General features: G+C 33.2%; 3 protein-coding genes, 1 long non-coding RNA gene and 1 other non-coding gene across 27 annotated transcripts; 2 read left to right on the forward strand and 3 right to left on the reverse strand.

Annotated features, from left to right (window-relative positions):
* Nucleotides 1-560: 560 nt before the first annotated feature.
* On the forward strand, nucleotides 561-54298 carry LOC126735507 (kinesin-like protein Klp98A). Its single transcript, XM_050439522.1, has 22 exons — nucleotides 561-744; nucleotides 825-894; nucleotides 6435-6653; nucleotides 6738-7000; nucleotides 7053-7182; nucleotides 10465-10570; nucleotides 12007-12177; nucleotides 12234-12619; nucleotides 13361-13421; nucleotides 13480-13645; nucleotides 13706-13828; nucleotides 13883-14075; nucleotides 29750-29887; nucleotides 29957-30091; nucleotides 30279-30395; nucleotides 30455-30693; nucleotides 35512-35779; nucleotides 50604-50789; nucleotides 50851-51012; nucleotides 51066-51135; nucleotides 51198-51376; nucleotides 53539-54298. Exons 1-22 carry the CDS (start codon nucleotides 698-700, stop codon nucleotides 53767-53769), a joined length of 3660 nt encoding a protein of 1219 aa, XP_050295479.1. The 5' UTR covers nucleotides 561-697; the 3' UTR covers nucleotides 53770-54298.
* A 7701-nt stretch (nucleotides 54299-61999) lies between these two features.
* Nucleotides 62000-86354, reverse strand: LOC126735510 (protein krasavietz). 2 transcript variants are annotated; one of them, XM_050439548.1, is made up of 10 exons: nucleotides 86063-86354; nucleotides 80247-80317; nucleotides 79219-79395; nucleotides 72066-72226; nucleotides 68901-69047; nucleotides 68694-68837; nucleotides 68362-68448; nucleotides 68114-68278; nucleotides 63714-64043; nucleotides 62000-62534 (listed from the first exon to the last, which is right to left on the reverse strand). In XM_050439548.1, the coding sequence occupies exons 2-9, from the start codon at nucleotides 80305-80307 to the stop codon at nucleotides 63714-63716; spliced, it is 1272 nt and encodes a 423-aa protein (XP_050295505.1). In that variant the 5' UTR covers nucleotides 80308-80317; nucleotides 86063-86354; the 3' UTR covers nucleotides 62000-62534. The 2 variants fall into 2 exon arrangements, with proteins under 2 accessions (XP_050295505.1, XP_050295504.1); XM_050439547.1 differs by having other exon boundaries at nucleotides 62000-62539; nucleotides 86063-86353.
* Nucleotides 86355-100010: 13656 nt separating this feature from the next.
* On the reverse strand, nucleotides 100011-144020 carry LOC126735508 (inter-alpha-trypsin inhibitor heavy chain H4-like). Of its 22 annotated transcripts, none has more exons than XM_050439526.1 (19): nucleotides 143853-144020; nucleotides 139119-139261; nucleotides 137936-138172; nucleotides 137679-137882; nucleotides 137356-137619; nucleotides 129655-129760; nucleotides 129327-129583; nucleotides 129086-129262; nucleotides 128737-129022; nucleotides 127867-128050; nucleotides 127688-127803; nucleotides 126578-126670; nucleotides 122686-122748; nucleotides 121492-121566; nucleotides 116719-116808; nucleotides 116204-116290; nucleotides 106211-106435; nucleotides 100269-100443; nucleotides 100011-100159 (listed from the first exon to the last, which is right to left on the reverse strand). In XM_050439526.1, exons 2-19 carry the CDS (start codon nucleotides 139251-139253, stop codon nucleotides 100111-100113), a joined length of 2823 nt encoding a protein of 940 aa, XP_050295483.1. In that variant the 5' UTR covers nucleotides 139254-139261; nucleotides 143853-144020; the 3' UTR covers nucleotides 100011-100110. The 22 variants fall into 22 exon arrangements, with proteins under 22 accessions (XP_050295483.1, XP_050295480.1, XP_050295481.1 ...); XM_050439523.1 differs by having other exon boundaries at nucleotides 116204-116293; XM_050439524.1 differs by lacking the exon at nucleotides 143853-144020 and adding an exon at nucleotides 139317-139338 and having other exon boundaries at nucleotides 116204-116293.
* Nucleotides 135315-135396, reverse strand: Trnas-gcu (transfer RNA serine (anticodon GCU)). Its single transcript has one exon. It is a non-coding gene; the product is annotated as a tRNA-Ser (tRNA).
* Nucleotides 140174-142341, forward strand: LOC126735512 (uncharacterized). Its single transcript, XR_007660423.1, has 3 exons — nucleotides 140174-141856; nucleotides 141908-142048; nucleotides 142109-142341. It is a non-coding gene; the product is annotated as an uncharacterized LOC126735512 (long non-coding RNA).
* Nucleotides 144021-144179: the final 159 nt, after the last annotated feature.

Consider the following 144179-nt stretch of genomic DNA (forward strand, 5'->3'; position numbering starts at 1 on the left):
AGAGCCTTTTTCATTTTTTTACCATTTGACTTTTTAATTAATTTTCACAACAAAACCTTAGTTTGTAGAGGTTTGAGACCATCGTCAGTCGATTTAGGTATTCATTGTTAATATCTGGACAAAAAATTATTAAAATCCCTTGGGAATTTCAGGAGATACGGGCATTATATTGATTAAATAACAGGGAGCGCGGACTATAAATTGGTCACTGGCAACCGGCATATGCTGCGTTCTCGATTTTGGTTGCTGGTTATCGATCGGACGCTAGCTTCACACACATCTTCTCTTATTGTTTCTATGAATAGTATGAATTAGGAGCTTGTGGTCTATTATACGTAACAAGTAAGTACTTGTTGATTGACGAATAGTTACAGATTTGATAACGCTTACACTTACTAATTTGCTATAATTAATAAACAAACACATTTCTTATTATTAGTTATTCATTATCATTACTTAGTTATTCACTCACAAAGTTTAGACCATTTAAACCCGGAGCTCGGATTCACACGAAGAAGAATCAGAGAGAAATGTCATGTCACTGATGACTCATTCGTTTGTTGTGCTTTTTTGACAAACGTAAACCAAAAACGTATTTCTACAAAAATAATCAAAACAAAGCAAAAACAGTGATTTTTCAAATTGCAATGAATAACTTATTATTGTTATCGTCTGATATTAAATAAGAAACACGATAATGGCTTCGGTAAAAGTAGCAGTACGTGTGAGACCCTTTAACCAAAGGTAAAAATCGCACGGATGGATGATCAAGCACAATAAAACTTCACTTAAACCATATTAAAATCTCTTTTATTAACTTTTAGGGAAATTGATATGGATGCTCAATTAATTATTCAAATGAGAGGAAAAACCACTGGTATTCTAAATAGCAAGGTGAGGTTTCTTTTAAAATTTTATAGGGAGTTTTATCTAGGGCAAGAGGTCAACAGTTTTTTGTCGGTATCTCTGCAATTTTAACTTTAAAACTATATTGAATAGAATATTTTATGTGGTATATTTATTACAAAAACGGTTTCTCTCAAAGAATTCCACTGACTGTCAAACAAATCTGGAGATAAGATTTTTTAAAAATCTGTATTATCTCATTGCTTCCTCTTTCCTTTATTATTATCTTTCATACTTGTGATTTATTATTATGAGCAATAATACTTGGTTAAAAATTTTAATAAATAGGTAGCTAAAATATTTGTTCAGTCATTGGTTATTCAATCATATAAATAAAGATTTTTCAATTATTATCACTTGAGATATCTATAGATGCGTGAGACATCCATAGGTACAAGGAGTTTTGATCAGTCTATTTTCAGAAATAATCTATATGTAGGTGTATCCCAAAATGCTAATAGGGCCCAAAATTTCTATTTTGTAAATATGATTTTATTTAAAGCAACTTGTTTTTTTATGTGGATAGTATTTACTCATTATGAACTAAAGGCATTTGTACATTGCTTAGGTAGCATTCATTTTTATTGCTTAAAACTTTTTTTTATGATAAGCAAGTTCTATTCATTATTTATAAAGCACTAATTTCTTATAATATTGGACATAATAGTTGGAAATAGTTTAATTTGCATCAAATATTTTTATTAAATTCTCTTTGTATTACCTACAATCTTCCCTTCAGTAAAAAACATTCTTTGTTGATACTTGAAGATAAGGAAAGAAAACAAACACATATATTTTTTTTTTGTTGGACAAAAATGTTGGACTGTTTTATATTCACAAAATATTTCTTGGCATTTACTTTACAAAGAGTCAAAGAGTGTGTATGAGAGCATATTGGTATTTTTTATAATGGTAAAAGGAAAAGCTCTTTCTGCAGATTTTGCAAATGAATTATTAATTTGTGAAATATCAAGTGTATCACAATACATATTAAAAAACATAATTATAAAAAAAAATTAAATATATGATAATGTGATTCCAAATAGAAGTTCAGGGACACCTAGAAAGGCAACTGCATATCTGAACTAAAAACTTAGTTGTTTGTCCCAAAGCAATCGATTCATGCCTACAGTGAAAATTCTGCAGATAGGTACTTGATGAAACAACACCATCTGGTATATGTGATAGAACAATAAGGTGTAGGTTAGCTGAACAAGGTTAGCTATAGTGTGGCCCATTACACCATATACATATTACATGGAAAGATGGATTGTTTTATGTACAGAGACATTTTTAGGGATGTATTGGAACCATTTGCATTGGCAACCATGCTAATAACTTTTATTTTCCAGCATGATAAAGATCCAAAGCATAGATCGACACATCATGAAATCAAGTTGCTACACTGTACAATACTATGAATAAATATAAGTAAAAGATATGTCACATCAATAAATGAATATTTTAAAATGTTAGTTAAAACCATTATGTCCAATACAGTATATTTGGCATAAATTTCTAAAAATAAAGGCATTCATATTTTTTACATTTTATTGAATTAGAAATGTTATTGATATCTCACTTTTTTGTTTTCATCAGTTTAAAAAAATACTAGTTTAAATGGCTCTCTTCTTCTATGTGTCATATTTTATATAAATCTTTGCCTAATAATGCTAGGACCTAGGGTTCTTTAGAGGATAAAAACCATGTAATTACAATACAATTACAAGATTTAAAATAAAAAAATAGCAAAGGAAAATAGACTTATTTATGTATTTCAATGAACTCTGGACTCACATTTTTAACAATTTTTTTTTCCTGGTTTAATAACATTTACTTTAAATTTAACAGATTTTTTTTAATATACTGAGGACATTCGGTCTATCAACCCATGAGCAGGTTAAGCTTATTTATTCTTTTCAATGTCCTACTTTACTCTATTTTTTGCACTGCATATGAAAAAACCCTACCTAAAATTCTCATAAAAATCATCATTTGTTGGAAATTTCCTCTAATTTTAGCTATTTATAAAAAAGTTAAATTTCCATACTAGAAATATGACAGCTTTCTTTGGTTTTGTTGAGCACTACACTTTTATTGTAATAAATGCATTTGTTGAGGTAAACTAAATGTGTGGCAACATTTTTATTTTGTTTTGTTATTTATCTCTATTGTTAAATATATTCTTATCATTAAATGTAAAAAAAATACATGCTTAATAAGGGTCAAAGAAATACAAGATATAAAAAGACATATTTTTAAGTGGAAAACTGTTTCTAATGTAGATTATTTTGATAGTCCTTCAAAGTTTCACAGTGCAAATTGAGGAATTTCTGTAAAAGATATTATATGTAGATATTTAACTATGTATGTATTATATATAGATGTATAACTGTTAGTAAACAGTACATTTTAAATATTTGCCGGCAAGATCATAATAATAATAATACATGCTCATTAAATTGCGTTGGAACACTCATATTTTTGGCAGACGACACTGCAATTTTTTATTAAGGAAATACATGAAATGGTGTTAGATATATGGCGGAGAGTAGCTTAAATCTCATAAATAACTGGTTAAATGTTAACTGTTTTTATCTTAATATTTCTAAACCGAAATGCATATCGTTTTCCATCTACAAATCAAATCTAGCTGATTTCGACTATACCACTACCACTCAATCAATAATTAATAAAAAATAAAAATGAGTAATAAAATATCCTGGACGAAATTTTAAAGTGGAAAGATCATTGCCTTTACGTCACAGACAAGCTTCGCAAAATAATAAACAAATTCTACTCATGTTTCATAAAGTTGAACATGCTTAATTACTTACCTTTAGGGATCTACACATATTTGAAAACATTGCAACACATTGTTGAATACAAAAACTTTCTCACACTCAGTATGTCTCAAGGTTTGTCATAAGCAGGAAAATAAAAACAAATCAATACTTAAAAACCCATGTTACAAATTCGTTGGAATTTTTGGGTCCATTCTACTACAATCGGGTCCCAAATACCTAATTTTAAATCATTCTCTCTCTTTTGAATATTATGTGTGTGTCTGATCATTGGTTCTCTGAGAAAATGATATTCCTCTAACAACAATTTGGATCAGGTTTTTAATTTTTTTTTAGACTAAGTAAAATGTATTATAATTAATGGTTCTAAGCGCGACAGAAGCCTAGGCTTAGGCGCGAACTTAATTTTTGTATTTAATATTAAGTTGCAAAAAAGTAATTGTATATCATATAATTTTGTAATATACAGGGTGATTTTTAAGTTGATACTTTTTTTTTAACTGTGTATAGAACTCGGTAAAATAAACATTTTTTTCAAATAACTTTATTCAAAAAACCGAAAAATAAAAAAATTGCATTGCCAAAATGTTATAAAATGAGTCCAATACGGTCCTCTCTAATTTAAATAAGTGGTTCAAAGTTGTCACCATTAACTTCAACACAACGATTTGCTTGACGTAACCACTGTTCCGTAACAGACGCACAAAACAAGCTGTCATATTTCTAGAGAAATCGGTTTTTGTCTAACTGTTGTCGCAGCCTGCTCAATACGTGCTATTAGTTCTTCTTGTGTGTCGATAAGCGTCTTGAAAACTAAACTTTTCATATACCCCCACAAAAAAAGTCACATGGATTTAGGTCTGGCGACCTTGGTGGCCATGCAACTGGTCCATTTTGGCCAATCCACCGATTTGGGTAACTTATATCCAAAAATTCGCTCACTTCTGGTCTAAAATGGGCAGGTGCTCCATCCGGAAGGAGCCACATAGCCTGATATTCAGTGGCATGTCTTCTAACAGAACAGGCAGATTATTTTCTTTATTCCTATTAAATAAACATCGCCCGTCAAATGGTCTGGTAAGATAAATGGTCCAACAAGTATCCTATTCACAATTCCTGCGCACACATTACCAGAAAAGCGGTGTTGAAAATTGGTTCTGCGAATTGCATGGGGATTATCAACAGACCAAACATGCGTATTTCGGAAATTGTTAATTCCGTTTCGGGTGAATGTTGCCTCGTACATGGCTAAAATTTTGTTCGAAAAATGTTGATCATTTTCATGTTGTTGTAGGAACCATTCACAAAACTGAACTCTGCAGGGGAAGTCTTCAGGCATGAAGGGATTAAATTGATTCTCGCGCAATGTTGTCCATACTTTTGTTAGACTTAATCCGTCCTGCCCTGCAACAACTCGAGTACTTGTTGTTGGATCTTCTTCGATGAGATTTAAAATTTGTTCTTCCTTATGAACATTTTCAGATCTCCTTCCTCTTCCTGCATGCCCTCCACGATGTTCCCGTAAATCGCCAGTATCCCTATCCCGTTGAATAAGATTTATAAAACTTCTGGGTGAAGGATGATTCCGCAAAGGAAAGCGGTCTGCGTATAATACCGAAGCAGCAGCACTTTGAAGACACTCTCCATAAATAAGCAACATATCCACAAGTTCATTGTTTTCATAACGATGTGTATTTTTAGGATTTGCAAATTTAAAATTAACAACAATAAACCAGAAGTGTCTAAGACTAACTGATCGGTACAATCCGTGATCGATAATACAAAAATTCGAGCAAAAACTAAACCTAAACAGACGATGAAAAACAAACCCATATTCACTTTTTTTATTCTGTATGTCCCTTGTTTTTGAGTGTATCGAAAAAAGTTATTTGAAAAAAATGTATATTTTACCGAGTTCTATACACAGTTAAAAAAAAGTATCAACTTAAAAATCACCCTGTATAATTTGAATAGATATATTAACTGAATTGTAATTTAACTTTTTCAATAGCTTTAGCATAGATTTTTGTTGCTAAATTTTCTGAGATGCTAATGTTTTATATCACATAAGATACTCCTAGTATAATTATTTCCTTAATATAATAATTAGGTAAACTTTTTCAAAACGTCAGTTCCTATGCCATCTTTGAGATATGTGTTTAGTTTATATGTACAGCAGCAAAATGGAAAATTATAGATAAATTCTAACAAGTCTGAAATTTTAAGAATGTTACAAATTTAAGCAGATTCAAAATAACAAAAAATCATATGATTACATAAAAAAGACATAAATTTCCAAGGTACATTTTTTTCGTTTTATTTCACTATAAAGGTACAAATAATAATTATTTCTAAAACTTTTTATTTTAACATTAGCTAATCAATTAATTGAATATATTTTTATAATATGAGTTACATGTACATTTTTGTGTTGCATAGCACCTCAAGTAGTATTTTAAAATAAAGCGAACAAATAATAAGGAAGGCTTTGGAAAAAGAGAAAAAAAAATAGCATCTCAGTTTTTTTTTGTTCTTATTTTATATAAGTTTTCCCTAATGAGTTGTGACAACCCGAATTAGTTATAATTTAAATAGTAAATATGTTTTTCTATGACTATTAGATGTAAAACTATTGCTGTATTGGATTCTAACAGGCATTTTCTATCATTGTTTTAAACTTTTTGTGGTGTAATTTAAAAACAAATTTACTCTCTTTTTCTTTAGGCAAATGCAAGAGATGAAAGCATCCGGTACAAAGAGTTCACCTTTGACCACTCATATTGGTCTCACAATGATAAAACTGACTATTATGCCTCTCAAGAAACCGTTTACAAAGACTTAGGCACTGAAGTTGTTGACTGTGCCTTTGAGGGATACAATGCTTGTGTCTTTGCTTATGGCCAAACTGGAAGTGGAAAGACGTTTACTATGATGGGCTCTCCAGTGAGTTTTAGAAAATATTTTAGTTATAATATTGTTTCGAATTTCTTCAAAGCGAATATTGTTTAATATAATCGCTTTCTTTAGGACAATCAAGGTCTTATACCAAGAATCTGTAAAGCCCTGTTTGATCGGATGACGGAAAATTCAAAAAGAGGAACAACACACAGAGTGCAAGTCAGCTATTTGGAAATTTATCAAGAGCGAGTGGCCGACTTGCTTTTAGACAAACGGCAGAAAGACGGAGGAACCCTCAAGGTTAGAGAACATCCCAAAAAGGGCCCTTATGTTCAAGGTTTAACTACTTGCTGGGTAACCAATTATGGACACATTCAAGACTGTATGGCTAGGTTAGTTTTACGGTTTTTACCAAGAATGTTTTATTATTTTTGGGATTTTTAGGGGCAATTCTCATAGAACGACAGCATCAACAAATATGAACGATGTAAGCAGTCGAAGCCACGCTATTTTTACGATAACTTTTGTGCAGGCAAGCTATTGTGATGGGGTGCCTAGTGAGACTGTTTCCAAGGTATGAACATTATATAAAGTTTTTGTATGCAAAGTCACGAGTAGCAAAAATAATATTTCTTTCTGTAGTAATTCCTTTTTTCTGCCTCCCTTTATATACATAATATAGCCTGGATAGAGTAATAATAAAAAATGGTCAAGAAGTTTATCAGTGCTTTATCAAACAATCAAAAGATTGTTTGATAAAAATTACATATTTTCAACTTGGTTTCATAAAATCAGAAAGTACTAAAACTGCTCTTTTCGTAACAAAATTCTCCTGGTACTATATGCCCAACATAGTGTCATCCATTAGAACCATTTGGCGCTTTACATTTATTATTATTTTGAAAGAATGCATGGACATTCCTTTAGCTCTTGTAATAATAACAGAACACAATAGGTGTTCTGTTATTATTTTATTTAACACCATTTTCATTAACACCACCAAAGAAGTGTGGCGCCTTTGACTTGCATTAAAAGATGTTAATCGATTGCGTTAAAGGTCGAGTTGCAACTGTCTTGATTCTCCACTGTCCATTTATTTATAGAACTTCTGTTACACTGGATGGTGTAAAGCAACACTACTTAAAATTAATCATAGATTCTTCAAAGGCTTTTGATGCCATAAACCACAACACTTTGATTGGAAGATTTTACTTGGGGAATAAGAATCAGTCTGTCATGATTGTTCATCAAAGAAGATTCTTTAAATATATAAAATAATACATGGTGTACTACAGGGATTATTTTTATCTTATTTAGTTTTATCTTACCTTTGCCTTGTTCAGCATGCGACGGCAATACCTATTTATAAATTCCTCAAATATATTATAAGGTTGGTTTATTACATAAATTAAATAGGTATGCTTTTCCTGGCTATTTTTTTTATTAAGTATTACCTTAACAAAAAAAAAATCCTTTATTTTTTAAAGTTAGTGAGTTTGTTTATAAGAACAATCGCATTTTATATTTACATTTAATAATGTAACTGTTTTAAAACTATCAAGGATACAATTATATAGGATGATTGTATTTATAAGAAAAGTATATACATAGGATTTTTTATGGACTAAGAATTGTCCTTGGCAGAAATTTAATTTTAAGAGATGTTTGTGGTTTCTATGCTCAAAATTTGAGATATGTAGTTTTCTCTAGTTTTCCATATTCAGCCAGTTAGATTCTATAATTTTGTGAGTAACATGTTGTAGATTTTTGCCAGAATTTAAGTGTAGCTTATGTTCAGCAGATAATGATTTAATTATCAGCGTTTATTTTATCCGCTGCTTTTTGCGGTTTGTTATATGAAAAGAAACATAGATTTGTCTGTTATCATAGAATACCTTTAGCGATCGATTGCCAAAAAATTAATTTACTGATTTAACAGATTACATGCCGAAACATAATATTTCAGCTTACTTAATAGGAAACGGTGATCCGGAGTATCGAAAGCCTTTGAGAAGTCTAGAAGTACCAAAATACTCATGTAATGTTCATCTATACAGGGTGTTTCAGAACTATGGGATCAAACTTCTAGGGGTTGTTCAGTGCAACAGTAGAATCCATTTGAGTATAGGAACCCATGTCCGGAAATGTGTCACTACGCCACTAGGGCCCTAAGACGCGTTTAAATTTAGAAAAAATATTAATTAAATAGGATCTGATGCATTTATTTTTACCTTTTGTATATGATACCATCACAACAATTGTTCAAAATGTCTTCCTCCAACCTCAATACACCGATTTAAACGCCGCACAAGATTTCGGCGGACTACACTAAAAATTTGATCCTCGTTTTGAATGATTTCAAATGCTGCTGTTATTCGTCCAATTAAGTCTAGCTCTGATTCTACTGGAGTTTCGTAGACTAACGACTTCACATGTGCCCACAAGAAAAAATTGAGCGACGTTAAATCGGGTGACCTAGGAGGCCAAGAAACTGCTCCACCTCTGGCAATCCAACCGTGCCCAAACCGCTGAGCCAAATACTCGCGAACTTATACAGCAAAGTGAGCCGGCGCTCCATCATGCTGAACATTTTCAAGGAGGTCTGGGAGAACTTCCTCCAAGAAACTCAGATAAATAGGTCCTGTTAACCCTTCCGGTAGAAGGTATGGCCCAATTAAATAATCATCAACAATGCCTGCCCATACGTTGACAGACCAACGATTCTGATGTTTTCTTGGAAAAATTGCATAAGGATTTTCTTCGTCCCAAACATGGCTATTCCTACTATTAAAAATACCGTCTCTTGCGAAAGAGGCTTCATCGGTCCACAAAACATATCGTAAAAAATTTGGTTGTGCAATGATGTGATTCAGAAGCCATCGACAAAATTGAACTGAAGATGATAATCGGCTGCAGTCATACCTTGAACTTTCTGGCAGTGGTAAGGATGGAGCTGTTGCTCGTGTAGTACCCGCCAGACAGAAGCGTTACTCGTATTCATATTCTTAGCGACGTCACGTGAGCTATTTGATGGTTCATCGGCAACTCGCTGAAGCACCTCTTCTTCAAATTCGACCGTTCTTACGGTTCGAGCAACACCAGTATCATGCATCTTGGTCTTAAACATGCCTGTCTCAGCGAGCCGCCGATGAACCGCAATAAACTTTTTGTATCCAGGATGCTGTCGTTCGGGATAACGTTTATGATACAACCGCGATGCTGCTCGTGCATTCCCGTTTGTTGCTCCGTATGCCAAATGCATATCCGCCAATTCTTGATTGGTAAAGTTTTCCATTAGCAATAAATGTTTAAAAATTGTAAGCTATAAAATGTTTAAACATGACATTGAGAATTGACATTGATAAGCGTTGATTTTAAACAATTGTTGTTATGGTACATGTACAATAGGTAAAAATAAATGCAGCAGGTCCTATTTAGGTAATTAATGTTTTCTATAAATTTTAACGCGTCTTAGGGCTGTAATGGCGTAGTGACGCATTTCCGGACATGGGTTCCTATACTCAAATGGATCCTTCTGTTGCACTGAACAACCTATTTTATATCTCTATAGTTAGCTATTGTTTATAAGATGACACTCAAAGTTATTTTCACTCAAAAAGATTTTACTATGATTTTGAAACCTTATGCGAAGAATTCAAATAAAATTTTGATGTTTGTGCGTTTTTTTTATCGAAGAGACTTAAAATAATTTCAGATATTTTATAATTCAATTTAATTTAATTTGAAATATAACTTCAGGTTTATTTCATTACAGAACATACTATTAAATTATCTCACTTCAAAATTTGAGTGATTAGACACTGACAAAACTATGTAACTTGTAAAACGTTTTCAGATTCATTTGGTGGATTTGGCTGGAAGTGAAAGAGCGGATTCAACTGGTGCTACTGGACAAAGATTAAAAGAAGGGGCTCATATCAACAAATCACTTGTAACTTTAGGTAAAACATAGTTTATTATTATCTTTTGCGTTTCATAATGTCATATTAAATCCTTTTTAAAAAATAAAATGGCATTTTAATGTAAATAATAGCATGTAATTTTAAACAATATTCAGCAAGAAGATTGCGGAAGACTCGATTTTAGAGTTTGGAATGGTAATCTGTTTTAAAGCTTTTAGGATATTTTATGATTTTACTTATTTTCACTTCAATATAACCACATTGATATGCAGTTCTTTAAAATCCCGAAAGGGTATAAGTGATTCTTAATAGGCATCGTCTTTATCGTATTTTTTTTAATAAAAACCTACAAGTTTCTGTTTAGGCCTTCTTAGATCTTAGAATTGTATTGTATATTGATCTTAGAGTTGCCTTCTGCAAGATCAGCATTTAATTATGGGCCGCAACAATTCCAAAAAACAACTCCATTAGTTCATTTGAAACAATCCTTATCATATATCATAACCGCTTCCTAATTTCTGTCTTAGTGCTAAAATTTTTACAAACCTTAGTTTGTTATCTAGGGATAATCCAAGACATCTGATGCAGTTATTTATTTAAAAATTTCAATCTTTATTTGGTCTGTTCATAGAGGGTGGTCATTTTAGTATATGCACCCAAATTTTGTAGCGGATTTGCAAATCAGGAAATTTTACGTTTATAACAATATTTTGAACTTTGTTATCGTAACCTTGAGTTAGGATCAAATTACAAAAAGCTGTTTACTAATGTTTCTGATTTAATTACATATTTTAAAAATACTGTAGCAGGTGAATCAAGCAGAAATGTTTAAACGAATGCGATCTTGCATGTTGTATCGCGTCGTAGGTCGTTGTTGAAAAACAACATTCTTCAAATAACCCAACAAATAAAAATCTGGAGAGGTCATATCGGGTGAGTATGCGGGCCAGTTAATCGGACCACCTCATCTAATCCATCCAGCTACCTTTTCAAGGTTACGATAACAGAGTTTGAAATATCATTTTAATCGTAAAATTTTCCGCCTTTTTCGCATCCGCTACAAAAAAATTGCGTTTCCCATTTTAGAAAATTACTCTGATTTTAAGCTCTCAAACCTTTTTCTGTATCTTGCTTATTTTCGGAGCAACTTGGCTATATTAAACATATAATAAACCTATAGATTTAAAGCTTAATAATTTAGTTTTATCTACATTCAAATATAAAAGATTGACGTAACACCAATTATAATATATCCTGGGAAATATCATGCATTAATGAGGTTTTTTCACTCCTATTCCATAAAATGGTTGCGTCATCTGCGAAAATTGTAAAATTATGAAATCTTGTAAATTGATAGTTATTGAAAAGGAATATGCCACCAATAAGAACCTTTTGAGTATAAAACGTACAACTCATGAAACGTACAATCCATACTTCATAATTATAACTAAAGTTATATAAAACCAACGTTTTAGGCTCAGTGATATCTGCTTTGGCAGAAATTAGTACCTTGGACCCAAAAGAACAGAACGGGCAAAAAAAGACTCACTTTATTCCTTACCGAGACTCAGTACTAACCTGGTTGCTTAAAGATAGTTTAGGCGGCAATTCTAAAACTATTATGATAGCCGCCATCAGTCCTGCAGGTATACATTTCAACACTCCTTTTTGAAGAAATACATTTAATTTGATTGTGTTTTAGATTGTAACTATGGCGAAACGTTAAGTACGCTTCGTTACGCAAACAGAGCTAAAAACATAATCAACAAACCCACGATCAACGAGGATTCAAATGTGAAATTGATCAGGGAACTCAGGAATGAAATTAGTAAATTGAAAGCTCTTATGTTTTGTGAGCAGCGATCCGATATGCTCGCGCAACAGATACATGAAAAGGAAACGCGGGAAAAGGAACTGACAGAGGAATGGACGGGGAAATGGAGGGAAGCACAAGCGATCCTGAGGGAACAAACTGCATTGGGACTAAGAAAATCTGGAGCTGGTGTAGTTTTGGATTCTGATAGACCTCATTTGGTGGCTATAGACGATGATCCTTTATCTACAGGAGTCACTTTATATCATTTAAAGGTACGTAACCGAATTTAGGTCATTAGATTTTGAAATATGTATACATTTTTCAAATAAATGTAGTACATACTTTCAAATTTGCAATTATATGTAGCATGATCGAATTTTACAAGTGTGTGTATATTAGTCAGCCTAAGCTTCTAGGCAGTATTATCCATTATCAATTCAAATTTTAAAAAAAAGTAAAAAATTTTGTTTAATTGTATAGCATTCTGGAGCACTATGGACAGAATTTGTGTGTGCTTAAGAAATTACATGGGGAAAGCTTTACAACAATATTTTAAATACATAGATATTCTCAACAAATTTTAATAATAATAAATGTCACAGAGATAAGAAAAAAAAGAAACCTTGAGAATAGCAAAAAGACAGACTATTTAGGCATGTTACATCGTATAATCTCAAAGTTATGGATAAGCCTTAGAACATTCTTGTTTTTAAAAATTAGAAGTACTTGATAAGTTATTTGGAAGTTTTTTTGGGATGGTAAAGTATTTTTTGAACCTGACCTAAATTAAGAATTTTTTTTCAATGATGAACAAGTTAGAGTCTTGGATATGATATCATTTGAATTTGCAAGAAATTTGCAAATGCAAGAAATAATTCAAAAACGTAACTAAAATTAGTATATTCGACTGTTTTATTAATTATTGGTTCCTGTGATTAGGTATACATTTTATATGAATTACTGATTAATTGTAATGATGTCTATCTTGTGACTAAATAAATTTAATTGTATAGGAAGGTACTACGACTATAGGCTCAGGAGACTCCGATACTAGGCAAGATATTGAGCTAAGAGGTAATAAATCAAAATTTCACAAACCTACACGAATATTTATTACCTTTTTTGTGTCTAGGTGCTGGAATGGAAACAGAACATTGTACCATAACTTTTATAAACGGTACTGCAACACTTACTCCTAAACCTGGTGCCTATGTCATGTTGAACAATCAAATGGTAGAATGCCCAGCCAAACTGTCCCAGGGGTGCATTATATTTTTAGGAAAAGCTCATGTTTTTAGGTAATTACCATTAATATAAAGAAATTATAACCCAGTTCTTGGGTTATTTGCTAATTTCAGATTTAATGATCCAGCTGAAGCAGCCGAACTTAGGAAAAGTGAAAAAGCTCCCAATTTATCCAGACTTAGCCTCCTTAGCTGGTCCACGCCAGATTTAGCAGTCTCAATGGAAAATTTACAAAGGTAAACGTTATATCTCCATAATCTTAATATTTTCTTATCGTAAACATATTTTAGCGCGGAAGAGGACAAATCGGGCATAGAAATTCAGAAACAGACCCTCGAAAAAGAAAAAGAGCAATTCGAAAAGGAACAGGAGCAGTTCGAAAAAAATAAAGAGGATTTTGAAAAGCGAAAACGCCGTCTGGAGGAGGCACAGGCTCAATTAGAGAGTGAAAAACGGTTGGTTCAAAAAGAGCATGCCGAACAGGTAAAACATTTATAATATTCTATTTTTCACGTCCTTTATTCACTAATTAGATATAATATATTATTTATCATCAGTCCTAATAACATATAAGGAAAACAAAAAAATTTCTAAATAATAATAAATCATAATAGAATTATCCCTTAAAAACAAACAGTGATGTCTTAATAACCAATGACTAATAATTTTAACTTATTGCTTAACGGCACAATAGTACTTACAGTATATGTACTTTAAGTTTTTTTGTACAACGTCTTAATTATAAATATGTAACTTTTAACTACGTAATAGTAACTTTTGACGAAATAATATTTTTGCAGACATATGTGTATTACTGGAGTAAGATAGAGACCTTAACTAAGTTCTAGTAAAAAAATTAGTTTAATTCTGCCAAAAACGAAAAAGTCATTTAACTTATGTAAATTAGCTATTTTTGACTATAAAATATTTTATAACCGGTTGTGGACACTTCTGGAAAAAGTTATATTAATTTTGCAAGTTTTTACTTGCTCATTATCGATTTTGTATCGTTTAATTCATGGCTTATTGGGTTTTTTTAAGGTTTATGTATTTTTTAGAATTTCAGTTATTCAAAATACTAGAATTCTGCAACATTTGAATACAAAAATATACCGCAAAATGTTAACACCTCCCTTCAACCTTCGGTCAAGGCTCTGTCCCTGTACAGGGTGTTCAAATTCGGACTTACAAGTTTATCTCGCATTACTAGTCATGATATTTTTTGCATTACTCTGCTACTTTTTTATGAGCGAAGTATTCCATTATCAAAAATGTTACAGGTGTTATAGTTTTTAATCTACAGAGTGATTTTGCAAATTTTGAATTTTGGGATCCCACTTGTATCTCCATTATTATTTAACATATTAAAAAGGTTAAAAATGGTTTTGATAGGGGTTTTCCATAGAATTTCATAGAATACACAAATTTCACATAATGCATTTTATCGAATTTAAAACTATGATGGGACGTTCAGGCAAATTCTGTGTAGCTGTTATTATTGATTGCTGTAATTGTTCAGAATTTGTATTCCGCACAAAAAAAGTTTAAAATGGAAATCGGATCGGGATATCTCGCTGACCACCTTATAGGACCATTGGTTCCCATCCATTTTTGCGGAAACTAATCATCTAGGAATTGCCGAATAATGTTAGCATTTTGTCATGGTGCACCATTTTCTTGAAAAAATATATTGTTTAAATTTGCCGAAGGAATATTTTCTAAAAGCTCGGGAATTACTTGTTTTAGTATGTTTAAATACCAGTCTGCTGTTAGCACTCGTTCAAACATTCTGAAAACTAGTTTTACACCCAAAATGAAACATGCAAAGCTAAACTTGAACCTCTTCTGCCGTTGATATTCAAGGTATTACGAGGATTTTCTTGGTGCCAATGTCTGCTATTATGCCTATTAAAGATTCCATCTATTGAAAAATACGCTTCATCGCTCCATTTTACAAATCGGCCAAATTTATGTTCAATTGTGTCTGGGCAATATACCGATTACAAAATACTGAGCGACGATTAGCGTTTCCAGTTTAAAACTGTTAAACAATTTCTTCCTTGTAAGGATAAAATTTGTGTGTTTTTAGAATCAAATGGTCCTCTACAAGGTGTTGCAGGTACGCATGTAAAAACATTAATTTTATCCAATTGATTCACCTTTTGATAAGTAAAATTTTTATAATTTATTTGTGCTACCATTCTATCTCAGATACACGGCCATGGCCTACTATTCAAATTAAAATAATAAGCAATAATTTTACTAAAATTGCCTTTTATTTAGTAATTTTTAACTATAAGTCCATAATAGGGTTTTATATTTTTAAAAAGGAAAAAATAAAGCGGATTACTCTATTTAAAAGTTTATTATCTCAATATTTTATCTCAAGCTCCTAAATTATTAGAATAAAACAGATTATATATTCGTGTTCTACCGAAAAAATCTCATCAAAACCATTTTTTTAATATGTTTTCAATATATCAAAAATTTTCAAAATCACTGTAGATTTAAAACTATGATAGCTGTCAAATTTTCGACAATGGCATATTTCGTTTCATAAAAAAAGCATAGTAATGCGAAAATCATAAGATTCTATCGATGGAGATAGCTTCTCAGACTCCGTCGAGGAGGTCAAATTAATATAATCAACGATATTTAACAGTTTGTTAGATACGCCCTTTAAGCGTTAAAACTTAGGTGCCCACTACTCTTTTCAATGATTCACTAGAATTTATAAACGGAAATTTACATTACTGGTGACTAATCACGCACAAAAAAATGTTACCGAGCATTATTAATCTAATATACTTTAATCATTTTATTGTCAACATCTAAAATATCTGTACTAATCTGTACAAGTTTTTTTTATTGAAGGCATAGCAAGAGCATTAATTCAATCCTGAGCCATCGTACTTCTTAAAAAACACTTAATTCTTTTTAGGGTTAAAAAAATTTTCACACTCACAAGTTGTCATTGGAGTAGCACAAATAATTTCTAAAATTTTGTAGGTTTCAGAAATATGTTCCACTATTAATAAATAGATAAGCGCTACTGCGCTAATTGTCGCATCAAAGTTTTTTATAGCTCTAAAACATCTAAATATCCTTTAAATTGGAATTGATCTTTTATTTGTGAAATCAAAATATCGCAGTATTCTTTTAAAATTAGTCTGTTAGATTAAGGAAATTTAATATGTTGTCGTTTAATCTTTTTTGTCAAATTTAATATTGAGGTGGACATTTATTGACAGAAATTCCGTTTCTCTGACGTCATCCCCTCACCCCCCAGAGCCTCCATATAAATTTTTTTAAATGGGAATAGGGGTCGAGTGATACCTTGAATTAAAGGTAATTTTATTCTCTATATAGACCAATTTTTATTTTATTAATTTGTTCTCAAGAAATATGAATAAATGTGGATAAAAAATAAACCTATGTTCTAAATAGTGATGTACAAGATTCTTGTTCTTGTCTTGCTTTTTCAAGTAAGTATTTTTTTTAAGTATTATTAAACAAAATGAGTTAAAAAAAAACAAAATAAATAAACATTAGATTTATTCAAAAAATATAAATGAACAAAATGGGTAACAAAATAAAGGTTTATACAACAAAAAAAAACATCAATATTAAGAATTAAACAACAAACGTTTAACTCTAAAGTTATAATACAATTTTTTTAAAATAAACAACACTAGATTACTAGTAAATATATTTTTTATTTTGTACAGTGCTTTCACGATGAAAGCAACAAATTTATTTAAAATTCAGGATTTTGTTATTGTAAAAATTTTGAGACGCGTTGACTTTTGGGTTTTTTCAAGAGTTTTTTGCAGTTTAAAATGTGTATACAGGTGTAGTGTGTGGCGTTCAGATTATTTGCATTTCACGTTAATTAAAAAACAACATTTATTTGCCAAACACAGTAATAAGTACAGTATAAATTATTAAATTAAATAGTATGACGCCATTGCTTGCGTCGTCAGAAAGTCAAGAACGAGAGAGTCCGTCGTTCCCACTTCTACACCTCGCGCGGCGCTCTCCTCGCGCATGGTGACGTCGTGATATGGAAGGGATGCGGTATTGCCAAGCGTTTACAAAAATAACTGTCGACCAGACAACCAGACATATCGCCCCCCTTGAAAGCCTCCAGGCTTTAAAAATCATAAATAGGCAGGACAGCAATCTTCGTAACTGGACGCTTATACTCGCCAGCAGCAGTCCTCACTAATACTGTTCGGACAATACCATCTCCTCCAGGAAATATTTGTACCACTCGGCCAGTTCGCCATTTTAATGGTGGTAATCCATCCTCCATGATGAGCACAAGAACGCCTAGTTTCAGGAGCTGCGGGTAATTCTGCTTCCATTTCGTACGTATCTGGAGTTCTGCAATGCATTCCTTGACCCAACGAGACCAAAAATGTTGCACCATTTGTTGCCTATGTTGGTATTTTGATAGTCTGTTCTCTGCTACTCCCAGTAGATCAAATTGTGGGCACGTCGTCAATGGTTCACCAATAAGAAAGTGCGCAGGAGTGAGAGGATTTGGATCATTCGGATTATCAGAAAGAGGACATAAGGGTCTGGAGTTTAAACAGGCTTCTATTTGAGTAATTATTGTAGAAAAATCTTCAAAAGTTAATGATAAACTACCAACTACACGCTTAAGATGAAACTTTACCGATTTAACGCTGGACTCCCAAAGCCCACCAAAGTGTGGAGCGCGAGGCGGTATAAAATTCCATTGTATACCTTGATTTGCTAATTTATCCGAAATAGTAGAAGAGTGTTCTTTGAGAAACGAATTTAATTCATTTAATGCACCCACAAATGTTGTCCCTTGATCAGAATAAATTTGTATGCACTTGCCTCTTCGTGACATGAATCTGTACAAAGCGGCTAAGAAACATTCGCTAGTAAGATCACTTACTAGCTCTAGGTGAATAGCCTTGGTAGCAAAACACACAAACAATGCTATGTATGCCTTGTTAGTTCTAAAATTACGTCCTTTGCGATCCCTAAGGGAGAAGGGCCCTGCGTAGTCAACACCGGACACAGAAAAGGGTCTAGAGGGTGTAATTCGTGTCTTGGGTAAATTACCCATAAGGTACTTTGTCGATTTTGCAACAAAGCGAAAACAAGTTAAACAGTCATGATAAACCTTTTTAATTAAGTTCCTGCCATTGATTGGCCAGAAGCTTTCACGAAGTGATGCCAATGTAAGTTGTGGACCAGCATGAAGTAGCTTAATATGTTCAGAATGTGCGATCAAAAGTGAAAGTCTATGTTTAGGGGGTAAAACTATAGGGTGTTTCTTTTGATATTCATAATTAGATTGTTGCAAACGACCCCCAACTCGAATAAGATTAAGAGTGTGGTCAAAGAAGGGATTCAAGGTAAGGAGTTTGGATTTATTAGAGACCTTATTATTATTCTTCAGTGCTTTAAATTCTTCAGAAAATGTCGAAGCTTGTACCAAGCTGACAAGTGTATTCAAAGAATTCTCAATTTCCAGAGTTGAAAGCTCTCTATTAAAAAAGTCAGATTTAGATTTTAATTTAAGGATGTTTTTAAAGCGTAGCACAAAGGCAAAAGTACGAACCAGTTTAGTTAGATTAGAAAATTTGTCAATTAAAGTAAGTAAGTCATTATTGGTATGTTTTTCGATGGACACATGAAAAGAAGTGACATTTCGTAATTCAGGAGTATCAATATTTGATAAATCTACTATGTTGGTTGGCCACTCATCTTCAGTCAGCCAAGGAGGTCCATGAAACCATAAAGTCGAATTTAACAAGCTTAAAGGTGGAATTCCTCTAGTAAGTAGATCAGCTGGATTGTCTGCGGTTCTAATATATCTCCATTCATCAATATTAGTTATGGATTGAATTTGAGCTATTCGATTAGCAATAAATGTCTTTAGACGATGAGGAGATGATCTAATCCAGGCAAGTACTATTGTAGAGTCACACCAGTAGTGCTTAGAGTCCAAAGTAGAGGGTATTGAAGCTAACACAGTTTTAGCTAGTTCTGCTAAGAGTAATGCTGCACAAAGCTCGAGCCTAGGAATAGTCAATTCTTTAAGTGGAGAGACTCTAGTTTTTGCACAGAGTAGTTTAGACGAAAAATTGCCTAACGAATCCTTTGAACAAAGGTACACGCAGGCACCATAACCTGGCTCCGCAGCATCAGAGAAGCCATGTAATTGCAGCTCAATAGGATTACCGCAAAGAGTTAGTCTTGGTATTTTAAGATTATTCAATTCCACAAGTTGTGTCCTGTAAGATGACCAGATTGTGAAAAGATCCATTGGAATCGATTCATCCCATGATATTTTAAGCTTCCACAGCTGTTGCAAGATGATTTTTGCCGAGATTGTGACAGGAGAAAGTAGACCAAGAGGGTCAAAAATCTGGGAAATTGATGATAAAATTGTACGTTTTGTTACGCGAGTGCTAGATTCAATAGGACCTATTTTATATTCTAGCGTGTCAGAAATGTGATTCCATACAAGGCCCAAGGTTTTAGAAGGAATATCTGTATCAAAAGAAATCGAATGTATTGAGGAATCAGAAGTTAAGGTCGGCTCATTTGAAGCCCATTTTCTAAGTGGAAATCCATACTTCATAAGAAGATCATGGATGTCTTCTTTAATTTGTCTAAGTTCATCGACTGTTTGTGCGCCGGTTAAAAGGTTATCAACGTAAAAATCACGCTGTATTATGTTAGAAATCTTTGGACAGTCTTTAGCATGTATTTTACCTACTTCCTGCAAAGATCTAGTAGCCAGAAATGCAGCAGAGGCTGTACCGTATGTAACGGTGGACAAATCGTAAGTTAAAATCGGCTCATTAATATTAGCACGCCAAAGAATTCTCTGAAGTTTACGATATTCAGGGGCTACATAGACCTGTCGATACATTTTTTCAATGTCACCACTGAGAACTACAGGATGTATACGATACCGTAAGAGAATTAAGAAAAGACTGTTTTGGACATTAGGTCCGACCATAAGTAAATTCTTTAAAGAAAAACCTGAGTCAGATTTACAGGAAGCATCGAAAACGACCCGTAGTTTAGTTGTAGTGGAGCTTAATTTAAGCACACAGTGGTGCGGTAAAAAATACCCAGAAGTATCATTTTGATTCTCAGACAGGGTCATGTGACCGAGTTTTTCATATTCTGTTATAAAATCTTGATAAGTACGTTTTAAATCAGGGCTTTTATTCAGTTTCCCTTCAAGATTTAAAAAACGACTTGTAGCTGTCAACTTCGAGTCCCCAAGACGATCAATGGAGTCCTTAAGAGGAAGATGTACTACAAATTTACCATCAGGGGCTCTAGAAGTGTGCTGAGAGAAATGTTCCTCGCAAAAGGTTTCCTCTGGTGATAAGTATTTAGTTTTAGGAAATTCCTCTACCTCCCAAAATTTAGTTAGCTGATTGTCAATTGAAGTTGTAAAAAAGCACTGTGTCTCTGAGCAAAGGCTTGAACTAAGATTAGTTTGTAAAGGACCAGAAATAATCCATCCAAAATGTGTCTTTTGCAAAATTGGAAGTCCTCGACCCAATTTTATTTGACCAATATGGATCAGTTCCCAGAAAATGTCTGCTCCGAGCAGTAAGTCAATAGGTTTTGCAGAGCTGAAATCGGGGTCAGCCAATGCAATATTTTTGGGAATATGCAATAAACTGGAGTCAAAGGATATAGCTGGAATATTTCCAGTTATAGATTTAAGTACAAGACACGATATGTTCGCCTCAAAGTTAGAAAAATTGGATTGGACTTTAGCAAAAACTCTAGAATTTATGGTTTCAATTTTCTGACTGATACCAGTGATAGAATGTTTAATATTTTCAATAGGAAGTTGTAACAAGTTGCAAAGTCTTTCTGAAATGAAATTGGATTGGCTTCCACTGTCTAGGAGTACTCTACACAAGTGTGACTTATCTGTAGTGTCAAAAACTTTGATGATAGCAGTGGATAATAATACAGTGTTTAAATTAAGTTTTTCATTTACCACTAAACTACAAGGTGAGTATATAAGAGGAGTGTGCATCACATGTGTAGACAAAGAGGTTGTGGCTACGTCTTTCAAGTCAGTCTCAGTGCTGTTGGAATAAGAAGAGGTAGATGTGTTATTATTATTGGTTTGTACAGTCCCAGAATCGGTTCTGTTGAAATGTAGAAGGGTATGGTGGAATTTTCCACATTTTCTACATCCAGACGACCTACAGTTTTTAGTTGCATGGCCTATAGAAAGGCAGTTAATACATAACTTCATTTGTTTAGCATTATTTAATTTTTCAATAGCAGAAATTTGTAAAAACTGAGGACATGTGTAGATGAGATGTTCTTTTTGACAAAACGTGCATTTTTTATTACTGTTAGTGGCGACAAAGGATTGAGAAGTATTTTTGTGAAAGTTGGGGTGTGATTGGCGAGGCCTTTCGATTTTGTTTGAAGCGTTTCTTAAAGAGCTATTTTCGAAAGACTCTAAAATTCGGCATCTGTCTTTTAAAAAATCTATAAGTTCCTTGTAAGTAGGGAGTTCTTCAATAAAGGTTTTGGAATCCCAAGCTCTTCTAGTCATATTGTCAAATTTACCTGTCACAATATGACAGATTAAGGCATCCCAATGTTCTGTAGGCATCTTTAAAACCGTCAAGGCGCCCATGTGCTTCTGTAAGCCGTCAAGTATGACTCTAAGGCCACGTCCAGATTCACGTGATAAAGATGGCAAATTAAAAATAGCCGTTATATGGTTGCTGACTAAAATCTGTTTGTTTTCGAATCTCTCATTTAAGATGTTCCAGGCTACATCATAATTGGCGTCAGAGATTTCAAGTGATGAGATAGTTTCAGCTGCCACACCCTTTAGAGAGAGGCGCAAGTAATGAAATTTTTTGGCTGGTGTCAGTTTGAAATTGCTATGTATTAAAGAATTAAAAGTGTCTCTAAAAAACAACCATTGGTCATATGAACCGTCAAACGTTGGAAGGTTTATTGGAGGCAGTCTAATGTTGGCTAAATCATCATTAGAATTGGATGCTAAATTAGTTTCCACGTTTGGAGTTAAAACCTGCGGCTGCATCTGGTCAATTAAAAATTTGCTCGCTTCAGATGTTATGCGGTAGAATTTATTTTCAAATTGTTCAGACTCACTGTCATGTTCATCAAAATCAATATCAGTCTCCGTAGCGGCAATCTTTAACTGAGCAGCGTTAAAATCTTCCAACAATTGATCAGCCTTTTGCGCACGCATTTTGAGTTCCACCAAATCAGTTTGAGAAAGATTTCTGTTTGACTTAATAGCTTGAAAATAGTTTTCAAACCGTGTAAGAGCAGCTTTAGTAGCCTTTCTTTTATTTCTTGCGTCAGCCATCTCGAATAGTTAATAATACAAATATACAAGTAGTTTCAAAGAAATTGTTCAAAATAGAGGCAAAGTAATAAAACAATGCAATTAAATAGGTTTCTCAGAACACTTAATTAAAATGCATGTAAAGTTATCAAACCTACGTAAGTAACACCAAAAATGTGTAAAATATCTAATAAAGTAGGTATATTAAATGTCAAAATTTGATAAAATGTAAATAGTAGAAATCACCATCAAAGGGAGTGTGAAATACCAAAAGAAATGAGTGTAAATAGGTATAGTATACCAGCAAAATGTGTAATATATTGCAACGTAAACAAATGTCAGTTAAAGGTATTAATTTTGTCACCAAAGTAGCATCAAATATAACGAAATCGTTTGTAAATCAATGTAAAGTACCATCAAAGTAACCACCATAAAGTAACACAAATACAAAGCAGTTTAAGTTTATTAAAAAAAAATAAACAAATAAATCAAACAGAGGCCTGTAAAAGTAAAGGAAAGAAAGTGAGAAAGGAACGCACTAACCTGTAGTGAAATAAGCAAAACCAATCGGTGTTCCCTGAGAAGACGGTCTTGTTGTTTCCGTCGTCAAAAAGGCAAAATATCCAAACTTGTGTCGATTGGGTCGGCGGTCGGCGTTTCTTCCAGTTCAAGCCACAAATAAATGCGGTAAAAGCCTCGTTGAAAGTCCCGTACGGATGTTAAAATGCAGTAAAATTCCGTTCAGGAGTCAAATCCAGCGACGAAGGACCATAAAATGTAGTGTGTGGCGTTCAGATTATTTGCATTTCACGTTAATTAAAAAACAACATTTATTTGCCAAACACAGTAATAAGTACAGTATAAATTATTAAATTAAATAGTATGACGCCATTGCTTGCGTCGTCAGAAAGTCAAGAACGAGAGAGTCCGTCGTTCCCACTTCTACACCTCGCGCGGCGCTCTCCTCGCGCATGGTGACGTCGTGATATGGAAGGGATGCGGTATTGCCAAGCGTTTACAAAAATAACTGTCGACCAGACAACCAGACAACAGGATTTCCCAAAAAAATATGCAATTTTAGGCATCTTGTAGATATTTTGAAAATTTTGACAAAAATATGACATCAATCATATAACACATCAAAATTTTTAAAATTTGCGTAGAATTTAAAAATAAATTGATATTATAACCGTCTCACTAATAAACTTTAAGACTTTGTAATACCTTTTTATGGACACCCAAATTGGTATACAAAATTTTAACTGCAAAAACGCGCAAAAAAAGTCGCCGTGCCCAAATTTTAAATAAATTAGTTCCTCTCATCGTAAAAGCACTTTATAATGAAATAACTAGATATTCTTCCATGAATTAAGGCACAAAAGACACCTGGCTGATTCAGAGTTTAGCCTATTTCGATGTTTTCTAATTACTAATGATGCCTTTGAGAAGAGTCTCTCTGCGGGAACTGATGTTGCCATAGTACTTAAAATGTCCTTTGCCATTTTGGATAAGTTGGAGTAAGAAAATTCGTGTTTATGCCACCATTCGAGAATATTTGTATTTTCTTCTGCCCTCTTAGAAGATAAATATTCGTCAATTTCCTGCCTCCAGATAGTTGGTAATAAAGATAGGTCTTGTTGAGATGTATTAAAAATTTTTCCAAAATCCAAATCGAAATCATCGTCATCATCATAATTATTGCCTTGAATATATGTAGATGTACTAGGTTTTGAAAAATCTGGATTAATCCTCTTTGATTTGTCCTCGATTACAGTATAATAGTTATTTTTGTAAATTTCTTCAAATTGTTTTACAGCAGTTTCCTCTAAATCTTTGCCCCAATCTGCAAACAAAAAAGCTTCTTTTTTTAGACGCGGATCCAAAATAAGGGAAACGCAATATATCTAACTAGATATATTGCGTTTCCCTTATTTTTAATCCAACTGGCTTTTTTATAATGTTTTAAAATTTTGTCCCTGGCCTTTTGTAGAGCTAAAATAAATTTTGTTCATTCCCAATTCATCCATGGGGCTTCGATCATTTTTATCATTAAGTTTAAATGACCATTTTTCTAGTTTATCAACTAGTAGGTTTATACCAACTATAACCATTGATGTTCCATGTTTGTTCGTCAATTTTATATTGAGCAAAATCTTTATTTGTATCACACATAATAGTTAAAGGAACCTTATATTTTAAAGCCCAGTTAAGCATTTCATAAGTCGAGTTCCATCTCGTTTTCACATCAATTATTGTTGATGAGTTTTTTAAATTTACTGTGCAACAACATAACTTTTTGTTTTTTTGTTGTTCAGATTTTTTTATTTTTTTTTAGCATAATTCTAAGGTTATTTGTAATGTTGCAATTTATGTTTATATTATCGCTTTTTAATAAATCTGATTCTTCATCTGTGCTAAATTCGTCCTCACTATTGGACTCATTGTCTATGCAATTATTGCCATTATTTATAACTTTTATTAAGTCTTGAACAGCTAAATTTAAATTATGAGCAAAACAGATAAAGTGTATATTTTGTTGCTCTAGACCCTCAGTACCACTTATTAAGAGCAATCGTGTTTTTAGTTATGAGACGGGGGAATCACCGAATGAAATAAGTTAGTGAGTGATTCCCCGAAAAAAGCAAGAACAAGAAGTGCAAGAAGTCTTGCCAGCAAGACAAAAAATTAATGTGCAAGAAGTTTGCAAGACAAGAAGTAGTTTTACTTCTTGTTTTGTTTAGCAGGACAAGAGAAGAAGTTGCCGAACAAGACAAGAAATCTTGCTTTTTACATCACTAGTTCTAAATCACGATTTAAACTATCGAATGTCTGCGAGTAATTTAACAGTATTAGCACGGTAGCTAATTTTTTAATAAAATAATTCTGGATTCTTGTAGTCATATTCAGAATTAAACCATTGGCTTATTTAATTAACAATTTCCGGGACGCTAATTTTTATTGATGCGACGGATCCAAGGAGAATTAAACAACTTTGACCAGATGGTTGGCTCACAAGAAATTGTTATTAAATTCCCCTGATTGCAAGGTGTATAGTTGATGAGGAGTAACTGGAACCGACTAGAATTTCTTCCTGGCAGAATTGTACCAATATACAGTAGTGGCCATAATTATAGCAACAAGTACATTTTTCCTTCAAATTATATGATGTGGTAGATTAGAAAAAAAACTGGTATATACTATGATGTATTTTTTACAAAGCTTTTTATTTATCTTAGTATCCTGAAGAGCTTCGAAAAGTTCTCCAGCATTTTTGAAATTCCTGGTTCTACACCTGTTATCCACAATTTCCCAAAGATTTTCTATTGGATTTAAATCCAGAGATTGGGAGGGCCACTTCATAACATTAATTTTTTCATCATGGAGAAACTCTTTTATTAGCCTCGAAGAATGTTTTGGATCATTGTCATGTTGAAATTGATATAACAGCGGCATATTTTCTTCAGAATAGGGTAACATAACATTCTTTCATATATCCTTGTACATAAATCGATCCATAATCCCTTCTATTCTCTGAAGAGGTCCCATACCATACCCCGAAAAACAGCCCCACACTAAAACTGAACCACCACCATGCTTAACTGTAGGAGAAGTGTACCGAGGATTAAATCTTTTGCCTACAGGACGTCGAACGTATGCAGCACCATCACTTTTAAATAAATTGAATTTTGATTCATCGCTAAAAATAACTCTGCGCCACTGATCAATAGTCCAGCCCTGGTGTTCTCGAGCAAATTCAAGTCGGGCCTTCACGTTCTTCTTGGAAAGAAGAGGCTTTTTTGCTGGTCTGCGTCCAAACAACTTATTTTTAAATAGACGCCGCCTTATGGATCGTTCACTAAGATCGGAACACCCACTGCCATCCAAAAGCCCTTTAATTTTTGAAGAGGACAAAAATGGGTTTTGCCTGGAAATCCGAACAATCATTTTGTCACTTTTTTTTGAAGTTTTCCGGGGACGTCCCGAATTTTTTTTGGGTACTACCAGCCCTGTGTTATTGTATCTTTTCACTATACGTGATACAACTGATCTGTGAAGAGCAAAATTTTTTGCAATGGATGACTGTTTGATGCCTGACTTATACTGATTAATTATAAGTTGCCTCACTTCAACAGACACGGTTTTACCACGACTCATACTGTTATTTAAATAAGTTAATAACTACCAAGAAATCACAATATAAATTGTTTCAATATTGCACTTCAACAGATTGAAAGAGCACTAAATTTCAAATGTTGCTATAATTATGACCAGGTGAAATATTTGCAATTACAAATATTTATTGTCAGAAAAAAAACAGGTAGGCTTTTTTTTATTTGAATGAGAAATTTTGTTTAAATATTAAGAGGCCATCTAAACCAGTGGCGTACTTTTACGATTAAAACATACATTGACAGTGCGTAAAAGTTTGACTGGATTCTCCATTATTTAGCAATCTCACCTCACTGACCCCAGGAACGTCCATTTTCAGCCTTTGCATCTCTTTGGTCGCATTATCACGTTTACCTCATATCACGAGGCTCCTTACATTTCGGGTTCCGATTCTTCAACATAGTGTGCTAGATTCATGCGGATTTATTGCTAACCGAAAAAGGATTAAGTAATTGCAGAGAATAAAATGCCTGAAATTTTCAAATAAAAAAAATAAGAAGGACCGGTTCCAGACTTCCCGAAAAGAGTTCATGAGTTAAAAGTTGTCCTGTTTGTCATCCCTTTAAAGAAAATTACACTTTGGTTTCTTGGATCACATTGTAGATCCCGTGCTTTAAGCAAGACTTTTATTATTGTTCTTGTGGAATAAAGAACTTATTTTAAAACTTTGTATTCAACTGTATGACAATAGGAGTTTGATGATTTGCGGCTGTTAAACCTATAGAGATGACGGATTTGTCATCTTGGCTCAAAAAGCAAACTTATATAGGTCCGAGAATTGACGCCATTTCTTCCAGATGATTTATCTAGGTTTCTAAGTGCTTTTTTTCCTCCAAAGAACAACTGCGTTTAGGCAGCAAACGCAAATATATAGCACTTTTACTCAATACAAAACGTTCGCCTCTTAATGCCTCTTGCAGAGATTTGATGCTCCTTAGAGATTCTTGTCGTTGTTTTTCGCTAATTTGTCTATAGTTTTTTCTTTTATAGAGACCAATTAACTCTGAATTTATTATATCAATTTCTGCTTTTAGCTGATCTTGTGCAGTTTTTGGGTAATTTTTCTTCTTGCAACCATCTTTGTTACTGGTATTTTGTCAATTTTCTCACAATTTGTTGAGTTTTCCACTACTTTCGGATGATCTGCCAAATTTTGTATACCTAAATTGCGTTAAAAGCTGCCATTGAGGTTACTATATCATTTATTTGTGAGTTTCAATTGCGATGACCATAATTTCATCAGAGATCCTTTATATTACGTTTTAGTTTCAACGATTCATTTTCCTGAATTATTTGAGTAACGCCCGCCATTAAGTCATGTGTTTTATTTTATTCCAAACATCCACGTTTTTTTTTTTGCAGATCTGCTTTTCTCTATTTTTCATTATTAATCGTTGTTTACTATGAAACACATAAGCGAAAAGAACATACAGAATAAAAGTACGTACTGACTTTTCTTACGTGAATTATATAGATAATTATATAAATATCACGATCTTTTGTTTGTATTATACTTAATTGTCTTAAAGTAAACCAATAAATACTGATAACATTCCCCACATGTAAAACCTGATAAAAAAACAAAAAATTTCATATTATATTGTACTCGAAATACGTTGAAAAATTATTATTTTTTACTATTCTTCATTATACTTTAATGATAGTGTAAAAGTGAAGCTTGGATTAATCAGGCAACTTGGAGAACAAAGAAGAATTATTGTCAAGTATATAGCCGAACGAAAATTTATGCTATATTTACGTTTCAGTTCGTCGTGCACCATTACGCATAATCGTTGCAATTCTATTAATACAAATAGTGGCGACAGAAAAAGCATATTATACTTCAACAGAGGCAAATGCGCTTGATAGTCATAAAGGTGTGTTTATGTGAAAAACGTATTTATACAATGAGTGAATCAGAGTATCGACTTTAGCGACAGTGACTTAAAGGTGACTTGGAGTTAATATTTCGAATTTCAAAAATAAAAATAAAATTTCTGTACGTAGTGCTATTGGGAAAAAGTATTAAAAAAATTTCGTTACGTCACTTGCTTTTAGATACCTTCTTCCCTCCTATTTTACAAATTGTCACATATCTCGGACCTCTCTCTCCCTTAGCGCGTTACGTAATTTATGCACCTAGGAGGCTCAGTACTAAGCAAAGTCTCAGAAGTTCAGATGGAGTACTAACCAATAACGGACGTATCCATGCTGTAGGAAAGCAGCAATTGTGAAGACAAATCTTAATTATATGCGTGACAGGTGAAAACTTCGGTGTTGATCTTGCGAAGAGACCAATTAATGCAATAAAATAAATACGAGACTTCATATTTTTAGCCTTAAAATCAGAATAGTACGCTCAGACTTAATAACAATTTATGAGGTATTAAATAGATTTTATTATCTCTATTTTATCTGTGATGCCGTTCAATTATCAAAAACAAATTGATTAATCGGTTTATTTTTAAAATTGCATAAAAGTCTACTTTTAAATGCTTTTGCTTGTATTATACTATATGTATGCTTTTTTTCCTTAAATTTAACCCAGCCACACATCAAATTACATATTTTGGATCGCCAAAAGTAAATTGAATAAAAATTATTTAACGTTGAATTTTCGCAGACAAAACAATTGCATGATGATTGGCGTCAGCTGAATAATCAACAAAACGAAAAGGAGTTGGAGTTGCGCCGAAAGGAACAAGATTTGATCATGCAAAGAAACCAGTTGGAAAAAGATAGATTGAAAATGTTAGGAGAGGTACGTAGGCTGTTTTAATTTTTTTACTCCCAATGTAGTAAATTCGAATATTTTTGTTTTCATCTCTAGATAAACCAAGACTGTGACAACTTGCAACAAATGCGCTGTGATTTTTTATCCAAGTTTACAAAAATGTGCAATTTAGTTTCTTCGAATGCTAACGATATTATTTTTCCTGACCCCCAGTCCAAAATTATGTTTCAGGTATTTTTTTTTATTTGTTTTTCTTTTGGTTTTCACCGCTAACCCATATTTTACTAATCGCACTCGATCCGTATTTGGCAGTTCACTTTTCTTAATTAACCCATACTAACGCTATTTTTGACATATATTTTTCACACTAACCTGCATGCAAAAAATGACAGTAATTACCGCTTTATTGTTTAATTAGGAACTGACAGCAAAATCTCAAATGACTCCACTATCTGACTCCGAATCGGACAGCCTGGTAGAAATACTAAACAACATTAGAGCCCCGGATGTAATTCAGAAACTTGTTAACGAACACGTAAGTTTTTAATTTTTTTTGAAACCATATTAAAAAACCAGCTTACCCAATTTTACTAGAGAAAAGAATTGGCGGAATTACAAGCTGAACTGAATAGACGAGTCCAAGCTCTTTGTGACCGTCAAAAAAGTATGGAAGAAATCGATCAAAAGTTAATTGGTTTAGTGAACGATCAAGAAAGTCTAAGTAGCGAGAAAACTAGTAGTGATAGCAGCCATAGCGATTTGCAACAACTTAAAAACAGTTTGGCCAATAGAACTAATGAAGAACTGTTGAATATTGAGCAGAAAAAGCTCGGGTAAGTAAATTTATTTTAAAATTTGTTGTGTTTGTGTCCCAAATAATAAGTTGTAGTTGGGTGGGACCAATGAAAAAAAACAGAAATATAATTGTGTAATAATTACAATCAAATTTAGAAGTGTTGATAACTTGTTGGTTTTATCATGCAAAATTATTTTCCTTATAAACAAAATACTTTGTTATACCATTGTTTACATGTTTTACATGCTTAAAACTCACTTACATCCAAAGAAAAAATTTAAAAGTAGTTCGTATTATCCATTTTCAATAACCATTTAATATGTACAATCTCTTTGATGATTAATATTTATTTATTTATCAACAGTAAACTATTTTACAAAATATAATAAATTACTAAGAACTAATCCTGATTAAGTTGGAGCTCAAATAAGAATTTAATGTATACTAATAAATACTATGTAATACTTGTCTGCTTAACTATATTCAAATAAAAATTCTGATAAAAAGAGGCAGCAAAAATATTCTGTATATATTTTACAATACTTGTTCATTTTTAATTAGATCTCCAATTACTTAAAAAATGCCTTTCTTACTTACTCAATAATCTCTTTTTAAAATTCATAGGATAATACATAGTATTATCCCTCCCTTTCCGAGGAGAGCTTAATGTAAAATACAATTAGATATTTTACCAAGTTTGTTGTTAGTTTAATATAATATTATGAGAGGTTTTATATCCACGAGCATTTATAAAATGCCCTTCTTACTCAAAAAGATTTGTAATGATCTTTTCGTAGATTCTTACCGGATAATAAATATTTTACTCGCTTTCAAGCAGAAATTTGCACTTTGGCGCCAAAAATATATAGAGAACTAGCAACAAGTATAGTTCTTGTTTTGAGTCCACCTTCTGTATCTTGTTGAATAGGCCTTGAAATAAATTCAGAAGTTGCCTTAACCCTCAATGAGCAAGTGGCTCAAATATACTCAAATTTCATGGCATTACAAACCCAGATTGGAGCTGCCCTCTCTGCTCTGTATCAATTTACGATAACTCTGATATCAAAAGAAAAAAAGGGGGGGAGGGACAATCTTATGTGGAATTATTGAGTAATGTTAGCAGCCTGCTTTTGGACTTTCATCATATATACTCCGTAATACATATAGATATATTAATATTGTATTTCCGCAAAGAATTGAACGAGACTCTAGCAAATGTGTCTGCAAAAAATTGTTGTTTTGGAACATCCTTGAGGAGTGACAGGAGATATTATAACTGATTTTTAAAGCATGCTTAACGCACATATTATGTTCGGCAAAATTCAATTCCCTCTTAGTCGCTCCAGCAGAGCTCCTGCCGAATTGTCGGGTCCTTGGAACAAGATCATCATTGTCACACATGGTTAAAATGGGATCAATGCAAATAAATCTAATACATGAATCGTCTAATTTCAAAAGTGGCCATCTCCAAAATTTTCATTTTTTAGGCTAAGTATCACGTTACATTCTAAAACATAAACCGTATTATATTATGAAATCATTTCCTAACAAAAACGGCCACACCCAAGCTAAATTGTCGTGTGTTCTTTGTTGTTAATTTCAAAATCGGCCATCTCCAATGTCGCATTGCGTTCAAAACCGGCCATCTCCGGCTGACCAATAGGAAGCCTCAGATTTTGTCTTTTCGCGGTTTTTATTTACGAGTCGATTCCACGTGTTTCATTTAGTATTAGATTTGTTTTGTTTAGGATCGGTCCTTTTGAAAACAATTAGGTTTTTATATTTAAAAGTTAGTTTTTAAGTGTGTTTTTATTGTGTATACAAAGCATTAGAATGAACGATAGTATCGGAAGCATAATTTCCCTCGTTTCTCCGAAGCTGGCGAGGAAGAAAACGCGAAATATCGCTAAATGGAAAAATAATAAACTAAAAACGTTAAGGTAATCCCAATTAAAATGTTTTTTAATTAATAAAGTACCTGATGAGTTTGTTTTTATTTTAGATATTCGAGTGAAAAACTCCCTGCATATCCGAAGTGTCACTATAATACTAATGCCTATCAATGTAGATCTTTAAAAATGCAAGATATTTTGAAGTTCCATTCAAATTTCTATCTCTCCAAGGATAAAATTGTTCAGGATAATTTCATAATAAATTATACAAGCGTACAGAAACCAGAACGACATCGTCCAACACAATCTAATCGTCCAGAAAAGTCGTACACATTTAAATACTTTGTAAGAAGGCAATCTGATGGCAAAAAAGTTCCAGTTTGTAGGACAACTTTCCTTTTAACATTTTAGTTATTAAAAAACATCGTGTTCAAGGGGTTATAACACGTTCTTTTAAATCCGGCGGTAGCGTAGCAAAAGAAACAAGAGGAGGAGGTCGAAAAAGTTCAAAAAATATACCGAAAAAGTTGTCAGCTATGAAATTTATTGAGTCCTTTACAGCCCAGGAACCCCTTTACTGTCGCTCGAAAACTTCTGTCAGATTATACTTACCGTCCGAGCTAAGCATAAAATTTATGTGAAAAATGTACAATAAAGATGTTGAATCAAATCTTAAAGTGAAAGAATCTTTTTTCCGCAACATTTTTAACAAAAAATATAACTTGGGATTTCGCAGTCCCAGAGTAGATGTGTGCTCCAAATGCTTGGAACTTGGCGAAAAAATCAAAACAGAAAAAGGAACTAACTAAAAAACAAAGTTTAATTACAGAAAATAATTCATAAATTAAAGGCCAAGGCATTTTTTCAAATGTTGCAGCAGGAAAGAGATGGATTGCTGACTATGTCTTTTGACTGCCAAAAGAATATGAGCTTACCAAAGGTATCAGACCAACGGGCTTATTTCAGTCGTCAATGGAATTTCTATAACTTCACTATTGTAGAAGGCAACTCACATGCTGCATTAACTGCAAGCAATGTTCATATTTATTATTGGAATGAAATAGAAAGGCCGAAAAGCTCAAATGAAATTGCAAGTGCCGTTTTCCACAGATTATGCCACTCAGACTTAAAAAATATTGACACTGTCCGATTATTTGCTGATGGCTGTGGTGGACAAAACAAAAATACAACTTGGGAATGTTGTCAAAATGGCTTGTAACATCAGCTCCACAAAACGTTAAAACTGTTGAAGTTATCTTTCCCATTGTAGGTCATTCGTATATACCACCAGATAGGGTATTTGCGCAAATCGAAAAAAAATAAAAAATATCGAAATTATTATAAAATCCGAAGAATACATAAATATTCTAAAAGGGCATGGCCCTGTTTGGCAAATGAAAGATATTGAAATCAACGACTGGAAAAGTGCCACATTAGAAACTATGAAACCACCTGGACAGTGGCACTTCAAATTCAACCCTTCTAAAAGGTTTTTATTGAAGAAGACCTTAAAAGGTAATGTAACTATTCGTGGAGAGGAGTGTTACCGTTCGGATTTAGGAGGTGATAAGTTGGTGGTAAAAAAGGGAAAAACACTTAATAATCTAGTCCCTGGTCTTCTAACAACTGGCATGGCTCCAAATGCCAAAAAGATCAAGGACGTTAGCGCACTTCTCCAAGCTCACTACGGGGAAAACTGGCAAGAGTTGGAAAATTTAAACTTTTACACTACTGTTGAACAATCCATAGGTCAACCTCCTGAAGATGACCTGGTGTGTGAAGAAATTGAAGAAAGAGAAAATATTGTATAAATTTAAATCTCGAGTAGAACATTTAAGATTTAAAAAATGACTAAACAGTTATTGATACACTGTTTTGTTTTTTGTTCCATTTCGTTTTTTTTAATTTTTATAAGTATTACTTTGTAGAATTTTGTTTTTGTTTTGTTAAGATTTTTTTAATAAAGTCGGTAAAAATACATCACAAAGGTGGAACATTTTATTTTTTATAAATGCTGATGAAAGTATGTATGGCTCATTAATATAATAAATTTGGGCCAAAAGCAGTTAATCAATAGGTAATTTCAAAACCAGCCATATCCATCTAGATAAGTTTCAAAACCGGCCAAATCCGTAGGTTAGTTTCAAAACCGGCCATCTACTAACTATTTTAATCGTTGTTTATTTTATTAAAAATATGTTATTTTAGTACATTTATAGATATAAAAGACAAAAATATAATATTTTACAAGGTATTTTTTTATAGCAGTTTTTTGCATTTTTCTTAAAATTAGCTTCAGTGGAGATGGCCGCTTTTGAAATTAGACGATTCACATCTAATTTGTGTCTTTATTAACGTTTCGATAATTTTTAGTCCCATCCCCAGTATATTAAAAAAAATTCATGAAAGGTTGATTATAGAGGATAACCATTGGCGTATATAACGGTTTCATCTTTATGAGATACTCGTGCGAGTATTTCTCATCTGCAAGAATTTATTTTGGAACAAAATAAAACCATCCAAACGTTCCATAAGGAACTTCAAATTAATGCACTAAAAACCGAAGATTGTTCCCTTAAAGATCAAGTCATCTTAGAACATTAAATACACTAGAATAAACATTGGCTGCTTTGTATTGAGCGCAACATCTACACAGGGGGTAGAGGGGATATTTTGTTGATAAACATGCTTCCATGTTGCCAGTGATTACTCAATATTTAAAGAAGAAAATAAAGTGGTATAATAAATTATTATAATTAGCAGAAACTGAGTTGCATTCTTTATTATAAAGAAAAAGAAGAAAATAAAATTACCAACATTTCTATCAATGCTTTTCATTCAATTTTTGAACAAATCCTGTAAAAATTATTAACAGATATTTCTCTCCTTGGTATGGGACATTTCTAGTTAGTTATCAGTAAAATGTAACTATTATACACCTCAACTCACTCTTTCATTTTTAGCTTGACTCTCAATCTAAAACGTATAAACTCAGTCGAACCGTCCAATAATCCCTTATCAGCCGACAACGATGTTAATACCACCTCACTGAGCAGCGCAACTTACCATACAGCGCCAAACAGCTGCGGCTCACCCACGTTAGATGGCGTACCTGTAGTCGGAAGTGGTGTCCCAGTAGATCCTTTAATGTGTGACAGTGGTGTGGAATTGAGACCGCCCTCTATCGGACGATGCCAGGATGAGAGTTGTGATGATTTGAGCAGCAATGAGGTAAGATTATAGATGTAAAATTACCGGTAATTTAAAAATCGGTAATATTACCGGTAATATTGGTAATTTATTTAAAAAAACAGCTTTTTAACTAATATTAGTTTTTTTAATTCAAAACTGTAAAAACATTAGGAAACACAAATAAACGAGTCAGAATGAACTACGTAATAGAGTGGATAATGGTAAATCATCCTCATCATCCCCAACCTCTTCATCTGATTCTTCTTTCTCCTTGGTTAATTCAGTCAAGTCTATAATTTCGAAACCGATTTTCTTTTTCAATTTCTTCCTCAGAATCCTCAGTAGCTTTTTTTCTTCTTGAATAATCTTCGTTTAGTAAATTATAATTATGGGCAATATAGGTTAGTTTTCCGGCTCTTTCCACGGTAAGCCTGTTTCTTCTTTGCCGATGAATAAATCCATAAGTACTAAACGTTCTTTCGGTTGCGGCTGTTGACGATGGTAAATTTAAAATGTCTACAGCCAATCTACTTATTTTAGAACTGGAGCAAATTCCTGCCCACCAAACATGTCCAGACATAGATTTTTCGCTGGAAATAACGAATTCCTTAGCAAAAAGATTACCACCTCTAATTTTGTACTGTGCAAGTGCTTCCATAATAAGACCTACTTCTGAAGAATATTTTGGATGACGCCTTGCAGTTTCATAGATGAACTCCGTCGCAACTAAATTCTCAGCTTCAGTTAAATTGTTGCGTACGGCACGATCGTCTTTCGTCCTTGACGCCTCGCGCCAGTACCGCCAAGTAGAGCTGGGCGAATAGCGAATAAATGAGAGTATATAGAGTGAAAAAAAACCTCAATATTACCAATGTTTCCGGTCTTGCAGTAATATTACGTAATATTACCACAATTACCGGTAATGTTACCTCGGTAATATTACCCTTTACATCACTAGGTAAGATCGACATATTTTTTACTGAAAAAGCGCTACATAATCGCTGATTAACGTCACTGTTTACTATGAAATCATTTAACATATTTTCTCCGCTGCGAATTTTTAATGGAAACAATTCTATATATTCACTGGAAGGACAACTAAATTGTTTATATTAAGTATGCAGTGTCTCTTTTGAATTTAAGAGATTTAACATATTGTAACGAAATTCGGGAACACACTTTTATTGTCAACGTCAAAAACACTAACCTAACTCGCTTTGACTGTCGTTTAATTGTTTCCAAGGTAAAAACTGACTAAACAATTAAAACTGAATGAATTGTCACGAAGCGCGTCCTTTTTAAAACCCGATGGAACAGTTTCGAAATATTTAGAATTATCTTCATTGTTTTTGCCCAAAGAGACCAATAATTTTAGGAGAATACTGACAGTCAAAGCAAGCAAGTATACAAATTCTAGAAAATTAGAACTACAGGGATTTACAATAATATAACCTAAATAACCTAAATTGGGGCCAAAATGGGGCTCTCAAACAAGATGAACTACCTAAAAACTAAACACTATAGATGAAAATAATAAACCAAACGTAAGTAGAACCCTAAAGAAACCCTACGAATCAACTTTAACTACACAATACTAATAAAATTGTACAAAAACTAGCAGAATAATTAACGTATTTACATTTTCATAATACTGCTCCCCTCTCAAGTTTGATCGTCCCGATCAAACATGGGACCACCTGAGTCATGATAGGGCGCTAGCCGGACGATGTTTACAATTTTCATCTTCGCTGTCGGATGTCGCTGGATACGGTACACCACGTCGTTGATTCTGGTGACCACATTGAATGGACCTTCCCAATCCTTCTGGAGCTTTGGTGACTTGCCCTTCGTCCTCCGTGGATTGTATAACCAGACTTTATCCCCAGGATTAAAACCGGTAGAATTTGCCTTTATGTCATAACGTGATTTCATTCTGTTACTTTCTAGATGAAGTTTATCCCGTGCTTGTTCGTGAACAATTTGCAAACGCTCTTGTAAATGGTCGACGTACTCCTCCAGGGTTTCAGACTTATGGGGTCTTCCAGTAATAATGTCCAAAGGTAAACGAAGTTCATCACCGTAGACAACTTTTGCCGGGCTTTTTCCAGTTGACTTGTGGATAGAAGAACGATATGCCAATAGGAATGGTTGTATACAGGTATCCCAGTCGGTTTGCTTAGAGTTTACTACCATCCTTAAATAGGTTTCAAATGTGCGGTTAAATCTTTCAACCATTCCATCAGACTGAGGGTGTAGTGGGGTTGTACGGGTCTTATTGATTCCCAGCAACTGGCATACTTGTTGGAATATTTGTGACTCAAAGTTCCTTCCTTGGTCTGAATGTATCTCTCTGGGTACACCAAATCGACAAATCCAGTTCTGGAACAGCACTTCAGCTACTGTCGTTGCTTCTTGGTTTGGAATCGGATAAACCTCGGGCCACTTACTAAAGTAATCCATAGCAACAAGAGCATATCGGTTTCCGGAGCTACTAGTAGGAAAGGGTCCTGCTACGTCTATGGCAATTCGTTCAAAAGGTGCACCAACAAGATACTGCATCATCTTTCCTCTTGTCCGGGTTTTTGGGCCCTTGCTTGACGAACACTGCTCACACTGTCGGCACCAGCGTTCAACATCTTGATGACTGTTCAGCCAGTAAAACCGTTCTCTCACTTTTGCCAAGGTCTTACTAACTCCAAAATGTCCTCCGCCGACACCGCCATGAACCGCTTCAAGGACTTCCGGAATACGTTTTCGAGGAAGGACTGTCAGATATGTCTTTTCTTTTCCATCTACGCTCTCCCAGACTCTTTTTAATAATCCATCTTTTATAACCAATGAATTCCATTGAGACCAATAAGCTTTAAGTTCTGGAGATTTGTCAGAAATGTCTTTCCATTCTGGTTTTGAAATTTCTCGAGATTTCAGTTCGTAAATAAGACCAAATACTGGGTCATCACACTGATCTTGGATTAAACTAGCTACATCCCACTCTTTAGAACTGTGAAGGCCAATACGATTACAAGTAAATATCTCTGGATGCTGTTTTGATTCCTTTTTAAAACAATGTTGACATGTTTCAATACAGGGTCTTCTCGATAAAGCATCGGCATTTTGGTGATATGCGCCTTTCCTATGTTCTATTGTAAAGTCATACTCTTGTAATCGTTGAAGCCACCTTGCTATTTGTCCTTCGGGGTTTTTAAACTGAAACAGCCATTTCAACGAAGCATGGTCGGTTCTAAGGATAAATCGTTGACCATACAAATATTTATGGAAATGTTCAATAGCTTTTACTGCTGACAATAGCTCTCGTCTAGTGACACAATAGTTTCTTTCTGGTTTTGATAATGTTTTACTGAAATAAGCTATCACTTGCTCACCATCTTCATATTTTTGTGATAGAACGGCCCCAATTCCAACATTACTCGCATCGGTATCCAAAATAAAAGTTTGTCCAGGAATCGGATATGTTAAAATTGGAGATGTGCATAGTGCTCTCTTTAACTGTTGAAATGCTTCTTCACAGTCTGTTGACCAACTAAATACCACTTTGTCCTCCGTGAGCTTATGTAGAGGCTTTGCAAGATTAGCGAAATTTCTTACAAATCTTCTGTAATAGGTACAAAGGCCCAGAAAGCTTCTTAACTGGTGTTTGTCAGTGGGTCGTGGCCATTTTTCGATCGCCTCTACTTTATCTGGATCAGTCTTGACACCTTTTTCTGATATTACATGGCCAAGGTATCGAACTTCTTTTTGAAATAAGCAACATTTTTTAGGACTTAGCTTCAGGTTGGCCTCTCGCAGTTTAACAAATACCTTTTGAATATTCTTCAAATGATCTTCAAATGTTTTCCCCAGTATGATAACGTCATCCAGATAAACTAAACATGATTCCCAAGTCATTCCACGTAAAACTGTGTCCATAAGTCTCTCAAAGGTAGCTGGAGCATTGCAGAGTCCAAAGGGCATTACTGTAAACTGCCAAAGTCCTGTTCCAGTCGAGAATGCGGTCTTTTCCTTATCTTCTGGGTGCATCTTTACCTGCCAGTATCCACTCTTTAGATCGAGTGTTGAGAACCATTGTGAACCTGATAGCGTGTCCAGGGTGTCGTCAATTCTTGGTAGGGGATAACTGTCTTTCTTGGTAATATCATTCAGTCGCCGATAGTCTACACAAAATCTAGTGGATCCATCCTTTTTCTTCACTAGCACAACTGGAGATGTCCAAGGACTCTGAGAAGGCTCTATCACTCCTTGTGTCCTCATTTCTTGAAGCATTGAGGAAACTTCTCCTTGTTTAGCTATCGGAATTCTTCGAGGTGCTTGTTTAATCGGAGTATTGTCTCCAGTGTTAATTCGATGCTGCACCAAATCAGTTCTTCCCAGGTCTTTATCGTGCAAGGAAAACACATCTTGATTTTCTTCAAGAAGACGTCGCAATTTACTACACTGGTCCATGGTTAAATTGGCAGAAGATTCTTCAAATAGGTTTTGTAAACATACAGGAAAAGGTCTGTTTAAATAACGACTTCTATCAGCATTTTTCATGACTGCCACTACTTCAGAGCATACGCCAATGTTCTCTCCTTGTTTCAGGTGTTGATCATATCCTTTTAAATTTACCATTCGAACCAAAATAGTAGATTTCTTCTGCGTAGTTAACGTCTTGGCTGGAAAAATTCCTTGACCATATAGTTTGCATTTTTCCATGGGCTCAATCAAAACAGTTTCTCCCTCTTTTCCTCCAGTTGTAGCATAAACCACCACCTCTGAATTTCCTGGTATAGTAACATCCTTGAATAACTTAACGACTCTGGTATTTACTTTATCTTCATATAGGTGGTGCATAAAAATCTCTTCATTTCTCGTCGTCAATATCCGGTTATATACATCCATTTTAAACTGCTGAGCATTCATAACATCTAATCCTAATATGACATCATCCATGATTTCTGCCACTAGTACTGGCTGTTGGAATGTTGTTAAGCCAATGGTGACTGTAGCTTCGTGCAATCCAAGAATCGGGATCCTTTTTCCATTTGCAGACTCCAGAATTAAATTGGGTGGTGCTGAGAGCCTACAGTGTGCTACGATGTTCGGCTTCACGATAGTATGACTTGATCCTGTATCCACTACCATCTCACATTCACGGCCGCATATTTTTCCCGGTACTACCAAGCTCTCTCCAGGATGTGGCAGCCGGTTTAGTTTTATACGTGGGGCTTGGTAGCACCCAGCCAGCTTGAAGTTGAAGTTTTCCTGGTTCCTTGGATCTCTTAAAGGCTTGGGGCATTGACATTTAAGGTGCCCCTCCTCATTGCAATTCCAGCATTGCAATGGTCTTTTAGGTTTCCTCGCTAATAATGATTCAAGCTTCTTTAGGCGGTCTTCGAGATCACTTTCCGAAGTTCTGATTTGTCTTATTCGTGTCTGCCTTCTAGTTGCTTGAAAAGCTGCCTCATACTCTAGTCCATGGGCCAAAGCTTCTGATATACTTTTATGATGAGCCATCCTTAGAGCGTGGTTAGTATCTGGATCTCGAACTCCGTCAATAAAACAATTTATAGAAATTTGTTCTCGGAACTCTGTTGGGGCTGAAGGGTAAGCCAGATTTACTAATCGAGCAACATCGGCCTCAAACTGTTGGAGTCCTTCCTCGGGTTGTTGTCTTCTAGATTTCAATTGAGCCTGGTACACTTGTTGTAGATGGGCTTCACCGTATCTCATCTCTAAGGTACGCACCAGTACGTCGAAATTAAGCTGATCCTCAGATGGCACCATTCTTAATATTTCTGTAGCTTCTCCTCTAAGGCTTAGCTTAAGATTGATTGCCTTTTCTTCGTTATCCCAGCGATTTCCCCTAGCAGCGGCCTCAAATTGATTCAAATAGGTACTCCAAGCTTCTTTGCCGTCGAATTTTGGTGGCTTTACTTTCATCATTGTTTGCATTCCAGGATCGGGATGAAGAGGAGTCCGTTTTACTTTCATCTCTAGTTCTTGGATCTTTTTTTGTACTTGCCCCAATTCTTCTTCTACTGTTGCTTCAAAGTTAGTCATTAATTGTTTCTGATTCTTCTCCAGATCTTCTTTAAGTTGTAAAACTCGTTCCTCTTGTTTTCTGTCTCGTTCCTCCTGCTCCTTTTTAAGATTATTTTTTAAATTAAGTAAGTCATCTTTCATGGTTCGAATCAGGTCTTCATTTTCTTTCTTTAGGTCATCTTTCATGGTCCTTATCAGGTCTTCATTTTCCTTCTTCAGGTCAGATTTAATTGTCTTTAGTAAATCTTCCTGTTTCTTGTCTCGCTCTTCTTGTTTGCGGTCTCGTTCTTCTTGTTCTTCCTTCAGTTTACGGTCTCGTTCTTCTTGTTCTACCTTCTGTTTACGGTCTCGTTCTTCTTGTTCTTTCTTCTGTTTACGGTCTCGTTCTTCTTGTTTGCGGTCTCGTTCTTCTTGTTCTTCCTTCTGTTTACGGTCTCGTTGTTCTTGTTCTTCCTTCTGTTTACGGTCTCGTTGTTCTTGTTCTTCCTTCTGTTTACGGTCTCGTTCTTCTTGTTCTACTTTTTGCTCGTCAAACTTCCTTAATAGCAGCTCCATCAATTTCTCGGTCTCCATCTTGGCCTGACTTCTTGTTAAAGGCATCCACTAAAATGAGCTTCCAAATATCCTTTACTTCTGACACCAATTGTAACGAAATTCGGGAACACACTTTTATTGTCAACGTCAAAAACACTAACCTAACTCGCTTTGACTGTCGTTTAATTGTTTCCAAGGTAAAAACTGACTAAACAATTAAAACTGAATGAATTGTCACGAAGCGCGTCCTTTTTAAAACCCGATGGAACAGTTTCGAAATATTTAGAATTATCTTCATTGTTTTTGCCCAAAGAGACCAATAATTTTAGGAGAATACTGACAGTCAAAGCAAGCAAGTATACAAATTCTAGAAAATTAGAACTACAGGGATTTACAATAATATAACCTAAATAACCTAAATTGGGGCCAAAATGGGGCTCTCAAACAAGATGAACTACCTAAAAACTAAACACTATAGATGAAAATAATAAACCAAACGTAAGTAGAACCCTAAAGAAACCCTACGAATCAACTTTAACTACACAATACTAATAAAATTGTACAAAAACTAGCAGAATAATTAACGTATTTACATTTTCATAATAATATATATGGTTTTTTGTTCAAAGAATAACCCATGAAATCCTCCGATAAACATTATTTTTATCATAAAATATTTATTTCATTACTGATCTTCTTCTTTATGTTAGTATTGTAGTAGAAAATTTGCAGAGGAAAATAAAACTGCTTTTCATTGAAAAAAAATCTAACATTTCGATTCGTTATTATATTTTTTTTCTCAGGGTTGACAAGGGCTAACAATAATACATTATTGTTAGACTTTTCTTTCCTTCATCTTATAATTGAAACACAACAAATTATTCTTTTTTTATGAGATAACAAGAGGCATTTACCATGCCTAAATTATATAGGATATATATTTGTTTCCTTAATATGAAATCTCAATTTTACTTGTTCACACGGAATTATGATTTAAAACAATTTTCAATATTTATATATTTTTTTGAATATATAATTATTACACTCCGTAAAAATAAATTGCTATAGAAAAGCAAAGTAAAACTGTTACTAAAAGTACTTAATTGTTATTATTATTGTATTATAACAAATTACAAAGTCTTACTCGTCTTCATACAAATTTGAACAAATGGTTCTTTGGTGTTTTTGGCAAATTTGCTTCTTGGAAATGATGTAAATCACCCTACTACATTTTTTTCTTGATTTGAATTAAATTTGGTATCATTCTTCTTTTTTTGGCCACCTGATAAAATAAATCTTGAGAAAATAGTTTCTTCTTGAAAATTATTTTGAAGTTTTCCTATTTTTCTCGGAATGTTTGAGTCATCGTTTTTTTTTCCGTTTGATACAATTAGGTAACTCTGTTATTTCGAATTGTCTATATATCTTTAAATGTTCATACAATATGAGTGAGTCATCAGGTATACTAGGATGAATTTTTTGTGTTTTTGATAAAAAATGTAAGCAATATTTCCAAAATGAATTTAAATGTGTAGAATTTCACTATTTTCCCAAGAAATAATTAACTTCCCATTTAATTATCTTTTAATATTGAATTTAAAATGGCATCATACGGTGCCTCGAAATTGCTTAGGTAGAATTTATTCTGGTGTCTTGACTCACTAAAAACAGCACCATGGCGAGTTTGAGCTTAGAGCATAGGAAGAGGGGAGTATTCAGTTTTTGATATAGGTATAGTGCGTGCAGAGATATACAGTTGAATTGTATTACCATAAATTAATAGTCCCATTAAGGCTCATTGTATGCGGCTTAATAGCTGGCTTGAAAACATAGCTGTCCGTATTTTAAATAACATAAAAAATCTGGAACTTGCTGTTCCCCCACAGAGCAAAAAATGCTAAAAAAAATAATAAAATTGTTATCAAAAATCATTTATTTTCTGACAATATTTTTAAATTTATGTTTACGGTTACTTAACCATCAAATTTAATTCCGCAGGGTGCTATAGAACTTTGGTACCAGACAGTTTCTTTGTGAATGATTTTTTTTAAAGAAATGTGTTTCATTGCTTGTGATAGATCTAGTTTCGGAATTGGAATTGAATGTCCCGATTTTAACGCGACCGTATACCTCTTCAATTTGTGGAAAATTAAATACATATATAAAACTTTAAATGTTGCATTTTTTATTCTTTGTAGAGGGATTCAGTGGGATCTTAATATTTTTATTTTAACTTGTTTTAGGGATGGATATGGATGGAAATGTATTAACTAGTAGTCTCTATAATACGTTCTGTCCATCTAAAATTAAATATAATAAGTTATGCTACTAACTAATTGATCATCAAAAGAACTTAATTTTCTTTTGTCTGTATTTAGGGGGTTCGTAAATTCTGATCTGGTCGACTTTTCCAATATTTTAATGCTTATATTTATGCATTTATTAATATCAATAACAGCCGTTGCTTTATATTAATGTCAATAAATACAATAAAAAACAGGTCTAATACGGTTCCTTGGGGATATACGGGGTGTTGCACCGCCAGGCGGGCCATACGAAATCCCATGTAATTTTTAATAGGGTCAGATATAGGCTCTCCTAATTATTTTAGAGAAAAATTTTATGCGAGTAATTTAAAGAGCACTATAATCTGCAATCAATAACATAACTTTTAATTTTATAAGTTTGCCCGTTTAGAAGTTATAGCGAAAATCTTAAGGGTAAAGGTTAGGTACGGGTAAACTGCCAAGTAAAGTTATCGTAATAAAATTGTGGTTTTTATTAAATTATTATTGAAAATTCTTACAATCGTACACATGCACACAAATTGTTATAATATAAACCATGAAATATTTTAAAAAACTTGTAAACTGTTTTCTTAAAAATAATTTATTAAACCTAAAATATTAACTTAAAAAAGAAGTTATAATAAATGTTCAAATATTCCTCCATTAGACGCTAAGCAATAACCCAAGCGGTCGTAAGACTCTTTTCTAACATTCGCTAATTGATAAACTGAAATTTTGTTACATTCCATCGGAATCGCATTTTTTAACTCTTCGAGATTTGGATAATTCTTATCCTTGTAAATTTTGTTTTTTAAATGACCCACGGAAAAAAAATCATTGGGAGAGAGATCAGGAGACCTTGGTACCCAAATTATTACGTGTCGCAAGCATAACCACTAACATTCTCATTGAAAGCGTTATTTAAATATTCCCGAACAGCAAGCGTAGTATGCGCCGGACAATGATCCATTTGATACCAAACCTCTTGATTTTCCCCGACAAGATCATTTAAACTCGGCAAAATGTATTCCTCACGTAGTTCCTAAATAATAATTTGCTTTTAAATTTCGATTGATGAATTGAATGGTCCTAAAATGTGGTGTCCGAAAATCCCCGCCCAAACATTAACTTTCTGTGGATACTGAGTTCGTGTTTTTACATATCTATGCTGATTTTCTTTATTCCAATACCGATAATTTTGAACGTTAGGTTTATTGTTTAAAGTAAAAGTGCATTAATCTGTGAAGCAAATATTTCTTATAAAATCCCTATCAATGTTTGCCCTTTCCATCATATCCAAACAGAACTCCTGCCGCCGTAATTCATCCCCATCTCTAAGCTCCTGATGCCTTCCATATTTTCAAGAGAAATATTTTTGTTTTTTTAAAGCCCGAAATGCAGTTTTATAATCAATGCCCATGATCTCTCCAAGATTTCTTGTACTTATTTTTCCTTCATTTTCTTCCACATGTAAAAAACCGGCAAGTCTATCATTTTCTTCGTTTTCGTGCCTTTGACGATTGTTTCGTTCATTGTTTGCCTCACATTTGCAATTATTTACTACAGTATCCTTTTGCTCAAATTTTGTAACAGTTCTATTAACTGTTGGTTTTCCTGGTATCGGCCTATTTGGAAAAATTGCTGCAAATAAGTCTGAAATTTCTAGGTAACTATTGCCTTGGTAGAACCATTTAACCATTAGTACGTTTTCTTCAGTAGTGTAACTCAAAGCAGAGTTTTTTTAATGTAGAATTTTAATGCAGTGAACTTATTATGACAAATTATTTGATGTTCATCACCAGTCAGGGTAATAAATTTCAGCTGGCATACCTATGAATATGAGAAGAAAGATTTTTTACTGTTACTCCTAAACGGACAAACCAAAAATAATTAAAGTTATTTTGTTGGTTGCAGATTTTGGAGCTCTTGAAATTATTCTAATACATTTTGTCTCTAAAATAATTAAGGGAGCCAATATTTGACCCTATTAAAAATTACATGGGATTGCCTGTCTCGTCTGGCGGTGCAACAGTGAAAAGCGATTTACAATCTAAGCTATTCGTATCAAAACATGATTTATAGTGTTCTAGAGCTACACTCTAATGGTATCTATTGATTTTGTTACACAAAAAGCCCCAAACAAACTAGACTGTAAGAAATTTGTTTAGTTGGTAAACATGGGGTCAAACAGAACAGAACACGTTCAACATTTTCCGATGTTTGTCGGTAACTGTGATTTGCGCAAAGGGTTCGTTTGTACTCAGTAAATACGGATGTTTGGTGCGTTTGTTATATTTATGGCATTCCAGTCTTGGCGCAAAACCAATTTATATCAAAAAAATAGACTGGAGTAGGGAAAAATGTCTAGAACCTATAGACTAATTTGAGTTCCATCCCACCAACGTATTATATTTCAACAAAATCAAAAGCATGATGCGGGGGTGCGTGATGGAAATGCTTCTATTAAGGTTTAGAAGAGAAAAAGGAAAGTTTTTATACAGGGTTACTGGTAATTCGATACATTCCTTTGGAGATGTGATAGGGGAGGGGGTAAGAAGTAAATTGAACCCTAATATGTATTATGCAAAAGTTGATATTTAATTTTTTCTGTTTTTCTTCAAAATGTAGACCTTAGTGGTTTAAAAGGCAGTTTCCAGAAAATCCGCTGTATATTTTTTTAACTTTTTAGGCAAAATACATGCTCAACACAATAGTGTTACGTTTGTAATGGCAAAAGTCCCGCAACTAGTTGTAACCATAGGTAAATTCTCGATGCAAATTGTAATTTTTTTTTCTTAAATAAAATACTACACTTTCTAGTGGATATTTTTTGAGAAAAAATTATGCTACATTCTTCAAAATTTACGTAAAACTTTCTTATTATCTAAGCTAACTCATAGGCTATAAATGCTACCAAAAATTTTAACAGAATTTTGTATTTTTATTATTAATAGTAAGAACGCACTTGAAAAATGCCAAGTGGTATTTACTTCTATGGTATTTAAGTACTATAGCAACAATTTGTTTTTTTAATTTTATTGTTAAAAATTTGATGTGTAGATAGTCTGACAGCAATAATTGTTGTGGAAAGTAGTTAAATTACGAGTTTCGAGTTTATTTTTCTCGTGTTTTCAAAGAAGGTATTCTATTGGTTTCTGCGCTATGGCCACGTATACTAACGCTGAATATGCAGATATTATGTTTGTGTATGGGTTTTGCAATGGTAATGCCGCGGAGTCTCGCCGAGAATACCAACGTCGCTTTCCGAACCGCCGCATTCCAAATGTCCGTGTTTTCGCTTCGACCTACCGAGCTATCGCTGAAACTGGATCCGTAAAACCAAGAAGAGGTGACGCTGGCGCTCCTCGCGTATATCGAGCAGAAGATGAGGAGGAAATATTAAGACATTTTGAAGACGATCCAACCACATCCACTAATGCCGTAGCGCAGCAAACAGGATTATCGCAATGGAAAGTTTGGTCCACGATTCGGCAAATGGGAAGCCATCCTTACCATTATACGCCTGTCCAAGGATTGGAAGAAGGGGACCCGATAAGAAGGGTAGTATTCTGCAGATTTATTATAAATTCTGATGCAGACAATAGAACTTTTTTAACCGACATTTTGTGGACGGACGAGTCAAAGTTTAGTCATGAGGGCATTACAAATTTTCATAACCTTCATTTTTGGGCCGAAGAAAATCCCCGTTTAACAAGAGAAACCAGTTTTCAAAGAAAGTTTTCTGTAAATGTGTGGATGGGACTTATTGGCCGGGATGTAATAGGACCACATTTTTTCCCAGACCATTTAAACGGGGATATTTATGAAAATTTTTTACGACATGACCTACAAGATCTTTTTGACGATATTCCTCTCGCCGTTAGAGGACGAATGATATTTCAACATGACGGCTGTCCAGCTCATTTTCGGCGGTCAGTTCGGCAGTTCCTGGATGAACGTTTCCCGAATCGTTGGATTGAAAGGTCAGGTCCAATAGCTTGGCCAGCACGAAGCCCTGACTTAACCCCGCTTGATTATAGCATATGGGGTCAAATGAAAGCACTGGTTTATGCAACCCCAATAATTACCCGGGAAGATCTTATCCAAAGAATAACCAACGCTGCCCAGCAGATCAGGAATACCATAACAACTAGAACAACAAAGACTGAAATGAGAAGGCGCTGCCGAGCCTGTATTCGCAATAGAGGCTCTCATTTTGAACAAGATTTGTGAAGGTAAATACTGATAAATGCGTTACTTTACAATTTATAATAAAAATACAAAACCATGTCACCTAACTTTTAAGCATTTGTATCCTGTGAGCTAGCTTAGGTAATAAGGAAGTTTTAAGGAAATTTTGAAGAATGTAGCATAATTTTTTTTTCAAAAAATATCCACTAGAAAGTGTAGTATTTTATTTAAGAAAAAAAAATTACACTTTGCATCGAGAATTTACCTATGGTTACAACTATTTGCGGGACTTTTGCCATTACAAACGTAACACTATTGTGTTGAGCATGTATTTTGCCTAAAAAGTTAAAAAAATATACAGCGGATTTTCTGGAAACTGCCTTTTAAACCACTAAGGTCTACATTTTGAAGAAAAACAGAAAAAATTAAATATGTCGAAAACTATCAACTTTTGCATAATACATATTAGGGTTCAATTTACTTCTTACCCCCTCCCCTATCACATCTCCAAAGGAATGTATCGAATTACCAGTAACCCTGTATAATCGAGATGCACTCATTTTTGCATATTTTATTAAATTATTAATCAAAAGACAACAACACAAAGTCTCGGTCTCGAAAGTTTTATTTTATGTGTCAATCATTAGACCTTAAAAAGGTTAAAACACGACCGACTGGGTCAATTATACACACACACTAGTGTGTGAATATGTGGATCACCTCTTTCAATTAATAAATTCTGTTGAATATTGTAGTCTGTAAATTCTTTCAGGCAAATAAACATTTTGTCTTAAGGGTAAATAACGGATATTGCAACACAAAGATGATTATTATTATTATTATTATTATTATTTTAGTTTTTATATTGCGACAAAATGCAGGGACGTGTTCCTTGTCGAAATTAAGCAAAAAATCTCTATAAACAAAATGGCCTAACTGTCTTAGATCTTACACTACAGGGTGGTAAAGTTGAAAGAAAAAAAGTGGCTTTTTTCATTGTTATAAAAATTATTTGTTATTAATTATTTTTACTATATTAATTTTTAATGCATATCGGATAGGCATTTGAACGAATATTTTACCGGAAAAACTAAAAAAAATACTGAAAATCGAGTTATAAAAGTAACACTTGATTAAGATAATCGGATTTAGGCGTTAGGGCTATCCACGACAATGGTTTTTATTTTTTTATGCGAAAACCGTGCAACGGGTGAAAAAATACTAAAAGACCAGATATGCTCTAAATCTAAAAGAAATAAAGAATTGAAAAAATTTTTTTATTACAAAAAACCAGTGGCGTACCTTTTTCTTTAAAAAAAATATTAAACGCCAATGGGGAATATAAAAATGTAAATTGTGTCTAGGAAAAACGCTATGTATGCTTAGATACTCCGTACCAATTTTCAGAAAAATATCTACAGGAATATCAAATTTATAGGACATATGTTCATAGAAACTTTTTTGCTTGATTTTGTCTAACGGGCACGTCCCTAAATTTTATCGCAATATTAAAAAACACCCTGTATATATCATATTTAAGCTTCGATTAATCTGAGTCTATTCACTGATTTTGCGTCTTACATAATGGTTTTTTTTTTAATCCAATATCTCCACTTTTGGAAATTGTGGCCTAGTAAGGCATGGTGTTGGGCTAAGTCTGTGTTTTTTTTTGTATTCTATTTGTTCTCTGGCATATCATGCATTGGTAAATTCTATTTTTTAAATAAAATTAAAGTTTTTGCGGATTATTTACTGCAAATATAAAAAATTGAAACTTCGTAATTATTGACTAAAATAATTACTTTCAGGGCGTTATCAGCGATTCCCAATCAACGAGTTCCATCGAAAATCGTTCACCGGTAACAAAGAAAAACCGCAGGAGGGACGCGGAAGCGCTTAGAAGATTATCTCACAGGATTGCACAAGTAAAGAACTCAATAGTGCGAAACTTGGATGGACAAGTGCCTAAGGATCATCTGGATAAGCAAATTGCGGTAGGAAATTCCTATTTTGCACGATATAACGATGATTTACAATTCTTGAATTTCCTTTTAGAACCTTCAAGAGCTTCAACGTCAATATATGAATTTGAAGTACGGTTGTCATTCAATGTTAGCTCCGGCACCCGAACATCCTCTGCAAGATATGGACAGTCCAAGTCCCATTAAACCCCTTCATTCTGGATCTACTAGTGCCTTATATACGTCATCTCTACAAGTAATTTCTAGTATTATTTCTAGGACATTTTTCGTTAAAGTTCAAATTTTCAGATACAAAATCAGAGTCTACCCTTATATAACCAGTATATGTACCGATCTATGCCTTCCATAGCAATAAGTGGTAAGTTATTTTCTCCTTAAAAGTGTCTATTCGCACCGACTACTCTAATTGTCTACTTTTAGACGTGAATTGTGAATCCATAATCAACATAAGTGGTTACCATTTAAGAGGAGCAGGAACAAAGACTCATTACGAATATGAAGTTAGAATTTGGACTGTAGATGACCGATGGACAATTTTGAGGAGATACACTCGTTTTAGGGACCTTCATATTGCTATGAAGGCTAGATACAAAGAAAAGGTAAGAAATCACCATTATAATAGCGACTTCTGTGATCTCTTTCATTGTTAGTGTAAAATGAAACATTTTTGGGGTTTCTTGTTAATCTGGATTTTCTATCTGAATGTCATTTTTTTATTGGGGGCTTAAACTAGGTTTAGAATTAAATCATTTTCTACATTGTACTTTCTTATCCGCTCAAATGCGTTTAATATTCACTGAATAGTAATATCTAAAATTTTATATTAAATTTGTATATATCATATTTTACTATTTTTGCGCACTGCAGCAAACGTTATAAATGTTCTAAATCAGTTTTCGCTCGCTTTAATTTTGTGTTACAAGGATGCCAGACCTCGTTAAATAATGCTTATGAAGCAGAGTTTTATTTTAAAAATTATTCTATCCTTCAATGTACTTGCCTCCCCTCACCACATACTGTTCCATTCGTCAAAGCAATGCTGAAAATGTTCTTCCTGTAAGAGCTTCACCTTTTTCGTCGAATCGAATAAAGTTCCCTTTAAGACAGACCGATAAATAACTCTTCATTTCAAACCTTTATCTCAGATTTTGTCATAAATGTTTCTCCTACTTAATTTTTACGTACATGCCCTTTTATCAAAAAGTGTCCCAAATAAAAATTATAATTATAGATCTCTTTTAGATCTACATTAGGAAGATAACTTTGCATATCCAGGAAGCATTACAACAGTAGTAGAGACCAAAGTTGAAGACCCTTTTTAAATGGAATTGTATTTTTTTTTGCATTTTCCGATCCTAGGCAAAATTTTAACACAATTTCATGTAACATAATTATGCTATATCTAACTTCAACAGATTATAAGATACAATAGTTTAAGAAAAATTATTATGTAAAATTTATTATAAATAAAACATACCAATACTAACCCATAAAAAAAGAAACGATACAAAAAAAGTATTTAAACAATAATCCTATTTAATTAAGTGTTGGGAATGGTCTCCTTGAACCTTTTGACAATGTGCCAAATTGTAGTAAAAAGCATTTGCTACGTTTTCTAACATATCGGGAGTTATCAATTTACATTCCGCTCTAATTCTGTCTTATAATTCGTTCATATTTTCCAGCTTTGTCGCATAAACTTTATTTTTTTAATGCCCTGAGATAAACTAAACTAGGAGTGTAAGGTCTAATAGTGTAAGTCTATAATCAGGGCTTCTTGTTCTGCAAATCTAACGATTTGGAAAAGTCGTATCTAAGAGTCTTCTTACATTAACTCCGAAATGAATTTTATTGAAATCATATTTGATGAAAATTAGCATTAGCATGTCTTCTTATTTCTGATGAATGTATCAGCTGTATGCTGTTCTTAATTCATAAATAAAACACAATTTTTTGTATTCGGCGTATAATCAAAAACAAAAATTGCCATCAGGGCTTAGGACACTATAAAGGATACATTAAATCAAAGCAAACAAGAGCATTTTAGAATTAGACAAAGATCTTTTCGTAAACAGAGAGTGCATCGGTGCACATAAATTGATTATCTATTTAGACTAAATCAATAGAATTTTAAGATTAACAACAAGTAAGTTAAAAACAACGACTCTGTTACAAAAAGGGTACATGGCACAACTTTGCATGTGGTTAAAACAAAGTCAACCTCAACCTGTTGGACGGTATTAAAGTAAAAATTCGTATGTTGCTCCCATGTTCAAAATAAACAAATCAACCTATATTCGGCGTGGAAATGAATTTTATTATTAGGCAGAACCAAAGCCTATCCCATTATTATGAAATGTAGAGAAATAGAAATTTACGGGGAAGGAATAAATTTTATTCGTATCCTATCCTATAAAAAATCATAAAAGCAACTTAACTTTTGCTTCTATGATTTTTTACATAAAAAAAGCAAACATTTTATTATTTTAAAAAAGGAAAGCAAAGAAATTGTTTTTATTTTTGCCCTCGTTCTATGTTACCATTCGTTGTAAGGTTTAAAAAATAGAGAATGGCTCTAAAAAGAAATATCTAAACGTCGATATAAACACCAATAAGATGTCTGTTTTATTTTTGTTACTTGCACAATTTAACTAAACTGAACCTAAAATTAAATAACAATTTTCGTAATAAGCCTGTTCTAACTAATAAAATATTCTCCAGGTTTTACTTTACTCCCAGTAAACAGTTTATTTTTCTTTAGGTTGCTGCAATATCTTTTCCATCAAAAACCTTATTTGCCAATACGGAAGCAGTGGCGCAGTCCAGAAAGCGTCAGCTAGAATTGTATTTGCAGAGATTAATAGAGACGTGTAAAACTCTGCCGTCATGTCCGTTGGCGTATGGCGGTCCAATCACGAAAACGACCCTTCTTACCTTTTCACCCTTTTTCAGAAAAGGGGTGTTTGAAAATGGCAAGTATGGCACATCATGATGGCTCTTTTTCGTTTTAGGGTCTTAAAAAGATTTGCTTTAAATTATTAAGTAGCGGTTTTCTTTAGTTAGTGTTAAGCGGATCTTATTTGTTTAAATTACTGGTTACTTAGTGGCCTTAGTATTTTGTTGGACATATTGTTATTATGGAAATACGGAATTTCTTTTCCTTGCGTCACGATTTCTATTCTATATTTTTAATTTATATTAGTATTAGTTTTGTTAACTGTTGTCTCATTTTAACGAAACCTAGTGCAATGAAGACTACATCTAAACCTGATAACTTTACAGTTACCTCGATTAACTCCAAAAAAAAGCTTTAGATTTTCGGGTCAGTTTTTAAAAAAATTGACTTTTTATACATCAGCTATGTTTTAATAGTTATGACTAATAAATGTCTCTAAAAAAAAATTGTGATAAGTGATAGTGTTTAAGATTAGTCGTTTTTTTTTAACTTTGATTTGTATATTAGATTTGTTGTAAAAAAATTTATTGTTAAACCGAATTTAATTATATTTTTATTATCCTTAGTAGGTGGTTTTTTGATGAATAAATACGTTTTTAAACTTATGAACATTGTGTTATTTAGATTTATTTTCTTATTCGTCTAGACTCTAGTGAACCATATGTATATTTGCATTTCCATTATATACAATTTAACTTTTCAGGTTATTTATTACCTAAGGGGATCCATGGTATCTTGTATTATTACAATTTCCAGGAATAATTATTAGTATTAATCCGCCATAAGCTCAATATCTTCAAACAAAAGCTAATGATGATTATTTGTTGTTTTCTCATCTCAGGGCCGAATGTAAAAAAGAAACACAATTGTGTTATACAAAGTATATAACGGATGTGGGTATTAATATAAGAAACAATCCTTTGAATTTCTGGAGAATTATTAATGATAAGGAAAAATATATCTCTGTACCAAAACACATGCATTTTGGTAATCAATCCGACGCCCATATCATTGCGGACCGGTTCACCGACAATTCTTTAAAATTGAAACTCCAACTTTTTAAAATTACCATTTCTCTTTATATGATTATAAATGGAATTAATACTGCCATCTACAAAATGCATCATTAGGTCCGAATATTCGTGATATCTGCAAACCATCCAAGTTATTCCGAAAGTCTTTGATAAGCTCATATACAATCAATTGAATTGGCTCTGTGAAGGGTTATTGTCTTCGGAGCAACACAACTTCTTAACACAAAGGATTCACAGTTACTAATTTGTTGTATGAAATGGATCTATTAGCGGCTTTACAAAGAAAAGAACAAATGGATACCCTCTATACTGATTTTTTTAAAGCCTTTGACACAGTTAGTTTCGATTTATTGCTTTTTAAGCTGGGGGGCTTGGAATTTACCGCGCAGGATTTGTGGTGGTGGATGTTAAGCTTTTTAAAGGGTCGTGCGCAGAGAGTTAAGTTTTTTAATTATATATCGAAATTTATTGATTTCTCTTCAGGGGTACCTCAGAGTGGCCATTGCTCACCCTTATTATTCAGTCTCTTTATTAACGAGATTGGTGATCAACTTTTATCTAAGATTTGTTCTTTGCGGATGGCCTAAAATTTTATATAAGTGTATGTTGTTAAGCTGGACATTCTTTTACTGCAGAGGGACATCGATACTCTTTCGAATTGTAGTCGGCTTAATAATCTGAATTTAAACATTGATGTGTCTTTATAATTTTCCGGGGAGGGCTGGGGTAGAATAGCCCTCCGGTATGCTCTGCCTGTCGCAAAAGGCGACTAAAAGAGCAACCTCTTTGGTGGTAGATGTTGTCCTCTTGCATCGCCCAATTTAATACCACCACATAGGACTTAGGCAGCGTGAAGTGGTTCCATGGAACTCACGTTTCGCCGCCATGTCGATGTGTCCGGTTTCCAAAGGAGAAATAGAGTAATAAAATTAATGCATGATGGCGCCCTCACGACCAAAACTTTCCGGGGGTAAACTAGCCTCCCATCGGATCTCCGGGCGGAGGCTGGTCGCGGGGGTCCATCAGGCGGATTTAAAAGCCTAAAAATCAATTTCTGCAACATCAGAGGCCTAAACACCAATATTAATGCAGTACACCAACACCTGCAATCAAATAAGCCTCACATTCTGGCATTGGCAGAAACAAAGGTGAAACCTTCAACAACAAATGTTCACCTCATTTATCCTGGATACGACCTACACACCCGATTTCGACTAAACTTTGGATTGGCAGTATTTGTCAAGAGCGATTTGAGTTGCCAGCGGGAGGAAACGCTTGAACCTGCGAACTTCGACGTTATGTGGTTCAAAATAATAGCCAGTGGAGCCACGAAATTTATCTGCTGTATCTACAGACCACCAAGCGACACCCAATATAGGCGGCTCTTTTTGAACCTGGTTGATTGCATTAATCAACTCCAAATTGACTACCCAAGTGCAGAAATCATCGTCATGGGTGATTTTAACGTTCACAATATCAACTGGCTGCGCTTCTGCAACAAGAACGACGATGAAGGACGAGAAGCTGAGCTATTTGCCACCATATGCGGGCTTACGCAGCTTGTGGATGAACCTACCAGAATCCCCGATCGAGACGGCGAGTTCGCGAGTCTCCTAGATCTGGTCTTGGCTTCAGACCCTGACTCGTACACTGTATCAGTACAGGCCCCCCTAGGAACATCGGACCACAAATTGATAACAGTCTCTTGCCAGTTGGATGTTAAAACTCAGGATCCTCCGATACCGCGGAAGGTATGGCACTATAAATCAGCAGAGTGGAACCATCTTCGGGAATCTTATCGCTCATTCCCTTGGAAAGAAGTCTGCTTTAAAACCAATAACATCTCAGAATGTGCAAACCAAATTACAGAGACGATATTGGCAGGAATGGAAGCTTATATCCCTTTTTCTACTAAATGCGGATCAAACAACAAGCAATGGTTCAACCTGAATTGCAAAAAGGCAGTTAACACTAAAAACGCAGCATATTGCAAATGGCGTCAACATCCTTCCACCGAAAATCGGAGGAACTTTTTAACCTCCAGAAATAGCTGCAAGCGAATTATTGATGAATGCAAAGAGAGTCACAACAACAGGATCAAAAGCAAATTGCTAAACTGCTCAAATGGAACAAGATCTTTCTGGTCGGTATCGAAAGCCGTTAGTCAAGGATTTGCTAAGTCGGCCTTGCCACCCCTAACAGCAGATGATGGTTCAATCGCAGCAACAGCAAGGGAAAAAGCCAACTTACTGGGTAAACTCTTCGCGTCCAATTCTACTCTACACTCGCAAGGCAAAACACCGCTATATTTGCCAAGGGTGAATTCATCGATGGGAGAAATTTCGTTTCCCCAACGAATTATAAATAAAATTCTTAAAAGCCTAGACACCAACAAAGCTTCTGGACCCGATAGAATTCCAGCCCTAGTACTAAAACGTTGTGCAGACGAATTGACTCCTCCCTTATGTAGACTGTTCACGGCATCGTATAAGCAGGGCTCATTTCCAACAAGCTGGAAAACTGCTCGAGTGCAAGCTGTACCCAAAAAGGGTAAGAAGACGATGCCCTCCAATTACCGCCCGATTGCACTAGTTCCAGTAATATCGAATATTATGGAGAAAGCAGTCAACCAACAACTGTTAAGATATCTGGAATCATCTGGACTAATCAGAGATCATCAATACGGCTTCCGAAAGCTTAGATCCACCGGCGATCTTCTGGCTTACGTCACACACTTGTAAACGGAGGCCATGGAGAAGCACGGCGAGTCCCGCTCAGTTGCTCTTGACATTTCCAAGGCATTTGATAAAGTGTGGCATGAGGGACTTCTAACCAAGCTCTCCTCAATCGGCATACAAAACTCATTATTGAATTGGATCAAAAGTTTTCTTGAACAACGAACAATCCTAGTAGCCGTCGATGGACACCTCTCCGACAAATTTAACAATAACGCTGGAGTCCCTCAAGGATGCATTCTATCCCCCACCCTTTTCTTGATATATATCAACGATTTGCTAGGAACCACTGTCAATCCAATCTACAGCTTTGCGGACGATAGCACACTTATTTCCACATTTAAGTCCGCCAAACCAACGACAGCCGCAAGTTCTCAGAATCTTAGGCAGCAACAAGTCGCTTCAACCAACAACGATATTAGAGCAATCTTGGAGTGGGGCGGTAACAATCTGGTCAACTTTAACGCTAAAAAAACGCAGGCTGCAGTGTTTACGATGAAGACTAACCTTGGTGGCCCGGAGCTGGTTATGGCAGGGAAAACATTACCAATGAAATCATCTTTACATCTTCTAGGAGTCGAAGTCACCAACAGTGTGTCCTGGCATGACCACGTTGCCGAGATCGCCAGGGCAGCTTCCAAAAAACTAGGAGTGCTTTTCAAAACGAAAAAACTGTATACACCAGAACAGCTACTGACTCTTTATAAGGCTCAAATACGCCCTTCCCTCGAGTATTGCTCGCATGTCTGGAGCTCTGCACCCAAGCATAGTTTAAAGCTGGTAGATTCTATACAGAAGAGAGCTATTCGTCTTATCGACAAACCAGAACTGACAAAGAGTCTGGATAGTCTGGAGCACAGGAGAAAGGTGGCTGATCTCTGTTTATTCTCCGTTATTATCACGGTAAGTGCTCATCTGAGCTGGCAGGCCTGATTCCACCCAGGGCTGTTCCGGCAAGAAGGACGCGTCTAGCAGTTGCGGCTCATCAACATCGAGTCCACCTGCCTACCCCAAGGACGTCGCTGTATCGGGACTCATTCATCTGGAGAATATCTTCTTTGTGGAACGGGCTTCCACCTCATTTCCCGACGCATACAACCTGCAGCGATTCAAGATAAATGCCCACAAATATCTTCGCGCAAGCACCACTCCAAGAGTGACATAAGACTTTCCTCTTGTGCTCGTGTTTACCATAAAAAAAAAAATAGATTTTTCACAGGGAATAAAAAGTTTGAATTAAGGTATACTATGAATAAATTTAACTTGCTTTATAAAAATTCAAGTTCATGCATGATCTCGGCATTGTTTTCAATGAGAATTTTAACTTTAACAACCATATTTTCCAGGTTCAGCTAAGAGGTCTCAGGATGCAGGGGCTTACCTTAAGAAATTTCAGTGACTTTTCAATTAATGTAATGCAGACTGTATTTATTGTTCTCTTGTTAGATCACAACTTGAATATGTTATGTATGATAATTTAATTTTTATGTATTTAAGTATGGTCTCATTTATATGATTAATATATTGCTTTAATTGAGAAGACCCAAAATATTTTTTTAAAGTTCCGTGCGTATTAGTTGGGTATTCCACTGCAATATTTTAATAGGCGGGTAATACTTGCTCGATTAAACTTGGAACCCACTTCAGGATAGGCGAATTCAGTTTGTTCTAGTTTTTGTTTTCAAATTGTACTGGCAAATTCAATGCCCTGAAATTTTAAATCATGTTAAATATAATCTTCCATATTAAGATTTTTTAAGCTTTTTTTAGGGTACAAAGTTTGAATGTAATTATCTCTTTGATCTAATGATATTTTTTGAATTTATCTTTGAATCAATTTAAAAACTTGATCAGTGGTAGATTGTGAATTCTGTAAATGTGAATTATATATCATATTTTGGCTTGTTATGGTAATTATTACTATTGTTATAGTTTAATACTATCTTTATAGTAGCTATTTGTATGTATAATGGAAGATCCCGTCAATTTCATAAATAAATTTAATTGATAGTTTTTTATATTTAATCTTAATCTAATCATTAATCTTTGCATTTTTTGAGTTTGAGATCCATGTGAGACCCATTGGGTTAAGATGAGATGGGGGATAACCAAATAGCGAGCAATTAACATTGGGCATTTTTTTAATGATTTTTTATTTACTCTAATAAATGTTATATTAATAGGAAATTAAAATATTTTTACCAATAGAATAATTAAAAATTATCATAAAAAAACATTTTTCTTAATGATTTCATTAGTCAATTCCACTAGCTAGGTAAATCTACATCAAACAACGTAACGTCTGAAATTCTAAATTTTAAGTAATTATTATACGATTTTTTTTAAACACAAAAGTCGTATTTGTGTTATTGTGACTTATGTTAATTTTGTGACTATATTTTAATTTTTGGATCCCAAATTTTTCACCTCATCATTTTAAATGAAACCCGCTACTAGGCATCTTTTGTATTTGTTTGTAGTGCTTTTTTTCTTTTACTGAATTTACATTATTTTCCACCAATTTTAATTATAGAATCACATAGTGCTGCGGAGGAAGCCAAATATTTCGCGAAGCGTTTGAAAAATAATAAGATTGTAAGCAATAAAAATTATCGTTATCAGGTTACATACAGAGTGTCCCAAATTGCAGTGTCTAAATTGCGTATTCTATGTTTAAAATAATTTGTGTTAACAAAGTTTTTAGACAAATTTTAACCATTGAATCTAGGTCAATTTGAAGACCAAATGTTTATATGAACATGGGTCCGCAACATCTTTGTTTTCAAACTAGAGCATGTCAGCACTAAAAAAAATGATGAAATTGTTCTAAAGAACTGTAAAAGAATTAAACGTATTTTATTTTAATTAGGTATGCCTCCTGATTTACAGTTGTTTTTAAATCCTCCGGGACCGTAGATATGGATGTTATCCAGCATTTTTTTTAAATATCATGACATCGAGTTGTTTATTTTCTGGACGTTCTTAGAACATTACTTGCATTTCTTTAGTGATAGTGCTCGTGTTCAAAAACAAAGCTTTAAAATAAACAAAGACCGATTAGAGACCGAGAGATTCGATAGTTAAAGTTTGTAGACATACTTTATTAACACCCTGTATGTTTATAAAGAAAATTAAGGCTTATTTTGAACACAGAAATACAAGATGTTAAAGTTTCAAGAAAAAAATGTTTTTTAGTCTTAACTTTTTTTTACTTGAGATATTTTTATGAAATTTGGTACACGTCTTTGGGAAAATAAAAGGCATTTTTTTATCTGAAATATTTAAAAAAAATTTTATCAGTAGTATCCGCCCGTTCGTGTTATTTAATTGAATATTCTTGAACAAAAATGGTACGCCACTGTTATTTCTAAAAACAAAAATGATTTATAAAATTTTTTAATTATATAAATAATTTTTCAGTTTCTATATAATATTTCTGAATAATTTTTCCTTATTCAGTTTGGGGAAAATTTGATTCCCCGTTTTGTTTCATAGGATGCAAGGTTTATGAGTAAAAAAAATAGAACACGTCGAAATATGTTCTTAAAGGTTTGTACCATTTCTGCGTCACAGCAGTAATGTTATGGTATAGTAAAATGCATCCACCTAGAGCTATGCACGCACGATCTACTCGAAGGGCAGATGCTATTCATGAATATTGAACGAACCTGCAGACCCCTAAACGTCGCTATATCGGGACTCCTTTTTATGGAGAAGTGAACGTCTATAGAATCACACCTGCAGAAATTGATAGCACTGGCGCTACTCGTGACACTCGAGTACCATAGGGTTTGCCCTTTCGCGTCAATGTATCCCGTAAAAATGAATGGCCTGGTGAAGTAGAAATTGTATTTAGCATATTACTTTTGTAAAAAAGGAAAAGGATCTTAGAATTGACTAGTGGGTATAACAAATTAAACTGTAGTTGTATGCAACACGTAGTTTTAAATAAGTAAAATATACTAAAAAACGAAAGGGTAATTCTCAACAAGTTTAGTGAAAAGTACACAAAAAACACAAGAACAAAAACTTTTAGGAATTACTAAATTCAAGGTAATTATTATACTTCGGTTTTTGTCAAAAACGTAACGCGAACATGTTTTTTATGTTCTAACCTAAAAAATCACCATTTTTGTCAGTTTTTCTTCATGTATTAATTGAGTCTTTTTCCAAACTCGTTTTGTAGTTTTCCCAAAATTTCCGTATGTTAATGCTAACCCAAATTACTTATTTACAAGTGTGTACCGTATACACGCCACAGAAATAGTTTTTTTTGTAAAAAACATTAAAATTCTCTTTTAGCTAAAACACAAGATATACTTACGCTTTCCGACTTTGAAATATATTTCAATTTTATTTAGAAGCCAAATCAATTCCTGCCGTTTGCTGGCCTTACTGTAAAGATCGACTTAAGACGTTTTATCTACTAAAAATGTTCTCCACATACTTACCAACTGCTGCACATTTCAGATGATATAAAGGAAGAGATAAAAAAAATACAACTGTAAAAATATTTATTGTATAATAATAGTACAAAAGAACACAACTAACTAGAACAAAAGAAACGTAAAGACTTAAAATTTCTCCTCTTGTATATTAAAAAAATTGACGATAAACCATCATTATATATGCACGTGATTTCTCGACTTATTATTGGCTGGATACAAATACCATTTTTTCCGATGCACCTTAAATAACGGGTCAATTAATTTTTTTTATCATTCAATCAATAATGCACAATAAGAAATTGCCACCTGCCTTGAGCGAGACGCACACCCAACACATTTAAGGCACCAGATTGTTTATACATATTTATTTATATATTAAGAATGGGTTATATACATTGGAAAAAATGTTACCGTCGTCGCTTTGCTGCACTTGTTTACAATGAATGTGAAAGTGTGTGTTTTATATGGTAGGTATGTTCGGGGTGGCACTAAGTTTTTTTCTTGTCTTTCTTCATTTTTGTTTTCTTACATATTTTTTTTTTTGTTTTTACTGTAGTGATTGATATTTTCTTCTTCTTCTTCTTCTGCTCTGAAAAAAAAACCCTTGGTTAATAAATTACCCCAATAATTTAGTGACTTGGTGAACAGTAAAAGAGGGTGGATTACATAAAATGATCTTATATCTTTTCTCATGAACTACACGATATTTAAATTCTACGCTCCAATTAACGTGTTTTTTACTAATATATCAAAAAATTGACTCGTCTAAAAGGTATTTAATATTTTAAATCTTTTTATCCAAAATAACCACTAATATCAAGTTGATTAATAAACTAAGATTTGTTTCCAAAATACAACTTTAAATGTTGTATATGTTATATATTTTTATGTCTATTTAGGCTTTCTTTCAACTCACATTCATTTGATATACATACAGAGACCCATTTTAACCTATAAGCCCTGATTTTTCCAAAAATACTTGATTCAGACACACGTTGTTTCTGACAATAGTGGTCACCTTTTATGTCATTGTATTCAACCTTCAGATCAATTTTTAAAGGTCAAAGACTGTATCCTTAATAGAAAACTCTTATTTTTGACATCGAGTTCGGGTTAATTATCCACTCTCTATTCTTGTTTTCGACATTGATATCAGAGTTAAAGAGTTAAATTGAGGTGGGTATAATAAATCAGTCGAAATGTTTCCAAATACAGATACAAATGTTTCAAAAGCTCTTTCAAAATTTCTAAGGAAAGTAAATGTTATAGGTACTTTTAGTAATTAAGTAAAATGCTGAAATCCAAGAATAATTTTTTTTTGCAGATCTGCCAATTACTAGGGATTGCTTTATTGACCGCACTTGTGGGGTTATACCTTGCTTAGAGCTGTGGACAGTTTTTAAAGGATATTTCACATGTGCAAAACTTCTAAACAGAATCTACATGTCCACGTTTTATTTCCATAGGTAATGCGAATTAGAATATTCTATTGTTATTCTACCGAAGATTAATGCCTTAAAAATAGAGCTCAACGTCAAGTCAAAGTCATTGAAAATAACAGTCTTTGTGTAACCAGTTTTTGAGAACTTTTCAAACATTTGACCTTGTCAAGCTTATCCTGAATAATTTGAAAATATCAATTTGTAAGATTAACGCGCTCTTCGGTATCAATATAAAAGACACGAGTTACCAGTTAAAAGATGCTGTTGACCTTCAAATGTCCGTGAAATGTATAAGATATTTTAACTAATAATTTTACTCACCTAGTCACTCTCCCCGTCCTCAGAGTCGCTCTCCTCCTCCGCGTTCTGAAGCCACTCTACGAACTGCTTCATCTGATCGACGAACATCATTTTCCCCTTGACGTTGTAGTCCTGTCGGTACCACTTCAATATAGTCTGTTCCGAAATGACATCTGTCTTGTAGAAGAGCATGATGATCTTCTGAAAGGCGCGCATAAAGGTCATGTTCGAGTAGCAGTACTCTTGTACTTTTAATACGAGGGAGATTTCGGCACGCGCACCCTGCGAAAACGCCGAGAACAGGACGGTATACTGTTTTAGGTGGCGGACGGCTTGATCTGTGACCAGCTCCTGGAAAATAATATTAACAATAATAACATTAACAAACATTAAGGTTGGAAATCCAAGAAGGTTGAATTTATTGCAACAAACGTTGATTGAAACAACGCGGTTGCAAGTCAATGTGTTAACTTGCAACACAGAACGCAAAAAAAGTAACTACATGCTTATTGATACTGATTCTGCAAAGTTTATCTATATAACTTCTCCACTTTACATAATGATGCACCTCTCAAACCTAAAATTTGCTAATTTTGCAATTACATTTAATTGAATAATTCAAGATTCGCTCATTAAAATTTTTTCGAACTTTGCACAAGGGTTTGCCAGATTGGTCGCTTCAAAAAGTTATCTTACATTTTTTCTATAAAATGTACAGGGAAGTCAATAATTGACTCCCTTAAAATTTACATGGGTTTTCCTATGTTTCCGCTCGGCGACGCACCACCCGGTATAAATTTAAATATATTTTACTGACATGCACTAAGCGTATGTGAATCAACTCACTTATTCTGCCACAACTGTACTATTGTAGTGTAGTTTCTTATGGGTTACTTAAATGTTGAGTTTAGGAACGAAAAATACAGTTGGCCCAAAATGCAGCAATGCAATTTGTATTTAATGTAGGTAAATTTGAACATATAACACCTAGTTATGTAAAAAATGATATGTATTCTGAAGTATGGTCAATGTTGCAAATTACTCTTTGCAGTATTTGTAGCTGGCATATACAAAGTTGTGTCTCCTTATTGTGCTCGAACTTTTTGTAGCTAGGTAAGATTGCATAACTTAAACCTTCAGAATATCACTAGAAATCAGATTTTTTTGCTGAATACAGATCAAACATCTGCATTTAGAAGTTGCTTTTAATTTTTGGTCATTGAACTGCTGAATTCTAATATTTTTTACTTAAAAGATAGTAACTCTGTACTGGGTTTTAAGAGAAAATATAAATCCGTATTAGTTACTGGTTGCATGTAGGTTAAGAATCACGAATATAGTATTAAGACACAGTTATAATATATTTTGTTTGAGTTTGTATCGAGGTATAGTATGTGGTAGTATGGAAAAACGCTCTGCGAATGCTAACAATTATGTAATCTGTAAAATATTGCGTAATAAACGTTTATTTATTTATTAACTTGCAATGACAAGTCTCAAGTCAATAATAAAATGATGGTGTTTCTCTGACCCTCACCCTCTAACAAGGCCCCAAGTTAAATGTATTTATATTAGGGACTTCTTATCTACTCAATACAATCACAAGAATTCAAGCTGACAATGTCAGTAATCTAAATATACATTAATAATCCTGGATTCATCCAGTGTATAAAAAGGGTGAGCAATTTTGTGACTCTTCAATAAACCTCTGTAATAAATGCTCTTTGCTTATGTTAGCAAATGATTGGAAAATGCGGATCACTGAATGCATTGGCTTAAATTCCCAGTTTAAATAAAAAAGTCTTGCATACATACCCAAATATTAGTGTGGATATTATCAATAAACTTCTGGAGTTTGTGTCTCGAAGACGTCAAACAGTTATAGACAACAATGGCTATTTTACAAAATATTAGGTCTTTAATAAAACTTTATTGTATTAAGTAAGCAAACTAAATAAACCTACCTAACCTAACTAAGTAAACTAAAATTGAATTTTGATTATTAATTTCATGTTCAGTAATATGCACCCACGAAAAAAACGTTTACTTATTTTTTTCAAGGGATTAAAGACTATACCCAAAATCGATCTTTTAGATTGTGTTAACATTGTGGCCAGTGTTTGTAATATGTAGATGTAAGCCAGACAACAATTCAGAATTTAGAAAGGCTGATTTTGGAATCAATAACTTTTATAAACAGGATGAACTTCCACAGGCTGAATTTAGGAATAGCATCATTGAACGAAAAGTAGTCTTAGAAATTGAAGTCATTTAAAAAATGCATGAAAGTGTGTAATATAAAAGATTGTAAAGGGTTGACCATCTATTGGTCCGATTTTGACAGTCTGTCAATAGTGGCGCTGTCAACTTTAGCACCATATGTTGTTGATTATAAGTTAGTTCTAACCTTCCGCTGAACAAATATGAATCGGTTTTCTTGAACAACGCTTTGAAATATTGAAAACTTATTTTGAATGTCGGTCTCTCATGAGTGAAACAGTGAGAAAATTGCGTACAAAATTTGGAAGAAATGAAGCGCCCACCGCGCGTGCTATTGGAAAATTGGTGCGTAAAGTTTGTGAAACTGGGATGCTGGTCGATGCCAGACGTGTGCTGCATACACGTCTGGTGCGTACAGCTGAAGCAATCGCTGCAGTGACCGAAAGTGCTCGTCAAAACCCCAGAACATCGACCCGGCGCAGAAGTCAACAAGTGGCCATTTCAGGAACCACTCTGAGGAGGATTTTGCACAAAGACCTCGGTATGTTTGCGTACAAAATCCAACTCATTCAGGAATTGAAACCGAATGACCTTCCACAACGTTTACGCTTCGCAGAGTGGGCTTTAAATGAGTTGAACGATGACCCAAATTTCGCACGAAAAATCATCTTTTCTGACGAAGCGCATTTTCACCTCGGCGGCTACGTTAACAAACAAAATTGCAGAATTTGGGGAATGGACAATCCACACGTCGTCGTACAGAAGCCAAATGCATCCAGACCAAGTCACTGTGTGGTGTGGATTTTGGAGTGGTGGCGTGATTGGTCCTTTCTTTTTCGAAAATGCGAAAGGTCGCGCCGTGACAGTCGATGGTGAACGTTATCGCAACATGATAACTGACTTCTTGTGGCAAGAATTGGAAGATATCGATCTCGGCGAATTATGGTTTCTACAAGATGGCGCAACTTGTCATACCGCCGGGCGTAGCATCAACCTTCTGCGCACAAGATTCAACAACCACGTGATTAGCCGTTTCGGCGATGTCCATTGGCCTGCTCGCAGCTGCGATTTGACGCCGGTAGACTTTTTTCTGTGGGGTGCATTGAAGAGTGTAGTTTTTGCCAACAATCCCCAAATTGATCACTTGAGACAAAATATTCGTGCTGCAAAAGCCCAAATTTACCAGGAAACAGTGGACAAAGTGCTTGATAATTGGTGTTCCAGGATGACCTACTGCCGAGCCAGCCGTGGCCAACATTTGAATGAAATCATTTTCCATAGTTAATCGGAAGAAACACTGTATCAAATAAAGCGAAATTCGTTGAAAAAAAATCAACTTTTGTCTATTTAATGATCTAATCAAAATGGGACCAATAGATGGCCCACCCTATATATAGAGGATTTCATAAATCTGGATGAAAACCTGAATTGCTACCCAAATTCCAAAAATTATAAAATTGTTAGCACTAGAGTGAACTAAGAACAACAAAAAGAAGTTTTGGAAATTTCAGATGGAAAATATATATGAATACCGAAACCTTGTAACAAAAATAGTAAAAAAAATAGTTTACAGTTAATTAAATATTAAAATTTTTTTGACGGTTGTTCAGTTTGGTCTTTAAATAAGAAATCTCCGTAAGTCGAAGTAAATCGTAAAGTAGTCGAAGTAGTCTCTTGAAATTCGAGTAATAAAAAAAGATTTCGCTGTACTTGCATTTTAGAAAGTTGATTATTTTGTTTTACCATATCACACATGAATAAACAAAAAAAGTAGGCGTAACGTCGTATAAATGCAATTTCTAAAACAAGCTTAACCAAATGTCAATATACATATTATAATACTTCAGGAAAAAAATAAATTTTTGTTTTGAACAATACAGGATGTTCTATTAAAGTTTTACCATGTTTCTGTTTTTTTTTCAACTTTGTATTTTCACTGTGTTATATTTTAGAATATTTTCTGGAAATTTAAGATGAGAATTTTATTTTTTCACCTCGTATAGAAAAGTCTAAATAAAAAAATGGCTTTGTACATGTATGTCTTAAAATCATCCACGGTCCTGCTATAAAAAATGGAGACAACCGGTACATTATATTGTTTTGTCCTTGATGCCCTGTTACATATTTGTTTTTTTTTAACCTCTAAGGTCAGTAATGTGAAAAAAATAAATTATTCAAGAATGTTTTAAATGTTGGCTTACCTCCTTTTTAGACCACTCAGGAATATCCATAACAGTAGTCCAAATGATGCAGACTGTTTCATGTTCCTGTATATTGTCCCTTAAAGTAATTTCTTTTAATTCTGAAATTATATCGCGTTGGGGCTTATTTTCGGCCAGGGCGTCGGCCAAGATAGTCTGTAATTCCTGTTATAAAAAAAAAATAGTTTTCATTAAAATTTAAAGTTTTCAAAAAAATAGCTAACATTTTTGGAAAAAAAAAGTTTTACCTTTTTAGCAGCCTGTTGATGCTGATCCTCATACAATTTAAGGATTTCTTCCAGGCCATTGTCTTGAAAGGCATTTCTGAAATATACCTACAAAAAAAACATAGCATTAACTATATGATGTTGACATTTTCTTGAAAGTAAGCTCTGAATTATTGGCAATTTAAAATACATGTAACAACGCACGATAACATTCGACGAACGGGAAATCGCTGAATGCCAGTACAGGTGTTTAGGTTTGATCTTCCAAAGAATGCCTTCTGTTAAAAATTAAAAAGAATTTAACAGGTTCTTAGCAAATCATTGGGACGTCAAGAAAAAACTGAATTATTTACCTGAGACTGTTTGGTGTCAGGTATAAATGAGGCAAAATGCTGCTCTAAGTTGGCCTTTCTAATAGCCGACATCAGCGAGTTTGAGCCCCTTTCAGTTCGCCAGTATTTGAATATGTCAATGAGGAAGTCCAATGCGAGATGGTCCTAAAATATTCAATTTTTTATTTAATTTACGTGTTGGAAAACAAATTGGATTTTATTATTTACTTTGACGAGATGAGAATTATTGAGAACGAGCACGGTGCTACAAGGCACACTTCCATTCGAGATCCACAGTGCCAACATCGCAGACAACTTCTTACGGTCAGTCTCCTTGAAATACTTTACAAACATTAAAATCTTCTTTATTTCATCCTGAAAAAAAAGGAAAAGATATTAGAGAAATGTCATTTAGCACAAGTTGCCATTAATGCCAATATAAGTTATTACTATTAGTAAATTACTAAATTAGGGATAAAAAAGGAAAAATACATAAGATTGCATGTTGCACCTTTGGCTTTAACTTAAATATTTAAATCTTGAGAATTGTTTTCTATTCTATTCCTTTCTAGGTTAATAATTTTGCATTAAAATGCATTTTTTTCTGTATTCTGAAGTTTAGTTATTACCTGTAACCAACTCACAACATTCCTTATGTACATGCTCTTGAGTTACATCCAAGGTAAATTTCCTTAAATATAGGGTAAAATACTTTCAATTTTTAAATGTTTTTTTTTAATCTCTACTGACTGGTTAGTTACAACCACTTAATCTGACATTAACAATTCATTAATGTTTAAATTTTATGATCTTTTGTATCATATTAATGCCTATTAAACCTATACCAGTGGCGTTTTTGCCATATGGTTTTCTAGGAGTATAAAAAAACTAATTTACATATGGATTTAATATTATCGTTCCAAGAATTGTGGAAAATTATAAGTTAGTAGTTGTACACAAATTTTATTCTAAAAAGTCTACCAAAGTAATTTGTTAGTTAACCATAAGTTATGTTGGGAACATGTAAGCACTATTATAAAGACAAGTGCAAATGTTGCAAAATATGCAGACTTTTAAAAAACTAAAAAATTTGACGTTGTGTATATTTATGATTGCATTTTGTCCACAAAAACAGGACAGAGCTTTGAAATGCAATATTGTTGATCCTCAGTATCCAACCACAACCAATAACAATTTACTTTACACTCGACAGCTCTGTAAAAAAGAAATATTTTTTTATAATTCACTGTCTAATGAAATAAAATTAGTCAACATCATCAAAAAGCTTCAAATTTTATTTTAAATTAATGTTTAAAAAAAAATAGTAGATTCATATTATATTCCTTTGTTTTGTTAATTTGATTCTAATAATGTAATATTTTTTAAATTCATTTCATAATAATTATGATGACTTAAATTGGCAAAATAAATACATGATTTTTTATATTTTTAGAAAAAATATCTAGCGAGAATCAAGGTTATATTGTTGATATAAGTGCATATTCTGATGAATTCTTTATATTTCTGGAGATTATTCGAATCTGAAAGACCATAAAATCAATTGAACTCATCAATCTTTCTCTGTTGGTTTTTCCGGTTGTCTGTTTACGGCAGGTAAAAGAGCCAAGACTTTTTTGCTTCTTCTGCTATCCGATTCTACAGAGTATCTCGAAAGGTCTTTCCTTTTAACATTTAACTCTCCATGCTACCTTTTTTCCTTATATGTTGAGCCATCATTTTTCTAATTTAAACACAAACTGGTTTTTATATTTATATTTTAACTGATTTTTTTCCGTAAATTAATGGTTACAGTTAATAAATAAATAAGCTACCAAAATAGGTGAGGGAGTGTTAAAAAAATGGTTTTAATAAGGTATAATACACTATTACAAACCTATTATTATTTCATTTAAGTGTCATAACACTGACAACTCAATTTTTGTTTAAATAAATTATAATTTTGAAAATGCCATATAGTTTTTTAGACTTTTCAATAATTAAATTGTGTTTGTTTGTTTTCAATAATTAAATACATTTTTATGTGCAATATAGATATACAGTGCAGCTCCTCTCCCCTCTTATCTTTTAAATGCGTTTATATAAAAATTTGGCTTACATTATTAACAACCTAAATATTACTTTTTGGTCCCTAGCTCATTTTGTAATTAAACTTTAGGTAACACAGAAATGTATTTCATCTAATATATTTCACTACAAAAAATGTTGAAAAGTGCACCATTAACTTCAATGCAGTAAAATAATCTATTGGAGAATTATTCACGAACATTTTGGAAAGTGACAACATCAATATTGCGACATGCATCAATTATTACATTTCTGCTAAAGTGAGCCGGGGCACCGGCTTGTTGAAAAACTGTTTCCAACTCAAATTCATGAGGTCTTCAATAATCTCAAGGATCAGTGGTTCTACTGCATTTTATAACATGTTTAAGTAAAGGTCCCCTGTATGTCAGCCCACGCATTTATTTTTTGTGGGTATTGTATGTGTGTTTCACGAAATATGTTTTTCTTCTGAATAGCTGGGAAGAACCTACTGGCAGCACTACCCGTCTCGGTAAATTTCTGAGTTACCTCGCGAATATCGGTATTATTAATTCGGTATTATTTGCTTTTAAAGGTAATGGTAAAACAAATAAGTTTTTTTTAACTTTTATGATAATAATGTGACATTGACAAAAAATACAAACTTTACAAACAACAACCACCACCAGAAAATAAAAATAAATAAAAATGTGAAAAATAAGATTCTGACGGCCATTTTGCTATGGGTAGAAGTAATGATTTAATATTCTAGGACCATACAGCATTCAATGGGAGCTTTCAAAAGATGTATCGCATGACGCCCCTTTCTATTTTATATTTCAAAATGGAGACGGTTTTGCAAAATGAGCTAGGTACAAGATAGTAGTATTTAGGTTACTAATGACGTGTGCCAAATTTAAAGTTTTTATGTATCACATTCAAAAGATAAGAGGGTAGGGCAATTAAGAGCCGCACTGTATATAAATATTTCTAGTTAATTAAAAATAAGTTATATTCGATTAAAAGCTGCGAGTCTTCGAAATAAATGCATTAAAACACAACGCTGATATGAACTGGATTGACATACATCGGCGAACGGAAACCTCTGGCCTTTTGCCAAGTTATTAAATATTTACATGGTTTGACTGCAATTTTAATTGCAACGGTTTTGTCTCTATTTTTTCTTTGTTGAAGCTCACATGAAAATTAAAATTGTGCACATTATTGACTTTATAGCTTTAAAAAACACCTGCAAGAGGGCTTAGTTTAATCTATATTTTAATTTTAACATTTTAAAAAACTTTGATATGTCTACATTATCGTTTTAAAATATAAACAAAGGATACTTACTTGAAAAATTTTCTCGAGATACTTGTAGCGTCGCATTAGCTTAATGAAGACCTGTTCCCAGTTCTTCATTTCCTCCATATTGATATCGTCCGAGGCGTTAAAAATACAGGCGTCCGTCTGATGCGGGCCATCGCCTTCCTGGGACAATGTACCCCCCGGCACTATAAATTAAAAAAAACAAACCAAAATTAAATTTCGTCAAAAATTTTTCTCAATTGCCACAATGTATATCCCAAAAATATTAACAAAGAGCTAATTTATTATGTATATAGAAGCATATGTTGAAAAGTTTAGAACAAACGCATTATTTATTTGGATCTCTGATATATAATCTAATTAGAGAGTTTTGCCCAATGGTCAAGTGGCACCAAATAGTGTTTAACTGTTATAATTATATATTTGAATTTAATTACGTAAATGCATAAATGACCAAAAAAACAAAATTTATTCAGAAACAGTACAAGCCATTTTATTATATTTTAAAACATATTTACATACATCAATGTTTCACTATCTAAGATGTAATAATCAAATTCACTATAAAACGAACACTGATATGAATTGATTATTAATCGGTCATTAAAGTCGACTATTAAAACATGACACGTGACAATCACATATTAATAGCAGATACGGCTTAAATGATACTCTGCTTAGAATTGCATTTGGAATTTTCAACAACAATAGGTTAAATAAATATTTTTGCCTTAACCACTAGGATGGAATGGTACAACAAAAACCTCCTTGTATCCACCTTTGAACAGTACAATAGAAGGTACAAAAGAAGTAATTCAGGATCAGATGACCTAATGTGACCAGAAATTAAATAATATAAAAAACAATCGGCCATCTGCCTTCTTGTGTTAAGGGTTAACAGGGTGTCAAATACAAATTTATTTCAAAAATTAAGTGACAGAAAACTTTTTTTACATAGGAGTTTACATAAACATACTATAAAAAAACAGTTAATTTATAACAATTACTATAGGCCATAGGAATAGTTGGCACATACATACTATAATAATAATAATAATAATAATAATAATAATAATACTAGCTACAAGTCTCTGGGTAACGTGCGTAGGTTTAAATGAAACAATAATTTTTTTTTTGTTTTGTTGACCTAGTATTATGTACACTGGAATTATTATCAATTGGGGACGTAAGTTTATTGACATAATTAATTTCTGAAAGAATATAAAGGTTTCTAAAATTCAATACAGTTGAGAATCTCTATGGCTTTTTAAATATAATTTTTAGAACAGTGTTCTGAGTAATTGATGTTTTTTGTATTATAGGCGCATACCCATATCATCATGCAGTATCTCAATTTAGGTTCCACAAGGAAATTGTAGAATATTTTAAGTAACTTCTGATTTAAAATAGGTATTACAAAAATGATAGAATTTGTAAAATATATTCCTAATTTTTTGATTCAAAAAAGTGAATGTGTTCTTCCCACTCTAAATATAAATAGATAGATATTTCATTTGTTTCTTATCTTTATGCAATTACAAGTAACCTTATTTGGGTACTTACTGATATGAAGGGTATCACTAAAAGTCATAAAAAGGGTTTCTTTATAATTTGGTCACCTCAGCTTACCTGAAAATACTAATGCAGTAACATCTGTATAGGAGATAACACTGCAGTGTCAATATATCTCCTATGCCATTGATGTATATGAAAAGGAGGATGGACTCAACACAGTACCCTGTGGGACTCCAACATTAGTAATATATTTAGAGAACTCATGTTCTTAATCCTTAATTACATGTTTAAAATCCTAAGCTAATTTCTTTCTCACCAGTAAGTCCAATAACTGTGCTTACAGCTTTATAATTTGACACATCATTCTTATTACCTGACTTAATAGAGAATGTTATACAAAATTTCCAATTACAAATTTAAAAAACCTTTACTGGTATATTTTTATTCCTTGCACTCATCTCTTAAATGTATTTCCAAAAATTATAAACATAAAAATCAATTAAAAATAATAATATGATGCCAAATAATTTGATGCGCGCAAAGTTCCAATCATGAAACACGCAATCCTAATACATAGTAATTATTTACTAAAATTTTAGGAACGAAACGAGTTTCCCAGCTAATAAACTAAAATAAACGCTCTAAACATTCTTTAAAAATTAAGAAAGCCCTTGAAGAAAATTTAATATGTATGCAAAGAAACTCGGTCAGACCTATAAAATGTTAGCTACCTTGACACCAATTTGTTACCCACTTGTTCTCTACAGTTTAAAATTTTAACAAAGAAAAAAATTATTTGATAAATAATATATAATCTATTTTTAATTTTGTCGCTCGCGTGGTATTTACAAATCCGAATCTCGCTGCCCACTATATCACATGGGGAACCTTCGACTGGTGACAAAAAACAATTTGTATAAATATAAGCTTTCAAGTTTTGGCAGTAATATATAAAATTTAAATCATTTATTGAAGAAATAAGTCTTGTTCATCATACTATTAAAACCGGTTCTATTTCTTGAAATTATCAACGGACAACTACGAATTAGAAGGAAGTCACGTATGATTTATTCTTAAAATAATGCGTCATCCAGTTATATCAATGTTAATTGGAATTTGTTTTTATAATTATTGCCGTTATAGCGAACCAGTAATCTGTCGTTTCTCGTAAAAACTTAGATATCGAAGCAAAAATAAGTACGATTAAGATGTTCAGATGGTTGATCTAGATAAAGAAAAATTTCGTAAATAAATTAATTGTAGCGCAATATTATATGTACAAACTTAATGCGTAATTTAAGGAAATAAAGCCAATTCAAATTTTCTTCTAATATTGTCTTTCAACTAGCCTAAATAAAGAAATTTTTAAAAGAAATAAGATAAGATTGTATTAAGTCATTCATTGGCTCTTACGACACACGACCAAACAAAGATCAAGTTATCAATGACTTCTACTTTAAACAATGGTAAATTTTTTACAAAACTTTTGATTCTGTTTATACAACTGAATATTTATGATTTTTTTTGCTACAATGTTAATGAATTTTCGATTAAGAAGTTAGGAAGACATAACCCATTAATTCCATGACTCAGATTTCTTAAATAAACCATAATGCCATGGCCAAACAAACTGAATTTGAACAAAATTTTCTGATTTGTTATGTATTTAAATCAACCATGATCCATAAAACCAAAAACTTAGTAAGAGTTTAACTACAAACCATTAAACCACAGGACAATATGTAATAAGTTCTTTTAGTTAAGTTGATTTTTGTTTGAATGATCTTGTAAACAGTCATTTGCTCTATAATCTGAGATCTAAGGTTTATACATTTTTCAACTTCTACTACTATAAGTTTGTAAAGTATTGTCAAAATAACAAGTCTTTGGTGCTTTTACGTAAATTCGTTTATTTCTGAATACCTACATTGTTGGTCTTTTTTTGATAAAAAATAGAAATTATTAGTTAATTAAAGTTTTTTAGTTACCCATTTTCTTAATTCTAACCTTTTTGTATACATTGCATATATACCGGGTGACACAGGAAAAAGAGAACACTTAATTACTTTTTTACTTTTCAAGATAAACAAATGAACTTTGATATATTGATTGAATTGTTATAAGAGCATCTTTTGACATATTCAGTTGTTTTTCGTCACTTCCGGTTAAACCGGACACAGCTTTCTTATTTTAAATCGTATATATTATACTTGGTATATTGTTATGTATTTCGACAGAAAATAATATTCTGAGAACAATGATACCTGCATTTGCTAATTTTTTGTTTTATACTTTTAGAAACAATTTTTTTCAATTTTAAAATAGTGTCCAATGAATGCGCTGAAAGTTTTAACTTTTAATCAAGTAATCATGGAAAAATAGTATTCATAGCAGTTTATGACTTATATCTTTACATGCCTATTTAAAATATCCAAACCAGTAATTTTGGCATTTACTTTATTTTTTTAAATAGCATGTTATTAAGCACAATATAGTTTTTTTTGCAATAATTTGATATGATTATTTTTTAAATTGGTTGATAAATAGGCCCATAAAAAAAAAGTAGGTAATATAAGTAAATGCATTTAAATAATAGAAAAAGCATAGTAGACTTTTTTTTTCTTGAATAGGAGGCTGCGTTTTGACGCGTTCTTCAATTATTTTTCCATTGACATGACAAGTGCAATTTTAGTGTTTACTAATATTTCAAATGTTTACTGTATTTCTGAAAAACTTTATTTCAAAAGTGGTTGGTCATAATAACATGGTATTTAAAAAAATAAAGTGAATGCCAAAAATACTGGTTTGGAAATTTTAAATAGGCATGTAAAAGATTCAAGTAATAAAACATAATGAGTATGATTTTTCCATGATTACTTGATTAAAAATTAAAACTTTTAACACATTCATGGCACCCTATTTTCAAAATTTAAAATTATTTTTTTTTATGAGTATAAAACACAAAGTAGCAAATCATACTATATATTATTACTCTCAGAATATTATTTTTTATCAAAATATGTAATAATATACCAAATGTCCCATTTAAAATAAAAAAGTGAGTGTCACTTCCTTTTAAACCGGAAGTGACGAAAAATAACACCATAGGTCAAAAGATGCTCTTATATCTATTCTATCGATATACCAAATTTCATTTGCTATCTTGGAAAGTAAAAAAGTTATTAACTGTTCCCTTTTTTCCTGGGTCACCCGGTATATGCTTAAAATATGAAATTCCCACAAAACAAAAAAAAATTGGTTATGGAGGCAAAGCTAACTAGCTAAGTGATCAAACATAAATATTTTATAAATACGGCAATATAATCTGATTGTGATAAAAATAAGACTTACTTACTTACTTAATCCAAATTTTTGTCTGTCAGTCTCTTAAATTAATTTCTTTTTAGTTACTTTAGACGTTATTATTTGTATATTCATGTATGCTGATACTTTATACTTCATGACATGATTTATGCCAAAAAATGTATATTTCATTTAAATAAAAACAAAAAATAGTTCTAAAGGTTTGAAGTGTGTATAATATATTTCAAATAAGAAACACAATTTTATTTTTTTCTTTTTCTTTTTTTATTTACTTCACACAATTTTGTTTATCATTAAGTTGGCATTTCCAAGAAAGAATAGATCTCTAACCTAAATAGTGTTGAAGTTGTAGTGGTAAAGGTAATAAAATCACACTCATATAGTATAATTTTTTTTTTTATAATTTTACTACCAGTGTAGATATTTTTTTAAATTTTCAGATGTTTTATGCATCAGGGGCCATTTTTTGACATACAAGGAAAAAAAATTACCAGCGCGTAAGGGGTTTATCGTAAATATTTTTTAATAAAAAAACAGTAAGCCACTGCATTTTTCTTAAATAAATTTATGTCTTAAGTCCCTGTTTAAGTTTGAGCAAATTTGTATTCTTGAGTTTTTTTATTTGATGCACCCCAATTTGCGTAAACAAATCAAAAACCTTTTTTTGGGAATGCTCATTTCCATCAATAAGCACATAGCAACACAAGGGAATTCACTATTATTGAAAGTTTATCTAAATTTTGTTAGTAGACTAAAAATAAAATGACAGAATCAATAACAAGTTTGATGTAATTCTTATAGTAACTTAACTGTAAATATTTCTTTGTAAATATTTTTTGACATTTTAAATTTAATGGTGTATTTTAATAATGAAGAATATGCTGATATGGAATCTAGACTAGCTCAACGCAAACATGCTGAAAATTTTCAGCATGTTTGCGTTGACAGAAGACATCCATTGCACTATAGATTTACTGCACTTCATCAAAGGCTGAAAGAGACAGGATCAGTCACTTCAAAGAACTGTGAGACATTAAGACACCCCATTATTAACATTGATGAATTTAGGAAAATTATTTTAACAACTGTTAAAGGAAATCTTGAAATTGTCATTCTCATCTGTGTGGAATATTTTACATAAAGAAAACCTCTATCCATTTCATTTTCAAAAAGTTCAAGCAGTTTTGGATTCAAGCATTCTGCAAAAGAAAAAAAAACGATCATCAAACCCCTTTTTCCTAAGAATTAAATTTTTAATATTTATAATGCCCATTATTATTCAAATTTTGAAAAAAATCGCGTTTTTGAAGAAGCCCATCATCAACACAACTTTATAATTAATATTTGGATAGGAGTAAATGGTAATATTTTATTAGGGCCTGTCAAACTGCTTTATCTCTCATACGCTAAGGAAAATTTATGTTTTTTACAAAACATGATCACAACTGCTGGATGAAGTGCTTTTAAATGCGGTCTAAATTATTCATTCATTCGGCTAAATCGTTCATGCATGATGGCTGTCCCGCACTCTTTGATGTAAACGTTCGGCCGTTTCCAAATCAGACGTATCAAAATAAGTGGATAAGAAGAGGTGGTTTGATTGTTTGTCCTCCTAGACATCCCTATTTAAATCCATGTGATTTTTGAGTTAGTGTTTATTATAGACTTAAAGCTTATAATAAATTAAATTATTTAAACACTAGAATTTAGTGCCGAAAAATTTTTAATTTATTAGAAATTTACACTTAAAAGTAACTTCCAGTTTGCTTTTCTTCTCAGTTATTGTATAAAAACTGAAAAATTCGCTCTTGATTAAGACAAGTAAACTGATTTAAAAATAATAAATTTAAAAAATATATATTTTAATAATTGTTGAGTAAATATTATCAATTAGACCATTTCAAAAATGTTTTTTATTAATTTCCACAAAAACAGTGCATCAAATCAAAAAACTCAAGAACATAAATTTGCTCAAAACTGAACAAGGATTTAAAAAATAAAATTTCTTCAGAATTTTTACCAGATGCCACTGCTAAAAATTATTGTTTTCTTGAATATATTAAAATGTAACCCCTGATGCATAAAATACATCTGAAAATTAAAAAAAAATATACATTGGTAGTAAAATTATTTAAATAAGACTTTTTAAGATCTGAAAGTAAGACATTTAGGTCTCAAATTCATATAAACTTTTTTCCTTATTTTCTGTTGGAGAATCATCATGTAAAGTTTGTCGGTAGAATTCCTAGACACCATGTATAAAAAGCAACTTTTTCATATAGTGGATAGCTTTGTTTAAAAACATACCCATATACAGAACAGATGGATTTATACTAACCAAGGATTCCTCCAGCGATGAGTATATCAAACAGACACTCTCCATAGCGTCTATAGTCTAGTTTGTTGCCGGCGCCGTCCAAATAACGTGAGATCCCTTCAAAATCGTTAGCGCATTTGTCTAGTCCAGAGATTATTGCGTCCCTAAAGCCAATTGGATCATACCTCTCTTTTTCATCTATGGACAATGAAAATATATAAGATTTAAAGTCTATAAGCAATGAGCAATTCTATAAGCCAGGTGTTTATAAGCAGGGTGACAAATACTCTGGAATTTTTACAAGTACCTTATTTTAAAACATATGCACTAAAAATAATAGACAATTTTGAAATAACTATATCTTATTATAACATATCAATGTCAAACAAAAAAATCAAAATATTTGTATTATGAGGGTTTCAAAACATTAATGTTATCTAAGAGCATTACTAAATGTGACATTATGGTATCAGACACTGAATATATCATTTCATATACACAAGCTGACAAGAATAATGCCATAATTTGTTGTGATACTGTATGAAATAAAGCAATATTTACAGTTTACCTATTTTTCCTAAATCATTGACTCACCACCACATTGCAAACAATATAAACAATTAAATTCATCTACATCAAATAAAAACTATCAGCATTAATTTTTATCTGTGAGTCATACAGTAATCAATTAAAGAATGTACTTTCTTAAAGCACCACAATGTACTTATTGACCAATATCTTTTTACAACCAAATAGCACATAATTTACTAATATTATGAGTCATGTTTTATTCATTATCAAATATTTGCAATAGTCCTTTGTTAAACTTTTAATTAAAAATAAACCAATGCTGTTAATAAAAAAATGACCTGAAGTATATATTTTGTGCCAATTTTTAAAGTTGAAAAACAACATATTTTGGCAGGAATCAGTAATTTATAATGAGTAGTAAAAAAGAAGGTGTTATGACATTTATTATATTAATTTTTATTAAATACAAAAAATTGTGTTCTTTTTTATTGTTGTATATTAAATAAAAATAAACTTACCTCTTTTTCTGGTCTTGATGCGTTGACCGGATAGGACTGGTTTTTCTACCTTTTGACTCATACAAAAATTTCTGAAAATAAAAATCTCATTAAGCACACACTATTCTACAACTTCTACTAAAACATTTCTAAACCATTCTGACATATTTTTGTTCATTTATTGTAAAAAAAAACCTTGTAAAGAGTAATTTAGGTATATAAATACTTCAACAATTTCTAATCAGTTTCAGTTCAGATAGTATTGAACTTTTTATCTGTCTCATGCATTTAACAGTTTGGGATGTCAAAACAAAAAACCATTATCTTGGAGTAAGAGAGTACTCTTGTTCACTAGTGAAATGACATTCCTTACAAGAAACTACTAGTAATTATCCCACTAATAAGAATCAACAGACAGGTCAGTTTGCAGATGATCTTCTCTCAGTAATACAATAAATTGGAGAGATTTTTAATGGATTATAAATGTTTTAGAGAACACATTAAATTATTTATAATATGCTTTCTACTTGTTCATGACCTAGTTTATACAGTTTATTTAAGTCTAGTAAGTTTGCATGTGAAAATTTAGATTAGAATAGAATATTATTTGATTAATTATGCAACTGGCTCTTTGCACAAATTATTGACAATATTTGGAAATACACAGGCATCAATATGTCACTCACAGTGGTATGGTATTGAAAAAAACCACAGGCACTTATTACCAAACTTACAATTTTGTGTTTGTATTTAAAGATAGTCCCTTTCAAGATTAATATGTCAAATTAATGTATTGTTTCTTTTGAATAAAACTGTTGAATGAAACTGGGAATTTGTCTTTGATAACTCCCACATTTACATCATAGTCTCAGATTATCTTCTTTTAATATAATTCCAATTTTTTTAAAGCTTTTCTTAATCATTGTTGCAATCACAAAGTTTAGTATAACAATACAAGATGTGCGCAGGAAAGAAAACCAGAATAGAGAGAAGTATATATAAAGAGATATACATTGGAAATACCAGGTGGGTTAAACTGAAAATTACTTTTGGGTTGAACTGGAAAGGACCCAGGATGGTAAATATCCAACTTTTTAACAGAGTTTGTTGATGCACTCACTCACTGATGATTTGTCTATTCTAATTACAATATTAATATTTACTTTTTTGTAAGAAATCGTTTAATCTAGATATGGATTAGATAAGAACATTTAATATAACATTATATTCAATACACTTAAAATATAGTATGCAAGATTTCCTCTGCAATAAAGTTTCGTTTATTTCCATCCAAGTTGACAACCTACGAGTTATGGAAAAATGTGGACACTATGATTACAATTGAGTAATTGAGAAATTCTGTAACCAGAATGGTCTATGGAAACTTCAGGCACAAGTAAAGAATGATATTAAAATCTGGGGGAATTAAATTGTACTTGAGTTTTTTTATGACCAAAAAAAAAACATATTTTTGGAATTAACTGAATGTACAGTATTGGCCATAAAAGTTGGAACTTTTAAAAATTTAAAAATTTTCCAATGTTTTAAATTTATATTTTATTTTTGTACATCCAATCAATAAACATATTTATAAGTAAACAAAAAAGCATACCAGAATTTCAACCTTACCTTGTTTCAGACAATAAGAAATACTTTAAATTTTTGTGCTGGACAAAATGCTTGGAACTTTTTATGAAAGATGTATTTTACAGGCAGTCTTTGACACACCAGTGTGCAGTGGGTTCTTTTTATTTATTTTATTTTGTGTTACCATGGGAAAAGGCAAGGCCTATTCCAGCGACATTTACCAAAGGATTTTAGATTTTTACAATCAGGGTGTTAGGCAGCGTAATATTGCTCAAAGACTAAATGTTCCTAAGAACACTGTGTCACAGATAATTAAGAAATATCGTATATTTGGAAATGTGATACCAGGTAAAAGCACTGGAAAACCTAAAGCCACGACTGCCCGTGTAGATTGGCGAATTTTAAATAGTTCCCACAATGACCCATTTTTGTCATCCTCCAATATTTTACAAAAATGAAATGAAGGTGAGCCTTCCAATATCTCTGCAAGAACGGTAAGAAGGCGATTGTGTTCTGGTGGCCTTAACAGCTACAGACCTGCTAAAAAACCTTTGTAGCGGAAGAAAAATTTCAAGTTACGCCTACAATTTGCAATGGATCATCTTAACTGGACTGTACAAGATTGAAAAAAGGTGCTATTCAGTGACAAATCTAAGTTCAATCTGTTTTCTAACTGATATCTGACTAACTGATATCTGATATCTAATCTGACGAATCTAAGTTCAATCTGTAAAAGAATGGTTGGACCAAGAAAAGATCACAGTTTTAAAGTGGCCGGCCCAGAGTCCAGACTTAAACCCCATTGAAAATTTATGGGAACATCTGGATCGCCAAATTCAGGCATCTGGAACAGTCAAAAATGCTGATGAACTATTTCATAAGCTTGTTGAACCCTAGACTCACATTTACAGACAAATAATTGAAAATTTGATTGAATCAATGCCCAGAAGAATGCAGGCAGTAATTAATGCTAAGGGTTACCATACCAAATATTAATTATAATATTATGGTTTTAATAAGTTATGTTTTATGTTGTTTTTGAATAAAAATCATTTAGGTCCGGCTTTTTTAAAATTTTTATTCCGAACTGCTACTGGTGCTGAATTTTTGTCAACATTTAAATTAATTAACACTAGTTTTTTCGTGTTCAATAACTTTATAAAATAAAATAAAATGCTAATTAAAAGGCACACAAAATATAATAAATTTTAAAAAATTCCAACTATTATGGCCTATACTGTATATTAATTTCAAAAAAACTTTTTAAATACACATAGGGTCATAAAGGTATAGCTGTTCAGAAAAATACTATATGCAGGTACATAGCCTGCTTCAAGGTAGTGAAAGGCCGGCCTTTTTCCAAGAATGCAAGTTAATTCAGAACTTATTGTTTTTTTCTAGTGCACGAGAATGTTCATATACCTATTAAAGTACTAACACTAATCTCAGTACTTTTTTCTGTATGTTTTAACACTTTTTTGCTTTTTTTGTAGTTACATATTGTATTAGTTATAAAATTATTGTACTTCAGACATGTTTTCTCAAACTTTGTATAAACTATTATATGTACCACTAATCTGTAGGAACAAATATTATTTAGAATTTGTTTGTTTGTTACAGTTATGAGTTACATCCTTTAAAAGAATTTTAGAGATCTATATAGCATGCCTTCCACATTGAAGCTCCTTTGTTTCTTCCCTGTTTTGATTGAGATATATTTGATACTTATTTTTATTTGAGGAAATAAAGTTCTTTGGTTTACTGGAATGATCTTAGGTTTTGTTTCTATATGGAAATGTAAAATTTAATTTAGTATTTATTATGAGAAGACATTAAGACAAGAAACACAACAAATCTAACAGTACCAAGTGATACAACACACAGACAACAGACAGACAGCCAGACACACATACAGAAAAATGACAATTAGATGGTCTCCCTTGAGAATCAAAGACATCAGTGTGATATAATTTATAAAATATTAAAAAGCTATTATCTGAACATAAACCAGATGAAACTTGATAAGGCATAACTATAAAATATAATTGCTTTAAATCACTCTAACTATACAGCATCATTATATGAGTATAAGACATTGTGTAAAATGCTTTGGGGAAGTTACTGTATATTCTATTGTTCACCTGGAGTGAAAAAAAAATTGAGCAAGAGAGCACATAAGTAAGAAAGTTTAACTCAGTAGATCTAAATCCAAATTATATTGCTTGAAGTGTTCACATAAGAGTAACTAGGAACTGTGTCTGACAAAGCTTGATCCTTATACACTGTTTGTCATGTCTTTAGCTTTAAAATTGTCTGGAAAAGCCTGCAAAGGTTAACACTGTATTTTGTATTTTTGTGTATCATTCATTTGTGTATTTTAATCATTACTTTATATTAAATAATTTTTCAAATCAATGAAGGGATGGTGTTAATGGTATACCATATGTAGCAGGTAATTGATAACCATCTTTATTTAAATGGAAAGGATCTTATTATATAATTCATATATAATTCAGTCCTTTATGTGTTAAAAAGGTCCTTTGGGTCAAGACATGTTAATGTCCTCTATAACTAAGACTATATAAAAAAAAACATAAAATAAAATATTTTTATAAGTTGAATGCTAAATGTATGCTCAACACATTAATGTTGGACATTGAAATACAAGTAATGAGGGTCTGCTTATTTTTAAATACAATATTAATGTTTACTTTTTTTGCCTTATCTATAAATGGATTAAGTAGATAAGAATAGGTTAAAATAGATTAAAATTATGTTCCATAAAGTTTTCTTTATTTTAATCACTTAACAGCCTAAGAATCAACATAGGAATTATGATTAAGTAATCAAGAACTTCACTAACAAGAAATGTTTATACTAAATTCTGGCCCAGGTAAAGAATAATATTAAAGTCTGAGGGAATTCAATTCGACTGGAACTTTAATTGGAAAAAAATAATATTTTTGTAATTACATAAAGAGAACAACTGTTACATTTTTAAATGCAAATAAAATTGGAAGAAGTATAATTTTTCAAAATATCATTCATTAAAAACACATCTTTGACATCCTAAACATAAAATCAACCTCTGTAAAAAAAATATGATATGATAAGTCTGAAAGTGCATAAGGGTACTGAAAGGTCTTTTTCCATGAATGTAAAAAGGAGGTATTGAACTAATTGATTTTTTGTTTTTCCTGTAACTTTTTTATCTCATGTTTTAACTTTTTTTGTAGGTGTCTGTATTATTCTCACTATACTCAATTTTAAAATTATTGTAATTTTTGGACTGAATCCGGAGACTTTTTCAGTAGCCGCTAATCTGTAGAAATAAATACTACTTTCTTCATTTGAAGACTTGTTATAGGAGTTGAGTCCAATAAATATGGACAAGAAGAACGTTTAGATCCCTCTAGTTACTTCCAAGTACATCATTAGTTTGTTCCCTGCTTTGTTTAAGATCAATTTAGTAGTAATTTATATTCAAGAGAAATGGGAGCGCTGGATTTACTGGAATGGTCACTGGATTCTGTTTCTACACAGAGGTAGGTGTAAGTGCTATTTAGAATAGGATCCTGGAGTTCTTAGATCTTTATTATGAGAAGTCATTCAGACAAAGAACCTAACAATAATAAGTAATTCCTAAAAAAATAATACTAAGATAAGATAAAGTCAAACTGGTCTAAGAACTTAAAACTGCAACATAAAATACAGAAAAAATTGACAATCAGATGTTCTACTTTATTAAGAAGGTTGGTTTGCAAGGTCAAGAAGTTTTTCTTGAAGGAGTTACAAAAAATTACAACAAAACTGTACAATTTATTAAAATACTCTTCTGTTACAATATTAACGGTATTACCAGGGGAGAAAAAGTGGTTTTCGCCACAAAAAGCAAGAATAACGGCATAAGGAGTGCAATCGGGTCAACGACTCGCCAAGTCCCAAGAAAAGAATTTTAACAAATGGAACGTCTGCGTGGCTTGTTATTATTTGGGTTTTTTAACTTTTCAACCGTATGTAAGCTTTTGTGTAACATTAAGTGCCAATTAAAGTAAAAAGCGCAAAATAACTATTTAAAACGCAGGTACCCCATGCGTGACTTTGACCCACCATTTTCCTTTACATTTATTTAGCAATATTATGGAGAAATACTGCGTTTGTTCCATTTGTTTATGACATGAATCGATTTGTATACATATGTATAAGTGTTTAGAACGTAGTTTTAGTTTTAAATATTAGAAATTACTTACATTTTTACTGTTTTACAAAAATCACCCCACGAGAGCCACAAAAGAATTTCAATGGAAGTCTCGTTCTCAAAAGCGAACAGAAAGGCGAAATGACACGAGTGACGAGATGTGCGCTCCTTTTTTTGTCAAACGCGGCGTTGCACGATCCTCGGAAGCAGCTACCCTAGAAAGCTTCACCAAAAATTTCCCTTCTTTCTTAGTTTCTCTTGGCCTTTTTAATACTCGTAGGATTTTATTCAAACAAAAATAGTCTTGAAAATTATGATTGTGAAAAATTAAATGTCACTTTGATGGTGACAGGAGTAAAACAAATTGATTGTTTTAGGTTATTTTGTGACAGGAACACTCTATGATTTGAAAAAAAATACATTTTGGAAATTATAAAATTTTAATAATTTCTAAATATTATTTTAATTTTTTTATTTTTTCCTTTAGTTCAAGAACCTACATTTAATTTCAAAAATTGTAGGTAACCTTTAATAACTTGACATGTATATATAACATAAATGTATTTACATGGCAACAGTGTAACATCCTCGAGTTTGCTCGGTTATGCTGACGCCAAAACGAAAGCGCAAAGGTGTGTTTACATTTGTGCGATTTGCATTTGCGACCGCAGACGTATTAGGTACCTTTACACTGACAATCTTTCCCTCAGGTTTAGCACGTGGGGTTCCAATCGCGTGGGAAAGAGCGGCAGTGTAAATGTAAACTTGACCTGCGGTAAAGAACGTTGTTTTTATTATCGCGGTAGGAAGTAGTAGGAACTATCTCGTGCGATTTGAGCGTCGGCCGGTTTATTTAAAAGTTCAAGAAGAAAAATAAAAAAATAAAATTGTGTACTATGGCGGACAGTAGATACTGGTCTTAATAACTGATTTCATTAAAGTTTACAAATCATACCCATGTCTGTGGAAGATCAAGTCTAAAGACTACACAAATAGAAATTTGAAAAATATAGCGTATGACAAACTAATAGATATCTGCAAAACAGTAAATCCGGAGGCAAATCGAGATTATGTGATAAAAAAAATTCAAAGCTTCAGAGGGTCATTTCGTAAAGAGTCGAAAAAAGTTCTAGAATCAAAGAGGAGTGGAGCAGGCCAAGATGATGTGTATATACCAACGTTATGGTATTATGATCTGTTGCTATTTACTACTGATCAAGAAATGCCCACTGCTAGTATAAACAACATGAATACCGAAGAAATAGTAGAGGAGGAGGATGAAGAGGAAATTGCAAGCAAAATAATGGAACAAACTTTTGAGGGAGAAAGTCAGGAATCTGTAGGGTCCAAAAACAACACAGAAATTGCTAAAGAAACTTTAATATTTTCCTCTTTTTAACATATTATCCTGCCAACTAACTTGAATGAATGAATGAATTGACGAAACAGTGGGCTGCCAAGGCAGTTGTGCATATAGGTCTCCTGATGGACCCGTCATGCCCCACCGGGGGTTACCAGAGCCCAACGGCCTTAGAGAAACCTATAAGGCTCTCTGGTCTGAAGGACTTAAAGTCGCTCGGTACACTGAAAGTGTTACCCAAGTATTTGAACCTGGCGCGTGTGAGTGCTGAGCACTCCCCGACTTCATGGTCAACGGTTTCATCCTCCTCACAGCACCATCGGCATTCCGGGTTGTCCGCAATACCGATAGTATGGAGATGGCTTCTTAAGTGCCAGTGACCGGTTAAAAGACCTGTCACTAGCCGAATTTCGCGTCTTTTTAGGCGTAGTAGATTTTTGGTGAGAAAGGCAGAGGGCCCACCTATGTGCGCTTTGGCCTGTCTCATAGCAGGGGACTCAGTCCATCTTCGGTGGGTCCACTTGTCCAGCAGACCCTTCATTGATGCGACCGCAACGCATTTGGCGATACCAACTATGGGTTCCGGCCCCATCGGCACATTCGCGGATCCCAGTCTGGCAAGAGAGTCCGCTTGTTCATTACTTGCATGGCCTGCATGGCCAGGTATCCAGACGAGCTGGACCCTGCATCCAACCTGTACCAGTTTTTTCAGGACTTTTATGCACTCTAGTACAAGCTTGGAGCTTACCTTTGCGGCCGTGATAGCCTTAATGGCAGCTCTGCTGTCCGAGCATATTGATACGACTGTATTGCGGTGTCCGCAGCTTAGGATTTTCTGTCCGCATTTTAATACGCGAATACTTCGGCCTGGAAGACAGTGGCGTGCTCCCCCAGCGAGTATGCCCTACTGGTATGTGGGATCCCACCAATAAGCCCTTATCCAGCTCTGTTATTCATTCTGGAGCCATCTGTGTACCAGATGGTCCCCCTGTTTAGCAATGCAGGTCTGTTGGAATGCTGCCACTCCTCTCTGCCTGCAATATGCGTCACGAATCCCTCGCAGTCCACAGTCACTGGAGCCATGCAGTCGCTGCCCATCAGAAGGAGAGGACATTCCTGTATGGCCCGTGACCAAATTTTTGCGTGACCGGTCTCGCCAGCACGTAGTTCGCCGAGGACGTATAGCCTGTACGTAGTCCTCATTGCCTCGAATTGCACAACGAGGTCCAGAGGCGGAAGGCTCAGCAGAGTCTCAAGCGCTCTAGTTGGCGCCGTCCGCATGGAACCCGTTATGCTGAGACATGCAAGACGTTGGACTCTGTCCGGTTGTGCGCGAATTTTCGCTTTCTCAGTACATGGCCACCAAACGATAGCCCCGTATGTGAGAAGAGGTCTCACAATGCGCGAGTAGATCCAGTGGAGGATCTTAGAAGACAGACCCCAGGTATTGCCGAAAGCCCGCCTGCAGGCCCATAGCGCGCAGGTGGCCTTCTTCATTCTGGTGTCTGCATGATCGTGCCAGGAGAGTTTGGGATCCAACTTCTGTTTTGGGGTTAATCTTGAGACCTCCCGAGAGGCACCATGTGTCCACCATACGCAGGGCTCTCATCATAGGGCCCCGCATTGAGACGGCGTCTTTCCCTGGGCAAAGGATTACCAGATCATCAGCGTAGGCTTGTGTGTATAGGCCAGCATTGTTTAAAAGATTTATCAGGCTGTCGACCACAAGGCACCACAAGGTAGGGGACAATACTCCTCCCTGCGGGCAGCCCCTAGCCGCAACGTTTCGACAATCTCGTTGTTGAGCTGGGCAGATACATGACGTTTCGAGAGCATGGCCTCTATCCAGCTAACCAAACAGGGTTCTGAGCCGCGGCTCTCGAGTGCTTGGCAGATTAATGCAAAAGGGGTGTTGTCGAACGCCCCTTCAATGTCTAAAAACGCACCCAGACAGGCCTTGCCACTACCCAGAGCGCCCTCCACCTTCCTAACGAGGTGGTGTAGGGCCAGATCCGTGGATTTGCCCGCCTGATAGGCGTATTGGTGCACATGTAGTGGTTTGTTGACCAGGATGCTTTCCTTAAGGTATCGATCAATCAGCCTCTCCATCGCCTTCAGCATAAAGCTGGTAAGGCTGATAGGTCGGTACGATTTGGGATCTGTAAAATCGCTTTTTCCGGGTTTCGGAATGAAGACGACTTTCACTTGACGCCATGACTTTGGGACGTAGCCCTGAGCAAGGGACGACCTGAATAGTCTGACTATGTGTGGGGTTAGTATTTCTAACCCGTTTTGCAAAAGGCATGGATATAATCCATCCATGCCCGGAGATTTGAAGGGGGGGAATGTCTTGATTGCCCATTTCACCCTCTGGTAGGTAATTATTCTTCTAGCAGTCTCGAACTCTAAGCGAATCGGAGCCCGAGAACAGCTAGGAGGATCGCGAGTTGAGTTGGAGCCTGGGAAGTGAGTGCGCAGCATGACCTCCAGTGACTCCCGCTCATTGGTAGTAAAGCCGCCATCTGGAAGTGACAGCGACCCCAATTTAGTTCCAGGTTCCTTGGACAGTACTTTGCACAGTCGTGCTGCGGATGGTGTGTTTTCAACATCATCGCAGAACCGCCTCCAGCACTGTCTTTTGGAGTCCCTGAGTGTCTTTTTGTATTGCCTTTGAGCTGCGTGGAACGCATCCCAGTCACTGGCAAGCTTAGTGCGCTCAGCCCTGCGAAGGAGCCGACGCGTATTGTCACGTTGCTTTTCCGTGTTCTTGTTCCACCAGGCATTCTTGGCATTGGCGGGTCTTCGTCTGAGGGGACAGCTGCCCTCGAATGCCGCGACTATCGCACAAGTCAGGTTGACAGTCCCGATATCTGTGTCGGCCGGAAGTGTGTACCTTGCCGGCATGTCCGTAAGACCACCGACTAGTTCCTCTCGAAAGTGGTCCCAGTCAGTGCACCTTGGGTTTCTGTAGACTGGGGTATCGTATCGAGCCTGCTTCTTTATTTCAAAAAGAATGTGCCTGTGGTCCGACATTGTGACCTCAAGGGACACTCTCCATGAGCTGAGAAGGTTCACAGTACTAGGTGAACAGATAGTAAGGTCAATAATTGATTGACCCCTATTGCAGTAGAAAGTTGGGACACTGCCTCGGTTGAGTAGTTCTAGGCCATTTGAGCACAGGAAGTCAACCAGGGAGCGACCCCTTGGGTTCTCATCTCCGCATCCCCAAAGGCCGTGATGTGAATTCGAATCGCAGCCCATGAGAAGCGGGAGACCCAAGTCTTCACAGTATTTGACCACCGCAGTGACGGCCGGGGGGGGGGGGCGATTCAATTTCGATGGGAAAATACTACCAGAACAGGGCAGAACAGACTACCAGATCCTTTCCCGTGTCCATTGACAGTTTGACGGCTACTAGGTCCCTTGTACAGAGACCTGAGAGGAGAAAGCACCGCACATTCCTAGTAAGGATGATTGAGCGGGGATTCTCACAAGGTACAAGTTTATGTATTGTGCCGCCAGTTAAACCCAGGCCTTTAACAGAACCCTGGTAAGTCCAGGACTCCTGTAACAAGGCGACGTCGATATGGAGCTCAGTGAGCCTTTTGCACAGAACAGCGGTGGACGCTCTTCCATGCTGTAGATTCGCCTGCAGAAATGTTAAAGGCATGCTGTATGGTATGGGGATAGGTGACTGCCAGTACGCTTAGTCCTTGGAGCTGGAAGGGCCATCGTCTACGGATAGCCCTGGCCCCTCGGAAGCTGCGGCGTCAGAGGTAGTGGCCTTTTCTAAGTCGGCGGCCGAGAGCCCAGGGGCCACTGTGGAAGTAGCCACCCTGGTGTCATCAGCCGCTTTCCTGCTCTCGATAAGGGAGATAGAGGCCCGCCCTGGTGATGCTATAAAATAGCAAGCCCTGTCTCTCCCTTATCGTTTTGACGGATCCCTCATCCACCCCCACCACCAGCCTGAGGTTCTTAGCCTCTTCCTTGCGCTCCCACACTCTCCACTGGGAGCACGGGAGGCCAGGATTTTGAAGCTCCAGAAGCCTCAGGGTGTCCTTGTCAGACTTATGTCTAATACCCGGGATCCTTAAGATGGCCCGGCGTAAGCGAAGCGTAAAGGGATCCACTGTTGTCAGCGTGACCCCCTCCCAAGGGGAAAGACTTGGGAGTGCCCGACGGAGCCACTCCAGACTTTCCTGGTTCGCGGCCGTTAACAGAATGTGGTTCCTGATCAGCCGCGGTGGATGGAATTGCAATGACTATGCCTCACTGCTGGACGAAGTCCGCAGTATGGCCTCAGTCACCGAGTCCACGAATTGTAACAGCTGTTCGCCAGTGAAACCGACCTCGGGTTGTCCCGTACGGCACACTGCCAGCTGCAGCTTGGCGCTGCCGACCGATCGCGCATAGCTGACTTGAGGCCGGGACTCAGCGGTCCGCGGTCTCTTAGCCCCGCCAGCGCGCTCGGTAGGCGTAGACCCGGGTGTCCTGAGCGTTTTGGTGCCTGGAGCCCTTGGCCTCTTCTGCAGCCCTAGCCTTCCTTCTCCTTCTTTTCTCAACTAACTTTTCCTTCCATATTACAAAGGTTACATGTTTCGCTCGACTAGAGCATCATTCTTGTTTAGGTCTGATGATGCTCTAGTCGAGCGAAACATGTAACCTTTTTAATTTTATTAAATGTATTTGTGATGCTGTAGATTTTGTGTTTTTACCTTTTATAGAAGCGGGGTTTACGGACAGGCTCAGACTTGTGCGAAGTGAATGCGATTGTTCCAGCGTTTTTATCGCGGCGTATTTCAGTTCGCCTTAGACCGCGTTTTTGACGCCGTTCTTCAAAAATTCGCAATGGCAAAAACTAAATTATTGATAGAAATAGTGAAAAAGTATCATTCATAGATAAATGAATATTAAATTTAATACTTTTAATTACTCTATGTTCCTTACGTAAAAACTTCATTTTCTCTCTTTCGATTTCAAGGAAAGCCTCATGAAATTCATCGCCAATTATATGTTCACCTATGTTTTGTGATTCGTCATCCATAGTTGCCGATTCCGATAGCATTGTACTATTGCATTCTTCGTTACGGAATTTTTGTTAATTTTTTGATTGTTCGATGTTGCCCGTAGTTTTTCGAGGCTTTATTATTATTCTTAAAAATGACATGCTTTCAAAATAAGGTCATGTGCCTTTGTATTTTGGTTCACTATCAGCATCAGCTCCCGAACAGGGTTTTCGATTTTTTTTCAATTCCCTTCAATAAGTATCTCGCAGATGTTTGCATTTTTTCTTGACGATATCACCTGAAAAAAAAATTGTAAATTAAACCCGCTTTTATTCCCGACTTCAGTTTTACTGTAATGGAAATAACTTTTTTTTTCAAGGGCGTTTCTCGAGTTGTTCTGAATGTTTTACTCTATTACATTAAATAATTTTAAGATTTTTTATAAATAAATACCGTTTTGATTTCAGATACTTGGCTACTGGGGTATAATTTCGCCAAATCGCTTTTTCATTCAGAATTTAGAAATTTTCTTTTTCCAAGATTGTCATAGAAGTTTGTGTAGCCACATGGAATACATTATTACAAGTTTACATGGCTAAACCCACTGTGACAGACTTCAGACTAATAGCGCAAAGCTTTTGAGACAGATGGCAATTTTCTCGCTGCATTGAAAGCATCGACGGGAAACAAACACATCCGCATAAAAAAACTGAGAAACTCTGGTTCTATGTATTATAACTACAAGGATTACTTTTCAATCGGATTACTAGCTGTAACTGATGCAAATTATAAGTTTGTAATGGTTGATGTAGGCTCTTATGGTAAAGATCGTACGCAGGAGTAATTGAAAATTGTCCCCTTAAACAGGCTCTTGCACTGGAAAGACTGCAAATACCCAAAGAAGAAAATTTGCCAGGGTCTAATATCAAAGGACCATACTTTTTAGTGAGAGATGATGCATTCCCTCTGAAAGAATATCTAATGAGATATTTGCCGAGCTCTAGTTCCTCATCCTTACTACTACTACTACCCTTACACAATGCTTGTGATGTCAGTGGCTGTATTTTACATCGAGTATATTTTCAAATGGATAAATCCACAACAAATCTTTGTAAAATATTCCTCTTCTTAGCAAGTGAGATATCACTAGCTATGTTGCCACCGGATATAGTTTTAAATGCAGGATGACCAGCCGTATGCCTTTAGAGCGCAATGGAAAGAATGGTCAGAATTATGATGGGAGATGACATAAATGAGCATTTCTACATGGATATGATCCTAGATGAAACACTAAGTATGACTTAGTGCTCTTTCTCTCGAACTCAAGAGCCGATGGGGTATGAGGTCCCTTCATCTGCACCAACATAGGAATGTACTTAAAGCGTTTAAAACTGAAATAGACGATTTCCTAGTTGTTTGAAGTCAACCCGACTTCACTTCCCCGACTTTTCCCGATCTTCACCCACCTTCTAAGAGCCCTAATAGAATTTACAAATGTGATTTACCAAATGTATACACCAGAGAAAGGATAACATATAGTACACTATAAACATTTTATATTATAAGAGAACCAGACAACTCCTGTTTTCTTCCAGAAATGCCAAACAGCTGGACGCGTGACATAAATATCAAATTTATTAAATTTTGGCAACAAAAGACCAACTCATTTCCGTTTTTTCCAGAATATTCCAAGGAGTATCTTCCTGGAAGAAATACCAAAGTTATTAAATTTCTATTTATTTTTTCCTAGTAGGTCCTGTCTTTAACTGCATGGAAGATTGCCTCAAATATATCCAGAAAGTTTTAAGTAAAATGCCCCAAATCCAAGACGGTTTGGAGACACTCTGGATCATTTTAGAGCTACTTCAAGTGTTATGAATTAAATGCGCAAGCTGTCTAACCATAGTGTGTCACATAAACACTTCAGGTCTACAGACTAACGTTTTCCTCATAAAAACATAGTATACCATGAAATATTCATAGCTGCCACAATAGAGGCTCTAATTCTGAGAATTAGCCAGATATCGGCATGAATAATTAGTTAAAATAAAGGACAGTAATTATATTCTTAAGGTGTGAATTAAAATACTCAATTGATTTATTTACACATTTACACTACTAAACACAATCAATTTACATCAATTTAAATACCGCGGCAACATTCCGAACTGAACTATCAATTGCCCTCCCGGCGGCGACGCGGCTCTTTATATACTCGGCAGCCCACTTTTCGCAATATTCGCTTTCCACGCATTTCCAGAAATGTCATGCAGTGTGCCCACAATAGCTAGTATTTGCGGCGTTGCCAATATTTTTACAATATCAATTGTCTATAATCAATTGCGCTGTATTACCGATTAAGTGTGAAATTTGGGTAGCTATTTGAAGAAATGCAAAAGTTAAAAAGTTTAAAAACGGATTTTGACCTATATATGTTTGGCTTAAAATGTTTAAAATTTGGTCAGTCATCATTGCCTTAAAGTATTGTACCTACCTTCCAGATATCCTGTAAATTGGCTTTATTTACTTAAGTATATATTGGTTAAGTATTTTTTTAATTTGCAAATTAATTGTTCACAGTATAATTTATTAAGTCGTTCAAATTTCATTGGTTTATTAATATAAGCATAAGAACTACTCGAATTACAAAAAAATTTTCTTTAGATTGCTCAAAAGCGCGCTGTCTAAATTTAAAATAAACACTAATTTACTGAACTGAGAATCTTTTAACCAGCTTAGAAATCTTATTACCAGATTTATACTAAATGATAAGAGTTATTTTAATAATCGCTTACATATTAATAACTTAAAGAATAACTAGAAACGTCTAAGAGAACTAATAAATAACATATTTTAAGGCTTTTACTTCTGTTCTGAAGTGTGTTGATTCTGTGGATGAAATAAATGAATATTTTCAGTTCGGCAGGATGTTCTGCTTCGGATTCAGCTACAGTTGACCTCTACCTGCAAAATCGGAAATAGGGTGTTGACCTGTTTGACTGCATTGGCAACTAGTGATCAGGTGAATTCTGTTCTCTATAGTATAAAAAATAGAGTCCTTAAGAAGTGATGGTATTGGATTATCCATGTTATTATATTGCTGTCCTCATATTATCCCATACAGTTTCCATTAATCAATGTCTTTATAGAAACTAAAATATTTCAAAATGTACTTAAAAGATCATGTCTTATTCCAACTCCAAAAGTTCCATCATCAAGTAAACTAAATGACCTTAGACCTGTTAATAAATTGCCATCTCTATCAACAGTAATTGAAAAAGTACTAGATTATCAAATTCGAGAGCATACCAAGCGAATAACGCATCAAGCCTGCGAAACGGCAGGTAGGGTCTAAACCCATAATCGGTATAGCTAGATGTGTAGTTGCCTCAATGAAGAGTCTGCTGGATAAGTGGACTCTCCGAAAATAGAAGGAAGCCAACCAGAAATCCACGGCGCTTAAAAAGACGCAAAATTCGGCTAATGATGGGTCTATTAACCGGCATTTAAGACGCCATCTTCACACCATCTATTCAAAGGACTCTGACGGGCTAAACCACATATTGCTTCTGGCTATTCTTTTCATTCTCATTCTATTTCAGGTAGAACACCATATGGTTTTTAAGAACTTAAGTGCCTCAAAAGCAGTTCTTCACTCTATAGAACTTAGCCCTAAAAATGCCAAGCTATTTTTTTTTGGCGTACGCATTGTAGTAAGCAATCAAGATTTACTACATATTAACATTAGTAGTAAATAAAATTAAGGAGCTTAATAGCTTTTTTTTTTTAATGATTCAATCCCCGTAAATACATAATTTATACCCCACCAACCCCTAAAAACCACCCCTACCAAACATCAAGCAGACTAATTGATCTGGCCCAGTATAGTAGAACAGCGTAGTAGCTTCTTTCTCTTAAAATTATTTCATTTCACACTACAAATCTAAGCATTAATATTGTATATATTTCCTAAGCTAACCATTAATATTGTATATATTTCCATATATTTTAGATCCTGCAATAATTGGTTTGATAAGAATTAATTAAGTAAGAAAAGTGAAAAAAATTATATTATGAAATAGGCGATAGCAAGTGGCTTTAGGACGGGGAAAATGAATGTATCTAATTTTTGATGACTTGCACCTTAATGATCCCTGGCAGCACAGATTGTTTAGGGAATTATACACAAAAGTTATGCTTTATGTTTGAATGTTACGAAGCTTGACATTCTGTGAATTGCCGAGGAATGTTTCAACATATTTTAATACTGCTAGATACTGATTGGTCGCCTGTCACGGTGCAGCAGGACGTCAACTCTGCATAATTATGATGTTTTTTATGATATACTGAACAACACTTTCGCTATAGAGCGGTACCCTTCAAGGTAAAACGTAAAAGACGTTTCCCTCCCTGGTTTTCGGGGGACATAATTCGTAATATATATAAAAAGGAAAAAGCATTTCGTGATTTTAAGATTTCTAAGTCGAATCATCATCTAGAGATATTTAGATCTCTGCGCAAGACAATTAAAGCTCTAACTGCACAAGCCTACAAAATGTACATCCATAGTATTGAAAACAAAATAACCTCCGATCCGAATGAATTTTGGTCTTTTATTCGAAGCAAACGTAATCAGTCTCAAATAGCCGGCTCAATGAAGCTTTCTAACCAATCATACAATACGCCTGACAGCATTGTGTCCGCTTTTGGAGATTATTTCAGGAGTGTATACACGAACTCACTTCCCAGCGATTATCCTGTCGTCCCATAACTTGCATAGATGTCGTCGCGCTCGCGGCTACCGACATTATAATGGCGAGCAAGTGTTTCAAAATTGAAATGACCTCTGGCCCAGATCTAATTCCTAGTTTTTTAGCTAAGGACTGCTCTGTTGCACTTACAGACCCTCTGCTCCACATTTTTAATCTGATCCTTAACACAGGTATTTTTTCCAATATCTGGAAGCAAGCTAAAGTTTGCCCTATCTTTAAAAAGGGTGATGCTGGAACAATAGAGAATTACCGCCCTATATCCATTCTGTGCATTTTCTCAAAGTTATTCGAGTTGGCTTATAAATTAATTTACTAACATCAATAAAAAAATATAAAATAAAATGAGTTTACACCATCCGTTTTTTTTTATTGATGTTAGTGTGAGTCAGTGTGTGGCTTTTGTATTTAGATAGGTCTGATGATGCCCTAATACGGCGAAACGCGTAACCTAAAATAGACGCTTGATTTATGAGACTTAGACTTTGAGTTTACTTTCTCCCTCCTTTGTTCATATACTTAAGTCTCTTTGAGAGTAATGGATGATTATTTTGAATTTCAAAAGGCCTTTGACCAGATTGACCACTTCATCCTATTAAATAAGCTTGAACGCCAGTTTGGATTCTCCGATCGCTTGATAAAGCTCCTTAACTCCTATTTAGTTGATTGCTCTCAGTTTGTAATGGTCGAAGGCTTTAGATCTGCTTGTTTTCCACCCACCAGAGTTCCTCAGGGCTCTAACTTGGGCCCCTTTCTCTTTAACGTTTTCGCTAACGACTTGATCTCCACCCTCAATTGCTCTCGGTTAGCATATGCTGATGACCTAAAGCTTTTCCATAAGACTGACTCTATAGCAGATTTTGGTCAACTGCAAGAGAACATCAATACTGTACACCACCATTGGTGTACTTTAAACCGGCTTAACCTTAATGTTTCCAAGTGTAATGTGGCCAGCTACTTTCGAATCAAAAGTCCAGTTGTCTTTAATTACTCAGTTAGTGGAGAGTCTCTGGCAAGGTCTACCTGTTTTAAGGATCTTGGAGTCACCTTTGACCAAAAATTTTCTTTTATTTCTCACATCGAAAATGCTGTTTCTTGAGCTACTCGCATGCTGGGCTTAATTATTAGAAATTGCGAACTTTTTTCGAACACTGCCACCTGCCAAAACTCTGTACTCTACTCATTTGGTCTTCCATTTACAACCAGCACATTCACCTATTAGAATCAGTCCAACGGCGATGATGGAGTATCCTCCAAGGGGCTTTGACCATAACCTGCTGCTCTCTAGATATACTGAACGGTCACTTGCGAAGAGGAGAGAAATGCATTCGGTGAAATTCTTGTTTAATTTACTTAACCATAAAATTGACTGCCCATCCCTTTTGCAAAGGATTTGCTTTTATATACCACGCCCAGAATCTAGACAGTGTCCAGCTTTTAACTTGGACCCGGCCAGGTCCAACATTCTGAACCAGAGTCCTATTCACTTTATGTGTCAAAACTTTAACACTATTGCTAATTCTTACGACATTCACCATGACAATTTGGCACTTATTTTGAGCCACCTGCGTATGGTCGGTGGGGGAGGCTAGGTTATTTACTTCTTATTAAGTTTTTAGTTTGAATACATTTATTTACTCATTTTTTTTTGCTCTTTTGATTCAATTTAATTCTTGATTCTTATCCTAATTTAGTGTTGATTTTTTATTATTTATTTTCTCAAACTCACTACTTTTTTTATTATATAGCAATTCTTTTATCGTTTGGTTGCATAAATCTAATACAGTTCATGCATTCGTACTTGTACATTTATATATTTAATTGATTTTCGTGGGTAAAGAAACTGGGTATATGTAACCTGTTGGAAATAAAGCTTATTATTATATTATTATTATAATCAATAAAATAAGAGAATACAAAGAAATGGAGAGACTATCTCCATTTCTGGAGATAGTCTCTCTGCTACAAGCTGGTGCAGGTTTTTGTGCTGAGGTCCTATATACCATCGCAGGAGCTACTCGTTGGGGGAGCTTGTCACTATCTTCCAGGTTGAAGTCTCTGCTGTGTTAAAATGTGGACAGAAAACTTTATTAGTTAGTACTAATCTGTTTGGAAAGCAGAGCCGTAATTAAGGATATTACAGCCGAGAAGGCAAACTCTAAGCTTGTACTGGAGTGTGTAGAGTAATGAAGGTACTGGTGAAGGAGGGCTACAGGGCAGCTCAGTTTGTCTTGATGCCTGATGACTTAGGTAGTGCTGGTGCTGGTAAAGACAAAGCGACTTCTTTGTTAGATTGGGATCTGCGAAACTGGCCGATAGTTTCCGAACCTATAAGTGCCCAAGCCAAATATGTAGTTATCAGATCAATGAAGAACCTCCGGAGATAAACGGAAGCACCTAATATGCGACAGGCTAAGGTATACATAAATCTGCCTATCCCACTAGACTGTTCTTAAAAAGACGTGAAATTCGGCTTAAATGGACACTGGTATTTAAGATCCCATCCCCACACGCTAGGTATTGCGGACAACTCCTAGTGCCATTGGTGTTAAGGATGAGAAAGAAACTGTATACGTTATCCAGAGTTTCCAAGAGTATCCAGCACTCATATGAGGTACGTTTAAATATCTGAGCAACACTTACACTTAGCCCAGCAGCGGAAATTTTTTTGGACCAGAACGCTATAGGTAACTTTCGGTGTTCAACAATTTGATTCATTTCAACGTGTTTTTTCAAAATAATAAGGATTTTGTAGCATATGACCGTATTTTTGACGTCGGTTATGTCATTTTACTTTAGAATAATATCATTTAATTAATTCGTATTTTTTATTAATTTTAGTGAAGTGTGGTAAAAAACTACTACTTTTTGTTTAACTGTTTATTTAAAAAGGCAACGAGTTTTGTCTAATTATCTAATTCATGAATACATAAATATGAAAGTAAAATTTGTAGTAAGCACAAATTTAAGGTACTGGCGTGATGGTACTTAGAGGGCAGCAAACACCAGCAAAACTGAAACAAGGAAAAATTTTAATTTTCATACCTTAATGCATAGTAGATTGGAAATGAAACGTTTATGCATTCTAATGGAAAATTATTTTCTATTAGTATAATTTCTCACCTCTGAAGTACACAAGAGTGTTTTTTGTAAGTAACAAAGTCAACCAAAGTTTTGTGAATCACCGGGCATTGTTCAAGCAAAGTACATTTTCCCGGTAAATTATTTTCACTGTTTGGACAGTCTGGGCTGAGACTGGGGTCTGGTAACGTTTGATTTAATCCAATCGAATAAGTACCTATAAATAAAATTAGTTAATAAAAATAGCAACATTTCAATTCTTATAATCCTGTATAAAAAAATAAATGAAAAAGAAAAGATTTAACTTGATTTTTTATAGTGTAATAGTTAAAAATAATATGTAATTTTTGGCTAACTAGGTCATACCACGATTTTTGGTTTTTAGTTTTAATTTTGGGAAGATACATGTATATTTATTGACAGTTTTATTGGTTATTTTCGGAGGTGCCACTATAGCGGATATTAAAATCCTTTTGAATACCTAATTCCTTTTTTAAAGCCCGGTAGGTCACCTTTCTTTAGAAGACTTTATTTCCTAAACCTTTCTGTTTATAAAAGGTAATAAAGGTATACTATATTGAAGTCTCTATAACCACCCAGCATGATGAGGTCTAAATATATCCCTAAAAAGTCTTTGTATAACCTATATTTACTTCGTTTAAGATTTTTTCTCAGTTTCCTTGAAGACACATTTATTACGAACATTTGAGACGCCTTTTCAAATTCTCCTTGGGACGTGACTTTGACGATTGTAATGTTTGTACGTCACTTTAAACTTGTCAGAGTTCAATTCACGTTGCCTTATCCGTGATATACCACATATTAAATAATAGAATTTACGTCTTTTTCTAAAATGTTAATATGTATGTAAGTTATTTTACATGTTATTATTTTATAAATTTGATAAGGTTTCTGAGTTTAGGAATCTGGTTCATTAATACAGACTTGCGTATTACTTCTATAAAATGAGTAATTTCTAACAAAACCTAATTTACTTTTACAGAACGTTCTCACTTTTAGTTAGAATTGATGAAGTCCTAAAGGCATAGATAAACAGTTTATAGGGGTTAAGGCTTGTCCTAAAGGCTTTTTAAATAAATTTGCTCAATAATACACGAGTTTGATTTATCATCTATATGCTTAGAACATTGAAAGGCCTTTCAATGTTCTAAGTCTATATGCTTTGAGCAACACCGCCATCTACCCTTCTTACTGATATGGATTTCAGCTGTCAATTTTGATTGTGCAATGTTGTCAATTCCCTTTAGTACAGATACAGACAAAAGTCATTAATGTCACTTTTTTTTAGAAAGATAATTGGCATTAAATTTGCTAAATTACTTTTACCTATCGATTAAAAATGACTTTCGTCGCTAGGACAAAAAAATAATGTCACTGTTAGTAGAAAGTGACAGTTTTTAACATTAAATTCACTGCGTATTGAAATGTTAGTACATCAAATTGCATGATTGATATCTTTGTTGCCTTCTTCATGAAAAATAGCGTACATAACGCGTAGATCAAAAGTTGTGACTCGCGCAAAATGCAACTTAAACTGCAACATGAAAGATATCTGTTATAAGTACGTTAATAAAAAGATATATTCATAAGCATTACAGCTGCTAATATAAAAATTAATTTATCATATTTTATTGATCACACCTGGTACATAGTGAAAGCACTATAAGTAATGTCAATTCTCGGGTTTATTTCGGCGAGTTTCAATAGGTCCGCACGCGGAGCTATTTACATCTGTGCTACCGGTCATCTCATTTAGCATGTTCTATAAAAATTCTCAAAGTCGAGAACTGGAAATTCCCGGCGGCCTCGGTGCCAACGCGCGACGACAGAGAAACTTCTCAGTGTCGATTAATGGGAATCCCCGACAGAGGTGGAAAATTATAAACTGCAAACTATTATAACTGAAATTATAATTATAACTGAAAAAAATTATAACTGAAAAAAAAATATAACTATAAAAAATTATAACTGAAAATTATACTCTGCTTATAACGTACCTTCGTACGTTACAGCCGGAAAATTACTGTCAATCGGGAAAAAATATTGAACGTTATAACCGGAGTTAAAATTTTAGTTAATACGTTATATCCAGTAAAATGATAAGACTATTTGGGCGGGTTCCAAATTATAAGTACGTTACATCCCATGTACGTTATAGACGGAGTACACTGTAGTTACATAAATGAAATATTTTTTAAACCTACGCATTAAGCACCTCAATTTGTTGGTGCTGTACTTTAAGTGCTCATTCCACATTAGATTACAGCCCAGTATTACATCTAATTATTTAATTTTTGTTTCTGATTTCGATGGTATAAAGTCAAAAGGTGGTTATTGAACCATTTAAAGATATTAGGTGGGTCTTGTTCGACATCTCTATACGTTTTTTTAGGTTTTTTCGACATTCACTTTCTAGTATGAGACGTAGCACCCTTCCTAGTGGTACACCACGCTTCTGTACTGATAATATCCTCAATTTGAATCCTTTGCGTAGGATTTGATAAAAATACGAAAACAACATCGGTTCTTTCCGATAGTTTTGGAAGATAAAATGGAACCTTTTTATTTCAATTTATATTTGTATTTATTAAATTAAAAACGTGTAAATCTGCCATTGTTTCTTATCAATCATCGAAACTAATGTAATCATTTTACAATAAAATATACAACAATAGATTTTGTAACAACCCTGGGATTTAACACAGTACATAGAACGAAACTCGCTAAATACATCCTAGCACTGACGTTACTTATAATTTTCTGACTGGGGCCTGATCACAAAATACAGTGAATAACGTGAAGTATTTAACAATAAAAAAACACAATAATGAAGCTTATAACAGCCCTAAGACTCCCGACTGTCACCATTCGACAAAGATCGAAACTCGCCGAAATAAACCCGAGAATTGACATTACTTATAGTGCTTTCACTATGTACCAGGTGTGATCAATAAAGTATGATAAATTAATTTTTATATTAGCAGCTGTAATGCTTACGAAAATATCTTTTTATTAACGTACTTATAACAGATATCTTTCATGTTGCAGTTTAAGTTGCATTTTGCGCGAGTCACAACTTTTGATCTACGGGTTATGTACGCTATTTTTCATGAAGAAGGCAACAAAGATATCAATCATGCAATTTGATGTACTAACATTTCAATACGCAGTAAATTTAATGTTAAAAACTGTCACTTTCTACTAACAGTGACATTATTTTTTTGTCCTAGCGACGAAAGTCATTTTTAATCGATAGGTAAAAGTAATTTAGAGAATTTAATGCCAATAATCTTTCTAAAAAAAGTGACATTAATGACTTTTGTCTGTATCTGTACTAAAGGGAATTGACAACATTCCACAATCAAAATTGACAGCTGAAATCCATATCAGTAAGAAGGGTAGATGGCGGTGTTGCTGAGAATTTTTATAGAACATGCTAAATGAGATGACCGGTAGCACAGATGTAAATAGCTCCGCGTATTGCGAGAAGGAAAAATATGGCAAAAACAACAGTTTCTACAATTTGGAGCAATCGTGAAAAAATCAAGCAAGTAAGTGAAAATAAATCGCAAAGAATTAAGAAAATTAGGAATCCCGTACGCCCAGATGTGTATCAAGCTCTTATTCGATGATTTGAGGTGAGAAGAACCGAAAATATTCCTATAAGTGGACCACTTTTAAAAGCAAAAGCGGAAGATTTATCTAAGGGATTACACGGTGGAGATTTTAAGTGCTCTACGGGTTGGCTCGAGCGTTTTAAAGTTCGTCACAACATCAATGTCGGCAAAGTGTCCGGTGAAGCAGGAGATGTTAGCAGGGAAGCTGTGGTGAACTGGTTAACCGTGAAATGGCCAGGTATTGCACAAAATTACGGCTGTGAAGATATTTTTAATGGGGATGAGACCGGACTATTTTACAAGATGACTCCAGACCGTACACTGAAATTTAGCGGAGAAAAGTGTGTGGGAGGCAAACAATCAAAGCTAAGATACACCGTTTGGGTTTGTGCAAATATGACAGGTAGTGAAAAATGTAAACTTCTTGTCATTGGTAAATACGAACGACCGAGGTGCATGAAAAATATTAAAAATTTGCCTGTTATTTATGAATCGAATAGACGCGCATGGATGACTTCAGACATTTTTATAAATTATTTGAAAAAGTGGGATGAAAAACTAAGACGTCAAAAAAGAAAAATATTGCTTCTAGTGGACAATTGTGCAGCTCATCCAAAGAATGTAGATCTGACAAATATCAGATTAGAATTTTTGCCTCCCAATTGCACTTCTGTCATACAACCAATGGATCAAGGCATAATAAAATGCCTGAAAACCTATTACCGTAGATATTTTATGTATCGCCTAATTCAAGCATTGGATAGTGAGGAAACGTTCAATTTAACAATTCTAGACTCGATAAAAATTATTGCGAAATCTTGGAATGAGGTTTCACAAAAAACGATTCAAAACTGCTTTCAACATGCTAATCTAGTGAAATCGATTGAGGAGTTTGATTCAGATGATGACTTGCCTCTGAATCAGTGGTACGGGAAATATAAAAGTGTTGATGATGATGATGACTGGGATATTCCGCTAAGTTATTGGTTGCAAAATCACTGCTAAGACGTAACTACTGTAGAAAAATATCTTCCTGAACTAGATAATTTTACGACCATCGACGATAATCTGGTAGCAACGGAGACCTTAACATTATTGCGGATTGCGACATTATTGCCGAAGTTATAGAATCAAATTGTTCAACGAATGATTTAAGTTCCGATAACGAAAGCGGCGATGATGATGGACCAGTGAACGAACCCATTCCAAGTTATTGTGAAGCACTTTGTGCAATTAAAACTGTCAAGGATTTCCTTCAATATACTGATTACGGATCTGATGATACAATTTTACAAGCCTCGTTAAAAGTTGAGAAGCATATCGAGAATTTCAAATTGTGTAAAAAAAATCAGCAAACAAAAATAACACGTTATTTTTTTTGAAAAATCGAAACTAATAAATAGTACAGATTTATTTTGATTACATATGTATATGTATCCTATTTCAATGTTATATGTTACATATTAATATTATATCTTTTTTGTATTTAATAGTTAGAATGTATTTTTTGTTAATTTAGTCCTTTAATTAAAACAAATAAATCTTTACATATTTATTTTTATGGGTTTCTTTTATAGCGTACCTCCAGTTATAAAGTACTAATTTTATTCGCCCTAGAGGGTACGTTATAACCGGAGTTCACTGTATTTTGAATCATCTTACCTAAAGACCTTAGGAGATGCTAAGATATTTGGCTTTGGTTCAATTTCATTTAACATATGCTTTAATAGTATGGGGTAGAACACTAGATTATATACATCCTCAAGCATTGGAAAACATATAAAAATGCGTAACAAAAATAATTTTTAAAAATCGAAAAAAAATGATATGCTTTGGCCCTTTCCTTTAAAGAAGCCGAACTGTTAGACATAAGACACCTTTTTATGCAAAAAATAGATTGAAGGCAATATATTTAAAAAAATACTTCAAAAATAATACAACACAGCCATAACGTGATCATAGCAAAGTTGACATGGCTTTCGTATTTAAATAGTTAAAATTAATAATCCTAATTAAGAATAAATTCTACATTCGCATCTGTTTTATTTTTATATTGTTGTAATTTTGTATGGTTGCTGTTATATTTTTGTTTTATATGTTGTTTACACCCTTACTTTTTGTTAAATTCCATTTTAATTCTATACTCTTATACTCTTTCTTAGAAGCTTTCATTAAGCTTCTAAAATACCACCAAGAATGTTCTTTGGTAGGTATTTACTATGCTTATCTATTATAATATTTGTTATTATACTAGTTTTAGTAAATTATTGTCACTACATTTTTAGCTCTTACCTCAAAAAAAGACCAAAAATGCGTTTTTTTTTCAATATTTATCTATTGTCTTACCGGAATCTAGTGTAATAGTGCCATTTTCACTTAGTACATCTTTCAGCCATGGGATACTCGGCAAATAGTTATTAATGGTGGGATTTGCAGTAGGAATATTTAAGTTATGTGTTGTTGAGAGTCCAATGCTTTCATCTGCATCCTCCTCCATCACGAGCGATGGTTGTACATATGAGTAGTGAATATCTGCTGGTGTTGTTAACATATTCACGGCATACCCACCAGCTAAAAATAAAAATTAAACTTAGGTATTATCCAAAGTAATATTTTATTTGTAACCAACTTAGCAGTTTCCCAAGCATATGCAGTATCTATAAAATAAAGATCTTGAAAACGAAAAAAGGTATGAGGTTTACTAGTCAAGGGAATTCCACCGCATGAGAAGGTATCTTTTATCGATTTCAAAACCCATTTCAACTGTTTATTCTGTCCGTATTCCAAAAATACAATAATTTACCAACTAAAGTTGGTCGGCATGCATGGTTTGCAGCATGCGATAATTGTTTAGGGCAATATTTTAAGAACCGAGTCAATCTGAGGAAAAATCCTTTATACGCCATCTTTATTCTAAATCTCATTTATTTCTTCATAAAAATGCTTTATTAATCTAGAAAAATTAACAATTTTGCATGTAGTTGAAAAATTCATATTAAAATTAAAACCAAATCGAACTTGTTACATAATTGGGAAATCGTGATGTAGCCACATTGTCTGTTACATCTGTATGCCTAAGATTTTATTCTTATATTTATTTCTTTTATTATATGATATTTTGAAAATAATTCTTTTAATACAGCCTATAGGCTGTTACAAATTCAACAGCCATCATTGTAATCTAGGAAATTGTAATAATCGTTAAACTGAGATATAAAGAAAATTAAATTGGGCCAAAAAGTGCCAATATTAGGGGTTACCTATACCATAAGAAAATGTTTCCACACATCTAACAGAAAATCGTTTCCTGTTAAAATCAATTTTATATCAAATAGATTGCACATTTTTAATATTACTCTTTATAACTTTATTGTTCTTTCGAATTTACAATACGTCGTTTCCTCTTTTGGCTGCCATCATCAGCCTTTTTTCGTCTAGTTTTTTTTCAGCCATATTCGTTTATTAGAGTTTTCATTACCTTTCCAATGACGTACCACACTTTCTTTTTGACCAATTGCTTCATAAGAATTTCTGCATTAATGGCACATCTTTCTTTCTCACAGAACTCCTATGAGAAAAATACTGGTGTAAGACATCGTTGAAAATGAACTACTTATATGTAGTCCTATGGTTGTCCTACTTATATGTAACCTTTGGTGTAATGCTCAAATTACGAGACAGTTTTACCACTAACCAAAACTCTTTATTTTTAATCTCGACACGTGTTTCGCTAACGATATTAGCATCTTCAGGAGAAGGTTAAAGTTTAGTTTCAGTTTTAATCTTCTCCCGAAGATGCTAACATCGTTAGCTTCAACTCCAAACTCCAAAACGTCGTACTGAAAATCTGAGACTACTTTTGCAGTAGTAGAGAAAAAGAGAAATTTTCTTTTAATATCGGCTTTTAACTAAATTCAGAAAAAGAGCATAATTTATTTCAAATGTTGGTAAAAGAGACAATTTACATTATTTTAAACTGAATGTGGCGATTTATTTTGTGTTGCACTCATTTTCTAGCCAAAAGATTTTTTTTATGTCTCAATTTAAAGTTCCGATCTTATTTTAATATTTAGTCAAAAATAAATATAAAATGTCTATTCTATTGAATTTTCATTTTTCCTAGGATTGTTCCTCAAATTTCCGAAAGTTCAGTAGGTACGTGAAGATTTTTCTTTTAAAATTATATTTCGAGACGAATATTTAGTTCAAAAAAATCTGTACTATTATTTTCCTAAATTAAAGTTCTGTAAAAATTATTATTAATTATTTGTTATGTTTTTATTTTTACCTGGCATTAATATGAAAATGAAGAAGTTCTTCATAATACTTTTACATTGATTCTTTAGCAGTATTACTAACAAGATAAAAAAATAATTTGGTTAGTTAATTTTATGAAAAAAGTCTAAAATTCCTAATACATTCCTTTTTATCGGAATGATACATTTTTGGAGATCATTTATTGAGACTTTTGACATATGATTTGTTTGAAATGCATCACTATTCTTGATACCAGAACAAATATTGTAAGTATAACACGTGCGATGTAGGTACATTAAAATATTAATAAAACTTCATGTCACTGACACTATGGTTGATACAAGATCCTTAGCCAAACTATTTTTAGCTTACAGGATATTTTAAAATGAGACGCTGATCATTAAGGGTGGTAATCATTGAATTCTTCAAAGTAAAAATTACCATTTCATAAGTATAAATGTTTTCTAGTATCAGTGGCGTTTAGGGGTCTATTTTATGCTACATCAATGTTTTTTAAATACTTTCAAAGTATTAAACATATTCATTATCTGTTAGTGAAAAAGAAACCAAATTTCGAACCTTAATTACCGACTTTTTCTGAAATATCCTATAATATTTCTGGAAAAAGAAATTCGTTTAAAAGCAATTATAAAGAGTTACAACCAAGAAGATAAATAGCAATAATACTTCCCATAAAAGCAGGAATAGCTTAAAAAGAATAATATCTGTTAATATAAGCGTAATCATCAGGCCCATTTTAGCGTGGCACTTGAAAAATAAAAAATGCAATATATAATATAATATAAGCATATATACAGGGTGTCTCACGACGAATAGACGCGATCGATATCTCGGAAACTAATTTTTCAAAAATTTTGAAAATTTGGCAACGTAGCACAGTTGACAGGGGCTACACAACTAAAATATTTTGACAGTTGTGACGTTTCCGGTAATACCGGAAGTAGGTGTCAACTTCGTTATTTTAAATGGAACGCCCTATATATTTTTACATTTTTGGCTTTTACGTGAAATTCTAAGCACATTATACACAAAATATTCTATATTTTGTGTATAATGTCCTATACCTAAGTGTAACCGTTTTTGACATATTTTTAATTTCATGTGAAAAACTATGTTTATAAGCCCTAACATAATTACCGATTACTCCCTTTTAGTAGCCTTTATTTATTGGTTAGTTTTGGTTTTATTTTAGAGGAAGGACCACTTTAAAAGACTATTTTAATATTTGGCTAAAAAAAAGATACAGGGGGGTCAAAAACTTGCATTAAAAAAGAAAATGAAAAAATCAATAAAAGTCAATTTTTTTAAATAGAAACCCCCTATTTTTATAATTTTTTCATAAAGATAATTAAAAATAAGGTTAACTTTGTATAAGGTTATCTAGTCCAAAAATGGATAGTTTCCGAAATATTGGCAGTTTAAATTTGGCCTAATATTAAAAGCCGTATAGTAACACGGCTCAAGGATTGTTGATTAGTTGGGCATGACGGTTGTCATAGTAACCGCTAGAAGCGGCAGTAAGACAATGGATTATATGCATTCAATTTATAAGTTACTTGCTATTTAAGTTTTCTTCGTAAAAGTGTAATTTAATGAAAAAGTGTACATTTCTGTTATAATCCATTATCTTACTGCCGCTTCTAGCGGTTACTATGACAACCGTCATGCCCAACTAATCAACAATCCTTGAGCCGTGTTACTATACGGCTTTTAATATTAGGCCAAATTTAAACTGCCAATATTTCGGAAACTATCCATTTTTGGACTAGATAACCTTATACAAAGTTAACCTTATTTTTAATTATCTTTATGAAAAAATTATAAAAATAGGGGGTTTCCATTTAAAAAAATTGACTTTTATTGATTTTTTCATTTTAATTTTTAATGCAAGTTTTTGACCCCCCTGTATCTTTTTTTTAGCCAAATATTAAAATAGTCTTTTAAAGTGGTCCTTCCTCTAAAATAAAACCAAAACTAACCAATAAATAAAGGCTACTAAAAGGGAGTAATCGGTAATTATGTTAGGGCTTATAAACATAGTTTTTCACATGAAATTAAAAATATGTCAAAAACGGTTACACTTAGGTATAGGACATTATACACAAAATATACTTAGAATTTCACGTAAAAGCCAAAAATGTAAAAATATATAGGGTGTTCCATTTAAAATAACGAAGTTGACACCTACTTCCGGTATAACCGGAAACGTCACAACTGTCAAAATATTTTAGTTGTGTAGCCCCTATCGACTGTGCTACGTTGCCAAATTTTCAAAATTTTTGAAAAATTAGTTTCCGAGATATCGATCGCGTCTATTCGTCGTGAGACACCCTGTATATATATATATATATATAATATATATATATAATATATATTACATATATATATATATATATATATATATATATATATATATATATATATATATATATATATATATATATATATATATATATATATATATATATATATATATATATATAATATAAGCATTCAGTATTATTTTGAATATCTATTAACAACAAATATCTATAAATATTCCTGGGATATCCCATAAAGGTTTAAATGTGCATTGTTCAAATTCGGTAAAGGTCATTCATTTCGGTTCATATTCATATAAGGTTTTTTTTACAATTCTCACTGTAATTTATAAACCAATAAAGTTTGCAACATCGTCAAGATATAGATAAGGGATGTACAAGAATATAGAAAGGGAATCAAAACTATATAACAACTTTCTTCTAAATTAACTCCCCTAATAACTTCTTCCTCGTATCTATTAGACATATTTACTTTAAAAAAGGAGACAATATATGTAGGTATTTGAATAAAGAAAAAATGAAAATAATGAAAAACATAGTTAATATCATAATATCGTTATTACATTTTATCAAGTCTAGAATATAAAAAGAACTTAAATAATTAAATAGAAGAAATCTAAGAAATGCAAAATTAAGTTGAAGAAATTTAGGAAAGTGATTTTATGGGAAAATTTGAGTTTTGTGAAAATTTAACTTTTTCAGCTTTTTTTTATCATTTGGAGCTTTTTTATGATTTTGAAAATAAAACAAAACTAAATGGACATACTTCTAAAAATACTTTTAGAAGCATCTCTTTAAGCTTTTAGTCTCAAAAATAAAATACTTATTGCACATTTTTTGCAAAATAAACAAAAAAAATATTTTCAGTTTCGTGTTTGTGACCCAATATCTTCAATATTGCGGAGGGTTGTTGGGTGGGGTCAGAAATAAAACAGAAACCTGTTTACTTAAATGTCGAAGTTTCGACTTATATTAAGTCATCCTCAGGGCACTGAAATGGATTAATTGAAATTGAGTTTAACCCATGTTAAAAATAATAATAATATTAAAATACATTTATAATCTACGCTCCTATTATAAATGTATTTTAATTATAACAAAAGAAACCTAGACTTAGGTAAGATGTGTAATGTATAAAATAAATTTTATATTTTCTTTATTAATTTTTTTTTAATGGATTGTACCTGAATGTAATTTTAATTGTGTCGTGGTTTTTGTTTTTTTTTTGTTGTTTTAATTTTTGTACACGTAGGGAACATTTATTTTAATAATGTTTTTTATATACTTGAAATTATTTTCTTTCATCTCTGTGATTACTTGAATGTTTTTTTTTTAAAAAACATTATCCATTTCAGTGTCCTAAAGATGACTTAACCCCTTGCTGCATCTTGTGTCATATATGATACATAATAAAATTAATATATTTTCAAGATCCTAGAATCTAAAAATTAAATAAATGCATGATGTAGCATATTTGGGACCGAGAATCACATATTTGTCGGTTTAGTCGATGTTTATGTTTTTAAAGTGTCATTTTTGTTTAGTAAAAAGTTTGTTTCGTGATTGAAAAAATAGACGTTTATAGTTTATTTGTTGCACTTTCATTTGAAGGTGAGTTCAAGCAATATTTTTAATTTTTTTAGACATTAGGGAGAAACATTGTTTTGATGCATACAGTGCTTTCATTTCAAAACGATCCACCCTTAATAACTTTCTTAAAAAAAAAAAAAAAAAAAAAAAAAAAAAAAAAAACGCCAAATTAGATATACAGGGGGACGTTTAATTATGCATTTACTGAAGTTCTGTCAAACACCTCCTCACCTCCAGCTAACCTCACTTTAATATGTGAAATGGGAACCACTATCGTTGATACATCATAGTAAGCAGCGTAAAATTCTCTATTTAACGGTACCAAAAAAAATGAAATCGGTAAATGTGTAAGCAAATAGTTAGCGAAAATGTCTAGAAATAATGAATATTTTATTTACGCCAAACTTTGGTATGTCAAAAAGATACTATATTTTAAAGGGCATTCATTATGCTATCAATGGTTGTAAAAAAAAAAATAAAATTGATTGACCAAGAAGCAATTAAAGTGTAAATCGGTAGGGTAGAAAAACAAATTAAATTAGTTTAACAAATTTATTTTATTAAATGTTCAAAATGCGCGCCGTTATTAGCAAGACAATAAAAAAGCCTATTTTCAAACTCCTTACGAACATTGGCAAGGGTCTGCCCGCTAATTTCTCTGCATTCTTGAAATATTCTATTTTTTAAATTCTCAATACTTTCAGGTGGGGTTTTATAAACTTTCCTTTTTAAGTAGCCCCAAAGAAAAAAGTCTAGTGGGGTTTAGGTCCGGAGACCGCGCAGGCCATTCGATTGCACCACGTCTGCCAATCCATTTTTCTCGAAAATTTTCATCAAGCCACTCTCGAACTACCAAAGTGTAGTGCGCGGGAGCTTCATCCTAGCTCCATTTTAACTTCTAAATTGCTTGTATTTTTTTTTGATGATCTATTATAAAAAATGTAAGAATTTTAAAATGATGTAGGTACCACACTAAAAGTATTCATTTAAAATACCAAAGTTTGGCGTAAATAAAATATTCATTATTTCTAGACATTTTCGCTATAACTTATTGCTCGCTTAACTATTTGCTTACACATTTACCGATTTCATTATTTCCGAGTTTTTATTGATACCGTTGAATAGAGAATTTTACGCTGCTTACTATGATGTATCACACGATGGGGGTTCCCATTTGACATATTAAAGTGAGGTTAGCTGGAGGTGAGGAGGTGATTGACAGAACTTCAGTAAATGCATAATTAAACATCCCCCGGTATATCTAATTTGACGTGTTTTTTTTTTTAAGTTATTAAGAGTGGATCGCTCGTTTTAAACTGAAGGCACTGTATATGGGATGTATCACGTATATGATGTACTACGTATATGTGCATGATCAGTGCACATATACGTGGTAATAAGAGTTTGGTAGGTTTCAGATGGATCCGAAAATATTTTACGGAATTAACAGCAAATATGTTAGGGATGTACCAGAGGATAATGAGAGTGATGTTCCCGATTTGTCATATGATGAAGACAATAATATCCCAATAAACCATCATAATATATTAGCCTACGAAAGTGATGACTCTATGCCTGAAGGAGATTATGACGAGACAACAATTCCTGAAACGGATGTGGAGTCTTATGTTAGTGAAAATATGACTCTCCAGGAAATTGCGGAGAAGATAAATCCAGGATCCTGGAGAACCGGAAATCTCAGGAAAGATCCAAAGAAGCTTGAATTTACGGGCAACCTGAATATGCCCCCAGAGGTTGCTGATTTAGAGACACCATCAGAGTTTTTTAAGTTCTTCTTGACTTATGAAATTATATCGACGATAACTACCGAATCACATTTATATTGCTTACAAAAACATATAAACCGTCCCGCAAACCTTACAGATGATGAAATAGAACAATTCATTGGCATATGTCCATCATACAATTGCCTCAAGCTAGGAACTATTGGTCACCACATTTAGGCCACCCGTCCACCTGTTACATGATATATAGGGTCATGACATGTAACAGGTGGGAAGAAATCAAACGATTTATACATTTTAATAATAATGATAATTTTATACCTCGTGGCAAGCCCGGTCATGATAAGTTATTCAAGATAAGACCTTTACTAGAAAGATTACAAGAAAGACTAAATATAATTCCTGTTGAAGAACATATTGCGGTCGATGAACAAATTATTCCCACTAAGGCCAGATCGACAATCAAACAATATAATCCAAAAAAGCCACACAAGTGGGGCTTTAAAGTATTTATGCTGAGTGGAATCTCCGGCTTTAGTTACAGTTTCGACATTTTTGCTGGTTCTCAGAGCAACATCGTTCCTGCCGATGCTTCTGATTTGGGAACTAGTAGTAATGTGGTGGTGAAACTTGTTGAAAGAGTCCCCAAACACGTAAATCATAAGATTTTTTTGATATTTGGTTTACTAGCGTCCCGCTTATGGTTTACTTGACCAAGAATGGTATCCATCCTCTTGGAACTGTGCGCTTGAATCGAGTTCAAGGATGTAAAATGCTGTCAAAAAAAGAGTTTAAAAAACTTGGACGAGGATCTTGGCAAGAGAAAACTGCTATTAAAGACGATGTAAAGTTAAGTACCGTTTGCTGGTATGACAATAAAATTGTCCTACGTCGGTTCACAGCCAACGGGAACTAAGCAAAGATTTTTTAGAAGCGAGAAACACGACAAGAATGTGGAATGCCCGCAAACAATTTTGAAATATAATGAATATATAGGAGGTGTAGACTTATTAGACTCTATGCTCGGTTACTATCGCATTAAAATTAGATCCAAGAAATGGTATCTTCGCATTTTCTTTCATTTTATGGACATGTGCGTTGTAAATAGTTGGCTTTTATGGAGAAGGCAAAATTATATATATATATATATATATATATGCCACTTGCAGATTTTAAGGTGGCTATTGCAGATGCCTTATACAACAGTGGGAAATCTGTATTAACCAGAAAATGTGGACGACCTAGCGCCAATCTTGAAAATGCTTATTTGCAAAAGAAGAAACGTGGCCCTACGACTGAAATACCCCAAACTGAAGTTCGAAAAGACGGAATCGATCATTTGCCAGAATGGAGAGAGAATGACAGAAATAGATGCAAGCATCCAGAGTGCAAATCCCAGACGTACATTTATTGTGTTAAGTGCCAAATACCCCTATGCTTAAATAAAGACAGAAATTGTTTCATTCGATTCCACACTGAATAACTGAATAAGTTTGTAAAACTTATTTAGTATGGATTAAAAAATAGTAAGTGCATAGCGCTTCATATATGGTACATACACTTTTTTATTAAAAATTTTGATAAAAACACAATATATAATTTGTTAATTATTTTTCCATTTACGTGTGCGCATTGATTTATCTTATATATTTTTTTTCCGACAAAAATAAAAAATCATGCATCAAGGGGTTAATATAAGTTGAAACGTCAATATTTAAGTAAATAGGTTTCTGTTTTATTTCTGATTCCCACCCAACAACCCTCCGCAATAAAAAAAAATTATTTTTAAGAAAATTTTGAGTATTGTGAAAGTTTCAGTTCTTCATCTTACTTGCAATTTTTTTTAATGTAATGCCTTTTATTGATAGAAAAATTAAATAAACACATTTACTTTAAAAACGACCGAGTTTTTTATGCTTTTTATCTCAAAAAATTACATTTTAAATTTCTTTTTTTTTTTAAATTTGTGCATATATTTTTTTTTACTTGACCTTGTTTGCAAAGAAGGTGACTTTAAAATAAAATAGAAAATTTAAGCTTTTTTGGTTAAAATAATGATTTTAATGATTTTCTTTATTGATTACATAGCTATAATTAGTTATATAGTTAGAAAAGAAAATAGTTTTCCACTAAAACCAAAACTACTTTAAACTGTAAAGGGTCATTGGGGATATTCCGAAAATATTTTTATTTATATTTGGGGATATTCTTTGACTTTTTTCAGGAATGTCCTAGGGGATATGGTCGAACTATCCTTAGTGTATATGCCTGTAACATTCATGGTATATTTTTTCGCAGTTAAGGTAGCAATTTTTCTGTTACAAAGCCCAAAAAGCTTTCAAATAATAGGTATTTCAAACATAGTCGTATGCACCTTTCAAGCATTATACCTTATCATATCATACCTTTTTTAGATGTGCTAAAACTATAAGTTCTAGACGATGAAATTCGATTCCTTGGCCGACCCGATTTCCTACGAGAGCCGAAAGCACCTACTTGAATGAAATAATACAATGCTACTTTACATTTGTTTAACGAAATACAGTTGTTATAGTGCGTTGGTAATCCTAGTCAAAGCACTTAAACCTGAAGCAATCCGAAATATAAAAATAGATTTCCTAGAAATCAAATGAAGCCAAAAGTCTGTCTTTTTCGAAAATTGAATAAAATATAAATGGCATAACCATGCTATGAACTGCCACCAAAAATCACAAATTGTAATCTTGACAGTTCCTACAAAATCTTTTAATGAAAGCATTTCTAAAAGAGTACTACAAAGCCACCAAAAATATAATATACCAAACTACAGAACATTCAAGAAAATCTACATACCCTTGTCCACTATTCAAATATAAGTTATTTTTTAAAACATTTTCATGATAAACTAATCATTTCCTTTTTGGAAATACATATATCATACCTGATCCCGATACAATTACAATTCGATCCTCATCCCGTGATACTGGCCTGTTATGGAAAGGCGGTTGAGGACGAGAGATGTGCGAGACTCCTTGAAATATTTAATTTTGCATGTTTTGTGTATATTTTTGTATATTAAGTATGTACTAAAATATTTTAACGGTTACAGCGGTTAACTGTTTTTCTTAACCTTTTATTTAAAAATTTAATAACTATAGAAGATTTTTAGTTTTTAGGCTTACTTTTGTATTCAATTTATATTGCCAAGATTTATTATGTCCAACGCTATTTTTGTAAGCTAATTATTTAATTTTTATTTAATATTTTAATATGACAACGATCAATGGGTAATCAATTTGTAATTCTTATCTTTGTTATTCAAGAATTTTATTCATTAAATAAATTTTATGTTTTTAGGAAAAATTGTATGCACTTAGTTAATTTCATTTTTACGATGAACATTTTGTAATCATCTATTTTTTCAATTATGTTCAAAACTTTTTATTATTTTTTTAAATAAATTTATTTATTGAATATTTTGTGGTTCTATGAGAGTTTAGTCCTAAAAATCAATTACGAATATTTAATGATGATATTTCTTTTAAATAATTTTATCAAATAAATGCGTATAGACCAATATTTGTAATTATTTTAAATGATTTTTTTATCCTGAAAATCACCAAGATTTTGTAAATTTTTAACAAATTTATTGTATCTATAAGTAGATTTTCTCATTAAATTTGTTGTTTTCTTTATGAGCCCATCCTTTCAACTTAATGACAAATATATATTTTTTTTAAATTTAAGAAACTTATTTATTAGATGGGTCTCTACTCATATTTGATAACTGTTTTTTGTATTGTTTCAAACGTTTTTTTTTCAATTAATATACTACTAAGAATTTACACATTTCATTTGTAAGATCCACACATTTTCTAATCTGTAAATGCTTTTTCTGTTTTTTAAACTCAAAATAAGCACGACCACGAACTATTTTATAATTTGTTTACTAGATTTATTCATTAAATCAATTGTCTTTGCGTGAAAATCCTATTCTTTTTTATTCTTTAAATAATTAGATTTTAAGAAAATATTTTTTATAACTGAAATATTGTATATTTTTTGTAAAAGTAGTGAGCTCTATTTATTCATTTAATGTCGTGTAAGATTTTTTGAAGATTTTCATTATTAAAATAATATAACAATAACTAAAATCTGATATATTTTAATTAAAAAAACAAATACAAAAAACATTTTGTCATTTTTACACTGAATTTATTCATTGTTGCTCTTTATTAATTTATTTTTTGGTAAGATTTAGTATCAATTATTTTTCCAACCATTTTTTTTATTATTGTATCTAAAGCTAAATACATTTATTCAATTTATTGTTTTTTTTATGGGACTTTATTTTTTCCACTTAATAACAAATATAAGAAATGTATTCATTATAAGGTTAACACTCAAATACTCTAATAATTCTTTTCTTCTGTTTTAATTTTTTTTAAATTAATATAACCAAGATTTTGGAAATATTTTTTTTATTTTACCTTAATTGTAAGATCTACATTTTGTAATCAACTCTTCTCTCCGTTTTTTAAATTCAACATGACCACAAACTGTTTCATAATTTTTCCAATTAATTTGTTCATTATTATTTTGATTTTTTTTATCATTATTATATTGACGATAATTTTTTCTTTAACATTTTATCAAGTACTACAGCCAAGATTTTTATTATTTTTGCACGACATATTAAATTTATCGTTTTCTCAAAATTGATTCCTTTAATTTAATAACCAAATATTTAAAAATAGTATTTTTTTATTTTAATTTTGTATTTCTATAATGTAACGATATTGGCAACGCCGCCAATACTACATGTTCTTTCTCATTCCGGAATGACACAAGTGGCACATAGCGCTACTTCTCTGGACACGCATAGAAGGTTAACGAAAGAAACTAAGAGGAAGAGAAAGATTCCAATATCCAGATAGTCCTGGATAAAGGAGGGGAAGAAGCCAAATTGGGCACAATGGAACTCCCTATATTTGAAAGATCAACTCTTGAGGCGGGGAATGGATGACCATGACGGCAAAGAGAAAAGAATGCAAATCGTTTTGCCTAAATGTCGGATTTCGGAGTTGATAGAGGAAATCCATGCCGGTATGTCAGGAAGACACCTTGGAGTGACAAAGACCTTGGGAGAACTGTGGAAAAAATTACTGGGTCACTAGTAAGGCAACCGTAAGGGACCGGTGCAAGAAATGCGTACTTTACAAGTAATGGGCCGCAGAGAAAGTAGAAAGCTTTGATGCGTCAATACAACGTCCCTTTGAAAGGATTGCTATTGACGTTGCTAGTGCGTTTCCAGAATAAAAAACAGGAATAAGCGCATCGTGTTCGTGATTGACTACTTCAGCAAATGGGTTAACGTGACTCTTTACCAAACCAGGAAGCCTCAGCTATGGCCAACGCCTTAATAAAAGAATTGATCTGCCGATTTAATGCTCTTTTTGAGCTACATTCAGACCAAGGGAGAAAAACGAGAACTACTGCATTACGAAGTTTGATTGCTTGGCAGAAACCGATGTTGCCGGGAAGAACTACGCCAGCGAGTTGCGCAGAAGAACGGATGTTATTCATAATCAAGTGCGCATTTTCATTCAAGATACCAGCGTTCTGATGAAGCACGCATATGATGTTAATTCCAAAGACCAAGGGTACAACAACGGTGACTTGGTTTGGCCATATGACCCTAATAGACAGAAGGTTTTGGCAACGAAACTTCAAACATACAAGTGCTACAAGCCATCAACGATTTTCTTCGCAGAATATAAAAGCCGCCGAGGGGTAAAGCTCCAGTCATTCACTTTAACCGACTGGCTTCTTATTATAGAAATCACGAAGACGCGGAGCTGCGTCAAATCCAACCAAAATCGTATTTGACATTCGATGATTTCATGGTCCATGATTCTAATGGCCGAAAGAACCAGTACGGCGTGACCTGTGAAAGGCAGCAAGACCTGCTTACTGCTCCTTATAAATCTTAATCTTTAAAATCGGGCAAGCACTCAAGATGGTCACCGCTGGAAAGACTGGTAGAAAGATTTTCTACCTAGCTACCAAAGAGGCGTCACATCAGAATCCAACCTATAAGGAACTTTTTGGGACGCTTTGTGTTCTCTAAAGGAGGAGTTGCTTGCCGAGGATCTGAGAAACATGGAATCACGACATCTCTGGAGTCGCGTGGAAGGTTAGATGATCTTCCGGACATTGTTCTGCCGAGTATATAAAGAGCCGCGTCGCCGCTGGGTTGAGTGAGAAGTTGACAGTTGACAGTTCAGTTCACCTCGGAATATTGGCGCGATATTTAAATTGGACATCATACATAAACACGGTGTAATATTTTTAGTCTACGTAAGTGATCGTGTTTAGTAGTGTAAGATTGTAAATAAATCAGTTGACTACTTTCGTGCATCGAATGTTTCGTTCATACTTAACGAACGGTAAAAACGCTAAAATATTTTCGTTTTTTTACTAAATTTATTATATTTCTGAGAAACTTTTTACTTTGAATTTAATGACCAAGATAAAAAATTCTTATTAAAAACATATAAGCAAAATAATCAATTTTTTTGTATTGTTAATTTTAATTAACATAACCTTTAAATTTTTTTAGAATAGTTTATCGGATTAATTCATTGAATTTGTATCATATAAATAATTTTGTAAAAATTTCCATTCTGTTTTCAATGTTCCACATGATTATAACTTTGCATTTTTATTTAATAAAACGTATTATTTTTAAAATATAAAAAAAATATTTATAAAAAGTTTACTTCTTCTGAGTTTCTTCCCCTAAATTTAGTGACCATATTTTAGAAAATATTAAATTAAACGAAAAATAGTGATTATATTTTTTTAAAGTTGATTGAAAATTGTTTGCTTTCTTGATTTTCTGAAGGATATTTCTGTGAAAATGGGATAAATGCCTCTTAAAAAATAATACTTTACATGCGATATGCCCATAGGAAAAAATCATTTGTATAATATGACAATTTGAAATAACAAAAATTGTTATTTTCAGATATGTTTTTATTATATTATTAATTTTTATTATCAGAACTGCAAACAAAAGAAATATAAAGATTGGGAAGAAGAGCATTGCGAGCAAAAGAAAGAATGTTGGAAGACCGAACATAAAGGGAAATTTTCAGAAGAACATCACTACCGAAACCTAAGTTTTATGTATAAAAATTGAAAACTTAATCTAAGAAAAAAGAATGAGACAATAATTTATTGAAAGTAAAAAATAATCACAAAAAGTTTAATAGAAAAGACAAAAAAATATAGAAAGTTAGGTTCCAAAGAACATGATAGGTAAGTTACAAGTAAACGAAACTTCGCAACTGAACTACTAAACCGACGAATTTAAAGCCGTAGAGGTTCAACTGCTTCAAATTCACAATGCGAATTTTGCAAACTTCAGGATTACCACTGATTCGGATTATCGCTACACTATACACTGTACCGAAAACTTATTAAGCCAATTTTATTATTCATTAAATATAGACTTGAGGTATTAGAGATATCTGTAGAGTGACACTTTTTTTAAAATAGACATTATGAATCTTTTTATAATTTAATAATAATTTTGTTAGACCTACTGAACGCTTTTTTGCATTTAATCTCTTATATAATGTTCAATATTTGTCAATTAATCATTAAACCATTGCCACACACTCTCAGCTACAAATTGTCTTTTACTTACCACCGCTAAGAGCAAAACCAGAACTGGGGGCGGCAAATTGTGCTGATTGCGGTGCCAACAAGGCAAGTCTATTACCTGCAAGGAAGTTTTTAAAATCAATTTTGAGAATTTATGTGAAAAGTCCTAAAAACCATTTTTAATGAAGAAGCATAATAATTCGGCGAATGTTCGAATGTTTTTCCAATCCACTAATAAAATTTTTATATAAGAAATTAGGAAATTATTGAGATGCCCTATAATATGATATTGAACGCTCTCTTCAAAATGTCTAAAAAATATATTTATATAAAATTGATTTATTTAATTTAGTGAACGCAATTTTTTCCAGATGTTTAGTTTATTCCAGTTGAAGTCATATCCTATTGAATGTTTATGTGTTCCAGGATTTTCAACTCATTTTTTTAAGTTATTTCCAGATCCTTAAAGACATTTTAATTTCAGGCTTTTAAGTTCAGTTTTTCAGGCAATTTTAAGTTCCTTCCAGGTGTAAATTATTTTTGTTCCATATCTGGCTAGACATTCTTTAAAATCTTCTAGGCTTTTGAAATGATTGTATATGCTGGGCAAGCAATTGAAAGTATATTAATTATCTCATTTAAAATATTTAAGTCGCTTTAAGAAATTAAAAAAAAATTGAAAATGATTCAGTTGGGAGTTCCAGAGAACATGACAATAAGAAAAAAATAAGAAAACCACAAGTAAACGAATCTTCGCAATTACACTACTAAATCCAGCGGAACCCTCCTCTTGTTCACTTCCAAAAGATTTCGGAAAAAGAAAAATATGAAGGAAACCAACGATAGACTCATTGGATTAGCACTTACATCCATAGGGCAAACATCGAATTGATTTTAATGTATAAAATTATTACCCAAATTTTCCTCTAATTCCGCACTATTGAGCCCTAATTAGAAGCTGATTGACAATTTGGATTTTCGAAACTTTAGGATTAATGCTTACTCAAATTAACGCTACACTATATAATATACTTAAAAATATTTTTTTTTTAAATATGCCTTTTTGTTCTAAGACAAAAGCATCTATGCAAGTGACAAATTTTTTTAAATGCAAAACTTTGACATCTTATACCTTTTTTGTTAGACTTATTGGTCACTTTTGCATCATTTCCGTAAATAGTATTTAAATATTAGGTCGTTTACATACACCCTCGGCTAGAAATTATTTTAAACTTACCACCGCTAAAAGCAAAACTCGAACTAAGAGGGACACCAATTTGTGCTACTCTCTGTCTATAACCTGCAATGAAGTTTTAAAAATCATTAAGGGAATTTATTTGAAAAGTCCCAAAAATCGTTTTTACTGAAGAAGCGTAATAAATCAGTAAATTTTGGAATGTTCTTCTAATACCGAAATGATATTGGTGTATGAAATGAGGAAATTATTATAATGCCCTAAAATATGAATGTTGAACCTTCGCTTCAAAACTTTTCGAAATACCTCGAATATATATTATAAAATTTATTTCATTTAGTGGATGCCAGGTTTTTTGTTTATTCCAGTTGAAGTCATATCTTTTCGAAGTTATTGTTTATGTATTCCAGGATTTTCAAGTTCCTTTTAGATATTTGAAGCTTTTAAAGACTATTTTAATTTCATTTCAAGTTTTTGACGTTATTGCTTATATCTTTCAGAAAATTAAAGTAATTTTAAGTTCCTTCTAGGTGTTCAAAATTATATTTGGTCCATATATGTCTTTAAATTTTTTAAAATTTTATTCCATCTCTTTGAAATTGTTGTATACATTATCCAGGCAATTAAAAGCATTTTAATTAGGTCCTTCTAGAAATTTAAAGTTCTTTTGTACTGCATTTTTATAGTTTTTTTTTTTATTTTATTCCAGATTTTTAAAGTTGTTGTATATGTATTTTAAACAGTTGAAGTAATTTTAAGCTCCTTCCAGATATTTAAAGTCATTTTGAGAGATTCAAAAAAAAACCAAAAAGGATTCAGTTCCAGAAAAAATGACAATCAAGGAAAAAAGAATAGAAAACTACAAAGAAACGAAGCTTCGCAATTGAACTAGTAAGCCCAGTAAAAGGATCACTCCCAAAAGATTTCTGGAAAAAGAAAAATACGGACAGGAATATAGATAATACAGGAAACCGACATTAGACTCAATTGAAGTGCTAACCTTCTCAATATAAATAATGATATTGAAGCTACATCGAAAGGGAAAACATCGCATTGATTTTAATCTATTAAATTATTACCCAAATTTTTCTCTGAAACCGCACATGCTTCACCAACGAGTCTTATACATAGCCGAATCTCAAATAGAAGCAAATTCACAATTGGAATTTCGGAAACTTCAGGCTTAATGCTTACTAAGATTAACGCTACAGAATAGAGCTTAGAACATTGAAAGGCAATAAGTGTTGCCTACGTTTGTGCCACACTACGGGAAAAAGGCGATATATGCCGATCTTTTCACAAGTAAATACCGATATTGTCATAACATCACATCAAGGGACAACCGTCGTCATAAACGTAAAATAATAAAAACTTATAAAAAAAATTAATAATTATAAAATATTTAATTTCCATAAAAATCTTTTTATTAGATAAGTACCTATATAGTACTAATGAAGTACGTTAAAAAAAACGCATAAAGACTTCATAAACGGTAATATTGTTTATAATTTAAAGCATAAACTATTAATAATAAATATTTTGTATGTAAATATTTTGTGACGACGTCACTGGTAAAGATTACTTATGTCGGTGGAATCAAAGTTTACTGAATAAAATACTATTTTATTCAGTAAACTTTGGTGGAATCAACAATGCGATCGAGCGGCGTTGCGATGTTGCTGCCTTTTTTTCTAATTTACGTTATTTACATTCATTTAACTTTGAATGTTGACTTCTTTATACAGGGTGTCATTGAAATGGTGTAAAAAAATTCGGGGGGTGATAGTACTCCTAAAAATTTAAAAAAAAGTTCCTATAACTATAGGGTGGAAAATACATATTAAGGGAGTTAGGGGCACTGAAAGGGTAAATTTAAAAAACGGTTTTTTGAAATTGTAGGCTTAAAAAACGAGATAAAATTTCGAAAAAAAATCCTCTGCCATAAATTTTGACCCAAAATCAAATGGTGATACTGAAAAATAATTTGGAAAATCGGAAAGGGTAGTTTTTGCAAGGGTAGGGGGTTAATTCGTGAATAACTTTTTTTAGGTTATTTTCTTCGCAACGTGGGTTCATTTTTTAAAAACTACATACTTTTTCCTACAAAAAAGGTACTCTTGTTGCACATCGCCCAGAACGATGGTTTTCGAGAAAATTGAAGGCAAAAAGTTTGCTCTGATGGGCTGCTAACTGGTTAAACAACATAAACTTATGAAAGTTATGGGGTTTCAAAAGTAAACAAGTAGTTATTAAATAATTAATTGAAAAATCTAAACTTCATGATTTTTAAAACATCGTGCTGTTGTGGAAAGTCGACACCAAATTCGATTCTCAGTTAATGTTTGGGCGGGAATTCTTGGCGATAGACTTATTGGACCATTTTTTCTACCCCCGAGGTTAATTTGACACCTTTTGAAAAGTCGCTTGTTATTTATAATAATAAACATTTTAGGCTAAATGGTCAAAGCTACCTTAATTTTCTAATACATGATCTACCAGCACTTTTGGAGGAAGTTCCCATAGCACAGAGGCAGATCACGTATTTTATGCATGATGGTGCACCAGCTCATTTTCCGCTAGCGGTGAGGAATCATTTAAACCAAGTTTTTGAGAGGCGTTGGATAGGACGTGGTGGTCCACAAGCTTGGCCAGCAAGATCACCAGATCTTAATCCATTAGATTTCTACTTCTGGGGCCACTTGAAAACTTTGGTTTACTCAGTGCCGATTAATACTGAAGAGCAACTACGTCAACGCATTATCGACTGTTCCAATCAAATTCGTACAACCCCAGGGATATTCCACAGGGTACGCAGATCATGGAGAAGAAGAGCAGATGTCTGCATTGAAATGAATGGTGGTCACTTTGAACATTTACTATGAATGAATTAAGAAATGCATTATTTTAATAAGGAATTTTGGTAATTGGTTTATTTCGTTTTTTAAAGCAATAAGATGTTTTAAAAATCATAAAATTTAGATTTTTCAATTAATTATTTAATAACTACGTGTTTACTTTTGAAACCCCATAACTTTCATAGGTTTATGTTGTTTAACCAGTTAGCAACCCATCAGAGCAAACTTTTTGCCTTCAATTTTCTCGAAAACCATCGTTCTGGGCGATGTGCAACAAGAGTACCTTTTTTGTAGGAAAAAGTATGTAGTTTTTAAAAAATGAACCCACGTTGCGAAAAAAATAACCTAAAAAAAGTTATTCACGAATTAACCCCCTACCCTTGCAAAAACTACCCTTTCCGATTTTCCAAATTATTTTTCAGTATCACCATTTGATTTTGGGTCAAAATTTATGGCAGAGGATTTTTTTTCGAAATTTTATCTCATTTTTTAAGCCTACAATTTCAAAAAACCGTTTTTTAAATTTACCCTTTCAGTGCCTCTAACTCCCTTAATATGCATTTTCCGCCCTATAGTTATAGGAACTTTTTTTAAAATTTTTAGGAGAACTATCACCCCCCGAATTTTTTTACACCATTTCAATGACACCCTGTAGAGTATCTTATCATATTTTATTAAAGAAGAATAGTATTGTTTTGCGCCTGTCAAAATAAGTAAAACTGTAAAATTTTTATGATATTATAGAAAGTGTTTTTTTTTGCCATTTCTACAAAAGAATTTGGCATCATTGCATCAGAGATATTGCAAGAAAACAAACCGCCCACTGTTCCACGGCAATGCTAATTCTAGCCTGTCAATGTTCTAAGCTATACAATGTACTGAAAAATCAATAATTTTTTCTCAAATGTCCATTTTAGTTCAAGATAGAAAGACATATACAAACCTTCGAAATCTTATACTTTTTTTTAGACGTATTCGTCACTGTCTGCATGTATTTCCTCAAATATTATTTATTTATTTTTTATCTAATCATTAGGACGTTTAGACATGCTCTCAGCTATAAATTATTTTTGACTTACCACCGCCAAGAGCAAAACTCGAACTACTGGGAGCACCAAAATGTGCAGATTGATAGGTGGACATTGATACAAAAAAGCCAAGTTTATGATTCCCTGTAAGAAAGTTTTAAATATCATTATGGGTGTTCAAAAAACGAATTTTTAACGATGAAGGATAATAGTTAAGTGAATATTTTAATATTGTTTTAATGCCCAAATAATATTTGTATATGAAATCGGGAAATATGGTGTCCTGAAATATTAATCTAAAAGTTAATCTCCAGAAATTTCTGAGAAATGTTTATAGGACAAACAAATTTTTTTCATTTTTTCCAAGGTTTTTAGAGATAATGTGCAGTTCATTCCAGCCTTTTGAAGTCACATTGTTTATGTCTTTCAGTCATTTGAAGTTATTTTAAGTTCCTTCCAGGTAATTAAAATCAATTTTGTGCCAAATTTTTAAGGACAGGTTTTATTTTATTTCTATTATAAATGCTTTTAGATTATTATTTATGGCTTCCTGGTATTTGAAGTCATTTCTTAATTTATACCAGACAGTTGATGTTGTTAACTCCTGTTAACAGTCCAAGAAAAAACTGCCTCTAGCCAATCTACTCCCACTAAACCTCAAGTATTTTAAGAACTACTTGTATAGGTTTGTATATGCATTGTGCAAGGGCGCCTAAGTAAAGCTTTACAAGGTATTCCACCCTTTAGAAGAGTCCAGTTGACATCTCAGGTAATGCCTGTCTTAAGCCAACCGATTTCTACTAAATTTCAAGTATTTTAAAAACCACTTAAGAGAACTCTATGAATGCACTTCCGGCATCAGTTTGAAAAAAAAAGTCCCCTATAAGCGTTGTATAAAGTACAGGAGAGTCCGACTAAAATTTCTTTAATCTTTATGAGTATATATGTATATCCATTTGAGAGCTCAACATTAGATGAAAAGGTGAAAGTTATGTAATAATGAAATAATGAAATAATGGAAAAAATATTGTTAATATTAATAATAATAATAAAAATAGTAGTTGGTATAAAACGTATTACCTAAACTAAGAGAGTATTAATATGTATAATGAAAGTTAAATTAAACTGAAAAATAAAGTATACCATAAATTAAATATTTACCATAAAAAGGCGATGGAACTTTAGACGCATCTTCAGTTCCAACTGTTGAACTCGCATTAGGCTTCACTACTACCAAAGAACTAACATCTGTGACAAACGAATACTTCAGGGCCAACCTGTAGTAAAATTATTATTAAGTAAAATTAATATCAGTTAAAGGTTTGTCATGAAATCCTTACTTTAGAGCTTCTCTTGTTGCTGGTTCTTTGTCTTCGGCGATTTCCCTTTGGTCCAGCAGTTGCTTAACAGTTAAATATGCCCATAAACGCTCTAAACTTCCGGCTGATTGATATACTTTTGGTTTTAATATAATAGGCCCATTGATTCCTAAACCTTCAACTGTAGGAAGCTCCATGTTTCCTTCTGTTTATTTAAAAAAAAAAACAAAATAAATTAAGTTACATACATAATATAATATAAGAAGTCACTTGAGTAATTTACGTGTATTTTGTTGATGCTAAGTTATCTCAAAATGATATTATGGCAGCCTTCAAAGTATCAAATGAGAGTCTCACTGTGAAGATGATGCAAGCAAAAATTACATATTTACACAGAATTAGTTCCCAAGTGAAAGTGTAGGAGAAGAACTTATTACTTCTGGAAGCCTCTGAAATTTCCTAAAATCGGTACTGGATCTAATCCTCTATATTTCATCTTCAGCTGATCCACACTAGCGATAACTATGCAGACCTCTTCACCGATAATAGACTGCCTCACATATTGGTTCCGGATATGCAAGAACATCACATGTTTAAGATACTTAAATCAGAAAGAGATTGTGGTGGCTATTAGGAGAGGAGTCACTCAGCTCTAAGTTTGAATCGCTGCATTTACCTTTGATCTATAATCATCGGATGCGTTTGGGTCGCCATCATACTGAAATATCTACTGTATATGGGATACTGGTCGCTGTTGAGGGGACAATTCCATTTGGGTCAGCTGCTCAAATGCGCATTTCAGATTAATGTTGGTTAATTGATTTTTTCGTTTTTTAAACAGGTTATATTTAGTTCATGCCTAATAAACGACCTAACTCATAAAAAACTTACTGGTGATGCCAGCGATGTGGATTTCTCCACCTCGGAACAAAATAGGATAAACGGTCCTGGTGACATTTTCAACATTATCTACATACTTAAATGTAACATTGGAGAGTAACGGTGAAGAAATTTGCTTGTAGAAGTCTTCTAGTTGAAGATAAGCATCAGCTGCTTCGTAGATGTGCCTGGCAAATCCCTGATTGTTTAAGGAAATTTTTTGCAAAAAGGCCCTGTCTGCTCCTTCTCCAAATGAGAGGGAAAATATGGGAACTTTGTGACTGTTCAGTTCGGTGATCTGCAAAGAATAATATGATCAATTGAGTGAGGGAGCAGTATTGTAATAAATTGTTAAATTTACCTTGGATGTAATTTTAGAAGTAATAGTCTCCCCAACTGTTGGTTCTCCATCAGTTAAGAAAACAATGATAGGTTGATGATCCTTATTAGTACCTTGAGTTTTTGCTATAATTTGCAATCCTATTTTTAAAGCCGATTCGATATCTGTACCGCCATTGGCGTTAAATTGTTTAATTGCCTACGAATAAGTAAAAGTGTTAGCATTAGATTAATTTCATGTTATCTTGATTGATTTCACTTACCTCCTTTGACTTGTTTATATTTTCAGCTGTTGCTTGGAAGGACGCTGGCAATACTTGATCAATTTTTTCTTTTGGTTTTTCAGTTGTCGGTTCATAATAAAAGTATGTGTCGTCGCCAAGTTGATAAGTAACTTTTTTTTCAGGAATATTCCATACTTTAACCACCGAATTGAATTCGACGATACTGAAGAGATCTTCGGGTTTTAACTCTGAAAGAATGCTGTCCATCGCTTCTTTCAGTTGGGTGATTCTTATACCTATACAATTTAAGTATATTTAGTAGAAACAAAAATAGTCCGATAATTTTATGATTAGTCTAGAAAGTTACCTGACATGCTGCCGCTCGTGTCTAAAACAAAAACGACTTGTTTCTTTAATGGAGGTAAATCATCAGGTGCGAAGAAATGGACAAAATATCCTCCGTCAACCAAAACCTAAAAAGGAAAGTTAATTTATAGCAATTCAAGATATGTAGATGTTTGTTTTGAAACTATAAAAGGGCACGGCAGCAGTGCGACTTTTCTGTCACTCATCCAAAGCCTTTGATGGTGTCAGTCACCACAGAACCTTTTTTTTAAGACGTTGAAAAGAGTAGAATGTTTGATCTGATTTTCTTATTTATAAATTATTTTATATGATCAGATGCTACTATACATTCTCATAGATTCTTTATTTGGCTGATCATCTCGGATCAAACAAAGATGTTGGAAGATCTTTGACATATTTAAATGGAGTAATTTTCCTGATAGCAAATTATTCAGAGGACGTCCCCAAAGTTCTACCAATGTTTGAAAGTCTTGAACATTAGTAATGTTCATGAAAGTGATGTTATTGGTATTTTCTGCAATTTCTGCAGACCAGAAATTATTCATTTTCCTATTCGGCTGCCCCACGCAGAAACGCTGACATTTTTGATAAAATTGAGATTTGAATAGAAACGTAGGGACTATTGTGTCATGCATGCCCTACATTTCTGTATTTAAAAAATAAAAATCAAACTTATAACCTTGTCCAAAAACGGTAATTACCCGAGTAAAATAATCAAAAAAAAAGTGGCAAAGTATGCCACTTGATGAGGAGTCACCAAGGGAATCACCGCAGGATCCTGATGAGGCACATTTTTTATCTGCTCGTCGGACCTCACTGGAGTTAAGACGGTAACGGCCAGCAGTTGCAAGTTTTCGTTAGTGTTGTTAAATGTTCAATCTGTTGGTAATAAAATGAGTAAACTTTCTTTACTTTTATATCTACTTAATCATCCTAATATTGTACTTCTTACTGAACGTTGGCTTAAAACGAACGAACCGGTGAACTTTCATAATTATGTAGTTATTTCTAGCTTTTGTAGGACTGAATTATCTCATGGAGGATGTATGATATTAGCTAACAAAACGATTTTAAAGGTAAGCTCTTTTCAAAGAATTGATAAATTTAACCACTTTCATCTGTGTTGTAGTTTACCATAACTTTTTGTCAACAGAAAAACCTATACATTATTTGTATTTACTGTTCACCACTAACTGATAGTTCTGAATTCTGTATGTTTGGAAAGTCTATTGCTTGAAATCCCTTGCTCCTCCACTGTTCTACTGGCAGGTGATTTCAATGTAAATTATAATGAGGAGAGCTTTATTGAAGCACTGATGCTACGTAACCTACTTAGTTCATTTAACCTTAAAATGCATGTTAAATCTCCGACTCGCGATACTCAGTTCTCATCCAGCACTATTGACTATATCTGCACTAACTATCCTGAACATGCGGTAAATTACACCGTTGTGAATTCTGGCATTTCGGACCATGACGCAGTTATCTGTGAAATTAGTGAAGAGGCGATATGCTCCAAGACTGCTCCATGTTCTTATGATCGAATTTTCAGCAGATAGAATTTCGGGGCATTTCATCATGCATGTGTGACGGCTGGATGGGACGGCGTGATGGATTCGCCTGACCCAATCTCATGCTTCCACCAGGAATTGGTACACCTCTTTAATGCCTCTTTTCCCATAGTGAAAATTAAACCAAAAAAGAACAATAGGTCTTGGTTTACTAAGAGACTTAAGACTTCATGTAGGAATCTCCGTTTTCTTTTTTACATTGAGAAAATTCACAGATTGTCCGGTTCTTCATCAATATTTTAATTCATATAGAACCTTGTATCGCCAGTTAATAAAGGTGCTAAACGATCCTTCTATTCAAATCGTCTATCTAAGGCTACAAATAGGTCGAGAGAAAGTTGGCGGTTTGTCAATGACATCAGACAAGCACACAGCAATCATTTTAAGATTGTACTTAACATCCCTGCTGATGACATTAATAATTTATTTACAGAAATTGCTAAGAATATCTACAAAGATCTGGGTCCGCCATCAGCAGATCCCATTAGTGGCATTAGTTATTTTTTACCTGATAATAGGGTTCAGGTTTCATTTTTCTTTAGACCTACAGACCTGGTTCAGCTTAAATAAATATTACTTTCAATGAAAAGTAAAAACTCAGCTTGAGAGGACGGGCCATGTGTTAAAATATTTCTTAACATACCAGATATAACTCTGAATGTCCTTGTTGAAGCTATTAATGCATCATGGGTTGTGGGAACTTTTCCGCCTTGCTTAAAATCCGCTAAGGTTATCCCAGTTCATAAGACGGGCAGTCTTGATGAACCATCAAATTTTAGACCCATATCGCTCTTGTCCACACTTTCAAAAATCATTAAGATGGTCAGCAGTCGTGTGGTGTCTTTTTTAGAATCCATGAATATTCTTAGTGCTTCTCAGTTTGGCTTTCAGGAGAATAAAAGCACTCAAGATGCAATGTACAATCTTTTGAACGATCCTTACTGTCAGATCAACAGTAAGAGAGGAGTTTCTGCTCTCTTACTGCTGAGGAGTTTCTGCTGCCGCGTTTTGTGACTTGTCGAAAACTTTCGACTGCGTCACGAGATTCTGCTGCGAAAGCTCTTCCACCATGGCTTCAAGGGCGTTGTGGCAACCTGATTTTCTTCGTATCTAAAAGGTCGCTGTCAACGAGTGTGTGTGGGGTCTAAATTTTCTAAATATAAAACTGTCGACTGGGGAGTCCCTCAGGGTTCTGTATTTGGACCAATACTCTTTCTCCTATATATAAATGACCTTACCCAATTCTGTATCCAGGGAAAATTTATATTGTTTGCGGATGACACGACCATTCTCTGGCAAGGTTTTGATATCGACTCCCTACGGAGAGCCATAATGACTGATCTTAAACTTGAGTGGTTTAGGGCAAATTTACTATCTTTAAATCCACAAAAGACTAAGCTATTACGTTTTACAAATAACCATAGCCTTGATAACATTCTTGTTGCCAACTGTCCTGTCCAACAGTACTGTGTCAATAAATTTCTGGGTCTAATTATTGACAAGGATCAATTGTTTGGGGAACATTTACTATCCCTCAGCAATCGAGTTTCTGCAGACTATTTTGCTGTTAGAGTGTCTTGTCAAGAGCTTTGAGTGGAAATTGGAAGGACAGTAAATTCTCTCTGGTTGAATCCTATCTCAGATATGGCATCTGATTTTGGGGAAGCGCTAGTAACTACCTTCTGCAGATTTTGTTTGTTCTTCAGAAATGTGCTGTGAGATATATATGCGGGATATCACCTAGAGAGTCTTATCGGCCATGCTTTATCAAAGAGAGTATTCTTACTATATACTGCATCTACATACAGGAAGTAGCATGCCTGATTTTCCTAAATCAACACAAGTTTGTCACCCAAAATCCGAGATATGTTACTCGCCAACATGGTAATTTATGTCTTCCTATACCAACATCTGCTTTAGTCAAGAGATCAGTTTTTTATGAGGGTATTAAAATTTGTAACCATCTGCCGTGAAGCATTAGGGAGCCAAAATCTCCTAAACAATTTAAATTACTATTAAAAAAAATCTTATGAACTCGGGCTCACTATTCAGTGCTTGGATATTTCAATGACACTCATAATGTAGCTAAATATTGGAGAGATGCTGATGTTAAAAAGAATAGTGTTAGGAATATATGTGCATATTTAATGTTCAATGTTATGCGACTTTTGTATATTGTGACTTTTTTTAGTTGTAGTATTATATTATTTTATTTTATTAGACACAATAAGGCTTTGTTTATAACATTTTTTTGTTGAGAACAATAAAGCATATTTGAATTTGAATAAAGAAACACAGTAACTAGGGTGCAGTTGCGGTGTTTTATCGTGGTATAATTAGTTACCGTGTTTTAAAACGGTAATATACCTATAACTACCCTATACATATATACCTATTATTCTGACATGCTTTGCTTGCTAGGTTATTGGTTCTGCTACTAGGCAATCTGCCAGCACGATTTGGAGATTCGGGAAAACCGTCGGGTATGTACCCTGTTTCCCGAATCGATACCTTTCACAAAATGTAATACTTAAATGCACGTTATAGAAAACGGCAAGGGGTAGGAAAGTGTTTAGGAAAGAAATCTGAAGGATAGGAAAGGAAAATGAACGACCATGTGTTGACTGGGTGAAGGATGACGCGGAAGTGCTGACATGCTTTGAATATATATTTTTCCCACAGCAACCAATTAACCGCAACCAGAAGACAGATTTTCAGATTTTAACTACAACAGTCAAAATCAAAACCGGGTTTTATAAACTGAAGGTAGCAGATGTGAATAATGATACAGGGCTTCCATGCGCATGTGCAGTACACCTGAACAAACGCACAAAAGTGTAAAAAAGTATGTGTAAAAAAAGTGTTGCGACTAGAACAATTTTACTTATGGCAAAACAAAAAAAAATTGCAAAGAAGACCGATAAAGAGATGATCCGATAAAAGGGTTTATCCTTAATAATTTAGTAGAGATTTGTTTTTGAATCACCTTTGACTTTATCCAAAACTACAAAGTGTTAAAAATTTTACAAAAAAAAATACTTCAAGCCATAGGTAGTTCTTGGAGTACAGGGTATCTCCGCTACAATAAAACAAAATATTCTTGAAAAACTTGTTCCTTTTATGCCTCTTAACAGGCAACATTATTGGAAATCCCTAGCCGAAACATCTAGTGATTTCGTAGATAATGGTCAAGCAGGTCTCACTTGAAGATAAGGTAATCAAAAGTGTTTTGTATTTGCTCTTGATGTAAATCAGTTTTTTAAATTTCTTTTCAAGTTTTCTAAATTTTCTGAGTTATAATATTATTAATATTATAGGTTGAGTTAGTTGTATACTGTATATATAATATTACAATAGTAGTATAAAAAATTACTACTACGTTGTTTTTTATTTTGCTTTTTATATGAAATTTTGTTAAGCCATAGTTTAAATCCCATAGTATTCAATCAAAACACAATAAAAGTAATTACATACTGTGTTTTTAAGGTCAATAAAATAAAATTTGGTAAATCAATGACAATCCACTGACAGCAGTTACTGTGTTTTACAAAAAAACAGTAGTAAAAATTAAATACAAAAGTGACATACAAAACCCTATTTTGGCCCTCCCGATTTCACTTTTTGGCAGTTTCAGTAATTTATATGGCACTTAAAATATGTCTACTAAAAATGTTCTCTTAGTTTCGTGACAACGAGCGGAAAATAGAGAGAAACGACTTAAAAATAATAAAAATTACTTTTTCTCAATTTTACTAAAATGTAATTAATAGCTATGTTTACAATGCGCGGATCTATTAGGTCCATGGATCAAATGATTGACTATTTTTATTTAGTACAGCCCTGTTTACAAGCATACATTTCGACAATTAAATTAGTGCAGGATTATTTCTAGGATCAAAATGTCAGTTGAAGGAAGTTAGTTTATCGTATAGGTATATTTGGTACGCGCGTCGTAAACCGACCTACTGTTTCTGAGTAAGGGCATTATAGTATTCATTAAGCATGACTTAATTTTTTTTTTATTTTAATTTATTTTTTTAAATATCTTATTCTTTAAAAATCATTAAAATAAATAAAAAAAAAAAGATTTCGACGAGGATGGGATTCGAACCCACGCGGGCAGAGCCCATTGGATTAGCAGTCCAACGCCTTAACCACTCGGCCACCTCGTCCTTGTAGGAATGTATTAAGAAACGCGATAAAAGCGTGATACGACGAGTTATTTCTTAATCTTATTTCTATCTCAACAATCGGAGTCTAAAATAAAGTTTTGCCTTTTATTTTTTTTACATTTTTATTATTATTTTCTTCAGACCCAAGAGCGTTCTTCCTGTTCATTTTTGAATAACTTTTTTAGCTTATTAATTTATTATTTACCTGTATCTTTGTAATTACATGTATCTTTGAAAATTAAAAATTAAAATCAACATAGGTAACTGTAATACTATAAATTTTTTTGTAATTTTACTTGGAATTTGTTATATAACACCTATTTATTTTTTTAGCCTTTTTAAAAACAGTCACAATTAAAATTGAGTTGAAATAAAATTTATAAATATTTGAAGTTAAAATATAGGTACACATTTTATTTTTTTTTCTTACTGTTTCTATTTCTCCGTGTTTAATCAGTATTTCGGTCTAGTTTTTTTACTGCGTTTTGACTATGAATTTTCAAGATATTTTCATTTTGAATTGACTGCAATTTTTAGATTTTTCGTTGAAATGTAATTTAATAAAAAAGGATTTGAATGCAATAGAAATGTAGATTGTTAATCAAGAATTTGCATTTTACTTTCAAAAAGAAAATTGATTTTTAAAATTTAGATTTTGTTTTAGTATCTAATTTTTTGTTTATTTTGCAAAAACCACTCTCAAGATAATTCCAAATGAAATTTTTTGATTCAATATATCCTTCATTTTGAAATTTTTCTTTCATACACTAAAAAGGTTCAAGTTTAAAAAAAAACTATATATTCACCATTAAAATTACAGTATTTAAACTTTTTTAGTCATTTGCTTTAACTTCTCAGTATTTTTCTTTGTTTTTTGTATTAAAATATGTATTTTAATTGCAATTAAGCTCTAATCTTTAATATAAATAAAATCCATATAAATTCAAAATAATTTGCAGGTAGAACTAGAAAATTAAGTAAAAAAATTTAATAAACATTAAGTTATATAAATTACGATGTTTCACTGTTATGTTCTTTGAAAATCAATTGAGTAAAGGAACACTTTCGTAAATTAATAATAATAAAATAATAATAAATTAATATACTGAACAGCCAAACCTTTAAGAGACTCACATTTTTTAATTAGGGGGATATTTGTAAAAATGTTAAAAAGACAAGAAAATGTATGAACATTCCAGGAACATTTAAGTAGGATATTCCTGAGACATTACATTTAAGAAAAATCTGTATTGTTGTGACGAATTCATAATGAGTTACTTATTTTATTGGGTATTACGTCATTTATAGCAAAAATCAATTTAGTTTGTCAAACTATTAATAAACCGTGAAATTATATAAAAAAAGTATTTAAAGTATTGTCGAATTAGGAAGGAGTTTTGAAGGTATTATATAGCGGGAGATTTGCAAGATAAGTATATTTTGTTTATATTTTTAATTTAATTTAATTTAATTACCTTGATAACGGTGGTAGATATAACTACCGAAACCTTGGTTCAACATAGGTATTTTTTTAAAAGTAGGTCTTCTCGTTGTTTTTTTAAGTTTAATATTCATAACAAAGTTAGGTAGGACATTGAAAAGAAGAAACGAGATCAGAGATTAATAGATTAAACCTCAGCTCTTAGGTATATAAAAATCTATTATACCTCAAGTAAATTATTGTATTTAAAACTTATTGAACTTAAATTAAGTATATCGAACGGTATCATTATAGATTTGAGTTCATATTTCTTTTAAATACGTAAATAAGTCTATTTCCTTCTTTTCCATTTTTGAGCGTGTGAGATAGTAATTTCTAAATTGATTTTTGCTATAAGTGACGTAATATCCCATAAAATAAGTAAATCATAACATTTAAGGTATATTCATAAAAAAAGGCTAATTGTATAAGTTTGTAAGCTAGTTGTATAAATAAGTACGGTATTACATACGACTTACCTCACCCCCTTGCGGATCTCTCTCTACATCGTACTGAACAACGAACTGACCAGTCAACCCATCTTCCTCTTTTCCACCCAAGCTGCTTCCAAAGACCTTCTGCCTAGCCACATCTGGAGAAAAGCTGACAATAGTGAATGTCTCGTTGATTTTCTTGATTTCAGCTTCTGGATTTAAATGAGGATCATTTTTGGAAACTTCATTGCCTGTTCGTAAAGACGGAACTTTTACGAATTTAAGAGGACGTGACTCTACAACGTTAACCTTAAATAGAAGACACTGATTAAAAAAGAAAACCTTTAAATCCTCATACTTGAATATACCTGAACTGATAAGTCTTTCACCGGCTGTCCTGGATTAATATTTAATACAACTTCATACTTTTCACTTTTTCTTGTCAGTAACTCTTCGTATGTTAAGTAGAAAATAGCTTTACTTTCAGGCTCAACGTTTACGGATACGGTAAACCTGTGGGAATCCCTGGCGCTTGCAGCCACGTGGGCGGCTGATTGTCCCTTTGAAATAGCCTAAAAAATATTTCTTATATAAACTACAATTTTGTTTATAAACATGTTTCCACCTCTTCGTAAGTCTTTTTTGCCTCTTCTTTTTCCTGCACGTAAGCTTCGTATTTTTTCCCATCAATTTCCATGACAAAACTGGAAATAAACGCTTTATCTGGAGTTACGACGGAGAAAGTCGCTTCTTGGGCTTTTATATCTAAGTTTTTTACTCTGCTGGTGATAAGTGTTTTTGCGTAACGGTTTGAGACGTTTGTTTCGACACGCATTTCGTAGATTTTTGGAATTTTAGGCTCCTAAAAATCAAGAATTTTGTAAATCTTTTTTTTATTGCATTAGTGAACATTTCCAAAAAAAAACCTTAACTTTGACTACTTAACATTAATACAGGGTATCAAAACTGCAAAAATATGTTTCTTATTTCATTCACTTCCTCGTCTACTTTTTGCTAAGCTTTTTGTGATCCGGTGTATTTGTAATAATAAGACTTACATCTTTTTATATAGGTAGATTTACTATAATTCACTCAATATCATCACAGAGGGCAAGTTACTGGTCCAGTTTTATTCTCTAATTATTTTTTTTTAATTTTCGAGGTTATTTCTTTTAAGGTATTTTAGAAAAAATACTGAAATAGAAATTCAATGATTCTATAAGAAAAACTTGTATTCCAAAAAAGAGTTTCTTGAGATCGACACTTTGTGTTGTTCTCTTTTGATATGATTTTGAAGTGCCTAGACTTTAGTCTAATTTTAGTCCCAATTTTAATTGAATATTACTCCCACACCAAATTAGCAATAAATAAGCAAAATATTTATATTTTTGCGAGGTAAGCAAAGGAATAAACATGAAAAACTTAACGTTATCAAGGGGTCATCTTTAAAGTCATCTTAAAGTAATGTTATGATAATGGGTTATTAATTTTAAGTAGTTTAAAATAATAAGTTTGTATTAAATACAGTAAATACTATAATTATTTTTTGTAGATATCAATATAATGACAACAAATAATAATAATGATAATACGCCGTAAAAACAAACAAATAACAAACTACAAATGTCATAGTCACTATACAGACTTACTAACTGGGCAGCCCTGACATTATATTTTTGAACCTCAGAATGTTATCCCTAATTTTGACACAAGGTCCAATTGCTATTGGGCTATTGACGTTCAAAAAGGCATGAAGTAGATAGGCTTTCTTACGACCCCCCTGTATAAGAGTTGATAAAGTTGCTTACCGCATCTGCACTGCTACTCGTCTCCACAGGTGCTGCAGTCGTGGATACCACAAACGCTTGGTTGGTTGTGAGACTCGCACCATTACTGTATGCTATATAAATTACTAACCCAATAAGGGTGAATAGGGTTTTCATCTTGGAAACTAAAAATATCAAAATAATTTGGTTTTGAATAATTTAAATGCGGTGAGAAAATACTTTTTTGTTAACAGTTTCTCTTGAATCATATAATAAAAGATGCAATAAAGCAAATATCCCAGTGACTTACTGCATTCTATTGCATGGGTATTCCCCAGATTTACCAGTCGGAAAATACGCGTATTTACGAATTACATTAAATCATTCATAACCAATTTTTATTATTTACAATTAGCCACGGAGTTTATTCATATATATATAGGGTGAAAAAGAAGTTATATTTTAAATTTATTCTAAATCGGTTTATTTTTCAAGTTTTAAATGAAAAGAAGACGGCTTACGACGGATATAAGTTTTTTTTTACCAAATTTGATTATGACGAGATGTAATCATTTAAGTTCCAAATTTTCAAAATGACGGGATTTTAAATATTTTTTTATTGACATATACTCAATAGGCTATTTTGTTTTAGAGTAATGATGTGATATTCTGGCGTCGCTCATTTAATTTTTCATTAAGATGACGCTCTTCCAATATTTTACAATTGAAGACCACAGGGGAAAAAGAGGGAATGTCACAATATATTAAAAATTGAGTTAGCGTCGCCATCTACTAGAGAAACGTATATTTTATTATAAACACATATCCTGTAGAAGATCACGGCATAGTCCGTTAGTAGAGGCGTCTAAAATACCAGATACAGGGGAAAAACAAGAAATGTCCACTGGCAAAATGATAACAACAAGGAATGTCCACAGATCGCTATGATGCAGATTACCGGTTCTAATTTTAGTTATGTTTTGCTTTCTAAGGGTAAACAAGTGAATATTTTTCGTGCATATTTTGCGGTTTACAGCGTTAAGGTTATGTTTTAATGTACAAAATATAAAAGTAAAAACTGCATCATGGAAGAAAATGAAAATAGTGAGTAGCAGGAGCAGCAGCAACACAGTGAAAAGTTTAAGAAAAGAAAGATACATGGACGGATTACGGATGTAAACAAGAAAATAATGGTAAGCAGTCATGAACTAGGAAATGACTGTAAGTGTAAAAGACTGAGATGTTTCGAGAAAACCAGTAGTGAAGAAAGGCAGATACTTTTGAAGAACTTTAATCTATTAGCATCAAACAATGAACAAAGTTTACATTTATGTGGTTTGATAAGATGTAAATCTATTAAAAGAAGACGTCCTTAAAAAGATGAAAATGTAGCTCTATTACATGATAATTCATATACATATAGTGTCAAAGTGGTAAGACAAAATGCAATTTTAGAAGTCGATGTGTGCTACAAGGCATTTTTGGCAATACATGGGATTACAAAAACCAAATTAGAATATTTGCAAAAATCCCTAAAAACATCGGGTAAGGCCCCTGTTGATTTGAGAGGTTGGAAGTATTTAAATCGACCTAGAAAAATTTCTGACCAGACGAATGAAAATGTGGTTACCCATATTAAATCATTTCAGGGAAACAAAAGCCATTATGGTCTCAAAAAATCAGATCGTCTTTATTTAAGTGAATATCTTAATATTGCAAAAATGTATAAACTATATCAAAACAAATTTCCTAATCATCCTGTTTCATACGAGTTCTATAGAAATGTTTTTAATACAAAATTCAACACATCATATCGTTCGGGTACCCTCGTAAAGACACCTGTAGTGTTTGTGATCAATATACTGCAACAAAAAAAGATTTAACATTAAAACTTGAAAATAATAAGAATATGCCAACTTTTACATCAGTTCTTGCCGAGATACAGAAATCATTGCTAACACTGGAGAATGAAAATAAGCTCCACAAAATAAAGGCCCAAGTATTTTACGACCGAAAAAAATCTTCAAGAATCAGGTGCCAGAAAGATAAAGATCGTGAAGCTATCTGTCTCGATTTCCAAAAGAATGTACCCGTTCCAAACATCACAACGATGTTTACTACAAGAGACAGTTATCTGTGTACCTGTTCAACATTCACATCTTAGCAAGTGGTGAGTCCGTCTTTTACGTATATCGAGAAACAGTGGCAAAAGGAAGTAACGAAGTTCTTCCAATGCTAAATCATTTTGTTGAAAATTACCTTGACCCCCAGATAAAACACCTTGAAGTATTTTGCGACTCGTGTGGGGGTCAAAATAAAAACTATATCATGATCAAATACATGCATTATATTGTTCATATCAAAAAAAGACTGGGGTCTTTTAAAATAACTTTTCCAATTAGGAGGCACTCTTATTTAGAGTGCGCCCGAAACATGGCCTCTCTGAACCAAAAACACCCTGTTGAGCTGCCGAGCCACTGGGTCGAAGAAATAGAAAGGTTAAGCCAGCACCATTTCATGTGGAAAACCTGGAAGAGGGCCACGACATAATAAGAAACTGAGTTTTTTTTTTGTGAAGCTGAATTATAAGAAAAATTGTCCGTTCGCAATACGCCCTGTAAGGGAAATCGAAATCACAATTAGGCACCCTCGACTTGTTTCACATAGATGTTCCTATAATGGGTGTCGGGAACAAAGCTCAGTACTACCACCTATACAGACAAGAATTTATCCTGTATTGCGAAATGATAAATTTTTATATCCTGACCGAAAGTATGAAGGTAAGTTTTTTTTTTAATATTAAACTTTTACTCATAGAATACGATTTTCAGGTCTAATCCCAATAAGCGAGGAAAAATTTAAAGATTTGCAAGCTCTGAAAGTGTTCTGTTCTCAAGAAGCTCAAAACTATTATAATAAGTTACCTCATGCCGCTAAAAACAAAAAGAAAAAGCAGCAATAAAACTACGGAGGTAAGATATTTTCTTTGATAAGTTTATTGCTATTACTCATAGAATATTATCTACTTTTAGGTCTTAAATCAATATGGAACAAATACTATAACTATGATAGATGAAACCTCGAAATATTGGACATTACCCCTTTTTACTTTGGAAATTGATTTTTTTTGGACATTCCTCATTTTTGCTATGGAGAATTGCAAGTTTTTTAGTTTTTTGTATATTTTTTGTATTGAAATGTGTTTTGAAATACAATGCTTTTGAATACGTGTAGCAGACAGTTAAATAAATAATATTTGACATATCTCAACCATTTCATTTTTAACTCAAAGAATCTTAGAAGTCACTCCCAAACTTTAAAATCGATATATCTCAGTATTTTTATTTTGTGGCATTCCCTCTTCTTCCCCTGTGGTCTTCAATTTATGTAATAAACAGATTTTACTCGGATCTAAAACAAATTGGTGGCATTTTAAATAATTCTTTATTGATATAATAAAAAATTAAATGAGAGTTTTTATAAGATTTGATTCACTATCAACATATAAAACAAAATGGCAACATTTTAAATGTTGATTCATATAGACATACTAAACATTCCGCCATTTTTATTAGATTCTGACTCGTTGAAATGTTGCAAAATAAATTTAAAAATGGCGTTAGGGCGCCATGTTGAAAAAGATAAGATATTAAAAGAGTAGTCCTGCGATGCATCTTTTTAAAGCTAATATCGAGTGCCTTACAAATATATTTCATCACAATTTTGAAAACAAAATTACGGTGTGGTCTGTAATATTTATATAGTATTATAAATATATTAATAACAAAAAAACCTTTAAGAAGCCGCCATTTTGTTTTGGATTCGGGTTAATGAGGAAATAAGGACAAATAAAAGACTTAATGTACTAGAATGAAAAAAAGAGAATGAAGATGAGATAGAATATGAAGTCTTGGGCTGAAAAACACTTCATAGGTCCAAGGCCAGCTAAAGCTACTGCATACAAAAGGATTAAAGTATAATCTGACTTAAGGCAAAGTCAAAAAACAAAGATTCTAAATCCGGACTTGCACAGCTGAATACCTGCAAATAAGCGTCGAATAGTCCAGTAAAAATTTTCACAAATAGATTATTATGTTTATGAATTATTGTAAAAACTCCCGTTTGTAAAGGAAACATATTTTTTTGCTCAAAATTGGTTGTATAGACAATTACGCTCAGATCGAAAAAAATGTAAGTAAGGAAATTATAACAGTACTCATAGAAGTATACACTGAACAGTCAAGACTGCGACATACAGATTATGCATGTAGAAGGAAGAAACAATAAAACACTTCGACAATAACAGCATTAGAAATAAGTAAGCAGGTCATCTTTGGAACTATGTCACGTGAGACTGTAACCCCAAGCGAAGATATAAATAACGTTTTTCCCAATCAACTGTCGATAATATTGATTAAGGAAAATTCCTCAGGAAGTCGGATTTGATGTGGAGAAAGTCTATTTATTAATTATCTTTTTAATTGAGTGAGTCAGATTAGGCCAGTGAGCCGTATGGAGCGGAAGTAGGTATATTATTAATATTTTAAATATAACTATTAATAATATAAACGTGAATATAACTTAAAACTTGAAACATTTATAATAAAAAAACAAATTAACATAACCCAGTATCTATAACTTAAATAATGTGATAAAAAAGGTAAATTATTTACTCTTTTAAACGCAAAACAAAAAAGCTTATAATAAATGTCAGTCAGTAAACAAGATAAGTAGGTATATGTATTTAATACTAATAGAGTATATTTATGAACTCACCGCTAATATATTTTATTCTCTGGAACCGGCTTTGCTTTTGTAGACCTACACCTTCTTCGGTCGACTAACTTAAACTGACACAAGCTGCAGAAGTTTTCTTCTGATAGGGACGGAAAAAATCTTTTTATTGTGTGTGATACAACGTTCCAGCAATTACATGACGATATATTCCAAGTATGTTATAATATTTTTGTTGATTAAGACTAATCTCAGTTCTTAATTAGTTTTTTGAAAAAACCATTAATATTTGACCTTAACGTGTTGCTACCACTAGTTTAGTACGGTCCATAACGAAGATTTTATACTATTTATTATCTTTGCAGTCAT

Source organism: Anthonomus grandis, chromosome 4 (assembly GCF_022605725.1).
Source record: "Anthonomus grandis grandis chromosome 4, icAntGran1.3, whole genome shotgun sequence".
Taxonomy (NCBI): domain Eukaryota; kingdom Metazoa; phylum Arthropoda; class Insecta; order Coleoptera; family Curculionidae; genus Anthonomus; species Anthonomus grandis.

What these genes read in the sequence shown, in the direction of transcription:
- LOC126735507 (XM_050439522.1), top strand. Translation starts at nt 698, where the DNA reads ATGGCTTCGGTAAAAGTAGCAGTACGTGTGAGACCCTTTAACCAAAG. An exon ending in CTGGTATTCTAAATAGCAAG is followed by an intron (nt 895 to 6,434) that starts GTGAGGTTTCTT and finishes CTTTTTCTTTAG; the next exon opens with GCAAATGCAAGAGATGAAAG. An exon ending in GATTGAAAATGTTAGGAGAG is followed by an intron (nt 29,888 to 29,956) that starts GTACGTAGGCTG and finishes TTTCATCTCTAG; the next exon opens with ATAAACCAAGACTGTGACAA.
- LOC126735508 (XM_050439523.1), bottom strand. Translation starts at nt 139,253, where the DNA reads ATGAAAACCCTATTCACCCTTATTGGGTTAGTAATTTATATAGCATAC. An exon ending in GAGTTTTGCTCTTGGCGGTG is followed by an intron (nt 122,749 to 126,577) that starts GTAAGTCAAAAA and finishes ACTTCATTGCAG; the next exon opens with GTTATAGACAGAGAGTAGCA. An exon ending in GAGTTTTGCTTTTAGCGGTG is followed by an intron (nt 121,567 to 122,685) that starts GTAAGTTTAAAA and finishes ACTTCCTTGCAG; the next exon opens with GTAATAGACTTGCCTTGTTG.
- LOC126735510 (XM_050439548.1), bottom strand. Translation starts at nt 80,307, where the DNA reads ATGAGTCAAAAGGTAGAAAAACCAGTCCTATCCGGTCAACGCATCAAG. An exon ending in CATCAAGACCAGAAAAAGAG is followed by an intron (nt 79,396 to 80,246) that starts GTAAGTTTATTT and finishes CATTGTCCATAG; the next exon opens with ATGAAAAAGAGAGGTATGAT. An exon ending in ATCAACAGGCTGCTAAAAAG is followed by an intron (nt 68,279 to 68,361) that starts GTAAAACTTTTT and finishes TTTTTATAACAG; the next exon opens with GAATTACAGACTATCTTGGC.